This window comes from Loxodonta africana, chromosome 15 (genome assembly GCF_030014295.1).
Source record: "Loxodonta africana isolate mLoxAfr1 chromosome 15, mLoxAfr1.hap2, whole genome shotgun sequence".
Lineage (NCBI taxonomy): Eukaryota > Metazoa > Chordata > Mammalia > Proboscidea > Elephantidae > Loxodonta > Loxodonta africana.
The window spans coordinates 42015529-42159707 of record NC_087356.1 but is presented as its reverse complement, the minus strand read 5'-3'; the positions used below and the strand labels follow the sequence as shown (position 1 = coordinate 42159707).

General features: G+C 43.7%; 1 protein-coding gene across 4 annotated transcripts; it reads left to right on the top strand.

The window, feature by feature from the left end:
- The first annotated feature begins 38793 nt into the window (after positions 1-38793).
- Positions 38794-105806, top strand: ST3GAL5 (ST3 beta-galactoside alpha-2,3-sialyltransferase 5). 4 transcript variants are annotated; one of them, XM_064268807.1, is made up of 8 exons: positions 38846-38927; positions 40013-41537; positions 78680-78803; positions 81402-81513; positions 93887-94230; positions 98183-98369; positions 100315-100473; positions 104548-105806. In XM_064268807.1, exons 2-8 carry the CDS (start codon positions 41462-41464, stop codon positions 104794-104796), a joined length of 1251 nt encoding a protein of 416 aa, XP_064124877.1. In that variant the 5' UTR covers positions 38846-38927; positions 40013-41461; the 3' UTR covers positions 104797-105806. The 4 variants fall into 4 exon arrangements, with proteins under 4 accessions (XP_003420454.2, XP_064124877.1, XP_064124878.1 ...); XM_064268808.1 differs by lacking the exon at positions 38846-38927 and adding an exon at positions 39149-39482; XM_003420406.4 differs by lacking the exon at positions 40013-41537 and having other exon boundaries at positions 38794-38927.
- The last annotated feature ends 38373 nt before the right edge of the window (positions 105807-144179 follow it).

Sequence of the window (144179 nt, the reverse complement as noted above, 5' to 3'; positions counted from 1 at the left end):
TCATTGCTTCTCTCTGTGTCTAATCTGGTCTTTTTACATCCCAAAATTCATTAGACACACCCTACACTACTGTGGCCTCATTAACATAACAAATAAAACACTATTGCCAAATGGAATTACGTCCACAGGTATGTTGTTGTTGTTATGAGCTATGGAGTCGATTTTGACTCAGAGAACCCATGTGACAGGCCAAACTGCCCCATAGGGTTTTCTTGGCTGTAATCTTTATGGAAGCAGATCTCCAGGTCTTTCTCCATCAGAGCTGCAGCGTGGGTTCAAATTGCCAACTTTCAGGTTAGCAGCCAGGTACTTAACGGTTGTGCTACCAGGGGTCCTTTCTGCAGGTATGGAGGTCAGGATTCCAAGACATATTTGGTGGGACACAATTCAATCCATAACACTTACCTACTTGCAAAATGGACTTTAGGTAGCTGGACACTGGACCCTCTGCTGGCACTGCAGCTGCTACTGGTTTCTAGCGCTTGATGCTGCTCCTGGCCCCAGGGCCACGCTTGCCACAGGAACCCGGTGCCTCTGCCATCTGCCCCACCAGAGGGCTTCTGCTATGCAGCTTTGTTCAGTCTGGATTCAAAAGTCCCTGGTGGGAGGATCTGCTTGGCTGAACTTGGTTCATACGTCTGTGTTTTTGTTGCCAGACATCAAGGGGAGCTTTCACCTTCTCTGCATTTAAAGTGGGACCCTCACACAGAGCAGCTTTCTCACCATCTGGAAGCAGCTCAGGTGCTACTCAATGATGACCCAAAAGATTGTCTACCACGATTGGGGTGACGATATCTAACTTCTCGAGGTGGCTGGAAGCATCGAGTAAGATCACTTATTTATTCCACAACCACTGATTAAGTTACTCCCAGAACTGGTGTCCGGTAACATCTCCAAATCCTGGCACTTAATAAGCTTTTGATAAATGATAACTATTTTGAAAGAGGCTGTAAGATGGGAGAGGACGGGGAGAGAGCGATATCAGAAACTCAGGTTTGGGAGAGTCTCTCAGTCAAGCACTCACCTGGGCTCCGATGGTTGAACTTCCTGGAAGCTGAGGAAGTAGTTCTAGTAACAATAACCATAAGTGTCTAAGATTTATTGGGTAGTTTCTGTGTGCCCAGCTCCCTGGGTGTGGTTTGTGCTCAACTACTAACCTAAAGGTTGGTGGTTTGAACACAGCAGTGCTGCAGAAGAAAGCTCAGGTGATCTGCTTTGGTAAAGATTACAGTCAAGGAAACCCTGTGGAACAGTTCTGCTCTGACAAAATCAACTCGACGGCAACAGGTTCGGTTTGGATTTTGGTTCTATGTGCTCAGCACTGTGCTAAACACTGTAATACATCATCTCACTCCGTCTTCATGGCAGCTCTGTGAAGAAGACATTATTCTTAACCTGATTTTACCAATTAGGAAAAATTGCCCAGTGTGGTCAAGTAGCTTGTTCAATTAGTAAGTGGTTAGTAAATGGTGGTGCGGGGATTTGAACCCATATTTGTCTGACCCTAGAGCCCAAACTGTGAATCCCTATTCTATAATTCTCTCCAGCACCAAATACCAGCTTCCACTGACACGGGCCGAACCTTTGCAAAGCTCGTAAAAGTAGCAGAGGCACCAGGAATTATTCCTTGCCATCATTTCCACATTTTTGTCTGCTCTTTTGGTTTGCATGTGCTGCAGCTGATTTAAAATATCCCATCCTTATCCTCACCTAGGGATAGTGGCAGAGGTAAGTGAGAAGGTGCTGAGGGTGGAAAGGGAGCAAAGCCACTCACCCAGTCATGGGAGATTGGTCCTGGCAGGGAGCCTGGCAGAAGATTGGCCTTTAATCTTCAGTTTTCCATCAATTCCCGGAACCGGAGCCTCCCTGGCACAATGGTGAAGAAGACAAAGTTGACTTTATGCTAACAAAATGTCAAGGCTGAACGAGACCTCAGACTCCTTCAGTCCAACTGTTCTCATGCATTTCTAAAGCAGTCGAACCTGTTCTTTAAAAGAAATCATTACAAAAAGCCCAAATTCTAAAACAGATCAAACAGGAACTGCTCTGACTAAAGTTATAGTGAAGGGCCAGAGCAGGGTGAGAACTGCTGAGTCCAGCTCCTACAATGCAGGTGAGGAAGCTGAGGCGTAGATATGAGAGTGGCTTTTCTGAGATCATGAGGCCACTTAGTGGCCAGGCTAGCACTCAGATCTAGCCCCTGTACCCAATGCAGCCCTCTCTGCTGGAGCAAGACTCCCCAGCTTCTACCACCGGCCTCCCAGTCCTCCCCTCCCGCACTCAAGACTCTTCCCCCAGGCTTGTGCAGGTAAAACAGAAAAAGCTCTTTCGCTAAAATTTCTGGGAGAGTTTGGAACACAGGCAGTCGCTTTGATCCCCTCTAACAGAGTGAAACAAGAGTGGGGTGGCACCATGTGGCTCCAGTTCCATAGGATGTGGTGGAATTACCGGTACTGCCCAGGGGGCTGGGAGGTGACCTGAAGATGCGTATCCACTGGAAACAGCACTGGTGGCTGTGTGGTCAAGATCCCAGCAGGAAGCAAACGTCATCTCAAACTGGATATCTGAGGAGAGTTTAATAAAGAACCATTTACAAAGACATGGGCAGGGTTAAAGGAAATCTAGGAGGTGAGAAACCTTTCGTGGTTAAGTGGTAGAATTTTTGCCTTCCATGAGGGAGAGCTGGGCTTGGTTCCCGGCCAAGCCACTTCATCTAAAGCCAACACCCATCTGTCAGTGGGGGCTTGTGTGTTGCTATGATACTGAACAGGTTTCAGCAGAGCTTCCAGATTAAGATGAGCCAGGAAGAAAGGCCTAGTGATCTATTTTTGAAAATCAGCCAATGGAAACCTTATTGATCACAACGAAACCAGTCATGGGGATGGCGCAGGACCAGGTAGTATTTCATTCTGTTGTACATGGAGTTGGGGGCCAATGCGACAGCTAGCAGAAACGTTGGAGGTTCAAAACCACCCAGAGGCACCTCCAAAAACAGGCCTGGAGATCTACTTCCAAAAGGTCACAGCCTTGAAAACCCTATGGAGCAGTTCTACTCTACACACATAGGGTCATCATGAGTCAGAATCGACTTGTCAGCAATTAATAACAACTAAAAGGACAAATATGGTATGATCTCACTTGTATGAATTAACAAGAACGGGCAAATGTATGTTGTTACAACAGTGATGGGTGGTAGGACGGTGAAGCATCACAGTCGGAACAACAGCAGGAAGCCCTTACCTGGCCTAGACCTGAAGAGGCGAGGGGAGGGGGTGTTTGAAAGAATCTGGGCCACCTGATAAGAGCTTCTGCCTTTATTAGAGGGATGCAGCCAATTCATGCAATCAGTAGGAGGGAGTTGGAAAGTAAATACTTGGACCACACTCTTCTCCAGCCTTCTAGTCAACTTTGTGTCCCTTGGCTAACCCTGGCCAGAACCCAGGGCAAGGCAGCCTGGATGATGCAATTCATAAAGGTCAGTACTGCAGGACACAGAGCAGGCCTGACCACGGTGGAGAAGGGAGCTGGAGGCCCGAGTGGAATATACTCAACATGGCATTAACCGGTGGAAGCAGCTGTGTCCAGCAGACCTTGGAGGGAGAGGGTTATGCTGGTTTCTGAGCACACACGAGACAGCCCAGCATGGTGGTTGGTAGTGGAGGAAGAATGTCCTGGTTGGAAGGACAGCTGAGGTCCTTGTCTTAGTCATAACAGAAATACCACAAGTGGAGGGCTTTAACAAAGAGAAGTTTATTCTCTCACATTCCAGTAGGCTAGAAGTCTAAATTCAGGGTGCTGGCTTCAGGGGAAGGCTTTCTCTCTCTGTCAGCTCTGGAGGAAGGTCCTTGTCATCAGTCTTCCGTAGGTCTGGGAGCATCTCAGCTCAGGAACCTCAGGTCCAAAGGGTGTGCTCTGCTCCCGGTGCTGCTTTCTTGGTGGTGTGAGGTCCCCATGTCTCTTCGCTCTCTTTTCTCTTTTATATCTCATAAGAGACTGGCTTAAGACACTATCTAATCTTGTGGATCTCATTAATAGAGTGGGCACTAATCCACCTCATTACATAATAGTGATAGGATTACAACACACAGGGAAATCACATCAGATGATAAAATGGTAGACAATCATACAATACTGGGAATCACGACCTAGCCAAGTTGACAGATATTTTGCAGGGACACAGTTCAATCCATGACAGTCCTCAAAGATTTACTTTGCCCTTGGAGACCTCTTCATCTCCAGCCCTCTTGCTACTGTAGCATCCTCAGGGCAGTGTGGCTTCCTACTTAACCAACACCCATAACCACTGTCAAATTTTCCATCACCATGAACAGAAATTCAGTGCTTCCTAAACAATGACTCTCCCTTTCTCCTTCCCTCCTACCCCTGGTAACTACTGATAAACTCTGGTCTCCATACATTTGCCCGTTCTTGTTAATTCATACAAGTGAGATCATACCATATTTGTCCTTTTAGTTGTTATTAGTTGCTGATAAGTCAATTCTGACTCACGATGACCCTATGTGTGTAGAGTAGAACTGCTCCATAGGGTTTTCAAGGCTGGGACCTTTTGGAAGTAGATCTCCAGGCCTGTCTTCGGAAGTGCCTCTGGGTGGTTTTGAATCTCCAACATTTCTGCTAGCAGTCTAGCATTTAACCCCTTGACCGTTTGCACCACCCAGGCACCTCTTTGTCCTTTAGTAGGTTTTGTTTTTTTATTGGTTTGTGTAGCCATTCTGTTTCCTGGAGGAGCTTTTGATCAGCAGGAGAAAAGAACAAAAGGCGAGGAGGGTGGCCTCCAAAGGAAGCTCACAGCCTGCTTCCCCCTGGTCCTTCTCCCTCCTACTCTTCCCCAAGGAGAGGGACCAATGCAGTGCATTGGTCAGCCTTTCTAGGGAGTAGATAAGGCAGAAGCAGAGGAGGAGGCTGACAAGGCCAGCTGGGACCAGCAAGGCACATGGGACAATAGGGCTGATACCCAGGTCAAACGCCCCTTTTCTAGCCATGCACCTAGGCATGGGCTATGTCAGCCATGCAAATGGTAGCTCTGGTCCTTTGTTGGTGCTGGCTGCTGGCCCAGGGACCAGAAGGAGACAGGCTTCTAAGGCTGGGTTCAGGAGACAAAACTTAATTCTGTAGATAATGAGAAGCCTTTGGAGAGTCTGCAAACAGGGGAGTGATGTGTGGTATTGAGTTAGACTTTGGGAAAAATTAATTTATGTCTCACATGCACTGTGAGAGGTGGTGCAGGGCTACTTGTTCAGATGAACCAGTGTCTGGATTTATAGGAAGAGGAGATGGGAGACAGAAAACCATAAACTCCTCAAAAAGGAACTGAGGCGTTTGGATGGGAAACAAGAACTCTGATGGAATGCAGGCATAAGGGTTGAGCAAGAGAGAAGGAAGGCAACTACCATGCATCCGAAGGACAACAAACACCTTCATCGTAACAGGGAACTTCAAATGTCACCGAACTTTTTTGGCTGGTTCCTCCCCCGTAAGCAGCCTCACACTGGAAGACAGGAAAGAATTATTTTCCTTTTCCACTGAAGGGTATTTTCAGCTGAAAATAGCCTCATCAAAGCATCAACGGTGTACCAAGGGACTGATTAATGAAGGAAGTTTGTGAGACGGGGTTTCCTGGCGGGTGTCTTGTCCTTGGACTTTTTTTTTCCCATCTGTCTTCTGCACACGGACTTCCCCGACATAGATAACAAGTCTATCCTTTGGTAAGCACAGATGCCAGCACCAGTGAGGTGCCGGTGGAGGAAGCAGGGCCACCTGTTCAGAGATGGCTCCTCCCCCAGCCTGCCTGGGTACTTGGAACTTATTCCCTTCTCTTCTCTCTGAAAAAAGGCCTTCAAGGTTCTGCTTACACATGCAGCTAGTTGTCCAGAAAGGGAAACACAAAGTCTCTTATTAACCGTTCATACCTTCGTTCATTTAGCAGGGCCCAAAGGAAGAGTTTCCAGAATAAATACTAATAAATATTAATCATACTTTATAGTTGATTGAAGACTTTCACACTCATTATCTTCATCCTCGTACCACCCCTGGGGACCTCATAGGATTATTATTGCCCTCTTACAGCTAAGGAAATCAACACTCAGAGAGGTTAAGTAACTTGCCCAAGAATACACAGGTTGTTGTTGGCAGAGCTGGGACTTGAGCCCAGGGCTCCTGACATCCAATCCTGCATCCTTTCCTCGGTGTGGGTGAGGGTGGGAGCTGTGAAGGTCAGGGATATACAGTGCTATCCCAGTGTTATGTGTGATGAGGGAGGGTACTCAGAGGACCTCAGAAACGAGAGCTAGGGAGCCTCTTGGGGCATACCACCATCTGCTATGACGGAAACCACAGTCTGGCTCCCCCAAATCTCAACCATTGTCAAGATAATCCCTCAGCTCTGGGTAAGACCAGAATAAAGGAGAAAAGAGAATAGCTACCAGTAAACCTGGGCCACCCGTCAACCCTCACACCAAAACCTCTGTCCTAGTTTTTGGCTCCTCTGGTTGAGCCTGCCCTGTAGAGCCAGCCCTGCAATCACTAGGAGCTCCAAATCCCCCTCACCAGAGGTAAGATCATCATGTAAGGGCTTAGCCCCTCCTAGAGGACTCTGTCCACCCAAAAAATGACTGCCTTGTCTCACAGACCAAAGTCCCAGAGGAAATCAGCTCAGTGGGAGATCTGCGCACAGAGGGAAAGGCCAGGAAAAGGAACAATTTATAATTTGTGGGGACTTTTGGCCCCAACCTTGTAGTGGACAGCAAGGCCTCCTTTATCTTTAGGAGGAAGGCCAAAGGGTCTTCGGTGATGGGCCCCACTGAGAATTCAAGTAGAGCACTGGAGCTTCCTCTGGAATACTGCACGCTCACCAGCATTTTGCATGCAGTTACCAGGGGCTTATAGCTCCAATGCCGCCCATCTAAAGACCTAAGTTTTAGGACCTATTGTTGCTGGCATCTCTATGCCTTTAATTAAATAAGGTTCTTGCCTCTCACTGGTCAAGAATGAACAGGTAAGGCATGCAGAGTTTTCCACATGAGCAAAGCTTTATTGAAGAGGCTTGCAAGCGGAGACGAAAGAAGGTCTAAGCAACGCTTACCCCCATCTCACAGAACAAAAGACTTGCCTGGGTTTTTTTAAAGTCTTGGGGTGGGAAAAGATTCATGTTTATTCATAGGCATAGGTGGGGATATGTTATCTACGGTGCACGTGCAGTAGCTTTGTAAGATGGCTCCTGTCCTGGAGGCCTCTGGGATTTGTAGCAGGACTTATTATGGGGTGTTGCACTTGTGCAGTCTCTCGCTCCCCGAATTTGATTCCCTAGCTGCAGCTGCAGCCTCTCATTGCCCCTGGTGGAAAGTCACACAGTGGTCACAGGTGGATGTTCTGCTCATGTCCCAAGGGCTGGTTTTATCCAGCTGCTTCTGAAATACAACTTTAAGGAAGTTTCTGGGCTGTTTTCTGATAACCTGCCTCACTGTTCTGGGGAATGGCTTTGTTTCTGCACTCTGGCCCATTTCCTGTTGTTTTGTTACTTTAATTTGTTTATGTGAATTACAGCTTTGGGGGCCCCTCTGTTCCCTGTCTTATTATGACCCAGATGAACTTAGATGACCATTTGCTTGACCCTTTCCCTCAGACCTCACAGGGGAAGAAAAAGACACTAGGAGGAGCCCACCTCCACTCCCCAATCTCCACTCAGACCATGTCTCCCTCATATAATTTCAAAATAAATAATTGTTAAAAATGATCAGAATGGGAGTTCATCTGTGGCCCATCAGAATCTCCTTCACTGTTTAACGTCCTTAATAGGCTAATGAATGAAATTTAATTCCACATAGTACTATGGAGGGCCTACGTGAGTCAGGCTCTGTGCTGGGTACTAATTGCACGAAGGGGAATTCAATGTGACTATAGAGGCAGCCACAGTCTAGTGGAAAAGACTCAGACACATCCAGTTGCCAGCCAAGCCAGTGCTGTGTTAGGGTTGGGGACAGAGTGTTATGGGAGAGCAGAGGAGGCCATGATTGTTTCTGGATAGAGGAAAAGTTAGGCAGCAGGAGTGTAGAGAAAGAGACGTTTGGGTTGGGCCCTGTAATGGGTTGAATTGTGTCCCCCCAAAATTTGTGTTAACTTGGTTAGGCCATGATTCCCAGTATTGTGTGGTTGTCCTCCGTTTTGTGATTGTAACTTTATGTTAAAAAGGATTATGGTGGGATTGTAACACCATCCCTACTCAGGTCACCTCCCCGAGTCAACGTAAAGGGAGTTTTCCTGGCATGGAGCGTGTATCACCTTTTATCTCTCAAGAGATAAAAGGAAAGGGAAGCAAGCAGAGAGTTGGGGACTTCTTACCACCAAGTAAGCAGCACTGGGAGCAGAGCGCATCTTTTGGACCTGGGGTCCCCTGCACCTGAGAAGCTCCTCAGCCATGGAAAGACTGAGGACAAGGACCTTCCTCCAGAGCTGACAGAGAGAAAAAGCCTTCCCCTGGAGCTAACACCCTGAATTTGGACTTTTAGCCTACTTTACCATGAGAAAATAAACTTCTCTTTGTTAAAGCCATCCACTTGTGGTATTTCTATTATGGAAACACTAGATGACTAAGACAGGCCCTTAGACCTTTCCCCAAGAAGGAATCATGATCAAGGAGAGAGGCGAAAATGTAGGTGTATGTCTTAGTCATCTAGTGCTGCCGTAATAGAAATACCACAAGTGGATGGCTGTAACAAATGGAAGTTTATTCGCTCACAGTCTAGTATGCTACAAGTCCAGATTCAGGGCATCAGCTCCAGGGGAAGGCTTTCTTTCTCTGTTGGCCTTGGAGGAAAGTCCTTCTCATCAATCTTCCCCTGGACTAGAGCTTCTCCATGCAGGAACCCTGGGTCCAAAGGACACACTCTGCTCCTGGCACTGCTTTTTTGGTGGTATGGGTTCCCCCTGTCTCTTTGGTCGCTTCTTCCTTTTATATCTCAAAAGAGATTGGCTCAAGACACAATCCAGTCTTGTAGATTGAGTCCTGCCTCATTAACATAACTGCCACCTATCCTACCTCATTAACGTCATAGAAGTAGGATTTACAACACATAGGAAAATCACATCAGATGAAAAAATGGTGGACAACCACACAAGACTGGGAATCACGGCCTAGCCAAATTGATACAGATATTTTGGGGGAACAAAATTCACCCCATGACAGTGTATCTGAAAAAGGGAAGTGGTCTGGTGGGAGGGCTGGGAGAGAGGAGAGAAGAGGTGAGCAGGCCATGATCCCAGTTAGATGTGAGGACTGAGAAGAAGATGGATTAGGACTGGAAAGGGAGTAAACAGGGAGAGATAAGTAAGAAGACTTGCAATACTGAACTCTTGGACACAGTTATGGGAGCTGACCAGCTTCTCTGTTGAGGAGGAGCATTTACAGTGAGAAAAGCACTGAATCTAGAAGACCATTCCTAGCTCTAGTGTTCACAGGCTGTGAGGCCTTGGACAAAGGATTTCCCTCCTGGGTCTCAGCTAGCACATGTACAGAGCTTTCAAGGGGTACATCCCTACCATTGGTGCTTCTTGATTATGCATCATGATGGATCAGTCAGGGTCTCAGCAGGAAACATGTTGCCCCATGAAAGGGGGAAGTTGAGAGGCCTTAATGAAGGGACAGTGCAAATGGTTAATACGCTTGGCTAAGTGAAAGCTTGGAAGTCCAAGTCTACCCAGAGGCACCTAGGAATAAAGGCCTGGCAATTTAGTTCTGAATATTCAGCGATTAAATATCCTATAGAGCACAGTTCTACTCTGACACGCATGGGGTCGCCATAAGTTGGAATCGACTAAATGGCAACTGGTGGTGGTGGTATTGATGGGACAGTTTATAAAGAGATGGACACGATTAAGGGAAGCAACAAGTGATGAAGAAGTACCCAGGGACTTGCAACAGCTGGAAGCTGTTATCACCCCTGGGCTTGAAGGGACAAGGGAATGAAGCTGTTAGCCATGAGGGAGCGGCTGCTTGGCTGGAGCTGAGACCTTCTATAGACGATGCAGCCACTGTCAACTGTGGCAGTGCAGATCCACATGTGACCACCCTCCAGTGCTTCTCATTGGCTGAACCCACCCAAAGGCCAGAAAGCAACTGAGCTTAGTGAGGTAGTCTCCAGAGATCAGCTCCAAGGTCCCAGACAGAGCAGGGCAGGGAATGAATCCAGAGGCAACGGAGAATATATCACACAGGTGACAGACTGACAAATATATTTTAATAGCTATACATTTAATATGTAATCAAAAGAATATAGCTAGCACATCAAACTTATGAGTTCATAAGTCTTACCGATTAGAATAAAGCTAAAGTAGATTTTTTTATTATTGTAAAAATAAATGTAACATAACATTTTTTTAAATAACTTTTATTGTGCTTTAAGTGAAAGTTTACAAATCAAGTCAGTCTCTCCCACAAAAACCCATATACACCTTGCTACACACTCCCAATTACTCTCCCCCTAATGAGACACCCCGCTTTCTCCCTCCACTCTCTCTTTTCGTGTCCATTTCACCAGCTTCTAATCCCCTCCACCCTCTCATCTCCCCTCCGGGCAGGAGATGCCAACATAGTCTCAAGTGTCCACCTGATCCAAGAAGCTCACTCCTCACCAGCATCCCTCTCCAACCCATTGTCCAGTCGAATCCATGTCTGAAGAGTTGGCTTCGGGAATGGTTCCTGTCCTGGGCCAACAGAAGGTCTGGGAGCCATGACCACCAGGGTCATTCTAGTCTCAGTCAGACCATTAAGTCTGGTCTTATGAGGATTTGAGGTCTGCATCCCACTGCTTTCCTGCTCCCTCAGGGTTTCTCTGTTGTGTTCCCTGACAGGGCAGTCATCAGTTGTAGGCAGGCACCATCTAGTTCTTCTGGTCTCAGGCTGATGTAGTCTCTGGTTCATGTGGACCTTTCTGTCTCTTGGGCTCATAATCGCCTTGTGTCCTTGGTGCTCTTCATTCTCCTTTGATCCAGATGGGTTGAGACCAGTTGGTGCATCTTAGATGCTGCTGGCTAGTGTTTAAGATCCCAGACACCACTCTTCAAAGGTAACACAACATTTTAAAGTGGATCTTTAAATGATAAAACGTTAGGAAAATTTAAGGGAAATATTAAGTAATAGTATGGATGGTACTAGAATTGGCACTTATCTATTGTCTACATACTGTCTAGTTAGCACTACTGTCAGGAATACAGATCAGCATTCAGATTTTGTTATGGCACAGATACCTCCTTGGGCTTCAGTGAAAATGTCAAGGGCCATTCTATTTTGGAGTACTAATTTTCTCATCATTGCTATTGTGGTATTGATCTCTTGAAGCCCATGGGCACTGTCATTTAGGTCAGTTTGTGTATATTTGGTTAGTATTTCTACATGTGCCATAATACCTTCAAGTCCTATCTGAGGTGTGAATACTGCTGACAAATGATCAAGCCAATGAAACACTGATCCAGACCAACAAGCTCTTAATATGGGTACATTAGCTGGTAAAGGGAGTTCAGTTAAAATACATCCTTGAGTACAGCTCAGGACCAGAGTGCATCTTTCAGTTCAGCCTGGTGGGAGCCAGGGCCAAAATTTTGTTCTGCATAGCCACAAAGTGCCGTTGGGGCTACCCAATAGATACTTGAGAGTCGTAACCAGTTCGTGGCAAACAAATCAGTAACTTGTAAGGTTATAACAATGTACATTCAGGCATTGGAAGCCATCTCATAGATCTGGTGATGGCTTGTTTATTCACATGGGTGTGGTTAGATTGTTCCCAGCAGAGAGGGAACAACCAATCCCACAGTTGTTGATATAGACCTACAATACAAAGAATGCTGTTTGTGGGTTTGGAAGATTCTGGAGAATCTTTTTGGGTGACTTTATTTAGTAAAGTGAGGGTTATGTTAAGAGTAAAGATCAAGTTATGGCCTGGGTTTCATTCAGATCTGTATAGAGGCCACTTGTCAATGGAAAATCTAGCAGTGGTGATTTCCTGTAGTGATGAACTATTTCTGTCTTCTTCTTGTATCCATAGATCAAGAGTTGCCCAGTCAGATCCCTGTAGTGGACAGACCCACTAGGGAAGGCCAGACTGACAAGAGTTTGGGAGGGCACCACATACCCAACAATTGAAATGGTGAGCATAAGCACCTGCCCAATCTAGGAAAACGTTAATAAAGGCATGACTGTAACAAAGGTAAAAAGAAAAAAAGATAAGGAGGTGCATTTTCAGGCCTGGTCCTGGTCTTGCGTCAGCTGTCTGCTTCAGGTGTCGTCTGCTTTTTCTGGCCACAGCAGTGTTTAAATGAAACCTTCTGTTCTCCCGTGGGTTGCTAGTCCAAAGAGAAGTCTTAGCCTTTTTTAACTGTCTGTGACAGATATATCCAAGGTTTTATTCCTTCTAATTTGTCTACACATGGATTCATATGGAGGACAAAATATAATCCCTTCCAATGAGGTTCTAATGAATCTTCTGTTTGGTATCTCTTCCAGTATACATATTCTCCTGGGGTGATGTTAGGCAGACTTCAGGAGTCTAGTTTCTGTTCATCGAAGGCTTCTCTACCCTGTGAAAGGTATTTGATATAGATTAAATTGTGTTCCCCCAAAATGTGTATCAACTTGGGTAGGCCATGATTTCCAGTATCATGTGGTTGTCCACCATTTTGTGATCTGATGTGATTATCCTATGTGTTGTAAATCCTAACCCCTATGATGTTAATGAGACAGGATTAGAGACAGTTATGTCATTGAGGCAGGACTCAATCTACAGGATTAGATTGTATCTTGAGTCAATCTCTTTTGAGATATAAAAGAAAGAACAAAGCAGAGAAGAGAAGGACCTCATGCCACCAATAAGGAAGCTCTGGGAGTGGAGCGCATCCTTTGGACCCAGGGTCTTTGTGCTGAGAAGCTCCTAGAACAGGGAAATTTGATGACAAGGACCTTCCCCCAGAACCAACTGAGAGAGATAACCTTCCCTGGGAGTTGGCATCCTGAATTTGGACTTCTAGACTGTGAGAGAATAAATTTCTGTTTGTTAAAGCCATCCAATTGTAATATTTCTGTTAAAGCAGCACAGGCTTCTGTATGGATTGCACCTCAACATAAAGAAAATAAAAATCCTCACAACTGGACCAACAAGCAACATCATGATAAACGGAGAAAAGATTGAAGCTGTCAAGGATTTCATTTTACTTGGATCCACAATCAACAGCCATGGAAGCAGCAGTCAAGAAATCAAAAGACGCGTTGCATTGGGTAAATCTGCTGCAAAGGACCTCTTGAAAGTGTTGAAGAGCAAAGATGTCACCTTGAAGACTAAGGTGCCCCTGACCCAAGCCATGGTATTTCCAATCAAATCATATGCATGCGAAAGATGGACAATGAATAAGGAAGACCGAAGAAGAATTGTTGCCTTTGAATTGTGGTGTTGGCGAAGAATATTGGCACACCATGGAGTGCCAAAAGAATGAACAAATCTGTCTTAGAAGAAGTACAACCAGAATGCTCCTTAGAAGCAAGGATGGCGAATCTGCATCTTACATACTTTGGACATGTCATCAGGAGGGATCAGTCCCTGGAGAAGGACATCATGCTTGGCAGACTACAGGGTCAATGGAAAAAGGAAGAACCTCAACAAGGTGGATTGACACAGTGGCCGCAACAATGAGCTCAAGCATAACAACAATTGTGAAGATGGCGCAGGACCGGGCAGCGTTTCGTTTTGTTGTTTATAGGGTCGCTATGAGTCGGAACCAACTTTGGCACCTAACAACAGCAACAGATAACTAAGACAATATTTTTTAGAATATTGGATTAAAGACTGGCAATACTTCAGTAATTTAGGATGAACAATGTTAGAGTCAGTGCAGGCAACATAAGGAAGGACTGTGGATCTCTTAGTAGTTGTTTCATAGGTTGTAAATTTGTGAGATCCAAGTGGTGTGGACCTCAGATTTAAAAGAACTAAGGGAAGGACCTTGGAAACCCTGGTGGTGCAGTGGTTAAGAGCTACGGCTACTAACCAAAAGATCAGCAGTTCAAATCTACCAGGTGCTCCTTGGAAACCCCACGGGGCAGTTCTACTCTGTCCTATAGGGTCGCTATGAGTCAGAATCGATGGCAACGGGTTTGGGGGTTTTTTTGGTTAAGGGAAGGGCCTTAAAAAAAAAAAAAAAGGAAGGGCCTTAGTACAGGATAAATCTAAAGTTTCACAAAGCTTTGCTGTTTCGGTTTTTTATTGTTCCATTAGTTCTCTCTACTAGACCAGAAGACTGAGGACAATAGGAACAATGTAGCCTTTGATAAATGGGGAAAAAACTCAGTGTGAAAATCTATGAATCATTGTTAATACCTATTTACAACAATTTGATGGTGGAAACTGAATAAAACTAGCTGCCATTCAACCATAAGCCCAGGAAGTAAAGGGTATTGTCCACATAGGACTTTAAGATGTTTTCCAGGATTGCAACAAGGGCAAATAGGTGACAACATGATCAGCAGCCTCGAAAAATTTTCCCCACCAGTACTTACTTTCTTAAGGTCTCAATCATTTTATCTCGTCCCATGTGGGAACGTTCAAGTAAGGCTCTCATCATAGGAACATGCAGGAAATTGGGTAAGACAATTTTCTTATTAGACCCCGTCGACAATTTAGTGGCAGAATCTTGATAATAGCATGCCTTTTTCCGTGCTTTGATTTCATCTGTTTGGGCTAATTGTTGGCCTTTTAAAAGCTTTTCTAAAGTTAATTCACGAAGGTTGGAGTTATTAATAGTCAAATCTGGAGAGTCCCTTTCTTTATCTAAGTGCAGAAATGACTGGAGAGGCAGCTTGACTGTCAGCTAGATTACTTCCTCTAATTTCTTCAGTTTGAGGTACTTTTTTTTTTTTTTAATTCTGCTTAATTGAAGGTTTACAGAGCAAATTAGTTTCTCATTAAACAATTAATACACATATTGGTTTATGGCATTGGTTGCCAACCTCACGACATGTCAACGCTCTACCCTTCTCGACTTTGGGTCCCTTTTTATCAGCTTTCCTGTCCCCTCCTGCCTTCTCATCCTTGTCCACGGGTTGGTGTGCCATTTAGTCTCGTTTTGTTTTATGGGCCTGTCTAATCTATGGCTGAAGGGTGAACCTCAGGAGTGACTTCAGTACTGAATTAAAAGAGTGTCCAGGAGTCATACTCTCGGGGTTTCTCCAGTCTCTCTTTGTTGTGTGTGTGTGTATGTGAGTTTGAATATTGTTCTACATATTTCTCCAGCTTTCTCTGGGACCCTCTATTGTGATCCCTGTCAGAGTAGCTGGGCACCATGTAGTTGTGCTGAACTCAGACTGGTAGAGGCTGTGGTACTTGTCCTCTGGACTAATCTTTCCCTTGTGTCTTTGATTTTCTTCTTTCTCCCTTGCTCCAGATGGGGTGGTACCAGTGGAATATTTTAGATGGCCGCTCACAAGCTTTAAGACACTGGAGGCTACTCATCGAAGTAAGATGTAGAACATTTTCTTTATCAACTGTGTTATGCCAGTTGACCTAGATGTCCCCCAATACCATGGTCCCTAGCACTCACCCAGTAATTTGGTCCCTCAGGGAGTTTCGATATGTCTATGAAGCTTCTATGACCTTGTCTTAGTCAAGTTGTGCTGACTTCCTCAGTATTGTGTACTGCCTCAGCCTTTGTCAAAGTTACCACCTATCTATTGTCTAGTATTTTTCCCTCCTCAACCTCCCCTCCCTCATAAACATCAAAGATTGTTTCTTTTTTCATGAGTTTTTATAATAGTGGTCTTATACAATATTTGTCATTTTGTGATTGACTTATTTCACTCAGCATAATGTCCTCCAGATTTATCCATGTTGTGAGGTGTTTCAAAGATTCATCATTGCTCTTTATTGTTGCATAGTATTCCATTGTGTGTATGTACCATAGTTTGTTTATCCATTCATGTGTTGATGGGCACTTAGGTTGTTTCCATCTTTTTGCTATTGTGAATAATGCTGCAATGAACATGGGTGTGCATATGTCCATTTGTGTGACAGCTCTTATTTCTTTAGGATGTATTCCTAGGAGTGGGATTGCTGGACTGCATAGTACTTCTATTTCTAGCTTTTTAAGGAAGCACCATATCATTTTCTAAAATGGTTGTACCATTTTAAAATTCCCACTAGCAGTGCATGAGAGTTCCAATCTCCCCTCAGCCTCTCCAACATTCGTTATTTTCTGCTTTTTTTTTTTTTTTTTTGTGGCAGTAATGTCAGGGTGAGATGGTATCTCATTGTAGTTTTGATCACGAGCATTTCCTCATGTGTCTGTTAGCCACATCAATGTCTTCTTTGGTGAAGTGTCTGTTCATATACTTCGCCCATTTTTTAATTGGATTATTTGTCTTTTTGTTGTAGAGGTGTTGGATTTTCCTATAGATTTTAGACATTAGACTTTTGTCAGATCGGTCATAGCCAAAAATTTTTTCCCAGTCTGTAGATTATCTTTTTACTCTTTTGGTGAAGTCATTCGATTAGCTTAAGTGTTTAATTTTTAGAAGATCCCAGTTATCTAGCTTATCTTCTGGTGTTTGTGTATTGTTGGTTACGGTGTTTGCCCTTTTTTTGCTATGTATTAAGGCCTCTAGCTTTGACTCTGTTTTTTCTTCTATGACATTTATAGTTTTGGGGTTTATATTTAGGTCTTTGATCCATTTCAAATTTGTTTTTGTATATGGTGTAGTGTATGGGCCTTGTTTCATTTTTTTGCAGATGGATATCCAGTTTTGCCAGCACCATTTGTTAAAAAAACTGTTTTTTTCCCATTTGATGGATTTTGGGCCTTTGTCAAAGATCAGGTGAGCATAGGTGGATGAATTTACACCTGGGTTCTCGATTCTGTTGCATTGTTCAATTTGTCTGTTGTTGTACCAGTACCAGGCTGTTTTGACTACCGTAGCTCTATAGTAGGTTCTGAGATTTGGTAGTATGCGTCTTCCTACTTTATTGTTCTTCTTCAGTAGTGCTTTACTTATCCGGGGCCTCTTTGCTTTCCACATAAAGTTAATGATTAGTTTTTCCATCTCATTAAAGAATATTCTTGGTATTTGGATCCAGTTTGCAGTGTATTTGTAGATTGCTTTGGGCAGAATGGAAACCCTGGTGGCATCGTGGTTAAGTGCTACAGCTGCTAACCAAAAGGTCGGCAGTTCAAATCCACCAGGCGCTCCTTGGAAACTCTATGGGGCAGTTCTACTCTGTCCTATAGGGTCGCTATGAGTTGGAATTGATTCAATGGCAATGGGTTTTTTTCGGGTTTTGGGTAGAATTGACATTTTCACAATGTTGAATCTACCTATTCATGACCATGGTATGTTTTCCCATTTATGTAGGTTTCTTGGTTTCTTACAGTAGTGTTTTGTAGTTTTCTTTTATAGGTCTGGATAGATTTATTCCTAAGTATTTTAATTTTTTGTGGGGAGGGCTATTTTAAATGGTATTGCTTTCATGATTTCCTTTTTATAGTTCTCTCTATTGGCGTATAAGAATTCAACTGATTTTTGTATGTTTATCTTGTATCTTGCTACTCTGCTGAATCTTTCTATTAGTTTAAGTCGTTTTCTTGTGGAGTCTTTTGGGTTCTCTATGTATAGTATCCTATCATCTGCAAATAGGGAGAGTTTTACTTCTTTCTTAACAATTTGGATGTCCTTTGTTTCTTTTTCTTGCCTTATTGCTCTAGCAGGATTTCCAGCACAATGTTCAATAGGAGTGGTGATAAAGGGCATCCGCATCGTGTTCCTGTTCTCAAGGGAAATGTTTTCAGCCTCCCTCCATTAAGAACGATGTTGGCTGTTGGTTTTGTATAGCTGCCCTTTATGCTGAGGAATTTCCCTTCTATACCTGTTGAGAGTTTTTATTAGGAATGGATGTTGGACTTTGTTGAATGTCTTTTCTGCATCAAGTGAGACGATCATGTGATTATTTTACTTTATTTATGTGGTGGATTATGTTGATTGGTTTTTTAATGTTGAACCACACTTGCATAGCTGGTGTCTTAGATATCTAGTGCTGCTGTAATAGAAATACAAGTGGCTGGCTTTAACAAACAGAAGTTTATTTCCTCACAGTAAAGTAGGCTAAAAGTCCAAATTCAGGGCGTCAGCTCCAAGACGAGACTTTCTCTGTTGGCTCTACAAGACGAGACTTTCTCTGTCGGCTCTGGAGGAAGGTCCTTGTCCTAATTCTTCCCCTGGCCAAGGAGCTTCTTGGGCCCAAGAACCCTGGGTCCAAAGGACTTGCTCTGCTCCCAGCACTGCTTTCTTGGTGGCATGGGGTCCCCCATCTCTTTGCTTGCTTCTCTTTTTTATATCTCAGAGGAGATTGCCTCAAGACACAATCCAATCTTGCAGATTGAGTCCAGCCTCACTAACACAACTGCTGCCCATCCCACCTCATTAACATCATAGAGGTAGAATTTACAACATACAGGAAAATCACATCAGATGACAAAATAGTGGACAATCACACAATACCGGGAATCATGGCCCAGCCAAACTGATACACACATTTTTTGGAGAACCTAATTCAATACATGACACCTGGTGTGAATTTCACTTGGTTGTGGTGTATTATTTTTCTGATATGATGCTGAATTCTATTGGCTAGAATTTTGTTGAGAATTTTTGCATCTATATTCACAAGAGATAGTGGTTTATAAATTTTGTTTTTTGTGGTGTCTTTGACTGACTTTGGTATCAGGGTTATGCTGCCTTCGTAGAATGAATTTAAAAGTAGCCTTTCCTCTTCCATGTTCCGATGTAGTTTGAGTAGTAGTGGTGCAAGCTCTTCGATGAATGTGTGTTGTAGAATTCTCCAGTGAAGCCATCTGGGTCAGGGCTTTTTTTTTTTGGAGTGGGGAGTTTTTTTTTTTTAATTACCTGTTTGATCTCCTCTCTTGTTATAGGTCTATTCAGATTTTTTACCTCAATTTGTGTTAGTTTAGGTAGGTAGTGTGTTTCTAGAAATTTGTCCATTTCCTCTAGATTTTCAAATTTGTTGGGAGTATAGTTTTTCATAGTTCTGTATTATGATATTTTTTATTTCAGTTGGGTTTGTTGTAATGCATGCCATTTCAATTCTTATTAGGGGTGTTTACTTCCTTTCCTGTTTTTCTTTTGTCAATTTGGCCAATGGTTTGTCAATTTTCTTGATCCTTTCAAAGAACCAACTTTGGGCTTTGCTGATTCTTTGTATTGTTTTTCTATTCTCTATTTCATTTATTTCTGCTCTGATCTTTATCATTTCCTCCTTCTGGTACCTGCAGGCTTCTTTTGCTGTTCTCTTTCTATTCCTTCAAGTTATGTAACTAATGTTTTAATTTTATCCCTTTCTTCTTTTTTGATGTGTGCATCTCTTGCTACAAATTGACCTCTGAGTACTACCTTTGTTGTGTCCCGAAGGTTTTGATATGACATGTTTTCATTTTTATTTGACTCTGGGAATTTTTTTTTAATAATTTTTATTGTGCTTTAAGTGAAAGTTTAGAAATCAAGTCAGTCTCTCACACAAAAACCCATATACACCTTGCTACACACTCCCAATTACTCTCCCCCTGATCAGACAGCCTGCTTTCTCCCTCCACTCTGTTTTCGTGTTCTTTTCTCCAGCTTCTAATCCCCTCCACCCTCTCATCTCCCCTTCAGGCAGGAGATGCCAACATAATCTCAAGTGTCCACCTGATCCAAGAAGCATCCCTCTCCAAGCCATTGTCTGGCCCAATCCATGTCTGAAGAGTTGGCTTCGGGAATGGTTCCTGTCCTGGGGCAACAGAAGGTCTGGGGGCCATGACCACCGGGGTCCGTCCAGTCTCCGTCAGACCATTAAGTCTGGTCTTATGAGAATTTGGGGTCTGCATCCCACTTGGGAATTTTTTTATTCCATCTTTGATTTCTTCTATCACCCAGTGGTTTTTAAACAGAGTGCTATTCAGTTCCCAAGTATTTGATTTTTTCCCTTGTTCTTCCTGTAATTAATTTCTACTTTTATGGTGTTATGATCAGAGAAGAAGTTTTGTATTATCTCAATGTTTTTGATTTTGTTGAGTGTTACTTTGTGGCCTAAGATGTAGTCTATTCTGTAGAATGTTCCACATGCGTTGGAAAAGAGTGTGTGCTTTATTGTTGTTGGGTACAGTGTTCTGTATATGTCTGTGAGATCAAGTTGGTTGATTGTGGCCTTTAGATCTTCTGTATCTGTGTTGAGTTTCTTTGAGTTGAACATTTATGATTTTTGAACTTTTTGGTAGGTTTCTTACAGTTCAGTAAAAAGTTAATTATTTTAAACGTATAAAAAATCGAAATGCTGATTTTTCCTTGTTGATTAGTAAAATGGTCACAAATGATGAGGGACCTCTGGGACAAAGAGAGGTAACATGTCCCTGATGATCAAAGGTTTGATTACTTCTTCTGACTCCACCAACTCCCCTGACCTCCTCAACCTCCATTCTTGGTGGAACTCTTGCTATCTGCTAATATTTCGTGGATGCCCATATGATTGGCACAAAAGAGCTGCTTCATTTCTAAATCTGGTTCTGCCTGGCTGACCAGAATACTGAAATTAACCCCTGTTGGAGTTCCTCCCTCCTCTCAGATGGTGGTAGAAGAACTCTAAGCATTGCGTGGTGCCAGGGAAATGGGTCAAGGGCCTGCTTCATTGGCTGGTGCCTTTGTTACCATGAGCCTTTATGTCTGATTCTGCACATCTCTTGCTCCAGAGCCTCAGCACACATAGCTCATCTATATTCTTGACCACAGGACTGCCAGCTCCCATCAGAGCTGTGGCACATAGACATCCATGGACATTCCTATGAAAAGTTCTGCATCTTTGGGGGCATTTCAGGGGAACTGGACACAGGTCAGAAACCTTGGTGGTTGGTGTAATGGTTAAAAGCTCGACAGTGCAAATTATACCAAAAAGAATCAGTGGATATTCAATCATTTCAAGAGGTGGCATATGATCAGGAACCGATGGTACTGAAGGAAGAAGTCCAAGCTGTTCTGAAGGCATTGGTGAAAAACAAGGTGCCAGGAATTGATGGAATATCAGTTGAGATGTTTCAACAAACAGATGCAATGCTGGAGGTGCTCACTCGTCTATGCCAAGAAATATGGAAGACAGCTTCCTGGCCAACTGACTGGAAGAGATCCGTATTTATCTCTATTCCTAAGAAAGGTGACCCAGCTGAATGTGGAAATTATAGAATAATATCATTAACATCACATGCAAGCAAAATTTTGCTGAAGATCATTCAAAAACGGCTGCAGCAGTATATCAACAGGTAACTGCCAGAAATTCAGGCTGGTTTCAAAAGAGGACATGGAACCAGGGATATCATTGCTGATGTCAGATGGATCATGGCTGAAAGCAGAGAATACCAGAAGGATGTTTACCTGTGTTTTATTGACTATGCAGAGGCATTCAACTGTGTGGATCAGAACAAATTATGGATAACATTGCAAAAAATGGGAATTCCAGAACACTTAATTGTGCTTATGGGGAACCTTTACATAGATCAAGAGGCATTGTTCAGACAGAACAAGGGGATACTGATTGGTTTAAAGTCAGGAAAGCTGTGTGTCAGGGTTGTATTCTTTCACCATACCTATTCAATCTGTATGCTCAGCAAATAATACGAGAAGCTGGACTATATGAAGAAGAATGGGGCATCAGGATTGGAGGAAGACTCATTAACAACCTGCATTATGCAGATAACACAACCTTCCTTGCTGAAAGTGAAGAGGACTTGAAGCACTTACTGATAAAGATCAAAGACCACAGCCTTCAGTATGGATTGCACCTCAACATAAAGAAAACAAAAACCCTCACAACTGGACCAATGAGCAACATCATGATAAACAAAGAAAAGATTGAAGTTGTCAAGGATTTCGTTTTACTTGGATCCACAATCAACAGCCATGGAAGCAGCAGTCAAGAAATCAAAAGACACATTGCATTGGGTAAATCTGCTGCAAAGGACCTCTTGAAAGTGTTAAAGAGCAAAGATGTCACCTTGAAGACTAAGGTGTGCCTGACCCAAGCCATGGTATTTTCAATCGCATTATATGCATGTGAGAGCTGGACAACGAATAAGGAAGACCGAAGAACTGATGCCTTTGAATTGTGGTGATGGAGAAGACTATTGAATATACCATGGGCTGCCAAAAGAATGAACAAATCTGTTTTAGAAGTACAGCCAGAATGCTCCTTAGAGGCAAGGATGGCGAGACTGCATCTTACATACTTTGGACATGTTGTCAGGAGGGATCAGTCCCTGGAGAAGGACATCATGCTTGGCAGAGTACAGGGTCAGCGGAAAAGAGGAAACCCCTCAAGGAGGTGGATTGACACAGTGGCTGCAAAAATGAGCTCAAGCATAACAATGATTGTAAGGATCGTTCAGGGTCGGGCAGTGTTTTGTTCTGTTGTACATAGGGTCGCTATGAGCCAGAACTGACTCAAAGGCACCTAACAACAACAACAGTGCAAATCCACCAGGCGCTTCTTGGAAACTCTATGGGGCAGTTCTATTCTGTCCTATAGGGTCACTATGAGTTGGAATTGACTCGATGGCAATGAGCTTTTTCGGTTTTGGGCACAGGTAAAGGAGCCCTGGTGGTGCTGTGGTTAAGTGCTTACCTGCTAACCTAAAGGTCGGTGATTGGAACCCACCAGCCATGATACATGAGAAGGATGTGGCCATCTGCTTCTATAAAAGTTATAGCCTTGGAAACCCCATGGTCACTATGACTTAGAATTGACTCAACAGCAACGGGTTTGTTTTATGATTTGGGCACAGGGTCTTGGTCTCTCTAGGAGCCCCCACCCCTACAATGCTGTTCCATTCCACTATAGCTCGGGCAAGTGAAACCCAAATCTTTAGGTCACAGCTCTCCTGAGGGAGTGGAGGGAGGGAGCAATATCTCTAATTCTTTGAGGTTAAGACTGGGGGAAAGGAAAAGAAAACAGCTAATTTCTCATCAAGTTTTTCACCCTACCTAATAAAAGGCAAACAATATGCTCCATGCTGTGGAATGTTTACAGATCTCCCAGAGAAAAACTCAGACTCTGTTACAAAGTGAAACAGAAAGATTTATTGAAAACCTAAGAAACGCTCAAAAGGGGAGTAGTTAGCTCACACAAACTGAAGACCAGCGAATCCAAGGGACAGCTGCTTTTTGGGGGCAGACATAGGGTGGAAACCAGGAACTAGGTTACAATATTCTGATTGGAAGTTGCAAGATCAGGAGGCCAGACAACTCGAAGCAGGGGCTTTACAGTGTTTGGTTGAAATCACGAATGCGGGCTATTTGGATTGGTTAATTTGAACACATGACTAAGGCAGTTTCACAGGTTGGTTAGGAGGTAATTATCTTAAACATTTCTTGAGGGCTACTGAGGGGACTTCTGATAAGGATCTTGTGTCTAGACCCTCCCTTAAGAACATTAAAAATGTTTCTTTTGTATGTACTTAAGTCTGCCAGGCGCCTCTGTTCTCAAGCTCTTATTTACAGAAGATGAAGTCCATGCTTTTAAGAACCTGACTATCCAGTTGGGAATATGAGCCATCCCTGAATAAAGTTTAAAAAAAAAAAAAAAAAGACCAAATTAGTGTTTGAAGAGGCAGCAGAGACCTGGGGCCAACCTCTCCAGTTGATCTTGCACATTCTATCATATTAGTGGAATAATATCGACCATATCACCTTGTCAGAGATCTCAAACCTTCAGGTTCTCCATGTGGAAGTTTTGATTGATCCATACAGTGTTGTGACCCATACCCTGCAATTAAATAAAAATTTTCTCTAAATAAGTGTATTACTAACATCTAAAAACTGAGAGAAATCACTTAAAAATCCAGATTTCTGATCTTTCTCGAAAAACCATAATATCTGGTGACTCAGGGTGCTCACTCTGATATGGCAGAAATTGGTAGAAGCTGAGCAGCAGCTGCCTCCCTTAGATGGAACTCTCCAACTGCCCTAGCTCGGACAACTTTCTATTGTCTAATGCTCCAGCCTGCTCCATCCATTTCAGTAACTTCCCTGGTACCTCCTCCCCACCACCCCAGGCATCTGGTCATAGCCTTGTTTAATACAAAAATTCCAATGGTTTCCTCCAGCCAGAAGAATAAAGTCCACATGCCTTAGGCTGGTATTCAAAACCTTTCAAAATCTGGCCCTAACCTTTCTCCCACTGCTGCCTTACACATGCTTTTACTTGGGAACATGCTTTGGTTTTCTTGTCCCAAAGACTTTTCTGGAACCTAGAGTGCCCTCTGCTTTCCCTGTTGAGAGACCGGAGAAGATCTCAACTCCTCTGGGAAACCATTCTTACCACTTGAGTTGAAAAATGATCTTGGCCATCTTTGTACCCATGGCACTCGAATTATGTATGGTCCTTACTCAGCGCTAGACCAAGACCATGAAAACAGATCTAGAGATAATCTAGTCTGAATGTGAGACTAGATTAGGAGGGAAGGCACTTGACCATGGAGAGATATCATGAGTGGGTAATCCTAGGCTAAAATTCAGATCTCTCATCTCTTAGCTCAGTGCTTTTCCCACTGGACTCTGATTGCTTTCCTGCAACATGAGAAAGCAAAGGTGTTTTATTTTTCCTTTGTTGTCCTGAGGATGAGGACACAGTAGGTTGGTGTTCAGTAACTGTTTCCTGTCTTGGAGTTCTCTAGAGACAAAGAACCAATGAGGTATATATATACATATATATAATACACACACACACACTCACTCACATATACATATACATATACATATACACATACACATACACATACACATACACATACACATACACATACACATACACATACACATACACATACACATACACATACATATACACATGCATACTTATATATAAATATATATATATATATAACCCACTGCAGTCAAGTTGATTCTAACTCATAGCTACCCCATAGGGTTTCCAAGGCTATAAATGTCTATGGAAGTAGACTGCCACATCTTTCTCCTGTGGATCCACTGATAGTTTTGATTGATCCTTGACCTTTTGATTAGCAACTGAGCACCTAAACCACTGTACCACCAGCATTTTATATATATATATATAAACCCTGGTGGCATAGTGGTTAAGTGCTACGGCTGCTAACCAAAGGGTCGGCAGTTCAAATTCGCCAGGCGCTCCTTGGAAACTCTAGGGGGCAGCTCTACTCTGTCCTATAGGGTTGCTATGAGTCGGAATCGACTCGACGGTACTGGGTTTGGTTTGTTTTTTTACATATATACATATGTGTGTAGATAGAAAGAAACTTCGATTTACCTCGAGAGATTGGCTCACACAATTGTGGGATCTGGAAAGTCTAAATCTGTAGGTCAGGAATCAGGCTGGAGACTTCTGGAGGCTGTGTTGCAAGATTCACAGGTCAGGCAACAGGAAGAGTGCAGAGTCAAGAGAGTGAGTTCTGCCAAAATTGATCTATTTATAATCTGGAGGCAGATCACTTCCCAAGGAACTCCCTTTTTGACTGATGGATTGATTACATTACATTACATTGTGTAAGATGATTACATCGCATTAGATTACATTATGGAATGACACTAGTCTAGTGTTTGGCAAAACCACTGGGAAAAATAGCCTAGCCAAGGTGACATCTAAAATTAGCTATCACATTTGCCAAATGGTAAATGAACAGAATTTGAATAACATTGCATTAAGGGAGTATTTTCGGTTGGATTCCCTACAAGCAGAGCCCAAGACAGAGACTCAAGTGATTTACTGAGTACTCTCGGGATTCACCCTTAAGGGAAGGAAGGAAGCAGTACAGGGCCAAACCAAAACCAAACAAAACCCATTGCTGTTGAGTCGATTCTGACTCATAGCAACCCCATAGGAGAGAGTAGAGCTGTCCCATAGAGTTTCCAAGCCTGTAATCTTTATGGAAGCAGACTGCCACATCTTTCCCCTGTGGATAAGCTAGTGGTTTCAAACCACTGACCTGTGGGTTAGCAGCCAAGGGCTTAACCACTGTGCCACCAGGATTCCCTAGGACAGGGCCAGGGAAAGAATTTAACAGAGGTGTAGTTTCAGGAGAAGTCTAGCCTCAGCTTGATCCCATGGGGAGTTCTGGAGTGTGAATTGTACCACAGAGGTTACTCTGCTCAGATGCAAGGGGTCTGGGCTGTTATACTCCTAGTCAGCCATTGATTCTGGGGTCTCTCTCTATCCCAGGTTCATAACCTGTTGAGCATAGATGAAGCAGCTCCTATCACCCAAGCTCAAGTCTCTAAAGAAGGGTGCAGGTGTGAACTGTTAGCAGTCAATACTTATAGCAATTGGGGGGATGGATTATCAGCCCAGTAAAAGGGGCCTGAGTGAGGCACCAATACCACCTGCTGCAGGAGAAAATAGAGGGAGGGAAGGGCATGGGTTGGGGGGGTAGTCATTTGTAAAATACCCATGATTAGGTGAGGAAGGTGTTATGGATTGAATACACTACACAAAAATATGTGTTAGAATCCTAACCCCTATTCCTATGGATATAATTCCATTTGGGAATAGGGTTTTCTTTATTATAATAATGAGACCATACCAAAATAGGGTATGTCTTAAACCTAATCACTTTTTTTTTAATTAATTTTTATTGTGCTTTAAGTGAAAGTTTACAAAACAGATCAGTCTCCCAGACAAAAATTTACATACACCTTGCCATACACTCCTAATTGCTCTCCCTCCAATGAGACAGCACAGTTCATCTGTCCACTCTTTCTCCTGGTGTCCATTCGGGTAGCTTCTGGCCCCCTCTGGACTCTCATCCTCCCTCCAGACAGGAGATGCCAACATAGTCTCATGTGTCCACTTGATTCAAGAAGCTCGTTCTTCACCAGTATCATTTTCCATCCCCTATTCCTGTCCAATCCCTGTCTGAAAAGTTAGCTTTGGGAATGGTTAAACCTAATCAGTTTTAAGATATAAAAAGAGCACATTAGATGCTGAGATAAGCAAGGACAAATGGAGGAAGATAGATGGCACACGAAGATCAGCGAGGAACCGAGGAACATTGGGGCTAGAGAAGCTGAAAGAAACAAAGATCTTCCCCCAGAGATGACAGAGAGCCTTCCTCTAGAGTGGTGTCCTGAATTTGGACTTCCAGTCTTCTAGCCTCCTTTTCCAAGTTGGAAAATATGACCTTGGTGGTAGAAACAATGCCAGAGATTACATAATAGGATTTTGCAAGACCAACAACTTATTTAATAGAAATACCATTTTTCAACAATATAAACAATGACTATACATGTAGACTTCACCAGATAGAATATACAGGAATCAAATTGCATCTGCGGAAAGAGGTGATGGAGAAGCTCAATATTATCAGTTGGAACAAGACCAGGGGCCAACTGTGGAAAACAACATCAATTGCGCATATGCAAATGCACGTTGAAGCTGAAGAAAATTAAAACAAGTCCATGAGACCCAAAGTGCGACCTTCAGTATACCCCACCTGAATTTAGATACCATCTCAAGAATAGCTTTAACACATTGAACACTAATGACTGAGGACCAGATGAATTGTAGAATGACATCAAGGCCATCATACATGAAGAAAGCAAGAGGTCATTAAAAAGACAAGAAAGGAAGAAAACACCAAAATAAATGTCAAAAGATACTCTGGAACTTGCTCTTGAACATGGAGTAGCTAAAACGAATGAAAGAAATGAAGAAGTAAAAGAGCTGAATGCAAGATATCAAAGGGCAGCTTGAGAAGACAAAGTAAAGTATTGTAATGAAATGTGCAAAGACCTGGAGTTAGAAAACCAAAAGGGAAGAAAACGCTCAGCATTTCTCAAGCTGAAATAATTGAAGAAAAAAATTCAAGCCTCAAGTTGCAATATTGAAGGACTTTATAGGTAAATGTTGAACAATGCAGGAAGCATCAAAAGAAGATGGAAGGAACACAAGAGTCACTGTGCCAAAAAGAATTAGTTGACGTTCAACCATTTCAGGAGGTAGCATATGATCAAGAACCAATGGTACTGAAGGAAGAAGTCCAAGCTGCGTTGAAGGCAGTGGTGAAAAACAAGGGTTCAGGAATTGACAATACCAATTGAGGTGCTTCAATAAACAAATACAATGCTGGAAGTGCTCACTCTTCTATGTCAAGAAATTTGGAAGACAGCTACCTGGCCAACCGACTAAAATCTATATTCTTGCCATTCCAAAGAAACATGACCCAACGGAATGCAGAAATTATCAAACAATATCACGTGCAAGTAAAATTTTGCTGAAGATAATTCAAAAATTGTTGCAGCAGTACATCAACAGGGAACTGCCAGAAATTCAAGCCAGATTCAGAAGAGGACATGGAACCAGGGATATCATTGCTGATGTCATGTGGATCTTGGCTGAAAGCAAAGGGTATCAGAAAAATGTTTGCCTATGTTTTATTGACTACGCAAAGGCATTCGACTGTGTGGATCATAACAAATTATGAATAACAGTGAGAAGAATGGTAATTCCAGAACACTTAATTGTGCTCGTGAGAAATCTATACATAGACCAAGAGGCAGTCATTCAAACAGGACAAGGGGATACTGTATAGTTTAAAATTAGAAAAGGTGTGTGTCAGGGTTGTATCCTTGTACCATACTTATTCAATCTATATGCTGAGCAAATAATCTGAGAAGCTAGAATACATGAAGAAGAACATGGCATCAGGATTGGAGGAAGACTAATTAACAACCTGTGATATGAAGATGACACAACTTTGCTTGCTGAAAGTGAAGAGGATTTGAACCACTTACTGATGAAAGTAAAAGACTACAGCCTTGAATATAGATTACACCTCAAAATAAAACAAAAATATGCACAACTGGATCAATAAGAAACATCATGACTGCCTTAGGCTGGGTTCTCTAGAGAAGCAAAACCAGTGAAGCGGGTACACACACACACACACAGATTTATCTCAAGGAAATGGATCACGTGGTTGTAGAGGCTGGCAAGTCCCAAGTCCCAAGTCCATGAGTCAGGTGTCAGGTTGAAGCTGCAGGGGCTGACAAACCCAGGACTGGCTCATGAGCTGCAGAGGCCAATGAATCCCAAGATCAGCAGGTAAGCTGCTAGCTCAAGTCTCAAGAACCAGAGGTCAGATGATGACAACCTGGATGCAGGATCCAAAGTGTAAGCCTTGCTGGAACATCCATTTATATACTGGAGGCAGGCTACACCCCTCAAGGAAACTCCCTTTCAACTGATTGGCTGCTCATAGCAGATCTCATCATAGAGTTGATTACATCATTACTTAACTACCAAATTACATCATAGCTGCCAAACCACTAAGAATTATTGCCCAGACAAACTGACACACCATCTTAACCATCACAATTCTAAATGGAGAAGGTATTGGAGTTGTCAAAGATTTCATTTTACTTGAGTCCACAATCACACCCATGGAAGCAGCAGTCAAAAAATCAAATGTTGCATTGCATTGGGAAAATCTGCCGTAAAAGACCTCCTTTTAAAGTGTTCAAAAGCAAAGATGTCACTTTGAGTACTAAAGGTACACCTGACCCAAGCTGTGGCCTTTTCAATCACCTCATATGCATGTGAAAGCTGGAAAATGAATAAAAAAGACCAGAGAAAAATTGATGCATTCGAATTATGGTGTTGGCGAAGAATATTGAATATATTACAGAATTCCACAAGAAGGAACAAATCTGTCTCGGAACAAGTACAGCCAGAATGCTCCTTGGAAGCTGCAGCGGCAAGACTTCGTCTCACATACTTCGGACATGTTATCAAGAAGGACTAGTCCCTGGAGAAGGACACCAAGCTTGGTAAAACAGAAGGTCAGCGAAAAAGAGGAAGCAACGAGATGGATTGATACAGTGGCTGCAGCAATGGGGGGAAACATAGCAATGATTTTGAGGATTGCGCAGGACCGGGCAGTGTTTTGTTCTGTCGTGCATAGCGTCACTGTGAGCCAGAACAGACTTGATGGCACCTAACAACAATAGCTTTTTTAACAACAATAGCTACCTAACTGGTGAGAAAATAAATTTATGATATTCCTGTTACAGCAACACTAGCAAGCTAAGACAGAAGGGAAAGAGCAGTCAGCAAAGCTGACAGCAGAATGGTTGGAGAGTAAAAAAGAAAAAGGAAGATATCATTACAGGCATCAGTAGAGGAAGGAAGGTGAGAGTAGGGTGGCAGGCTGCAGAGGTCTGGACAAAGTAAACCAAGAAAGCCAGTGGGATCCAGTCTCTCAGAAGATCCCTGAGGAAACTGGGGAAGGGCATGGAGTAGGACAGTTTTCCCGAAGGGGAAATGGTGGCAAACAATGGGAACCTCAGTCCTGTAATCACTAGGAAATAAATTCTGCCACCAATCAGTGAACTTGAAGCTCAGTCCTACAATCACAAGGAAATAAACTCTGTCAACAGCCAGTGCACCCTGAGTTCAGGTAAGAACTGCAGCCCTGGCTGACACCTTGATTTCAAATGAACAGAATTTGAATAGCATTGCATTAAGGAGGTTATCTCAGGGGAGAGTTCACAGAATTCTCTCCTGAGCAAAGAATCCAGTCACACTATGCTCAGGCTTCTGACCTACAGAGACTGTGAGATAATAAATTTCGTTTTAAGCCTCTAAGTGGTAATTTGTTATGCAGCAATAGAAAACCAATTCAACCCCTAATGAATGCTAAATTGAAGTTTAACTCCTTCAAGAGGTACCCTTGAGCTTTCTTCAGTTAGACCCTGAGATCCTCGAGGATGAGGGCCTTGCCTCTGGAGTCAGAATATTTGTGTTCGAGTCCTGACTTTGCTACTTCTTAGCTGTGTGAACTTGGGTAGTTTATTTAATATCCCTAAATTTCTCTAAGCCTCAGTTTCCATATACACAATGTGATGATAATAAGTCCCTACCTCAAAGCGGTGTTGAGAGGATCAGATAACCCGTGTAAAGTACTTAGAGTAATGCTTGGCATATAATAGGCACGTGACAAATATTTGCGAAGTGAATGTATGGGAGAAGGATGGATGGAATGAGGGCTTGAAGATGTGCCTGAGTCTATCAATGTGTGTCACTCGGCTTCCAGAAGGATCTAGTCGGTTTGGAACCATTTCCTCAACTGCAGCTGCCCTCTGCCAGCAGACAGCCTTCCTGTGGCGTTTGTGTACTGTCTCTTTCTTTTTCCCTTTGTTTGTTTTACTCCCGCTTCTCCCGTGATTGCTCACGTGAAACATTCCTAGAAAAACTTGAAGGCACCGACTTCCTTTGCTTCAGAGCAGCAGACAGTCTGTGTTCTGTTGGCTGGCAGGCTCCCTTAGGGCCTGAGTTGGGGACAGCACCTCAGGAAGACGTGGGTGGGAGTCAAACAAGAGAAAAAGATAAAGACAGAGTCTCAGCAAGTCAAGCCTGAACCGGAAAACCCCACAAGGCTGTGCTGAGAGGGCAAAGGATTCTTGATCCCCGCTACCACATACATCCACAGCCGTCTTTCCTTTTGGCCACCTACAAAACTGGCACATCAGTAACACCCCTCACAGCTTGAGAGACGCAGGCCCTTGGGAAAGGCACAGCTTCTGTCGTGGTGTCAGACTCAGCCATTTGGCAGGCATGAAGAAGCAGGCCATCTGGAGAGGCCTCTGAGACCTGAGTAATTTGAACCAGTGACTCCGCTCATTTTTATTTATTGCAAAAAACAACATTATAACAACATTAAAGGACATTTTTAAATAAGGAAAAAAGATTACTCATAATCCCACCACCTTAACATCAGAACTGTCTTATTTTTCCAAGTTCCCTTCCAGTTTTTGTCCACATGATAGTAGTTTGCATACAGTCTGTGTCCTGTTTTGTTTTGTTTTTTTCCATTTAATGTTATATCCTAAGCCTTTCCTAACATTAATGTAATCTTTGCATTGGCCTTTTTTTTTCTCTTTTTATGCAAATATTCCAGCACATTTGGTGGAGGCATAAAAAAAATAAAACCAAACCTGTTGCCATTGAGTGGATTCCAAGTTATAGCGACCCTATAGGAGAGAGTAGAACTGCCCCAGATGGTATCCAAGGAGCTGCTGGTGGATTTGAACTGCCAGCCTTTTGGTTAGCAGCTGAGCTCTTAACCACAACGCCACCAGAGCTCATAATGATTCTTTAGCCTTTGGGGATTCTTGTTTAACCTCTTGAATCTTTTGAATCTTTGAGGGTGCCTCCTGGCAAAATTGTAAATGAAAGTAAGACAGGGAACAGAGGGCCCCCCAAATCTGCAAAGTATGGGAAATGGGCCAGTGGCAGAAGCAAAGCCATTCCCCAGAACAATCGGTCAGGGTATCAGAAAATAGCCTCCAAACTTCTTTAAAGTTGTCTTTCAGAAACAGCTGGATAAAACTAGCCCCAGGAACATGGGCAGAACATCACCTGTGACCGCTGTGTGACCTTCCACCAGGGGCAATGAGGGGCTGCAGTCACAGATGGGGAATCGAACTCGAGGAGCAAGAGACTGCGCAGGTGCGACACCCCGTAATAAGTACTGCTACGAATCCCAGAGGCCTCCCGGACAGGAACCATCTTAGAAAGCTGCTGCATGGGCACCTTAGTTAACCGTTCCCCACCCAAAACAGCCTACTTGTTGGAAAACCCCGCCTATGCCTGTGAATAAACAAGAATCTGTTGCTGCTCAAAAACTTTTAAAAACCCAGGCAAGTCTTTTGTTTTGTGAGATGGGGGTAAACGTTGCTTAGGCCCTCCTCATCTCCACTTGTGAGCCTCTTCAATAAAGCTTTGCTCCTGTGGAAAACTCTGCATGCCTTACCTGTTCTTTCTTGACCAGTGAGAGCAAGAACCTTATTCTGATAACAAAAGGAAGTTTGATTCAGGGCCCATCTGGATCCCTTATGATACAAGTCAGAATTGACTCGATGGTAACTAACCATGACAGCAATTTTAGCCCGTGATCTTGCATTCTCTTGCCATATCCTGATGCCCAATCTGCTCTCTAAAACTGTACACTTATTACTAAAAAATAGTAATATAGGTTCTATTTTTTTCCACAACATGAAAGCATTACATGCTCACATTGTCTAATTTGGGAAATACCTAAAAGCAAAGGAAAATGAAAATCCTCTATAATCTTCCTACTCAGTGGATGTCATCGTTCCTTATTGTTCTCAAACATGTTATTGGCACTTCTGATCCAACTTGCCTATGCTTGTTTTTCTCCTCCAGAACTCTGCTTTGCCTCCCAACTTCATCCCAGAGGCTAACTTGTGTCGCAATGATGATGGCTGAATGAGTAAACTATAGAAACCTTCCTGAGGCCTTAGGCACCTGTTTAAATAAAAATATGCACAAACAGGTACACAGTAAATCATTTAGGGTGCCTGAGGTTGCCAGCAGCAGATAAGCCCAACTCAAGGTAGTTTAACACACAGAGGAATTTATTGGCCCATGTAACTGAAACATACAAAGGCAGGATGGGCTACAGGACTGGTTTAATCTAGTGACTCAACCACATCATAATGGAAATGTTTTTTAAATATATATATAATTTTTATTGTGCTTTAAGTGAAAGTTTACAAATCAAGTCAGTCACAAAAAACTTATATACACCTTGCTACACACTCCCAATTACTCTCCCCCTAATGAGACGGCCCACTTTCTCCCTCCACTCTTTCTTTTTGTGTCCATTCCACCAGCTTCTAACCCCCTCTACCTTCTCATCTCCCCTCCAGGCAGGAGATGCCAACATAGTCTCAAGTGTCCACCTGATCCAAGAAGCTCACTCCTCACGAGCATCCCTCTCCAACCCATTCTCCAGTCCAATCCATGTCTGAAGAGTTGGCTTCAGGAATGGTTTCTGTCCTGGGCCAACAGAGGGTCTGGGGGCCATGACCACTGGGGTCCTTCTAGTCTCAGTCAGACCACTAAGTCTGGTCTTTTTATGAGAATTTGGGGTCTGCATCCCACTACTCTCCTGCTCCCTCTGGGGTTCTCTGTTGTGTTCCCTATTAGGGCAGTCATCGGTTTTAGCCAGGTACCGTCTAGTTCTTCTGGTCTCAGGATGATGTAGTCTCTGGTTTATGTGGCCCTTTCTGTCTCTTGGGCTCACAATTACCTTGTGTCCTTGGTGTTCTTCTTTCTCCTTTGATCCAGGTGGGTTGAGACAAATTGATGCATCTTAGATGGCTGCTTGCTAGCGTTTAAGGCCCCAGACACCACTCTTCAAAGTGGGATGCAGAATGTTTTCTTGATAGATGTTATTATGCCAATTGACTTAGATGTCCCCTGAAACCATGGTCCCCAAACCCCTGCCCCTGCTACACTGACCTCCAAAGCATTCAGTTTATTCAGGAAACTTCTTTGCTTTTAGTTTAGTCCAATTGTGCTGACCTCCCCTGTATCGTGTGTTGTCTTTCCCTTCACCCAAAGTAGTTCTTATCTACTATCTAATTAGTGAATACCCCTCTCCCACCCTCCCTCCCTGCCCCCTCTCATAACCACAAAAGGATGTGTTCCTCTCAGTTTAAACTATTTCTCAAGTTCTTATAATAGTGGTCTTATACAATACTTGTCCTTTTGCAACTGACTAATTTCACTCAGCATAATGCCTTCCAGGTTCCTCCATGTTATGAAATGTTTCACAGTTTCCTCACTGTTCCTTATGGATGCATAGTATTCCATTCTGTGAATATACCATAATTTATTTATCCATTCATCCATTGATGGGCACCTTGGTTGCTTCTACCTTTTTGCTATTGTAAACAGTGCTGCAATAAAACATGGGTGTGCATATAGCTGTTCATGTAAAGGCTCTTATTTCTCTAGGATATATTTCGAGGAGTAGGATTGCTGGATCGTATGGTAGTTCTATTTCTAGCTTTTTAAGGAAGCACCAAATCAATTTCCAAAGTTGGTGTACCATTTTACATTCCAGGAAATGTTTTTTTTTCTAACCTCTGTCCTCTGGTCCCCATAGCATTACTCTCTTCCTAAGGTAAGATCTTTTTGTGGTTCAAAATGGCTGTTTTATCAGTGGCTTCTGAGGCTACTGGCTGGCTCCCTTCTAGCAGGAAACAGGAACAGCTGCCCACCATTATTTAATAAATTCCTCGGATTTCCTCTGGTTCAATCAATCTGGTCCCCATGGTCACCCATGAGCAAGTCATAGTGGCAAGGAGGATGGGACTACTCTGGGTAGGTTAGATCAGCTGGTCTCAAAACTTTTTGGTCTCAGGACCCCTTTACACTCTTTGAAATTACTGAGGATCCCGAAGAATTTTTTTAATGTAGATTTCATCTATTGATATTTACCAAACTAGAAATTAGAACTGAGAGAAATTTAAAGTATTTGTTAATTAATTGAAAACAGTAACATAACATGTTAAAAAAAAAATGTTTTCCAAAGCAATAAAAGGTGAGAATGGCATTTTTGCAAGTCTATTTAATGTCTAGCTTAAGAGAAACCAGCTGGATTCTCATATTTGTTCCTTCATTCAATCTGTTATAAATTGTTTTGGTTGAAGTACATGAAGAAAATCTGGCCTCACATTGGTATGTAATTGGAAAAGGGAGGAGTATTTTAATAGCCTTTTAAGATAGTCTTCTTTGATACTACACCAAAACTCTACAAGAGGTAATTTCTTAAAGGTCTGTTCCATTGTGGAATCTGAAACCTTAATCTATTAACATTTCATCCCGTTAACGTAAAATCCTTTGAATGGGGCTTTTGCCCATGAACGATTTTGTAACATCACCCATTAGTCATTATCCAAAAATCGCATTCATTCATATCACCATTCATCTCATCGGTAAAATCCTTAAGTGGGAAGCTGTCAATCTCATGGTGGCACATACAAGTTCTCCAAAATTCTAAATTTTTCTTGAAAGCTGGAATGTTTTTTATTACTGGTAACAAAAACCGTCAGCTGGTTTCTTTGAAGTGAGTTTCATTTCTTTCATTTTCAAGAAAATGTTCTCCAAATACTCAAGTCTGAATAACCATATTTTTTCAGTTGTTTTTTTCCAGTAAAAATGGTACTCTATGGAAAAAGCAGCTGGTTCAGATTGCAACTCAGATGATGGCACAAGTGCCTTTCGTACTTCAGTCTGCAGCCAGTGTTTCTGGTGCACTGTTCATGTTGTCATATAACACAGTAAACACATACTTACTCTGGGTGGATATTTTAATAAAATTAATCATTTTTTGCTGCATCAAGAACATTAAGTGAAACTAAAAAAAGAAAAAAAAAATTTTTTATAACCCAGGAGTAGCATGGTGGTAAAGAATGTTACTAGAGTTGGTGCCACTGTCTTGATTCGTGAGGTGACAGCAGTGTTGCCCTCCATTTGCACCTCTGGTGAAAAAGGGAAATAATGTCTTAGATTATTCTGAAACAGTTTTGACTTCACAGATTCCCTGAAAGGTCCCTAGGGACCCCCAGGAGTCCACAGACCATATTTTGGGGACCACTGGCTTAGAAACCCTGGTGATGTAATGGTTAAGTGCTATGGCTGCTAACCAAAAGGTCAGCAGTTCAAATCCGCCAGGCGCTCCTTGGAAACCCTGTGGGGCTGTTCTACTCCATCCTGTTGGGTTGCTATGAGTCAGAATTGACTCGACTGCAATGGGTTTGGTTTTTGGTTTGGCTTAGACCAATCAGCACACACCATACAGCAGACCATGCAGCATACTAACCTAAACCACATGCTGCAGCACACAGCAGTTGGGTGGAATGAGTGTCGGGCAACTACAGTGTCTGACGGCAGAATGACCAAAGTAGTGATATAAGAAAGTAAAAAAGAACTACAAAATCATGCCAACCTCTTAGTTACTGTCTCTGATTTACAAGCAGTCTGATCCCTTTTTTTGTCAGTAGCCAGGAGCTTCTCTGAGACCAGCCACTGGCTTGGAGAGATACCAGGTAAAGCTTTGAGATCTAGTAGCTGACTCTAGTCTAATTTTAGACTAGGATTTCTGTCTTAATTCAGAACAATAGCTAAGGATGATTCTGCGGCTGGTGAAAAGGAAGCTTTGGGGGCAGGGCTCCTCTTGCTGCACATTATATCTTACCCCTGAAGTGGGTCTGCCTCTTTTCCCACCATACGCAAGTAGGGTGCTCATGTTGTGGAATGAATGAGGTAGTGGGTACAGGCAGCCTTAACAGCTGTTCCCTTAGATTAGGACAGGAAGCAGCTTCAAGTTCCCTTTCTCCCCCACCCCCACGGCATACCCATCCTTCCAAGCTAGGCTACTGCTGACTCCCACAATGCTAGCAGGGCTTCGCTCTATGGAAGAGGAAAGGAGAGAGACTGGAAGACGTCAAGAGGAATGAGGGGTATCTGGGAGCAAAGAGAAAGAAGAGCGGCTGAGGGAAAAAGAGATAAAGGTGGTCTGATTAAGCAGGCAGGCCTGGGGCTGGTCTCCAAGAGGGGGGTGAGGTGCTCAGCATTTTCTTTGCAGCTGTCACTAAGCCAGGCAGCTGCTCTGCCTGTCCAGCCTTGGCCAACCCACTGGATACAGATCTCCCAGTGACAGCTTTTCCTCTGACATTTTCAAAGTACTCTGGTGTCTTCATCTTAATCCAGAAATATTTTTGCAGCAAAATCCCTTTATGAAAGCACGGTCTTCCCACCCTCTTCTTTCCAAAGCCTTCCCTCCTGACTCTTGTTCCCCAAACCAAAATGTTCCCCAGATACTATATTTTTTCCAGCACCCCTACTACCCACACTGGGAGGAGAACAGAGACAACTCCAAACCAGCTGCCCTGTAAAAGCTGTTGCAAGAGTGGCAAGGTTCTCAGTTTATGCAAAGACATTTGGCTCAGTGTGTAGGATCATCCTTTCAAGCCGGACGAGTATCACAGGCACTAGGAGGCAGTGTCAACCTTAAGAGAAACTCTGAAAGCAGACCAACTTCCCTGGCTTCACTGAAGCGTCAGCAAGTCCTAAAGCACTGGAAAGCTGCAGGCCATAGTGCGTACTCAGCTGTGTTAAGGAAATAACTTACCAGTGCTTTAAGCTCTTTTTTTGAATTCCTGAATTTTGGAATTCGGTAACACTTATGCTTTTTACAATTGTGTGGCATTTCCTCCCCAGAATCAAGGGGGACTTCAGAGGTATGAAGTGGGCGCTCCAAGCCCAGGTTCTGACCCTGGCTCTGCACTAAATGCCCCAATGACCTTCCCTTCTCCAGCCCTCACTTGTTCCATCTGTAAAACCAGTGGGTTACCCTAGATAATTAGCGCACTCTCTCTCTCTTTCCTACACGTGGAAAAATCAAAAGCTGTTGTGATAATCACCAGATACGCTCCGCCTGCCCTCGCGCTGGTCTCACGGCCCCCAAGGACGCGGGGACCGTGTCTGTCTGAGGGGCTGTGTGGGAGACTAAGGCACGTGACTGCGTAAATCCCCTTCACTCACCAGCTCCGCGCATAGGATTCCCAAGCGCTGTAAAAGCCCACATCCTCTGTTCCCTCCACTATCGAACCGCGCAGAGCTCGAGGGAACCACCCGGGCCCCGACCCCAGGCCCAGCCCAGCCTCAGCCCTCAGCTTGCTCTGCTCCCCCAACCCCCGCCGACCCGGGGGGCGCGGGTCTCGGGGGCGGAGCCGCCGGGGGGAGCCGCTCGCGCACTCCGATTGGCCGTCCGCGCCCCCGTGACTCGCGGCCCCTCCCCCGCCCCTCCTCCGCGTCCGCGCGGGGAGCGGCGGCTGGGGGCTGAATGGGCTGGGGCGCGGCGCCCCGGGGCGCGGGGTCGGGGTCTGGCTGGCCGCGGGCGCCCTCTCCCTAGTATGCGGACGAGGTCGGCCGGCGGCGCGAAGCGACATCCTCCGCAGCCGCGGACGGAGACAGTGGCGGCGGCACCTGCCGGCCGAGGTACGTGGCGAGCCCCCTCCTCGGCGGCTGGGGCTTGCGGGGGGCGGCAGCAGAGATCAGCCCCTGTCCCCTCCCGCCGGGCGCCGCGGCTCCGCCCAGCCCCCGCGGCAGCTCCCGGGGTGCGGCGTCCCAGCCGTTCTCCGCGGGGGCTGGCCGAGGCTGGTGGCCCGGGGACGCGCCGACGGTGTAGGGGGGCGCCACGGCCCGCGCAGGTGTGGGCGCGTCACGCCGTTAGGGGGGTCTGGGGACCGGCCGCAGTGCCAGGTCCTGTCGCCGTGGCCCTTCCATTGCCTGCTTTCCGCGGCGGCTCGGGCTTTAATTCATTGCTGGAAGCTTCCGAACCAGCACGGCCGAGTTAACTCGTTTTCCCGTGACCGACTAGGGGAACCCTCTGCGGAGTACCTAGTGGCTCCAGAAACCGCCCTTTGCACCCATCGGGAAGGCGTGATGTGTGGTGTCTGCTGATAGGCATTTGCCAGTGACCTTCCGCGCCCGCTCTCTGCGGCCAGCCTGCGGAGGAGACACGTTTTGGCTTCCTTTGGCTTCTTCTGAATTGTAAGCAGCAGCTTGATGAGGAATGCATTTATTGTGCGCCTTTAATGTGTAATTGACGCAAGGTTTTCAGAGAGCATCTTCTAGCAGCCCCGCGAGTAGGGAGAGGCGGGTTCCTGCCCTTACCCCCACCGACTGGGTGACCTTGGCGGACACAGATCCCCCTGTGGGCTGGTCTCCGGGTCTGTACGGGGAGGCTTGACCTGTGGATAGCCAAGGTCCTTTCCAGGCCCCCGGTTCCGTGGTCCTGACCACAAAATGTGTGTTTACGAATAAAGAATTCCCTGCAGAATCGCTAGCTTAGTTGAAAGACAAATTTTTTGCCCTCGTGCCTTCCTTCATGTACATGGCCTTTGCTTAATTAGGTATCATTTACTTAAAAGAGAAAATTGTTTTAGGGTGCTGTGCTTTATCTGGCACCCATGCGTTACGTGCTTCTTGTGCCGAGTGCTGTGCCAGGTGTGGGGGTTGCAAAGAGGAAGGTGTTTAGCCAGACCTCCTCTTGGCTTACGAGTGCTAATCCTCTTCCACAGGAGGGTACGTGCCCTGAAACTGGACTGTGGAAGAGAAGCCCATTTCTGTTGAATGAAGAAGCACAGACTCAAATACAGCCTGGACAGTTTGTGGTTTCGCTTGTATAATCCTGAGGGCTTGATGGCTCAGAGGAATGTCTTACGTTTCTAGTCATAGAGCCAGGAATCACCCGAATTCCAAGCATTTGCTTGGACAAGACAAATAACTTCACTGTAACCTGAATGCCATGGGGTTTGTTTTTTTTTACGTGTACGTCCTTTATATTGGTGCTGCTGTTTCTGTAAGATGAAAGGAACTTCAGATATTCTTGGTTATGATTAGTAGCTGTTCCTTCTTTAGGCAAGAAAAGAAATGGCTGTGATAGGGAAGGCATGAAGTGGGTTAGGAATGGGTGGTGGGCCAGGGGCTGACAGGTATATTGCTGTTGAGTGACATGGAGTCAGTTCCAACTCATAGTGACCCTGTGTACAACAGGACAAAACACTGCCCAGTCCTGTGCCGTCCTCACAATCGTTGCTATATTTGAGCCCATTGTTGTAGCCATTGTCTTAGGCCATCCAAGCATGATGTCCTTCTGCAGGGACTGTTCCCTCCTGATAACATGTGCAAAGTATGTGAGATGAAGTCTCACCATTGAAGCATTCTGGCTCTATACTTCTTCCAAGACAGATTTGTTCGTTCTTCTTCCGAGTGTAAGAACCTGCATTTGTGACTTTGCCCTCCAACTGTACCATTTGCAAGATTCTTATGCTAGCACCAATTGCCAAATGGTCATGTGTTATCAAAATAGAATAGTGGTGGATTTTAAAGACAGACAATTATTGATGAAGAGCAAACTCTTTGTTACTTGATTTGCCTCCCCCCTGCCGCCCCCGCTTCCCTTTCTGGGCTGTTTGGCCATGGTAAAAACCCCTTGCGGTCGAGTCAATTCCGACTCATAGCGATCCTATAGGACAGAGTAAAACTATCCCATAGAGTTTCCAAGGAGTGCCTGGTGGATTCGAACTGCAGACTTCTTGGTTAGCAGCTGTAGCTCTTAATCACTGTGCCACCAGGGTTTCCTTGGCCATGGTGGGGATGAATTTATTTAGCAGGTGGGCTCTTGGGAAATGGAGGGGCGATAAAAAGACATTCTGGGGTCCTTTGTGGGGGTCTCTCTCAGGTGCTTGGAGCCAGCAGCTCCTGGGAGAACGAGGAGGCTCACCCTATACCCCCTTGTTGCCCATGAGAATGATTTAATCCGTGCTTCCTGTGCAGACCACAGAGGATGGAGACCACTCCTGGAAGGCATTGCCCGTGTTTCCAGTCTAGCTGGGAAGCCTTGGCGGAAATGAAACAACCAAGAATGTACAGTACACCCAGTGATGATGGTGCAAACTCCCTAGCTGCTGAGAAAGGCATCCTAAAGGGGAAGTGAATCACAGGCCCGTTGTGAGAGGAAGCCATACATGTGGGGCAGTGGAAAGAAGGCTCTGCGAGGAGAGAGACCCAGCTTAAGCACAAGTGCAGAGGGGAGCCACCAAGGTGTGTAAAAGAGCAGGAGAAAAATGAGGTTAGGAGTTCAAGGACACTGCCACTCCTGTCCTATCTAGACAGACACCTGACAAGCAAAGCTTTTTTTTTTTTTTTTTTTAAACTATGGCATACGTACTAGAAAAGTAGGCACACCGTAAGTGTGATGCTCGCTGGACTTTCCAACCTGAGCACACCCGTACACTCAGCACTCAGATCGAGAAACAGAAGATGCTGAAACCTGAGGAGCTCACTCTGTGCCCTGGTCCAGCTACAGCCTCCTCCAAGCTAACTGCTGACCAGACTTCCTGTGCTGGCGCTTCCTATAAATGGAACCCTGCTGTGTCTGTCTGCTTTCCTCAGCTAAGTTAGGTTTCTGCAGTTGTAGTGTGTTTGCTCTCCTTGCCAGTAGTGGCCATTGGGTGATTAGACCACATACTATCTGTGCGCCGTGGATGGACATTTGGGCAGTTTCCAGCATTTGGCTGTTACGAATAGCACCACCGTGACCATTCTGGTACTTGCCTTTTGGTATATAGTGTATGCATTTCTCATGGGTCTGTACCCAGGAGTGGGATTGCTGGGTCATGGAGTGTGTGTATGCACTGCTTTAGGAGCGGCTGCTAGAGCTGTTTTATTGCAGTTTTGGAATAATAGTGTTGGTAGTTCCTCACTACTAGCTCATGAGTGGCTCAGTCTCCTTGGTGAAATGTCGTGCCCGTCAGCTAGTAGCAAGGAACTGCCAATATGGTTACTACTAAACTGGAAGAAAACAGCTTTGCCTGAGGTACCAGGAGTCAGGATCAGTTTCTACCTGACTGTGCCCCATATAGTTGCAGCAAGTGTGGGCACCTTCGAGCCCCCTTCTCCCCAGTATTGGATCAGGCAGCAGAACAGGCTGAGCTGTGAAGAACCCTTTTTCTCCAAGAGCCCCTGACACTGGGGAAGTGTTTCTCTGGCCAAACTGGTTGGCTTCATCTCAGTTCCCAGGGCTGTGGTCTGCAGACAGACCTGTGAGCCTTATCACATTGTACCCCTTCACTGTTTCTGCTTCTCTGACCTGCTTCCCCCATACCACTTGATTTCTGGTTAAGAATTCACCATATACTTAAAAAAAAAAAAAAAAAAGCATTCCCCTTATCTTAAAGAAAAGCCTGTTTCTTCTCGTTTGGTCTGTTGAGGCCATGCAGACATTTTCACTCTCCTGTTACAGCATGCAGAATTATCCAGGATTAAGTTATTAATGGTTCACCAACTCCTGTACTCATGAATTCTTCCCTCTTCCCTTCAGTTTTTAACATTTGGAATTAGAATAGCTAAATATCATGCAGCATGATCATATTTATCCCAGGAAGAAAAATTTGATAAAAATAATTAAATGAGAACGATTGCTTTTATGGAATAGCAGTCCTATCTTTTGAATTTAAGGCTGTTTTTAAGACCATATGTCATTTTCCTAATTAAAGGCTAACGTATTGAGTTCCCAGCCAGGGCAGTTTTTCTGTTACGCATGTAGTTTCTTCTTCTTGGCCTTCCCTTTTCTTCTCAGCCTCTGCTTTGTTATCCTCTTCTGTCTTGGTCCTTCACCCCTCTTTCTGCCTTTTCACAGTCTGTTCTCATTTCTTATCTCGACTCCAGCAGCAGGCAGGTTAGGAGGACAGGCTGTTGAGCTTCAGTAGGGCCTCCCATACGTTCTTCTCTTTGCTTATCGCTTTCTGCAGTCCAGTTCTTAGTCACCCAGGACTTGGTGGCTGTTGCAGGCTGCTTGCTTCTCCTCTCTCCAGACCAGCACTAAAAAAAACTATCTAATAGAAATATAACCCAAGCCACATATATAATTTTGAAGTTTCTAGTACAGGGGTCCTGGTAGCACAGTGGTTAATTGCTTGGCTGCTAAATGAAAGGTCGGTGGTTTGAATCCAGCAGCTTCCCCTCGGGAGAAAGATACAGCAGTCTGCTTCCATAAAGGTCACAGCCTTGGAAACCCTGTGGGGCAGTTCTGCTCTGTCCTATAGGACTGCTGTGAGTTGTAATCAACTTGATGGCAGTGGGTTTGGTTGTTTTGGTTTAGTAGCTACAGTAAAATATTAAAAAGAAACAGGTGAAATAAATTTAATAATATTTTTCATTTAATCCAATATGTCCAGTGTATTTGAAGTCAATAGAAAAATTATTAGTGAGACATTTACATTCTTCTGTTTTTGTTTGTACAGAGTCTTCGAAGCCCAGTGTGTATCTAACACTTATAGTAGATCCTGTCTCAGTTTGATCTGGCCACATTTCAGGTGCCCGGTAGACACATGTGGCTAGTGGCGACTGTAGTGGCCAGCACAGCTCTAGATCTTGGCTGGAAACATTGAGGCGGCTTGTCTCGGTAACGGGCATGGTCGGGGGAACAGTGGTGGGGTTTAGTTATCTCTGCAGATTAGCAGTGTTTTATGCTTGGCAAGGGGAGAATGAGGTCTTTAACTGCTGTGACAGTCTTGATACAGACTCCTCTCTCCTGCCCCCAGAATGAACCCACACGATGCAACACATAGATAGGACATAAAAGAGACCTAAATTGATGATAATTACAGGGATCACAAACATCTATATGGTTCCTGGTTCTGCTCTAAATGCTTTTCCTGTGCTCACTCACTTTAACCTCACCCTGCTAGCCATATGTTAACTCACATAATCTTCACAATAACTATAAGAACTTGATATCATTATTATCCCCATTTTGAAAATGAGGATATTGAAGCACAGAGAGATTGAGAAACTTGTAGGGAGCAGAGCCAAGATTCGGGCCTGCAGGTGGCAAATGGTGTAATCGTATCCCTGTCTTTGCGTCATATAGCCAGCCCACCCCTCAGAAGGGTTCCCGTCTAAATTCTTGAGAGAGTTAGCTGGGGTGGCTGAGATGGCTTTGTTCCCTGGCTCAGGTCTGTGCATTCCCAGACACCAACATCACTGCTTCCTTGGGTCTCCACGGCAGTCTCCAGTTGGTCTTGCCTTATAACTGGCCTTCCTTTCTACAGTCTGCCTTATGCAGTGTAGCCCCAAAAGAGGACTCCGCAAAGTCCAATTCCAGTTTAAAACTCACTGTTTGCTCCCTTTTGTTCTGATGATAAAATTGCAACCCCCTATGGCATGGTCAAGAAACCCTGGTGTCGTAGTGGCTAAGAGCTCAGCTGCTAACGAAAAGGTCAGCAGTTTGAATCCACCAGCCACTCCTTGAAACCGTATGGGGCAGTCCTACTCTGTCCTGTAGGGTCACCGTGAGTCCCAGTTGACTCAATGGCAATTTTTTTTTTTTTTTTTTTTATTGCATGGTTAAAAGGAGCCTTGGTGGTAGCGCAACTGTTAAGCACTTGGCTGCTAACCAAAAGATTGACAATTTGAACCCACCCAGCAGCTCAGTGGGAGAAAAGACCTGGCGATGTACTTCCTTAAAGATTACGGCCTTTAAGGGGCAGTTCTACTCTGACACACATGGGGTCGCTATGAGTCGGAATTGACTGGATGACAAGTAACAACAACAACATGGCACGGTCTGCTTACTTTACAGACCTCTTTTAATACCTTGTTCCCTCCTGGGCTGGACCCTTCTGACAAACTGCGTCTGAAGTTCTTCCATTAGTGTCTCCTTTCCCGGGTCAAGCTGTGCCCACCTCGCATCCCACACAAATTTCTATTCAGGCCACAGCAGAAACATTCCTTCCTCTGGGAAGCCTTTTCTAACCCCTCTTCCCCAGACACGCACACATACATCCATACATACGCACCCCAGGTCTGAATTAGATGCCCTTTAAATCTTCTCATAACCCTCTGCCCTCATGTCCAACGTAGAAGAAATTACAAAGAAAATTGACAAAAATAATTACACTAGTGATAGATCTATTTGTCTGTATTTTTGAAAAGAGTTTATGAGATCTTTTTGGAGGACAGACTGTGTCTGTGGTGCTTATGGCTATATCCCCAGGTGCTTACTCCATGCTTCATTGGGAACTGGCCATATGGTTTGGTTGCTGGTTTCCCACGGGATCGAAGCAGAGAGTTAAAGGGATGCATGCAGGGCTGGATTAAGGCACACGAGGGCCCTAAAGACGGATAGTCTGTGCTGCCCCTCTGTTTACTCATGCCTTCAAACAGGATATGTGAGTTATATATGTATATATATACACATATATGTGTGTGTGAGGAAACCCTGGTGGCGTAGTGTTTAAGAGCTACGCCTGCTAACCAAAAGGTCAGCAGTTCGAATCTACCAGGCGCCCCTTGTAAACTCTGTGGGGCAGTTCTACTCTGTCCTATAGGGTCACTGTGAGTCGGAATCGACTCAACGGCCACAGGTTTGGTATATGTGTGTGTCTGTGTGTTTAGCTAGCCATGATGTAACTTCTTTTTAAATGCAACTATGGTGTTAGTGATTGGACACAAAGGTGGTGTATGCCAGTTTAGCGGAATGAGATGAACTGGATTGTAAAATTTTTAGTGGATGTGGGGTATTAAAATTTTTACTATATACCACATTTTCTAAAGAAAGAATATTCTACAACAAAGAAAATGAGTTAGTGAACTAAGTAGTTTCAACAATCAGTGTAGAATTCATGTGATCTCCCACAAGGAAAAATTGACTTTCGCCAATTTTGCTTTAAGCAGCTCATACTTCGGTTTTGATGCTTGTTTTGTAGCAAACGCTGTAATTATAAATGAACAGATGAAAAGATGTCATAAAAGAAAATTTAATGATCAGAAAACGAATCTTCAAACCTATTGCTGTTGAGTCAGTTCTGACTCATGGCAACCCTATAGAATTGTCCCCATAGGATTTCCAAGACTATAAATCTTTATGGAAGTAGACTTTCTCCCACAGAGCAGCTGGTGGGTTTGAACCGCCGACCTTTTGGTTAGCAGCCAGGCTTTAACCACTGTGCCACTAGGGCTCCTTAGAAAACAAGTATTACAACAAATTACTATATTTTATTTTTAGATAGATCTTTTATCTCTTTAAAAAAAAACAAAAAACCCATTGCCATTGAGTCAGTTCCAACTCATAGCAACCCTAAAGGACAGAGTAGAACTGCCCCATAGGGTTTACAAGGAGTGCCTGGTGGATTTGAACTGTTGACCTTTTGGTTAGCAGGAATAGCTCTTAACTACTACGCCATCCTCACACATGTTATAATTGAAAACATTTCTTTCTATTCTTTGCTCTTAGAGATTCTTCAGTGATTTCGTTACAATTAAGCTGCTGAACAGTATCTATTCCCATACATAATAAGAATAATGAATCGAGTCTTTTTGAATCATTGTTATATGCTGAGGGTTTTTAAGTCTCTTTAGGAGCCCTGGTGACACAGTGGTTAAGAGCTCAGCCGCTAACTAAAAGGTCGGCAGTTTGAATCTGCCAGCCACGCCTTGGAAACCTTATAGGGCAGTTCTCTGTCATATAGGGTCACTACGGTTGGAATTGACTTAATGGCAACAGGTTTGTTTTTTTGGTTTTAGGAACGAAAATGAGCATTCTGTTGTGAGTTTGTGATCATTAAGGTTAGGAATATGTGTAAAGGAATTTCAATGTTGGGAAATATACATTGTATTTTGTCTTCTATTTTAGAACCAGCCATGTCTACATGAGTAAAATCTGCCTTTCCTGAATCTGTAAGCATACTTCTCATGTAAGAATGAAATTGTCGCACTTCTCCGTAAAGGTTTTTTATTTTAGTCATTGGGATAAACCTGCTTTAATTTCTTGGATGCCTTCATGTATTCTTCATCAGGCATATCCACGTTGTTTAAGAAGGGAAATCTATCTGAAAGAACTTCATATACTTTCGCCCTTCTTTTCATGCAAGATTCAGATGTGTCATTGGTGATATACTATGTGGTTGCATGAAATTGATCTCTGGCACTCAGTACTTTTGGCGTACTACTGTCATTTACAGTACTTGTTTCTTTCTAATGCTTCTGAGACAGTGAACTGCTTGATAATCAGTATTTGGCAGTATTTGCTGTGTTTTCAAAATCTTCTCTGAAATCACATAGCCTGTTAATGACTGGGAGAGATCTGTGCATGTCTTTAAATTTATTTCTGAATCTTGGAGAGTTTGACTCATCCAATGAAAATGCTGTAATGTATTATTCCACGTAACCAACATAAATACACACTCAGGTGTTTGCATTTTGTTGGTGATATTTTCAGTTTCTCTGTTGGTATTCTCTTTTTGTGTCTGGGCTTTAGCAGTATTTTTTAAGGCATCTAGAATCTGAATGTATGATTCCAGGATTGCACTTGTTACTACAACATGCACTTCCAACGTGTATTAAAAAGACATTTTCAGTTACTGCCTAAATATGTTTTAAGAATTGTCCATCGGTGAGTAGAGGGGACAAAAAAACCTGTAGAGTAACTGAACAGTAGAAAAAATAGCAACTGCTTCCAGACCAAAATCTACTGTGCTGCAACCTACAAGATTAAGTAAATGTGCACCACATGGTATGAAAAATAGCATTTTCATTACATTCTAAAATTTCTTATTGCATGCCTTTATAATTCCCTGCCATATTGGCAGCATTGTTATAAGACTGGCCTCTGCACTTAGAAAAATCAGTTTTGCAAACTTCACATAAATAACGAAGTACTTGATTTGCAGTTTCTTCACTGGTATGACTTTTTAAGCTAGTAAATGTGATAAATGGCTTGACAGGTTTTCCATCTGTTGGAGATACCAAAACAAAACAAAACAAATCCATTGCCATCAAGTCAATTCCAACTCAGAGTAGAAGTAGCTCATAGGGTTCCCAGGGAGTGGCTGGTGGATTCAAACTGCCGACCTTTTGGGTAGCAGCTGAGCTCTTAAGCACTACTTACCTTAAAACAATATGTAGCTGATCTGTATCAGAAAGATCAGGAGTAGAATTTCTAGACAAATATCTAGTTATTCTTATTTCACTGAAAATAGTTGATCAAACTGTATCACTTACTAAGTTTATTAATTCTTCACACATTGTTCTAGACATATACGATGGGTTGCTCTTTCCTGTGTTACCATATTTTGAGATGTGACTTGCTAAAAATGGATCAAACTGAGCAACAAGTTCAAGTAAACCCCCAAAATATCCATTTTGTAGGTACTAAAACACTTCATTTCTTCCTTGAAATGATAGCCCATGTTCAGCAATTGTTATGACGACAGTGACAACACATTGCAAACGTCTTCCTGTTGCTGACGTTCTTCATTAATTTGTGTTTCCAGTTCATGAGCTAAGAAAAAACCATGTCTTTGGTTTAAATAAGGCAATATATAATCTCTGTGAATTGAACTGCTTTCGTGTTTACCAGTCATATTTGAGTTGAGCCAATTGTTAAATCCATCCATAGCAAATTGACAATTAAATGATTTAGGACTGAATAGTTTGCAAACAAAACAATATACAGTCAACTGATGGAGAATACAGTAGCCACTCACTTCTTATAAGTTTTACCATTAGTTTTGCACCCTAGAAATATATTCTGGCTACAGAACCTTTTTTGTTTACCATCTAGAAATTTTCAACACGAATTTTCAAATGGTTCACTGTGATGTTGACGATCACTTGGCCCTGTTTTGATCCAGTGATTTACATCATTAGAATAAAACTTATTCCACAAAGTAGGATCTGTATTTCTGTTATTTATGGGGCCTGCAGAGGCAACAGCTTCAGATTCTAAAACAGTTTCACTTTCTACACAAGTATTAATTGTTTTACTACAGGAAAGAATGGATGCAGAATTTGGAACAAATTCTGTTATATTGCTGTTAGCAATTTCAGCACTAGTGGTCCTAGCACAATGATTTGCACCCATTAAACTTGAGCGTTCAACAGAAGAGTTCTCTTCTGATTCATTATGTTTTAAAAATGAAGTTAATTTTGGACCTGTCTTTAGGAATTCATAAATCCTTTTCTTTTTATCTTCTACGAGCTTTTGTTTTTGTGGTCTACCTAGTTGTTCCCATTTCATTTTACCTGGGTATAAAATTATGTCACTTTTTAAATTTGGTTCTGCCATAGCAAATAAATTTGAATAATTGAAAATAAATAATTTGTGAAACAAGTGAAATTTAGAAAATAAAATTTACATTCAAATTTGGACATTAACATAAAATTTATATTTGAGAATTAGTAAAAAAATTGATTTGGAACATGTAATTTTGTTCTTCTGATCAGAAATAGTCAAAAGAATAGTACTTACATGGCAAACCCAAAAAAAGCATGGCAGTCAGAAATAATTTCAGTTGTTTGTCATACAGTGTTTGTTTGTGGGTCCTTTGCAGATCTCCACGACTGTTTTTCATCTTGAAATAATACTTAAAAAACTCTCACACTCACTTTGAGTCCTTTGATGCTGTGTCTTCACAATTCACGGGACTACGGCTGATACCTGACGGGGGCGAGAGCGATTGCAAAGAGCATGATACAAATACAGGGGCATGCTCAATCTGAAGGTGCATTTTGGTTCACTTTGTCCAAGATAGGACCAGATACTTCATGAGTCACATGATTATAGCGCTGCTGGCGCGTTCTTAATGTAGTCGACGAGAGAAAGCTGAGTGTGAGGTTATACCCAATCAGTGCGAAATGAAAATGAAAATTTAATTGTTGTCATATTCAGAATGTATGAAATGTACATTTTATTTCTTTGTGGAATTGTTCAACTACCTTATTCAGAGATATGCGCGTAATTGATGTGGCAATAGCACCACTTGTCGATGAGCAAGCTTGTTTCCCAAGTCCTAATGATATCGTTTTCTTTAAAGAAAGTCAGACTGAAGGGAAATGGAAAGTAAAATACATTCATATACTTTTTATTATCTAAATATTCATTTAATTTATTTCCTTGAGGAATTGTTCCATTTCCTTAAACAGAGATATGTAAATGTTCTGATAAAATATAAATATAATGTTTTGATAAATGCCCTTTGTTGCTTTCTTGGAAGATGAGTTTAGAAACGCACTTATTTTTGCAAAACAGAAACATATTTAGCATGATAGATAAATATTGAATTTATGTCATCTTAATATGCCTAATACCTCATTTATTAGCATATACAGAGTAATGTCAAGCACTGCGTTCTGTGTTAAATAAATATTAATATTTCCAGTATTTTCCAGATGTTTGCTATGTTAGTATTATATTTCATTATTACCCGTGTTGATATTATAATAAATGTATGCTAGATTGCATCCATGTGTATACCAACTATATTTTAAAGTTAAAGTTTTAAATATTATTGTTTATAAAAATGAGGACGTAACTCTGTATGCGAATGCTACACAGTTAAAAGATAATTTGACTGAATTCATTGCAGTGGTTGACTAATTTGAGTTCCCTTGCTTTTGCTTATTATCTGGGCCTGGAGTTCCCGTTGAATATTTACCAGGGCAGGCGTAAGGGCGTACCCTTGTGTTTATATCATGGCAAAGAGCACTCTGGCCCTCCTGGGTGGAGTTGCTATATCAGCAGACATGGGTGTACAAGATAAGACGGTTCTCTCGGAACAGATCAGAGACCTGTTATCTATTAATGTAATGTGTCCTTGCCTAGTAACTGCTCATGTTGGATCCAGTTGCATATTGGGTGAATGTAGCAAGACTTAGACTCCACGTCAAGAGTGTACTCCCAAGAGACCCACTGAGATAAGGAGTTTCAATTACATGGGAGGGGATTGTAGGAGACACATGTCAGCAAAGGTGTTGAAATGGTAGGGGAGCCTCATAACTTAAACAGCCTTGCTTGTGGGTGAGCTCATGACCCTGTGTGCACTTTATTTCCAGCCGGCACATTTTCACGCACTAGAGCTGCTATCAATTTCATTTAGTGCCCTGCCAGTTTCCTTCCACTGTGGCACTCGGTTACCTTGTATCCTGTCAGTTTGGCATCTGTGGGTTCTTGCTCTGGACAAGTGGTGACCCTGTTTTGTTAATGCCCTGAGCACGTGCTTACCTTCCTCATTGGAAAATCGGTCCCTGGATGTGTGACTGGTGTGTAAAAGGAATTCACATGTTTTAGTCATGCCTCTTACAGACCTGAATACATATTGTTGATTTTAGGCATTCAGAGATGTTGAACTTGTTCCGAGTTTAAAGTGGCCCAAATGAAACTTTGTCACCTGTGTGATTCTTCCCACTCTCCGAGACCCTGAACTGCCAGGTCCTGTCATCCCTCCCGGTTTGCTCCCAGTCATTGCCCCTCTGTTTCCTTTTCTAGGGCCATTGCTATTTTCTGGTTTCAGGCTTTTATGATGAGCCTGGTTCTTCTGTCCCTATAGTTCTGCTCATTTTTTACAAATGGAATTGAGTACTGTGGGCCAAAGGTGCCTAATGACTCTTCATATGCCCTCCCGGGACACCGCCTGCCCAATGTTCCCTGAGGAGTGTTTCTTAGGCTCTGCTTTGGTGACGTCACTTTCATACTCCAAGACCTTCAGAACATTCACCCTTTCTTTTTGGGATGGCAGAACCTTGGTTAATTTAGAATTCCTATACAGACTTTTCCATCATCTTATACCCGAGGTTTCCCTTTATGCTGGTCAGGTTTTGGGGGGAAGGCTCCATGTTGGAACCTGTTTAATGCTGTTTCCCTGAATTGCTTTTGTTAAAGTGAATTCTAGTGATTTTGACTTTCTTGTATTAAGTGTTATTTATTTAGTCCAGCTACAGTACTCGGGAAACTCTGGTGGCGTAGTGGTTAAGTACTACAGCTGCTAACCTAAAGGTAGCTAGTTCGAATCCACCAGGTGCTCCTTGGAAACTCTATGGGGCAGTTCTACTCTGTCCTATAGGGTTGCCATGAGTTGGAATTGACTCGACGGCAACGGGTTTGGTTTTTGGTTTGGTACAGTACTTGCGTTTCCTTTATATTAAAAGGGAAATCTTCCATGAAAAAATCAACTGCTAGATATTGCTTTATTTGTGACAATTATGAGTTTTTTTGTTTTTGCTCTAAACTATCCTGCATGTCTGGTTTGGTATCACGTGGGTCCACTGGCAGGGAGCTGTCATGTACTACGCTTGGTTAAAGCTTGGCTGGGCCTGAAGGGGAGGGGCAGTTCTGTGGGAAGTTTCTTCAGTTTAACCCTAGGTTCACCTCAGGGTCATGTCTTGCTCCTGCTGGTGTCTTCTTCTTTGAGGGGTGCCCGCTACCCCATCAATGACCTGAATCTGTTATGCAGGCCAGATCTCGCCTGGCCAGGTGCTGTAACAGCACCGCTCCCAGGCCTGTCATCGAGTTCCCTGGCACCTTCCTCCTCAGCATTTCTTAGGTCCATCCCCACCTCACCTGCCCTGGCTCAGCTCCTCCTCACTCCTCACCCACAGTGATCTCAGCGGTCTCTAGACTGCCCCCTCCCTTGGCCTTTGACAGCCCAGTGTGATCTCACCACTCCCCTGTTTAAGAACCACTTAGGGCTCCCACGCAGCCTTTTTGGGGGCAGTTTGGGGGGCTGGACCCTTCCTAGCTGTATTTTCTGCCACTCCATGGCCCCCACCACCCTGGGATCCAGCCTCAGCACACGTCTCTGGGCCTTTGGCATGCTCTTTCTTCACCTAGAGTGCCCACCTCTCTTCTTTCTGTCTCTGAAGTCTTTACTATTTATTAGTTGCCATTGAGTCGATTCTAACTCATGGCAACTTCATGTGAGCCAGAGTAGAACTGTGTTCCACAGGGTTTTCAATGGCTCATTTTTTGGAAGTAGGTCACAAAGCCTTTCTTCCAGGGTACCCCTGGATGGACTTGAACAGCCATCCTTTCAGTTAGCAGCTGAGCACATTTACCACTTGCATCACCTAGGCACTCCTCCGATTCCCTCCGTGATTTCCTGTGACGGAGCTAGTGGTTCCCAGCCCAGGGTGATTGAGGCAGAATGCGGCTCCTCTGTCATAGTGGCTATTTTAGTATTTAGGTATTTCTGGTTTTCTTGGCAGGTGTTATGGATTGAATTGTGTCTTCCCCAAAATATGTGTTATAAATCCTAACCTTTATGCCTGTGGTTATAATCCCATTTGGGAATGGGTTAGCTGTGTTATGTTAATGAAGCAGGATTAGTGTGGGGATATCTTGAATCAATATCTAAAACCCAAAACCCACTACCATCGAGTCGATTCCAACTCATAGCGACCCTATGAGTATGAGCCAATCTCTTACAAGATATAAAATGACCAGATTAAGCAAGCAGAGATGGGGGAAGAGAGATGCCAAGCCACATTAAGATTGCTCAGGATCAGAAGCTCAGAAGAGACAAGGGCCTTCCTCCAGAGCTGACAGAGAAAACCTTCCCCTAGAGCTGGCACCCAGAATTTGGACTACATTTGTTATTCTCAAAAAAGAAAAAGACCATCCCTTGAGTGGCTCAGAGATCCACAGAACAATTGGAAGGAGCACAGGAAGCGGGGCTTTCTTGGTTTCAATGGGTGGGGCCGTGGTCTCCTGGATCTCAAAGGGTAGGACCACAGCCTCCTATATTTCAAAGAGTCAGATCTTTGCCAGCTTAGTTCCAAGTGTGGAGCTGCTGTTAAAGTGTGCCAGGGGGATGGGGCTACCACCCAGATTTGAGGGGGCAGAGTTGCCATGCCCAAGGGGCAGAAGAATGGGACCTGCCAGGGCCAAGGGAATGGGGCTGCCCAAAGCCAATTGAGCAGAGTTGCCATTCCAGTGGGCTTGGAAGGTGAAGCTGAAGCCCAGGGCTAAGGGACCTCCACTCAGAATCCAAAGAGCATGGCCAAAACCTAGAGTCTGGAGGGCAGTGCCATTGCCTAGGTGGTCTCAGAGAACAGAAAATTATTTTCAAGCCTTGAGAGTTAATGTAAATTGTTCTGCTGGGTTTTGCACTTGCTTGGTGCCTGCTATCCCTTCTTTCCCTCCAATTTCTCCCATTTGTAATGGAATTATCTACCTTGTGCCTGTTCTACCATTGTACTTTAGAAACAGATAACTTGTATTCTAGATTTCATAGGTTCACAGATGAAGAGGAATTTTGCCCCAGGATGGAATACACCTAAAGTCTCACCCATATTTGACTTAGAGGATTCAAAAGATGAGATTTTGGACTTGGAGTTGATTTAATAAGACTTTGGGGATGATGTGATGGGATGAATGTGTTTTGAATGTGGGGAGGACATGAATTTTGAATGTTGTGGATTGAGTTATGTCCTTCCAAAATATGTGTTGTAAATCCTAACCTCTGCACCTATGGTTATAATCCTGTTTGGTTATAGGTTGTCGTTATTATGTTAATGAGGCAGGATTAGTGTAGGGTATGTCTTGAGCCAGTCTCTTACAAGATATAAAATGAGCAGATTAAGTACTGAGGGGAGGGAGGAGAAGATGCCAAATCACATGAAGATCACCCAGGAGCAGAGGGAGCTCAGAAGAGACAAAGACCTTCCTCCAGAGCTGACAGAGAAAAAGCCTTCCTCTAGAACTGGCACCCAAAATTTCGACTCCTAGCCTCCTAAACTATGAGAAAATAATTCTCTGTTTATTAAAGCCACCCGCTTGTGGTATTTCTGTTATAACAGCACTAGATAACTAAGATGGCAGGATTATTCCTTTAAAGAAGAAGGGGGCTGTCTGTGTCTTACTTATTTTTATAGTCCCACTGTCCAGTGTATGGAACTTGCCAATTAAATGTGTATTTAAAATGTTGTTAGGTAACCAAAGCAAATTATACAACAATACGGACCAGCCCTTCTTATCTGGGGCTCCACAAGAGAATTAAGCCTTAATACCCTAAGCTACCCTAAGGCAACCGTTGTAGGGAATGAATTTACTTCTCTCCTATGCTTCTAGAATGAGTCTAGTTGTATATCATCCTTGGGAGAATTGAGAAAATAAACACTCAAATCCTTTTCTGTAGGGTTTAACTCTCAGTGGAACCCAGTTGGTGTAGACGAATATGATCCCAATCATGATAAATTATGCACAGGCAGAGAGCAGAGGCTGATGGGATAGAGACCAGAATGTTAACAGCGGGTATCGTGGGTTGTAGGGTAACAGTGATTTTTAAATGTTCTTTCTGCTTTATGTATTTTCTAAAGTTCCTGATTTTGTGGTAACAAAGTTTTGAAAATGTTTCTTAAGCGAAATCGAGCGTTCCTAAGCCTGGTGGTGCTTCAGCACAAGGCGGCAGAGAGCTGCAGTTTGTGTTTTTAAATACAGCTCCCTATGCCCACCATAGTGGTCTAGAAATCACGGAGCTGAGTGTCCGCCTAGAGAATCAGACGTCTGTGTGAGGATGACTTTAGCAGGTGGGGTGAGCTTGCAAGACCACCTCTCTGAACCTGGGCCTCTTCTTGCTCGCCTGGAGACCTGGAGGTGCCTGGTGCATTGAAGGGCCACTCCCATGTGCTCTGTCTGGATTGGCTGCCCCTCTCCTTTCTCTGTGAAGTCTTGGATTTGAATCACAATCTGAATAATCTAGAGATTGTTGTTTTTTCGTTTTAATAACTAAGACCAAAACCCATTGCCATCGAGTCAATTCCAGCTCATTGCAAGTAGAACTGCCCCACAGAGTTTACAAGGAGCGCCTGGTGGATTCAAACTGCTGGCCTTTTTGGTTAGCAGCCATAGCTCTTACCCACTGTGCCACCAGGGTTTCCTTAATAGCTAAGAGTGAACGTAAATGGGGATCTAGGAGAGTCTCACCTGCTAATTCTTGCTTATCAACTCCTACTTTATCCAGCACAAATTCTCAAAGTGTTACCTCACGCAGAATTGTATCCGTGTTCCTGCACGAATCCCCCAGACCCGTGGCCATCGAGTCAATTCCAACTCATAATGACCCGAAAGGACAGAGTAGAACTGCCCCATAGAGTTTCCAAGGAGTGGCTGGTGGATTCGAACTGCCAGCCTTTTGGTTAGCAGCTGAGCTCTTAAGCACTGCGCCACCAGGGCTCCCCCAGTGGGTGCTGAAACAGGTAGGTTTGATAAGGAACAGGGTATGTACAGTCTCCGTGTAGCTCTCAACAAGTTACTTACTAATCGCAAACGGAAAATAGTGGCTTCAAACTGGAGACACAGACTTATGCTGCCTAACTGAAAAAAAGTCACTGCTTGGGCAAATCCACACCATCTGCTTCCTTAGAGATGGCACCCAGAAGGGCACAGCATCACTTCTGTGACATTCCAGCCAGAAGTGCATAACTTGAATCTAATGATGAAGGAACAGTAGACAAACCCCGAACGAGGGACACTGTACAAAATAATTGGCCTGTACTTTCCAAAAATGTCAAGGTCATGAAGGGTGAAGGGACTGTTTTAGATTAAAGAAGACTACGGGGACATGACAGCTGAATGCCACATGTGATCCTGGACTGGACCCTGGAACAGGAAAAGAAAATTATTCTTGTTTTTGCTCTAAGGCCATGATTGGGACTGCTAGAGAAAATTGCATAAGGTCTTTAGATGGTATTCAATCAATTTTCTGATTTTTATCATTATACCATGGCTATATAAGGTGTGTAGGAGCCCTGGTGGTGCAGTGGTTAAGAGCTATGGCTGCTAACCAAAAGGTCAGCAGTTTGAGTCCACCAGCTGCTCCTTGGAAACCCTATGGGGCAGTTCAGCTCAGTCCTGTAGGGTTGCTATGAGTCGGGATCTACTCAACAGCAACGGGTTTGGTTTGGTTTTACGTAAGGTGTGATGGATTCACTTGTGTCCCCCTGCCCAAAGAAAAAAAAATGTTAGAATCTGTCATGGACTGAATTATGTCCCCCCAAAAATGTGTGTATCAACTTGGTTAGGCTATGATTCCCAGTATTGTGTGGTTGTCCTCCATTTTGTGATTGTAGTTTTACGTTAAAGAGGATTAGGGTGGGATTGTAACACCACCTTCACTCGGGTCACCCTCCTGGTCCAAGGTAAAGGGAGTTTCCCTGGGGTGTGGCCTGCACCATCTTTTATCTCTCAAGAGATAAAAAGGAAAAGGAAGCAAGCAGAGAACTGGGGACCTCATACCACCAAGAAAGAAGCACCAGGAACAGAGTGCATCTTTTAGACCCAGGGGTTCCTGCACAGAAAAGCTTCTGGTCCAGGGGAAGATTGACGAGAAAGACCTTCCTCCAGAGCTGACAGAGAGAGATAGCCTTCCGCTGGAGCTGATGCGCTGAATTTGGATTTGTAACCTACTAGATGGAAACTCTGGTAGTGTAGTGGCTAAGTGCTACAGCTGCTAACCAAAAGCTTGGCAGTTCGAATCCACCAGGTGCTTCTTGGAAACTCTATGGGGCAGTTCTGCTTGGTCCTATAGGGTCGCTATGAGTTGTAATTGACTCGATGGCAACAGGTTTTAACCTATTAGATATAGATATAATCCTGTTTGGAAATAAGATTTGTTATGTTGATTAACTTATGCCCCAGTAGGGTGGGTTCTAAATCTAATCACTTCTAAGTTATCAAAAGAGCAGATTAAACACAGAGATGCACGGGGAAGACAGATGCCAGGTGAGAGTCGTCTACAAGCCACAGAACCAAGGAATGCCTGAGACTACCTACAAAGAATGCCTGACACAGCCAAGGCCCTGATTTGGACTTTTAGCCTCCAGAAATGAGAAAATAAGTTTCTGTTGTTTAAACCCACCCGCTTTTGGTATTTCTGTTACAGCAGCACTGGGAAACTGAGACAGAAAGGAATGTCCTTGTTTTTAGGACGTACTGAAATATTTAGGGGTGAAGCGTCATCACATTTTCAGCTTACTTCCAAATGGTTAAAAATAATAATGCATATTATATAATAGAATGGTTGAGCAATTACGGTAAAATGTTAACATTTGGGGATCTGGGTGAAAGGTATATGGGAATCCTTTGTATTCTTGCAGTTTTTCTGCTAAGCTTGATGCTTCGTCTGGTCGAGCCTCCACAGCCATTGTGGGGTTCACAGTGTCTGCCCTTTCTGCAGTCAGTGCTGATGTCATTTCCCACAACATTGAGCTCTCTTCAGAATTTGTGTTGCTTCCTCTGGCATCAGCAGAAAGTAGGGTAGCTTTCTTTCCCCAACTGCCTGTTCTGCTGCTGTGAGAGGGGATTTCATTCCTGGTGAGTGTCCTCGGGTATCTGCTGACAGTGACTCTGGCCAACCAGCCCTAACCCACAGATTTGTCTGGACTGAACTAGGTATACAGCTGTCCTGTGAGAGAGTACTGAATCCCCACTGTAGGCTTCTCAGCCAGAATGCAATTTTAAAAATTTATTTAAACACACTTGGTATTTATGCACAGACACCAGTGAGCTTCACCGAGGTGCGTTGGTCTAGGGCTTGCTGGCAGATAAGGCACAAGGCCCCCGGAGTGTACAGTTTACTTTAGCATTTGCCAGTTAAAGATGGGCCTCCCCTCTGCCTTGACAGAACCTCAGGTTTTATGTTTAGGGTAGTAATCCTACGTTTATTACTGTGTTCTGCATGACAAAGGGGGAGTCCCTGGGTGGTGCAAACAGTTAACACTCAGCTGCTACTGCTAACCAATCGGTTAAGTCTGGGTGGGGCGGGGGGCTCCAAAGAAAGGCCTTGAGATTTACTTCTGAAAAATGAGGCACTGAAAACCTTCTGGAGCACAGTTCTAATCTGACACACATGAGGTCAAGGAACCATGGTGACCCAGTGCTTAAGTGCTCGGCCACTAACTGAAAGGTCGTCGGTTTGAACCCACTAGCCACTCTGCGGGAGAAAAGACCTGGCAATCTGCTCCTGTAAAGATTTTGCCTAGGAAACCCTATGGGACAGTTGTGCCTTGTCACACAAGGTCGTTCAACAGCACATGCTGTCGCTGTGAGTCGGCAGCAACTGGTTTTGTTTTTTGGCATGAGAAAGGGGAGCCTTATCCAGCCCTCACTGCGTTTTATCCAATTTAGGGCAACCTTCTGTGCTTCTGGCTGGAATCTCCCGGGGTGTTTTGGGGGTGGCAGGGGCAGTTCTGACTTGAGAGCTGGATCTCTAAGCTGGGCCCTGAGGTCAGCTGCAGGGTGGTCTGCTTCTCAGAATTTGGAAGGTGAGGAGTTAGTTCCTCTGCAGCTCCCCAGGCCCAGTGAACAGAACATGAGAGCAGAGGTGCTGCTTCTCTTCTTCCTTCCCATCTTTTCTGTATGGCGCTCCGTCCACAGAATTTCCTAACCTTCCTAGTGCCACCCTCTTGTCTCCAGCCATCTGTCCCCCATTCTTTCCTTCCCTTTTATCTTAAATCCACCCCCTGCCCACTTATGCCAGGTCCCTATTTCTCTCCCCTAAACTGCCGTAACAGAAGTGACTGTTAAGTTTATTATGTTGCACGTTATTGTGCTTCCTGTTCTTACTTTAGAAAGTCAATGAGTGAGAATCTTAAAATTCGAGTAAGGGAAAGGGCAATAGAAATGTTCTCTCCTAGCCCTGCTTTTATAGAGAAGCAAACATCCTCAGAGCTTATGTGACTTGCCCAAGATCAAACAGCTGAATAGTTGAGTGTTTTATTTCTTTCTTTTTCCTCCCTTAAAAATATCAAACAGATCAAGGTGCTCTTTTTTTCTAGGGTGGAAGTGGTTGACAGTCACTTGATTTTGTTCACTCCTCCCCCCAACACACACATACTAGTTGCCATGAGCTGATTGTGACTCATGGTAACCTTGTGTGTCAGAGTGGAGATGTATGTGCTCCAGAGGGTTTTTTTTTTTTTAAAAGTCTCCACATGTACCATTTACTGACCTTGATTACGTTGAGTTGTGCAGCCATTCTCGCCTTCCATTTCCAAGTTGTTCCTTCCCCATTAACATAAACTGGCTGCCTCCGAAGGTTCCCGTCTAATCTTTCGAGTTGCTGTTGTCAGTTTGGTCCTCTATAGATAGTTCTTAAAAGAACATAATGCTCAAGGCGGACATTTTTTACTAGTTAAGCTAAATTGTAGTTTGGTTTGAAGAAGACTTCAAGGGAGCTCCACAGAGTTTCCAGGGGCTGATTTTTAGGAATTAGATTGCCAGGCCTTTCTTTCAGGGCACCTCTGGGTAGACCTGAACAACCAAACTTTTGGTTAACAGCCATTAACCATTTGTACCGCCCAGGGACTCCTAACACATACACACAGTGGATCTTGTTTGGAAAAATGATTCCCATTCCCAATCTCAATGTGCCTGGTACACTGTGGGCACTTGGTAAATGCCCTGCGATTGTGATATCTAGCCACATGGAAGAATCCAGCCTTCACACCTGCCTCTTGTAAGAACCATGTTGAGTTTTGGTTAGCTTTTCTGCGGTGACCTGGTTCCAGGCCACTGACCAGCGCATTCATTCGTTCATCTGTTCAACAGATATTTACTGAGTACCTTTTATGTACTAGACATAAAACATGTACTGTTTTTGGTTCTGTGGGTATAGCAGTGAACAAAATTGACAGAGTTCCTGCCCTAAGAATTTTATTGGGAGAGCAGACAGTAGGCAAATGTATATCAGTATACCCTGAAGAAAAATAAAGCAGGAAAGAGGATAACAGGGCGGAGGGGTAGGGATGCTGTTTTTTGCAGAGGATGGTCAAGGAAGGAAACCCTGGTGGCCCCATAGTGGTTGCTAGCCAGAAGGTTGACAGTTCGAATCCACCAGGCACTCCTTGGAAACTCTGTGGGGCATTTCTGCTCTGTCCTATAGGGTGGCCATGAGTCGGAATCAACTCAGTGGCAACAGGTGTTTTTGGTTTGGTCAAGGAAGTCGAGTTTTGAGCCAAAGCCAGAACAAAGATGGTGAGAGAGGAAACCACATGGAAGAAGATCAGAGGGAGGGACAACTTGAGACCCCAGAGGCAGGGGTGAGTGTGAGGAACAGCAGGGGAGACCCACCTGGCTGAAGTGGTTTTGAGCCAGAGCAGGAGGAGGAGGAGGGTGGAAGAGAGGGCTCTGGATTTGACTCCGAGAGTCATTGCACTCTTAACGTCTTTGCCCCTTCAGTAAAAAAAAAAAAAAAAAGCCATTGCCTTTGAGTGGATTCCGAGTCATAGCAACTTTGAGGCAGCGACTTGGAGTCCTTCAGTAAAGTCCCGGAGAAATACCGTCTGTTAGTTGCTGGGCGTGTTCTAGGTTTGGAGAATGTTTATGTATACTGAGGGCTCAGAATTAATTGCCTCTACACTCTTTTTTTTTTTACACTCTTAAACCTGTAAACAGCACTGAATGATACCAATATGTTATTAACATTAGAGGAATGCTGGTCAGTTTGACTTAGCCTACTTCAGAATTATCAAAGGCCATGCATCTTGGTTGATGGTCAGAATTCCTACAATGCAGACTGCAGGTTCACAGAGCAGCATTTTTATTTCTCAGGAGGAAGATAGGTCCTTGGACCTGGCTAGGGTTGTAGGAGGACCAGTGGGTGGGGCAGGGTTTCTCTCAGAGTCCCACCCAAGTAAACCTGGGGGAACTTGCTTAAAATGCAGGTTCGGAGTTCCCACTTGGTCTACATTGTATGTGCTGAGCTCAGCTGTGAGAAACTTGCTGAAGGGGAGGGTTTCCCTAAGTGTCACATCTGCATAATTTTGGGAAACTGGCTGAAAATGCAAATTCTGAGGCCCTACCTGGTCCTAACAAAAATCAAACCACTTGCCTTCCAGTCGATTCTAGTTCATGGCGACCCTATGTGTTTCAGAGTAGAACTGCTCTGTAAGGTTTTCAATGACTGTGGCCTTTTGGAACCAGATCCCCAGGCCTTTCTGCTGAGTGCCTCTGGGTGGGTTCAAGCTGCCAACCTTTAGGTTAGTAGCCAAGCGTTTAATTGCTCGTGCCACCCAGGGATCCCTCACCTTGTCCTGCCAGCCTGGAAATTCTAGGGATCAGGTCTGGTCATCTGCCCACTCCGTGGCCTCCTTTGTGTTCATGCACAAGGTTTGTTGGAGAATCGCTGGTTAAATAGGACCGAAGCATTCGTAGTTTAAATTGAACACGTATTTTTGGAAGACGGTAGGTGTGTCAGTCAGCACAGGTATTCTCATCATTCTCTCTGTAGTTTTGATATCGTGGGTGAAAGTTCACATTCCTGAAAGATGGATTAGATGCCTGTCCAGTGGAAATAGGAAAGTACAATGTTATGGGTTTTTTCCTTCTTTTGGTGGTGAGTGAAGAGTTAAAGGTACTCTTCTTGATTAATAGGGATGAAACTTTGGGGGCTGGGGGCTCAAACTGCTTATTGAGGTCCCCAGGAGAAGACGGGCACTTGGCGGTTTTAAAATGTGCTCTGTTGACCTGGATCAGCATGTTCCTAAACGGCTCATTTTTAACTGCGCATTACTGATTGCTAACACATTGGGGACCACAAGCCATTCAGACCTGGAATGCAGGTTTCCTGCCCCCTCTGCACACCTACCATCTGTCAGCGCAGCTGCAGGGGGCTCTGCCCAGGTCACGTGTGCGCATTCAGGCCTGTACGTGTCAGGCTTGTGCCATGGCACAGGTAAGGACATGACCACACATCTTGTGCCGTGGTATAGGTGAGGACATGACCACACATCTTGTGCCGTGGTATAGATGAGGACATGACCACAAATCTTGTGCTCTGGTACAGGTGAAGACATGACCACACATCTGACAAATCAAGATTTTCTTGAAATTGTGCAACCCAAACAAGACAAAACAGAAAAAGCTTAGATACCGAGACTTTGTTATCATTGGTTTTTAGCCATAGCCTGTGATTTTCAATTTTGATGTTAAGTCAAATTATTCTTTAAAATTAGGCAGTATTGAAATTTTTGTATATAAAATTACTCTATATCAGAGGTTCTCAAGCAAGGACAGTTTTGCCCCCCAGGGGACATTTGCCAATGGCTGGAGAAGTTTTTTGTTGTCACAACTGTGGGTGGGTGGGGGTGCCCCTAGTGGGTGGAGGGATATTGCTAAGCATCCTGCAATGTACAGCTGGGAAACCTTGCAAAATAGCAATTGAATACCTCTTATCAGGGTAGGATTCTGAGTGAGCTTTTGTCATGGTTTGAATTGTGTCCCCCCAAAATATGTGTCAACCTGGCAGTGGTTAAGAGCTTGGCTGCTAACCAGAAGATCGGTCGTTTGGAGCCACCAGTAACTCCTTGGAAACACTATTGGGCAGTTCTACTCTTTCCTCTAGGGTCGCTATGAGTCCGAATCTACTGGACAGCAATGGTCTTGGTTTTTGGTTTTGGCTAGGCCATGATTCACAGTATTGTGTGATTGTCCACCATTTTGTCATCTGATGTGATTTTCCTATGTGCTGTAAATCCTACCTCTATGATGTTAATGAGGCAGGATTAGAGGCAGTTATGTTAATGAGACAGGACTCAATCTATAGGATTAAGTTGTGTTTTAAGTCAGTCTCTTTTGAGATAGAAAAAAGAGAATGGAGCAGAGACATGGGGACCTCCTACCACCAAGAAAGCATAGCCAGGACCACAGCACGTCCTTCGGACCTGGGGTCCCTGCGCTGAGAAGCTCCTAGACCAGGGGAGGATTAATGACAAGGACCTTCCTCCAGAGCCTACAGAGAGAAAGCCTTCCCCTGGAGCTGGCACCGTGAATTCGGACTTCTAGCCTTCTGGACTATGAGAGAATGAATTTCTCTTCACTGAAGCCATTCATGATATTTGTGGTATTTCTGTTACAGCAGCACTTGATGACTAAGATAGCTTTCATAAAAGTAGCACTGCTAAAACTAGTTAGAGGTTGTTGTTGTTATGTGTCATCGAGTTGATTTTTGACTCATAGTAACCCAATGGGACAGAGTAAAACTGCCATGTTGGGTTTTCTTGGCTGTAATTTTTATGGAAGCAGATTGCCAAGTCTTTTCCCATAGAGCTGCTGGGTGGGTTCAAACTGCCAAACTCTGTGTTAGCAGCCAAACGCTTAACCTTTGTGCCATCAGGTCTCCTGTAGTAGTTTGAGATTAACTACCTAGGTTGTGTGGAGATGCCCATTGGATTGGGCAGACAACGGAGGAGAGGTTGAGTCCTGAAGTCAATAAGCGAAAACATGTCAACAAGTCCCTGGATCGTGCAAATGGCTAACGTGCTTGGCTGCTAACTGGAAGGTTGGGGATTCGAGCCCATCCAGAGGTGCCTTGGAACAAATTTCCACAAAATTTGCCATTGATCCTGATGGAGCACAGTTCTACACTGACACACGTGGGGTCACCGTAAGTTGGGGTTGCCGTAAGCTGAGGTCAGCTTGGAAGGCTGCTGGTTAACAACTGGTTAACGTGTCAACAAGCACGTCTTAAGCCAAGTGTAAGGCCCTGAACAGGTGTACTCGTGATCATTTCTAACCAAATCATTGTCCTCCCACCCCCCACCTCCCCACTTCTGCAGCCACTCCTACCACTTGTGTCCTGGTGCACATGGATGGGGCCTCTGTGAGACCACTAGGGAGCCAGCTCTGACCACACTGGGTCTGTGCCGGCCGTCCAACGCCACACTTCTGAACTGTCCGTCTCTTGCACAGCCTTCACCGTGTTGTCATAGTTACATTTCCCTGGACCCTGGGTTTCCAGAGACCAGGCTCTGTCTTCCATTTCATCTCAGATACGTGGGGGGGGGGGGAATCAAGGAGGTTAACTTTCAGAAAGCACTCTCTCTGTGCGTGCAGTGGGACACCCATATTCCATTTTCAGATGAAAGCAATTTAAAATGCATTTTGTTTAGGAACTCTAGTGCCACTCTTGGAAATGAAGTGTCCTGAAAGCCAGGCTTGGCATTGCCACGTTACAGGGTTTGCTTAATGTTTCCTTCCCTGCTTTCCAGCATTACTTCATGCACCTCCTGCGCCCCCGCAGCCCTTGAAGGTGGGCTTTCTCCCAGGTTCACGCTCCTCAGCTCTTTCTGTTTATAGCAGCCTTCACTACCACTTTCATCCAGATGGCCCCAGATCCTGAGCTCCAGCCGTGGCAGACCCTACTATTGCCTGTTAATAGTCTGTCTCCCCTTCTTCCATACTGACAGATGTCTAATTTTGTTTGAGGAAGCAGCACGCAAGCTTATAAAAAGTTCCTGGCCGTTTTTGCAGCTGGAGGTGGCCATGTGCTGTGCTGGCCGAAAGGATGTAAGTGGAACCAGCCAGGGATTCCTAGGACGTAGGTGCCGCCCCCTCCTTCCTGGAATATGGAGATCCTCTCCCTTCTCTGGAATGTGGAGAGGGGATTGGCCATGTGCTGGTGCTAGAGGTGCAGAGGATAGCCAGTGGGGACGTTGATGGCATTGCAGAACCACTGCACCTGGTTGGCTTGTCTCTGCACTTTCTGCCCTGTAAGAAAAATAAACCCCTATTTGGTTAAAGGAATCATTAGGTGGTGCAGATGACACTAGGAAGAAAGGCCTGGCAATATACTTCTGAAAAATCATCCATCGAGACGCCTGTGGAGCACAGTTCTACTCGGACACACATGGAGTCGCCAGGAGTCAGAATCGACTCCATGTCAACTGATTATTTTACTTGATTAAAAAACCACAATAGGCAGGCTTCTGTTGCCTGCAGCCAAGTGCAGGCCCTGACCCATACGCCAGCTCCAGCTCCAGTCCCTCCTGAGAGCTTCAAGCGTGTGCTTTCAGCCTGTCCTTGGGGTTTTATCAAGCTGAGTGGCCCCCGAACATTTGTGAGTCAGCAAGGCCAAGCTGACCTCACTGTCACCGCAGTTCCTCTTCCTTGTTGTGGCTTCTCTCCACAAAGGCACCGCTGTCTCCCTGCCCCCTGAGTTAACTTTCCTCCTGTCCACCCATTGCCAGACGCCCTTCCTCTCCACCTCCCTGGCAGCATCTTTGCTGAGGTCCAGGGATTTTTTCACTGAGAGCGCTGCCATAGCCTCTTCGCTGGCCTCCCTGTCCCGGGCTCACCACCCTCCTCGTCTGCTGCTCCATGTGTGTTTCCTGTCCCCTCAACAGGCCCCGACCTTCTGCCATCTTCCTTACTTCACCCCGATGACCTGTCTTAGGCCCGAAGCAGGGATTTATGCAGGGAGGTCTGGGGGAGAGGAAGTGAGGGCAGAGGGTGGGGTTGGGAGAGGTGCTGAGCACAGCTGTGGTCTCAGCTGATCCTTCCAGAAGCCCTGGAGCTAGAATTGCCCCACAGAGGGCCCCTCCTCGAGTCAAGGGGACCCTCCTTTTGTACCCCAGTCAGTCAGTCATTGGCTCTGTGGACAGAGGAGAGAGATGCAGAGAAGGGGGCAGCTGGTGCTGGAGGCAGCTGGCACTCACGGCAGGTCCATTGCAGCATCGAGCGTCCAGTTCCCGGCCTCGCTGTCTGTCCCTTGCAGCCTACCGTGCACACTGCCACAGACCAGTCTTCCTTCTATCCTGAGGATCATACACAGCTGTCACCATCCTAGATACCCCGGAGAGGAGTCTGGGGCACCGACAAACCACAGCCCCATCCTCATTCCTGCTTATACCCCTATCCCTTGCCTTGCTTTCTTGGCCATTCGCAGTCATTTACCATCCCTCACTCTGGCCAGGCCTCTGTGCTTGGCTCCTGACGTCCGTCCTTCTGCCCACAGAGAGGCCCTCCCTGCTCTCCCAGCTCCTCTGCCCTCCCTCTCTGCTGCAGCTCTCAGCTGGCTCTTGTGCCTTCTTTCTGACACTTTAACCTGTGCTCCTCGCTCTCTCTCCTGAGGCAGGCTTTTCCTCCCTGGCTCCTGTTCTCCTTCTCAAGTGGAGTTCCTCACCTGAACACAAAACCCCAAAAGTGACTTGAGTGGCTGTTTTCTCAGCTTGCCCGAGGATGGCATGTAACTCGTGCCACCCTGGCTGCCCAGAAGAAGTTAATTGGGTCTGCCCGGTGACGCCCTTAGGGCTTAATTCTCCTGTACCTGCTGGCACAGCTGACTGTTCTGCTGAGCCCCAGTTCACGTTTCCAGCTGCGTGCTGGGCACTTTCACTTGGTTATTTATGATGTCAAGCTCACTGCACTGACATCACTAACCTACTAAAACTTCACCATCATCCCTGTTTCTTGCCATAATCAGGACCCCAGATTCCTCTTTGTGTGCTCTGTTTTCATCATTTCTTGGTAGATTCCTCTCTTCTGCCACCTCCTCACCAGGGTGGTCCTCAGGCTCCTTCCCAGGCCACCGCAGCAGTGAGCATCCAGTTTCTGGCCTCGCTATCTGTCCCTTGCACCGTAAAATGCACACTGCAGCAGACCAGTCTTCCCTCTGTCCTACTGTGATGTCCTTCTGTGCTTAGAAACCTCCAACTGTAAGGGCATGCGCTTTAGATGGCCAGATTAACGCCTCGTGTTCCCTGGAGTAGCTTCATTATTTTTTAAAAAATGAATACAGGCATATGTACATATCCACTGGTTGTTCCAAGACCTTCCTAAGCACTCATCTCGGGGAAGAGCCGTGAACTTGAAGGTGGGTAGATCTGGGATGGAATTCTCAGCCTCTCTGCATACTCACAGGTGACCTTCGTTGGGTTAATGCAGATGGCGATCCAGTGAAGTAGGTCCTTTTAGGATCCAGTGAGATAACATATAGCTTCTCCCTCCCGGTAAATGTTCATACCCTTCTCAGTCTTGCGCTGGTAATTGTCTGTACAGTAAATTGGGTGACTCATCACCTACTGCTTTGTGGCATCTATTCTGCTCTTGTCTTGAATTGTTAATTCTTCATTCTGTAAGTACGTATGGTGCTAGTTCTCCAAAAGGAGGGGAAGTCTGGGCCTTGCCCTTACGTCTCTTCATACAGGCACTGTTTCTTCATACAGGTACTGATGAGAATCTGTTACTTTTTAGGTAAAGAGAAAAATATAATTTTGAAAGTCAGGCCCTTTTGTGCATTAAAGTGGTTGTCGGAGCATGACGCAGCAGCTGTTGCTGTGGCGTCTGAGGGAGAAGGGGTCACAGGTATAAGCCCCCTTGACCCCAGCATTTAGGAAGGGATGGCAGGGGAAGAGCTGCTTGTGAAAGACGGGGAAGGAGCAGCCAGAGAGACAGAAGAGAACAGGAGGGCTCTGCAGGACAAAGAAAGCAGGCCAGCCCGTGGTGACGGCCTGCCAGCACAAAGACGTTGGAGAAACGCCTGTAACCACGAGCACCTCTCGTAAGAAACTGAATATTCATTCAGTAAATAGGTATTGGGTGTCCACTGTGTGCCTCTTACAACGTTCTGTTGTTGTCTTGTGCCGTCAAGTCACTTCCGACTCATGGTGACCCTATGTGTTATGGAGTAGAACTGCTCCATAGGGTTTTCTTGGCTATATAGTCTTTACAGAAGCAGATCTCCAGACCTCTTCTTCTGTGATGCCTCTGGGTGAGTTTGAACCGCCAACCTGTCAGTTACCAGCTGAGTGCAAACTGTTTGCACTGCTCAGAGACCATTACAGTACTCTAGGCTCTGTGAGTACACTGGAGTCCCCGTGTAGTACAAACGGTTAATCGCAAGTCAATGCAAGTCCACCCAGTGGTGCCTCAGAAGAAAGGCCTGGCAAAAAATCAGCCATTGAAAACCCTATGGAGGGACTTCTAAGTCAATTGGCAAAATAATTCCATTATGAAAACATTCTGCATCCCACTTTGAAATGTGGCGTCTGGGGTCTTAAACGCTAACAAGCGGCCATCTAAGATGCATCAATTGGTCTCAACCCACCTGGAGCAAAGGAGAATGAAGAACACCAAGGTCACATGACAACTAAGAGCCCAAGAGACAGAAAGGGCCACATGAACCAGAGACTTACATCACCCTGAGACCAGAAGAACTACTTGGTGCCCGGCCACAACCAATGACTGCCCTGACAGGGAGCACAACAGAGAACCCCTGAGGGAGCAGGAGATCAGTGGGATGCAGACCCCAAATTCGCATAAAAAGACCGGACTTAATGGTCTGACTGAGACTAGAGGAATCCCGGTGGTCATGGTCCCCAAACATTCTGTTGGCCCAGGACAGGAACCATCCCCGAAGACAACTCATCAGACATGAAAGGGACTGGACGGCGGGTGGGAGAGAGATGCTGATGAAGAGTGAGCTACTTGTATCAGGTGGACACTTGAGACTGTGTTGGCATCTCCTGTCTGGAGGGGAGATGGGAGGGTAGAAAGGGTTAGAAACTGGCAAAATTGTCACGAAAGGAGAGACTGGAAGGGCTGACTCATTAGGGGGAGAGTAAGTAGGAGCGTGGAGTAAGGTGTATATAAGCTTGTGTGTGACAGACTGACTTGATTTGTAAAGGTTCACTTAAAGCTCAATAAAAATCATTAAAAAAGAAAACCCTATGGAGCACAGTTCTACTCTGACACACTTGGGGTCACCATGCATCAGAATCAACTCCGTGGCAACTGGTTTTGGTGAATACAGTGGAGAGCAAAGCAAAGACCGCCTATTCCTTGGAGTCTACATTCTAGTGGGGGAGACGAGAGACAGATGTATAGTCATGTGCTGCATAACGTCCATCTGACCGCATATATGTCCGTGATCCGATAAGGTTATAATAGAATTCAGAAGTCCCAATTGGGGAACAGGATATAGCGGACACAACGGGATGTGGCGAATGCAGCAGCTTTCCGCACACACATTTGTATCCCATGTCTCTTGTATACAAAGTGATTGCGCTGCCAGGCATACACTGGTACAGTGCATATATAACCTGTAATACATGTGTCTTGATAGTCATAATAAAGGCCCACGTGACTGGCTTATGTATGCACTCTGCTGTACTATCTGTCCTCACTTTGATGTGAGCTTTCTCTGCTTATAGATAAAAAGTGTGTTGTGTAACAGTGTGTGTTTGGACTCATAGGCAGCAACATCCGATCTTGTGTATTATGGTCTCTTGAGTGTTGTAGCGTTATCTCCCTGTTTAATTTTCTTTCGAAAATATTGCGGTGAAGTGCGTCATGGCTCCCACGCACAGCAGAACCACTGCTGGTGGTAGCAGCAGCAAGAGGCAAAGGAGAAGTACCGATTTGGAAGTGAGACAGAAGGTTATTATTAAACAACAGGAAGATGGAAAATCAGTGACTGCTGTTTGCACAACGTCCAGGTTACATAACATCCTGTTTCACAGAGTATATCATGGATTTAAGTGACCCATGACTGTATATTAAAAAATTAAAAATATGTACGTCTCATGATAAGTGCTGTAAAGACAAAATAAAGCATATATATGGGAATATCCACATACGCAGTTTTGGTAAGTAGGGCTTATCTGTCGTTGTGTTATTATTCTTGCCTAAGCCATCTGTGGGAAACCCTGGTGGCATAGTGGTTTAAAGAGCTACGGCTGCTAACCGAAAGGTCGGCAGTTGGAATCCACCAGGCACTCCTTAGAAACCCTATGGGGTAGTTCTGCTCTGTTCTGTAGGGTGGCTATGAGTCCGAATTGACTTGATGGCAACAGGTAAGCCTTCTGTATATGATGTGAATCCATTGAGTTGGGTAGCGGGTCTAATCGCTAAAATCAGCAGAGGCTGGGTGTGTCCATGCACACCATTGGCTGATGGGCGCTTAGTTTGGAGAAGGCTTTGGTGACTGAATCCTCTTTCTTCTCCAGCTAATGCTGCAGTGCCAGGCCAGATCAGGCCAGAGTCTAGCCCTCTGAAAAGAAGGGGCCTCTGTTACCATCAGTCTGTCCATTGACTGGCTCACCACCTTTTTGGAAGCCCTCTCGATGCTTAAGCAGAGCTGGACTTGAGGGGCTTCCACACAAGGGGGGTGACCCAGCCTCTGCTGCTGAGGCAAGCCGGACTGGCTGAGTGTCAACACTCTCTGTTTTCTCTCTCCATATTTTTTCCAGCTCAGTAGACACGTGGTGCTTTCGTAATGAAGCTCCTCTTGAAAATCTAGTCATTTCTTTGTTTTTTCAGTTTTAAATAGTTGATTTATGAGTTATTGTCCTTAACATACTAAAGGGATGATGAAAGATTCCTAAAAAAATTTTGTTTGGGTGGCTTTCAAATGTCTTCTCTTCATAGCTTAAGGATTTCTCCCCCCGCCCCATGAAAATAACTTTCATTTTTCAGAAATGAGAGCAGTAATATACAGAATTCAGGTAGTGTGAAAAGAAATGCAGAAAGAGAAATGAGCGCACCCACAGCTGCACTACCTGTTGACAACGTGCAAGTGTACCTTCTTCCAGTTATTTTTATTCCTGTATACACTTGTGGATACAGAAACAGTCTTCCCTACATTCTGATCATTTTTATCAGCTAAAAGTGTAATTACCATTGAAATTAATGGGGCACAGTTTATCTAATAGTTAACAAAGCATGCCTGCAGCTCAGTGTTTATGTAATGGAAGCTTGAATTGCAACCCCTTCTCTGCCAAACAGAACAGTTAAAGGTAAAAGAAATGAATGAAAACAGTGCAGGTGCTGCTGAGACCGTCAGCTATCAACTGGTAAACCCAGGTTCTTGAGAGGGGACCCTGAGGCCACCTAGTATCAGCTGTGTGTCTGTGAAGATGACCCAGGCTGGCCCTCCTTTTGTGGTGCTGAGGAGTGTGGAACCCAAATGGTCCCTTGTAAATCAAAAGAAATGCCTTCTAAGCCCAAGTAAGGGGACTCAGTGAAACTCAAATTCTCGTACCTTCAGTGGATACATTCCAGGAGATGACTCTGTGTGTGCAAATAAATTTTTACGAAAAACGCTTTTTTCATCTTGCATCTTTCTGACAGTAAATGTTAGTATATAACACTTCAAGCTAGTTTTTTCTCAAGCTTTGATGTTTATGTGAATCACCTGGAAAGCTCGTTAAGATGCAAATTGATTCAGTAAGCCTGGGGTGGGGCCTGAGACTCTGCATTTTTAACCTGCCCCCAGGTGGCGAGGATACTGCCATCATGGGCCACACTTTGTGTTGTTGTTCTTCTTATTGTCAGTTGCCCTTGAGTCATTTCCAACTGGCTTCCCCACGTGTCCAGAGTAGAACTGCTCCATAGGTTTTCAAGGCTGTGACCTTGCTGAACCAGACCACCAGGCCTCTCTCCAGAGGAGTCACTGGGTGGGTTCAGAATGTCAGCGTTGTGGCTAGTAAAAAAAAAAAGTAGTCAGCGTTAATCGTTGGCGTCGTGTCGGGACTTCTGTACCTTTTTGTAGGAAGGCTTTACTGAATGAGTAGTATTCCCTACAGTTTGTACTATCATTTACCGACAAGTTCTCCACTGTTGAACATTTTAGGTGTTTCAGTAGACCTTATACTTTATTCTTTACCATTAACATTTCTGTTAACATTCAGTTTTAATTTTAACCATGTACTGGGTTGAAGTGTTCTCCCAAAATTCATGTTCTCCCCAGAACCTCAGAAAATGGCCTTATTTGGAAATAGCTCCTTTGCAGATGTGATTAGTTAAGTCACAGTGAGGTCAGACTGGAGTAGGGTGAGCCCTGCACCAGTGCCTGGTGTCCTTACAAGAAGGAAGGAGACAGACAGACAGACACAGGGAAAACACCATGTGACCGGCAGAGATTGGAGAGATGGCGTCTATAAGCCAAAGAACGCCAAGGATTGCCACCAGCAAACACCAGTAGCTAGGAGACGGACATGGAACAGATTCTCCGCTAGAGTCTTCAGGGAGAGCATGGCCTTCTGGCCTCCAGGACTCTGTGGTGGTAAACTTCTGTTGTTTTACACCTCCCAGTCTGTGGCACTTCGTTGCAGGAGCCATAGGAAGCTGAGACAGCTTCACTGGGAAAACACTCTTCTTGGAAGTTTATCTTGTTTGATGACAGGCCAGAGACATATCATACTGCACGTACTGTTCAATCTGAGCTGTTCCTAAGGGCCTGCTGTGTGCCAAGCCCTGTCCTGGGTGTTGGAGATACAAAAAAAATGAACAGTTCATCGGCAGGGGTCTGCGGCCATTTCCGGCCTTTAGTTAGCTAGTTCTTACCGCAACTTCTGGCATAGCTGACTAAAAGACTGAGATGGCCTCAGATCCGTGCCAGATGGATTGTATATAATGAGACTGCTGATAAGGGTAATGAAAAAATTAGAAATGGATAATGGTAATGATTGTACACCATGGGGAACGTCACTGAATTGTAGACATAAAAATGGTGGAAATGGTGAAGGTTGTTATATAAATTTCACCACAGTAAAGATTTTTTTTTTTTTTAATTAAATATAGGCAATGGGACCAAAAAAAAAAAAAAAGATAGCAGGCACCTGTGACTTCCCTATCTGTGTGGCACTAATAGCAACAACAACCAGTCTATAGCGTTCGTTCTGTGCAGCCACTGTTCTCAGCGGTTGGCATATTACGTCTCGTATGTGCCTCATAACCACCCCATGGATAGGTAATATTATACCCACTTTACAGATGAGGAGACTGAGCTACAGTAACTTGCCCAAAGCTTCACAACTGGTGGGTAGATGAGCCAGGGTTGGAACCCAGGAGTTCAGGGTTGTAGATTTTAGCCTCTCCTGTGACCTTCTCCAGTTTGATTAAAAAAAAAAATCAACTTTTTTTGTGTTTTGAGTGTTTGAGTGGATTCTCTGTCTGGTATGTGACAGTGACTGTGGTGATGAGAGAAGGAAGGATTAGGACTGTAGACCCTCCGTGACCTCCAGAGCACCTCCTTTCCTTGCTTGATTACTTTCCTGAGAGTGGCAGCTGAGAGTCACCCATGCAGCAGTCAGCGTTCAGCAGAAACCACTATAGATCATAGACCGTTCAGGCAGAGAGGGCTGTATACAGGGGATTGATTACAAAGATGCTGAAAGAACTGCAGATGCCAAAGTGGGCAGGAAGTATTACCCAGAGACCAGAAAGTGGCTCTTGCCCCCTGGGCTGTATATGTACCTGTCACAAAGCTCCTGGAAGTGACACTGTGTCCACCCAGTAGAGCCTAGGGTCCTGGATGCCCAAAGTGGCTGCTAGAGCTGCCATGGCCTGCTGCCACTGCAGCCACTGCCGGAGGCTCCACCAAGATGGGAGTAGGAAAGACATTTTCTTTCCTCTTGTCTCCCAGTCTTTCACCAGCACATCCCAGGGTCAAAACTTAACAGGAAGCCAGCTGACAAGAGAGACTCTGGGAGTTTATAGGCTTACTGCCCCAGCGTAGAGAAGAGGGCAGAAGAGAGCTGAGAGTCAGCAGACACTAGGCAGCACACTAATGACAGGCCAGGGGCCAGCCAGGGCTCTTTCTATTACTCTCACCATGGTCAGGTTTGTTCTCTGGAGGTCCACTGTGGTATGACTTGAGCGTCTGATCATAAAGACACAGGCATCTTAGAAACTTTAGCTTTATTTATGCAGGGTCACTGAGAGTAAGAATCAACTTGATGGAGGTGGGTTTGGTCCTAGGTAGTCTGCTGGTTCCCACCACTTGGCTAGTGTACATCAGAGAACCACAGAGCCATGGGGTTGGAAAACCTTCCAGGGTCTCAGTTGTTCTCATTTGTCACTTAAGAATTCAGTAGCCTCTTCAGCCCAGGTATACAGGTATCTCCTGCATTTCAAAAGTTGGCTTTACTCCACTTACCTTTTACAAAAGACCTATATTAGTACCTGTTTTTGCTAACTAAAATCCGAAGAGGATTTTCGCTTTTATGAAAAAAAAAAAAAAAGGCCAAAAGCGGAAATAGCGTTCAGCATTTGTTTTGCAGTGAGCAGTTAAAGAGGCAGCGTGCACTCCAAACAGTGAGAGTGGCGTCTCCAAGCTCCTTCCCAGGAACGAAACTCAGCTTCAAGCTGCCAGAGCTTTGACTGTGTCTGTGAGCACCGCGCTTTATAGTGATTTATCTTGTGCTTCCGTTAGCAAGATGTGTCCTAAGGTACCAGAAAAGCCTAAAAAGCCTTGGTAGGTTACGTTTCGGGTCTGGGAATCCTCAAAAAAAAATTTCCCTTATAAGTTAACAGTAATTGTTTCTTCGCTTTGCATCGTTTTGGTTTACAAAAGGTTTCATAGGACCGCTCTACTTTTGGATAGCGGGGGAAACCTGTAATGAGGTCCTTGGCACTACTTTTTGAAATTACTCAAATGGAATGATACATGGCTATAAAAATCATTGCACTATAGCGCTGTGCAGCCAGAACATAGAATTGGAGTAGAGGGAGAGATTGTTTACAATAGAAAAAGATGAGATATTTGAGTATCCGTTTAGTTTAAGATACAAGATTTTTGTTTTTCCTGAAGAAAATGGCACAGCCCTAATGGGGGGTATAAAATGAATAATGAGATATAACTTCCTCCTAGCCGAAAGACTAAGACATTATTTCCTAAATTGATATATACATTTATCACAACAGCAATGGTGCTTAAATTAGTTAGGATATAACTTTGCTTTTAATTAACAATACAGGCAGTTCCCGGTTTATGAATGAGATTCATTCCTAAGCCTGCCTTTAAGTCGAATTTGTGGGTAGGTTGGAGCAGGGCCATACGGTTTTTATTTAGCATCAGTCAAATGTTTGTCTTAGTATATAGTATATATTTTACCTTTCTATACATATAAAAGAAACCCTGGTTGCGTAGTGGTTAAGTGCTAACCAAAGGGTCGGCAGGTCGAATCCACCAGGCGCTCCTTGGAAACTCTATGGGGCAGTTCTACTCTGTCCTATAGGCTCGCTATGAGTGGGAATCGACTCAACGGCACAGGGTTTGGTTTTGGTTTATGCGTATAAAGGAGCCCAGGTGGCACAGTGGTTAAGAGCTACAGCTGCTAATCAGAAGGTCAGCAGTTTGAATCCACCAGCCGCTCCTTGAAAACCGTATGGCGCTGTTCTACTCTGTCCCATAGTGTCACTATGAGTCAGAGTCGACTCAATGGTAACCGATTTGGTTGTTTTTTTTTTTTTTCTTTTTTGATGCATATAAAACACTGAAGAAATACTTCAAATACACTAAAATATCTTACAGTAATACACTACATAATGTTGTTGTTATGTGCTGTCGAGTCGATTCTGACTCATAGCCACCCGATAGGACAGGGTAGAATTGCCCCATAGGGTTTCCAAGGAGTAGCTGTTGGATTTGAACTGCCGATCTTTTGGTTAGCAGCCTGAGCTCTTAACCACTGTGCCACCATGGCTCCAATAATAATACAGTAATAATAAAATAGCTACATACAGTACTGAACTGAAGAGAGCATGAAAGAATCTGTGCGTATGAGTAGGTATACAGTATTGTAAAAAAAAAAAAAAATCTAACAGTTCTTAAAGCAGTTTAGATAGGAAAACGAGATCATGATTAAAAGTTAACATGAACCATTGTATTTAACTCAAATTTTTAATACAGTAGGCTTCATGGCAGTCCGTTCTTAAGTTGTCTGTAATCGGATGTTCGTAACCCAGGGACTGCCTGCAGCTTCACAAGATGGAACTTTATTTCTCCGTCATAGACCAGTCTAGAGGCAGGCAGTCTAGAGGTGGCTCTGCCCTATGGGGGTGTCCAGAGCCCGGGGTCCTTCTCTCCTGTTGCTTCACCATTCCTCTGTGTGGTCCAGAGTGGCTCATTGTGTGTCAGCGTTTCAGCCAGCAGAAAGGGGGAGTATGCCAAGGGATGCACCCTGGGAGGTGTCCGTGTCACTTCTACTTGCATCCCATTGGCTAGACCTTAGTCACAAGGCCACATCTAGCTCCAAGGGAGCTGGGAAATGTAGTCTTTGTTCTGGGACGCCATGTGCCCAGCTAAAAATCCAGAGTTCTGTTAAGTTGAGGGAGTCCCTGGATGGTGCAAACAATTTAACACTCTCTGCTGCTAACTGAAATGTTGGCCGTTCAAGTCCACCCAGAGGTGCCTTGGAAGAAAAGCCTGGCAGTCTACTTCTGAAAAATCAGCCACTGAAAACCCTATGGAGCACAGTTCTATTCTGACACAGTGGGGTTGCCATAGGTCCACATTGACTCAATGGCACCTGGCTGTTAAGTTGAGAGGAAGGAGAGAACTGATGGGGAAACATACCAATTTCTGCTGCAGTACCCTCTTTACCCCTCAGAATGGAAACCCTGGTGGCATAGTGGTTAAGTGCTACCGGTGCTAACCAAGAGGTCGGTAGTTCAAATCCTCCAGGCATTCCTTGGAAATTCTATGTGGCAGTTCTACTCTGTCCTATAGTGTTGCTATGAGTCGGAATCAACTCGACGGCAGTGGGTTTGGTTTTTTGGTTTTTGGTTTACCCCTCAGAATATTATATAGAACTTTACAGACTGAGAGTGAAACTAGTTCAAAAGAATAAATAGGCAAGCAGACCTGAGAACACATTTTTTCAAAGAAACATTTCTCTAAAACTTTGCAGTTGTTATATTGATGTAGTTGTGGATTCACATGCAGTTTTAAGAAATAATACAGAGAGGTCCCCTGCGCATTTTACTCAGTTTCCCTCAATGGCAGCGTCTTGAAAAATGAGTGCAGTATCGTAGCCAGGATATTGACGTGGATGCAGTCAAGGTACTAAGCGTTTCCATCACCACAAAGAATCCCTCAAGTTGCCCTTTTATAGCCGTACCTACCTCTAGCCCCTCCCAAACCTTTGACAGCTGCAAATCTGTTCTTCAATTGTATAATTTTGTCATTTTGTGACCCCAGTACTCCTCAGCCTGTTTTCTCCTTTTCAAAACGGGCGACTGAAAGCTTGACATAACTAACACCATGATAAACCTGTAACTTCTTCTTCTGCCTGCCTCCTCCTTCGCATACCTCTGTTAATGACTTTGTTTTGACCTAATGTTAATGACTTTGTTCTTTGTTTTAATCTGATGCAAATAACTTTGTGACTTACAGCCCCCCACAGGAAAATCAGAGCCCAGGTGTCTGATATGCATGTCTTTAGCCTGATAAAGAGTCTTTTGTCACTATCTCCTAATGAAAAACCCCAGGCGACTACAAAGACACTTCTAACCCTTGTAAAATCCTGTATAAGCTCTGATGTAAAATTGCTCTTTGGGACTCCATAGAGACAGCCCTTGTGCTGCCGGTCCCCGGTGATGTGGTGATGTATGCATCTCCTTAATAAACTTTCTCACTTTTTCTGACTTGGAGTATGTTTCATTGGCTCAACTGCTCCAGGGCACGGACCCTAACTGGGTAACAATTGCACGAGTGTGATATAAATGGAATCATGCAATACACCACCTTTTCGTACTGGCTGTTTTCACTCGAGATTCATCCAGATTGTTGTATATATCAATATTCATTTTATTGCTGAGTACCATTCCATGATATGACTGTACCACCTAAAGGCTCTTTTTAAAAACTTGTCTCTTCTGACCCTGTTCTCCTCCCCTCTCTTCACAGCGATGCCGAGCGAGTATAACTGTGTGAAACTGAGAAGCGATTGCTCAAGACCTTCCCTGCCATGGTACACCCGAGCTCAGAATAAGATGAGAAGACCCAACTTGTTGTTCAAAAACATTGTCAAGTAAGTCTAGCCCCTCTGACAGTAAGCGCCCCCTGATTTTGGTGAACTGTGTAGAACTGGGAGAAAAATTCAATGAAAGCCCTGAAGATGGCTGATGTTGGAAAAGCATACTTGGTCAAAGAGACTAACAGGGATCGTTTAAAAGGACATCTGAGGAAAGAGTCAGCATGCTGCTGGAATGTGTCCTTGCCTCTAGCTGCTGCACTGTGTCCTGGCAGGGAGACGGTCAGGCTCTGATACTTGCCCTCAGGCCCGAGAGAACAGCTCTGAGTTACGCTGCTCACTGTGTCATTATTTAACAAAAGAGGACTTTTTCCTGTATCTATTTTAAGGTAATCTACAATGTGCTTTATTAAAATTCTTTCAGCTGCTAACCAAAAGGTCGACTATTCAAACCCACCAGCAACTCCACAGGAGAAAGATGTGGCAGTCTGTGCCGGTAAAGGTTACAGCCTTGGAAACCCTATGGGACAATCCTACTCTGTCCTATAGGGTCATTATGAGTCAGAATCGACTTGACAGCAGTGAGTTTTTTTTTTTTTTAGGACATTTGAGTAACATCAAATATTGAATACTAAAAAGGATGGAGTGAGTCTCTGGATGGTATAAATGGTTAGCGCTCAGCTGCTGACCGAAAGGCTGGAGATTTGAGTCTACCCAGAGGTACCTCAGAAGAATGGCCTAGAGATCTACTGACAAAGCAGCCATTGAAAACCCTGTGGTGCAGTTCTACTCTGGCACACACGGGGTCACCATGAGTCAGAGCCGACTTGATGGCAGCTGGTTGGTGGTTGGTATCCTTATACCCTAATAAATGATCAGATTAATAAAGGAGGAACTTTTCAGTTTTATTTGGTACCAGCTAAATCAAGCTGAAAATTACCCTTTTTCATGTCTAAAGATAAAAATCCAACCTTGTAATCTAGTCTCCCATCTCACTTTAAAAAAGTTTAGAAGTGCAGGAGAAAAGCGAGAGGAAATTTATGTTAACAAGCGCCTGGTCACTTTCCTCTCGATGCAGTCATCAAGCCATCAAGCCGCAGCCCCAGTGCAGGCCGAGGGAGGCTGGAAGTGCCGGCTTGCTTCTGGCACCCTTCCTTCCTTCCTTCCTAAAAAAGAATCTCATTAAGGGGATTATTACAGGCACTGAATCTCCTTTTCTGGGGTTTGGGGAGAGGACTAGGGGGTACCTTCACAAGATTCAAAATTCAAAGATAGAAAAGGGAACTCAGTGAACCATCTTCTCACCCCTGTAGTTTAACTTTTTTTTAAAACTTTTGGTTTGGCAGTATAACTTGAGTTAAAAAGAAAAATACAAACCCATTGCCATTGAGTCAATTCTAACTCCTAGTGACCCTATTGGATAGAGTAAAGCTGCCCCATATGATTTGCAGGTCTGAATTGACTCGATGGCACTGGGGTTTGTTTGTTTTTTTTAAATAATCTTTACAGAAGCAGACTGCCGCATCTTCCACAGAGCAGCTGGTGGGTTCCAACCTCCAACTTTTCAGTTAGCAGCCCAGCGCTTAACCATTGCACCACCAGATGGTAGCTTATTAAAAATGGGTTTTCTAGAATTGGGACTAGACCCAGTTCTTTTTCTCCAAATCCTGTGTTCATATGTGTGTGTTTAAAACTCCACAGTGTGAATTTACCATGTCTTTAAAAAAAAAAATTTAGGAGATCTTAAGGGTGGCTGGTGGTAATTATCGCGCTCCTGTCACGTTGGGTAGAATTCTTTAGTGGTAGTTGTGAGCAGATTGTTTCCTTGTTTTCCATTATTTCTTGGTAACGACTGATGATGTTTTAAGTGATAAAACATTGAAGGTGAGAATCTGTAGTTCAGAATATATTACTGGTAGTCCCTGACTTCCCATGTATTCGAGTTACAATGAACCACACTTGATGGGTTTTTTTTTTTGTACATCTTATAATTAGTAATATGTACGACTTAACATTGTTGCAGCTCATAGTTTGCTGATGTTATTCTTAGATGTTCAATGTTATGATTTCTAAAGATACTGATAATAAAAGGCAATAATAATGAGAACTTAAAAAAAAGGTATTTGACTTATGTCACAAATGAGTTATGACAGAGTTGTCGGAATGGAACTGCGTTGCAAGTTGGGGACTGCCTGTACTTCGTTTTTTAGTCAAGTATTTTTAGTCTGCATTGTGATTCAGATTTTACAAATCACAGAAAAGGTTTTATTTCTATTCCCTTATAACAAACCAAAACCAAACCCATTGCCATTGAGTCGTTCCGACTCATAGCGACACTATAGGGCAAACTAGAACTGCCCCAGAGGGCTTCCAAGGAGCAGCTGGTGGATTCAAACTGCTGACCTTTTGGTTAGCAGCCGTGGTGCTTAACCATTTCACCAGGGCTCCCGTTTATAACAAAGACAGTCATAAATGACTAATTTATTTTGCAAAAATAATGATGCCTTACTTTGACTGCCAAGGTCGACTTAAAATTGTACTTTTCTGCTGTGTGGCAGTCAAACTTCGATTTACATTGGTGTTTTGCTTATTTCACGTTATTTCTCTTGATTACTGCATGACTGTATCATTACACCCGGTTGATTTTTCTTCCAGATGTGTATTGCTTGTGTTTGGACTGTGGATCCTTTATATCCTCAAGTTAAATTATACCACTGAAGAGTGTGACATGAAAAAAATGCATTACGTGGATCCCGACCGAGTCAAGGTTAGCTATTCCACTGGGGTGGCTCTTGCCCGTTGAATAAATTAAAACGTGTCTAAGCATACACTTAAACAATAATATCATCTCAAAAGTGTAACAAATAAATGTTGACAAAGGTTTGAAAACAGAGGATAAAAACAATCTTAGCAAACAAAGGCAAAACCAAGAAGCCCACAGTATTCTTCTCACATTTACTGCAGCCGTGATGTGGGATTAGGAAGGGTTCATTCGGCATGCTCCAGGGCACCTGACTTGGGGTAACTGTGCCGGGATGGTACCAGAGAGTTTATCCTTAAAACAGAGGTGGCAGAAGCCCTTTTAATATCACCCGTCACTTTTAATATCACCCGTCATCTCTGTGTTTTATTTTTAGTTTTAATGACTTCACATTCTATTTAAGGTTTTTCTCTTTATGTTTCTTTTTTTAAATCAATGGACGTATTAAATGTTAATTCCACTGATTATTTGAGTGCTTAAATTGTTCACCAGTGTCAGCCCAGGTTGGAAGAAGAGATGATTTCAAAAAGGTAACATGGTAAGAAGAATAACTGGCAAGTATCGAGCGCTTCCTAGGTGCTTTGTATACGTTATCTTGTTTAACCAGCACCGTGACTGGGAGACACTAGCATTGTCTCCATGTTACAGATGACGGCATTGGAGTGTTAGGAAGCTGTGGGTCCAGGTTTACATCTAGGTAACAGTAGTGCTAACTGTACGTCAGGATCTGTTCTGACAGTGCTTTAGCAACGGTAACTCATTTACCCTTTTAACAGCCCTGGGGATGTAGGTACAGTTGTTATCCCCATTTTACAGGTGAGGAAACTGAGGAGATTGGGTTACTTGCACAAGGTCACCTTTGCTAGAAAGTGGTGGAGCCAGGACTTGAACTCAATGGTGTGGCTTCAGAGTCTGAGCTCGGCACCAGTACTTCTGGGTCAGGAGTGCCCACATGGAGGGGCCAGAAGTTATAGCCAGCATGGTGCCAAGAGGAAAGAGCTTAACATTTTGAATCATGCAGCCCTCAATTCAAATCTGAATGCCTGTTAGTAACAATGAGACCTTAGGCAAGTTACTTGTTTTGATCCCTAGTTTTCTAATCTGTGAAATGTAGATAACAGCACCTGTGTAATGGAGTAGGCATAGAAGTTCAGTAAGATAATATACACAGACGTCCTTTTCTAGACCTGATTTTTATCCACAAGTTTCTGCTTCAGTCTGTATATCATTTAAGTGCCTCAGATCTTTTGTGGTGCAGACAGTTATAAACAAGTGAATGAAAAGAGCCTAGTCAGTAAATGCACAGGCTTGGCCCTGGCAGGACTGCTGTGTGAGGGGTCTTGCTGGCCCCGAGTACCCCTTTCCTCGAAGTATCTGCCCTCAGATGTTCACTGACTCATTTCACCTCATCAGCATTGACACATCTGCTTTGGTGGCCAGGCTGTGCCCAGTGTCCCCTGCTTGGACTTTCCCTCCCCTCCCGATCGGCGTGACTGTGCAGATGTCCCTTTAAGTTTCAAGGCCCTCCCCAGCTGTCTTGGATAGAGTTTTTAGACATCCTGTCTGTTTTTTGTCTCCTAGGGGAAGGCCTAAAATGATGACACTCTTGTGACTTACTGATATGCCATGACCTCTTGGTTTCTTTGCTGCATGTCTGCATGCTCTGCCTCTTCTTTCCTCTGTCCACTTGAATAAGCACACCACTGACCATGTCACAGTTGTCCTGGGTGGTGCAAATGGGTAAGCACTCGGCTACTAACCAAAAGGTTGGTAGTTGGAATCCACCCAGACGTGCCTCAGAAGAAAGGCCTGGTGACCTACTTCTTGAAAATCACAGCTGTTGAAAATCCCATGGAGCAGTTCTACCCAGACACACAGGAGGTTGTCGCCAGAATTGATTCAGTGGCAACTGTTTTTTCTTTTTAAACCATCTCACCAACTGCGCTGGATAATTGCCCTTGAGTCCAGTTTACCCAGGAGAGATGTGAGCTCTTGTGGAAGAGTCAAGCAACAATTTTGTCAACTCAACAGCGGTGGGTTTGGTTTGGGTTTTATACCTGTACCCATACATATACACAGATTCTCTTTCTTTTCAGTACAGAACCGTATGCGGTTACAGTATTACGATGTGCTATTTTATTATGTTTAAGATGTTTTAGTGTAGTTGGAGGTGTTTCTTAAGTGTTTTATATGCATATAAAGATAAAATGTATATTATACACTGAGACAAATATTTGACTGACACTAAATCAGAACCATATGTACCTGTTCTAACTTACCTACAGGTTCGACTTAAAGACAGACTTAGGAACGGATCTCGTTCTAACCCAGGGACAAACCAAAACCACTGCCGTCAAGTCAGTTCTGACCCAGAGCAACCCTGTAGGTCAGAGTGGAGCTGCCCCCACAGGGTTTCCAAGGAGCAGCTGGTGGATTCAAACTGCCGACCTTTTGGTTAGCAGCTGAGCTCTTAACCACTGCACCACTGGTCCCCAGGAGGGGACTTACACAGAACATGTTTATAAAAGTCTCAGCCAGTTCAGAAATTAATAAAGTAGAAAGTGAAAGCCTGCTATACCCATGGTGGAATTAGGGGCATCCTTTATTATGTTGTTATCTTATTTTATTATAATGATAAGATGTTCAAAAAAGAAAAAAAGGACAGTTGAAAGCGCAGTTCATCGTAACTTGAATACATCGTACATCGGGGACTGCCTGTACTTGTAACTTTTTTTATTATTATTATTGTGCATCAGGTGACAGTTGACAGCCCAAGTTAATTTCTCATAAAAAATTTACACACATATTGTTAGGTGACCCTAGTTGCAATCCCTGTAATGTGAGAGTGCACTCCCCCTTTCCACCCCGGGTTTCTTGTGTCCCTTCAACCAGCTCCTGTCCCTTTCTGCCTTCTCATCCCACCTCCAGACAGGAGTGGCCCATTTAGTCTCGAGTATCTACTTGAACTAAGAAGCATACTCTCCACGAGTATTATTTTATGTTTTATAGTCCAGTCTGAGTTGGCTTCAGGAATGGTTTTAGTTCTGGGTTAACAGAGAGCCCAGGAACCATGTCTTTGGGGGTTCCTCTAGTCTCAGTCAGACCATTAAGTCTGGTCTTCTTACATGAATTTGAGTTCTGCATCACACTTTTCTCCTGCTCCCTCAGGGACTCTCTGTTGTGTTCCCTGTCAGGGCAGTTGTTGGTGGTAACCAGGCACCATCTAGTTCTTCTGGTCTCAGGCTGATTGAGCCTTGGTTTATGTGGCCCTTTTGTCTCTTGAGCTAATATTTTCCTTGTGTCTTTGGTGTTCTTCATTCTCCTTTACTCCAGGTAGGCTGGGACCAATTGATGCATCTAAGATGGCTGCTCAAAAGCTTTGAAGACACCAGACACCACTCACCATAGTGGTATACAGAGCATTTTCTTAATAAGCTTTGTTGTGCCAGTTGACCTAGATGTCCCCTGAAACTATGGTCCCCAGACCCCCATCTCTGCTACTCTGTCACTCGAAGTGTTTGGTTGTGTTCAGGAAACTTCTTAGCTTTTGGTTTAGTCCAGTTGTGCTGACTTCCTGTATATTGTGTGTTGTCCTTCCCTTCACCTAAGATAATTCTTATCTACTGTCTTGCTAGTGAATTCCCCTCTCCCCTTCCTCCCACCCTCATAACCATCAAAGAATGTTTTCTTCTGTGTTTAAACCTTTTCTTGAGTTCTTATAATAGTGATCTTGTATAATATTTGTCCTTTTGCGACTAATTTCACTCAGTATAATGCCTTCCAGATTCATCCATGTTTGAGATGTTTTGTGGATTCCTCATTGTTCTTTATCGTTGCATAGTATTCCATTGTGTGTATGTACCATAGTTTGTTTATCCATTTGTCTGTTGATGGGCACCTAGGTTGTTTCCATCTTTTTGCTATTGTGAACAGTGCTGCAATGAACATGGGTGTGTATACATCTATTTGTGTGATGGCTCTTATTTCTCTAGGATATTTTCCAGAAAGTGAAATTGCTGGATCATGTGGTACTTCTATTTCTAGCTTTTTTATGAAGCATCAAACCGTTTTCCAAAGTGGTTGTACCATTTTACATTCCCATCAGCAGTGTGTAAGTGTCCCAATCTCCCTACAAGCTCTCCAACATTTATTATTTTGTGTTTTTTGGATTAATGCTAGCCTTGTTGGGGTGAGATGGTATCTCACTGTAGTTTTGATTTGCATTTCTCTAATGGCTAATGATCCTGAGCATTTCCTCATGTATCTGTTAGCAACCTGAATGTCTTTGGTGAAGTGCCTGTTCATATTCTTTGCCCATTTTTTAGTTGCGTTGTCTTTTTGTTATTGAGGTTTTGCAGTAGCTTGTATATTTTAGAGATTAGACCCTAATCAGATATGTTGTAACCAAAAATTTTTTCCTAGGTTGTCTTTTTACTCTTTGATGAAGTCTTTGGATGAGCAGAGGTGTTTGAATTTTAGGAGCTCTTAGTTATCTAGTTTCTCTGCTGGTGTTTGTGCATTGTTAGTAATGTTTTGTATTCTGTTTATGCCATGTATTGGGGCTCCTAGCGTTGTCCCTATTTTTTCTTCCATGATCTTTATCATTTTAGGTTTTATATTTAGGCCTTTGATACATTTCAAGTTAGTTTTTGAACATGGTGCAAGGTATGGGTCTTGTTTCATTTTTTTGTGGACAGATATTCAGTTACGCCAGCAATATTTGTTGAGACTGTCTTCCCCAGTTAGCAGACTTTGGGCCTTTGTCAAATATCAGCTGCTCATAGGTAGATGAATTTATGCCTGGACTCTCAGTTCTGTTCCATTGCTGTATGTTTCTGTTGTTGTACCAGTACCAGGCTGTTTTGACTACTGTGGTGGTATAATAGGTTCTAAAATCAGGTAGTGTGAGCTCTCCCACTTTGTTCTTCTTCAGTAATGCTTTACTTACTGGGACCTCTTCCCTTTCCATATGAAGTGGGTGATTTCTTTCTGCATTTCGTTAAAAAATTTGGATCGGGATTGCATTGTATTTGTAGATCGCTTTGGGTAAAATAGACATTTTCACAGTGTGGAGTCTTCCCATCCACGGGCAAGGTATGATTTTCCACTTACTTAGGTCTCTCTTGGTTTCTTGTACTAGTGTCATGTAGTTTTCTTTGTATAGGTCTTTTACATCTCTGGTTAGATTTATTTCTAAGTATTTTCTCGGGGGCTATTGTAATGGTATTGATTTGGTGATTTCCTCTTCGAAATTCTCTATTTGGTGTAGAGGAATCCAACTGACTCTTGTATGTTTATCCATATCCTGATACTTTGCTGAATTCTTCTATTAGTTCCAGTAGTTTCCCTGTGGATTCTTTGGGGTTTTCTGTGTATAAGATCATATCACCTGCAGATAGGAGCACTTCTACTTCTTCCTTACCAACCTGGATGCCCTTTATTTCTTTATCTAGCCTAATTGCTTTGGCTAGGACCTCCAGCACCATGTTGAATAAGAGTGGTGATAAAGGACATCCATGTCATTCCCCTTCTCAAGGGGAATGCTTTCTGACTGTCTCCATTTAGGATGATTTTGACTGTGTCCTTTGTATAAATGCCCTTTATTATTTTGAGAAATTTTCCTTCTATTCCTATTTTGCTTAGAGTTTTTATCATGAATGGGCGTTGGACTTTCTCAAATGCCTTTTCTGCATCAATTGGTAAGATCATGTGGTTCTTTTGTTTTATTTATGTGATGGATTATATTGGTTATTTTTCTAATGCTGAACCATCCTTGCATACCTGGTATGAATCCCACTTGGTCATGATGAATCATTTTTTTTGATATGTTGTTTAATTCTATTGGCTAGAATTTTGTTGAGAATTTTTTGGTCTGTGTTCATGAGGGATATTGGTCTGTAATTTTCTTTTTTTGTGATGTCTTCACCTGGTTTTGGTATCAGGGTTATGCTGGGTTCATAGGATGAATTCGGGAGTATTCTATCCTTTTCTATGCTCTGAAATAGCTTTAGTAATAGTGGTGTTAACTCTTCTCTGAAAGTTTGGTAGAATTCTCCAGTGAAGCCGTCAGGGCCAGGGCTTTTTTTTTTTTTTTGTCGGGAGTTTTTTAATTACCTCTTTAATCTCTTCTTTTATTAAAGGTTTATTTGGTTTTTCTAACTCGGTTTATGTTAGTTTAGGTACGTAGTGTGTTTCTAGAAATTTATCCATTTCTTCTAGGTTTTCAAATTTGTTGGAGTACAATTTTTCGTAGTATTCTGTTACGATTCATTTAATTTCATTTGGGTCTGTTATGATATTGCCCATCTAATTTCTTATTTGGGTTATTTGCTTCCTCTCCTGTTTTGGGGACTTTTTTTTTTTTTTAAGTAACTATGTTTTGAAGAGATCAAAATGCCTCACTTTTCAAAGTGTCCCTACAGAATGTCCTACTTAACTCCAGGCGGAGGCAGCAGTGTATGTAAAAGCCCAGGTCTCAAAGGGCTTTACAATTAGGGGAACAGCAAGAGATAGATATCCCTGAGAATTTGGGGTGGGGAATAGCAGGGTATGAGACTGAAAATACGAGGGCAGATAGTGAAAAGCCTTGAATACCACACTAAGCAGCTCCTTGATTTGATCCCTGGTTGTACATTGTTAATGAAGGAACGGAGCCTTCTCTCAAGTTCCCAGAATGGTTGAGGATGCCTGCCTGTGTGGCCTCATGCTCTGAATGGTTGGTGAGCTCCTTACAGAGAGAAGCCTGTCTCCCATCTCTCGGTGGAGATTTGATCCTGACCACCAGAAGCACTTGGTGAATTATTGAATTATGATGGATGTGTGTGTAGAAAAGGGTCTCAAAGCTACAAGCTTTTAAAAAGCTCTTTATTTTTCCGGTGATAAAAATAACACCCTAAAATTCAAATAATACAGAAGTGATAAAGTAGAAATTCATTGTAATTTTTGTGTGTGAGGGGGGCGGAGGAAGAGAGAGGGAGGAATGGGGGTAGTTATACAGGTAGAACATGTTAGTAAAAACGTTAGTTCAGAAAACAATAAAGTAGAAAGTGGAAACCTGCTATGCCTATGGTAGAATTAAATAAAACAAAACATAAACCCAGACCAGTTGCCATAGAGTAGATTCTGACCCACAGTGACCCTATAGGAAAGTGCTCCATAGGGTTTCCAAGGCTGTAATCTTTACAGGAGCAGATTGCCAGATCTTTATACTGTGGAGCCACTGGGTGGTTTTGAACCACCAACCTTTGGGTTATCAGCTGAGTGCTTACCCATTGCACCCTCAGGGCTCATTGTATGGTGGAATTAGGAGTGTGCAGCCCAATAGCTTGAGCCGTCAGTGGGACCCTGCTCAGGCCTCTTTGACTCTTGAGCTTTTGTCTGGCTGCAGTTGACCTGTGTTAATACCGGAAGAGGAAGTGTGGCCATGTCAGGTGTGTGTGAGTTTTACATTTTCTATTTAAAGATGTCACTTAACCTGCCAGTTTTTTAAAACAGTAACAGTAGTCTCTGAAAGAACACTTGGACACTTTGAAAGTGCGATTCAGATGTAACTGTTTAAAACCCTTTAGTGAATTTTAACGTTTGTGGTTTTCCATGGCAAACCACCACATCACTGAGAATTGGAACTACCAGGTGTCTATTCTTAATTGTGGGCAGCCAGCAAAGCTCAGCCTGGAAGACTTAAAACTGAAGCTTTTATTTCCATTCCTTGACATGAGAATTGGAAGCTCTTGTATCTTCTGAGCAGGACAGAACACCAGCCCTCTGCCTCCTGTAGGCGTCCCCCTGAGTGAACGCCATTCAGTCCCTGAAGGACGCCTCTGAGTCCTTCTTTGCTTGGCCTCTTACCTCCAACTTTGGAGCTGTCTGCAGCAGAGAGCAGGGTATCATGATGTGTTATGGATTGAATTGCGTCCTCCAGAAATATATGTTGTAAATCGTAACCTCTATACCTGTGGATGTAATCCCATTTGGGAACAGGGTTTTCTTTGTTACGTCTATGAGGCCATATCAGTACAGGGTATGCCTTAAACCTAATCACTTTTGAGATATAAAAAGAACAGATTGGGCACTAAAGCAATTAGGCACAAATCGGGGAAAGATAGGTGCCATGGAACCATGGAACCCCAGGGTTACAGAAGCTGAAACAAGGATTTTCCCCCCACAGCCAACAGAGAGGGAGCTTTCTCCTCTAGTTAGCATCTTGAATTCGAACTTCTAGCCTCCTGTGCAAATAATCCAAGAAGCTGGACTATATGAAGAAGAATGCGGCATCAGTATTGGAGGAAAACTCATTAACTACCTGTGATATGCACATGACACAACCTTGCTTGCTGAAAGTGAAGAGGACTTGAAGCACTAACTGATGAAGATCAAAGACTACAGCCTTCAGTATGGGTTACACCTCAACATAAAACAAGAATCCTCACAACTGGACCAATAAATAACATCATGATAAACAGAGAAAAGATTGAAGTTGTCAAGGATTTCACTTGACTTGGATCCACAATCCATACCCATGGAAGCAGCAGTCAAGAAATTAGCGATGTATTGCATTGGGCAGATCTGCTGCGAAAGATTTCTTTAAAGTGTTAAAAAGCAAAGATGTCACTTTGAGGACCAAGGTGTGCTTGACCAAAGCCATGGCATTCTCAATTGCCTCATATGCGTGTCAAAACTGGACAGTGAATAAGGAAAACAGAAGAAGAATTGATGCCTTTGAATTATGGTTTTGGAGAAGAATATTGAATATATCATGCACCACCAGAAGAATGAACAAATCTGTCTTGGAAGAAGTATAGCCAGAATGCTCCTTAGAAGCAAAGATGGCAAGACTTCATCTCGTGTACTTTGGACATGTTATCAGGAGGGACCAGTCTCTGGAGAAGGACATCATGCTTGGTAAAGTAGAGGGTCAGCAAAAAGCAGAAGACCCTTAGCGAGATGGACTGACACAATGGCTGCAACAGTGGGCTCAAAGATAACAATGATTGTGAGGATGGAGCCGGACCGAGCAGTGTACTGTAGTACATAGGGTCACTGTGAGTCCGAACTGACTCAATGGCACCTAACAGGAACAACAGCAGCCGTCTGTGCCATGAGAAAATAAATTTCTATTCGTTAAAGTGTAAAGAAATACATTTGTGATATTTCTGTTACAGAAACTACATCTCAGTGCTTCATGTCTTCATGCCAGCTCCTTAAGATGTGGTTCTCCTCCTGGGGCACTATTCTTCTGAGCTTTGAACCACAGAAGGGAGCCCTGGTAACATACTGGTTAAGCGCTTGATTGCTAATCCACCAGCCACTCCTCAGGAGAGAGATGTGGCGGTCAGCTTCTGTAAGGATTTACAGCCTTGGAAACCCTAGGGGGCAATTCTACTCTGTAGGGCCGCTATGAATCAGAAATGACTCCATGGCAATGGGTTTGGTTTAATGGGTTTTAAACCACAGGCAACATGTTCAAGAGAGAGGTTGAGGCATTTGAAAAAGTTATCCGGGGGCTGTCTCAGAGCTTGTTACACATTTTTAACAAGTGAGACGAAAGAGAAAAGGAATCACTGTGGCTTTAGATGGGCAGGTGGGACACTTGGGATTTACTTATTGCCCCCCACTGTGACTCACGCACATTAGGGGTTACAGTTAGCAGCCGATTACTAAGCCAGGTGCTCTGCTGACGGTCAAGAAAATTAAGTCTGAAGCCTGAAATTGAACTCTTTGCCAGAATGGAAATGGAGCGAAATTTGACTCCTTCCCAAATGAAACTTCTAAAGAGAGATTTTGGCAGCCCCAGAGAGTTGCACACACATTTCTACCTTGGTCGCTTCCCTCTTCCAAGCCTTGATCCTGTCCCTAACCTTCTTGAGGTCTCTCTTGGCACTTCTGAGACGTTCATTTCCATTCTAGGAGATTCGTAGAACTAGGTGCTTGGAGTCGTTATACAGTGAAGGTAGACTCTTTGCTCTTGGAAAGTTGCCGTCCATAACCTTCAGGTCTAGGCTTTGAGACACCTCTCTTTGTCTTGCCTTCACCAGTGTGACGTCAGGTACAGAACATCACCTGCTGGCGTCCGGGCAGGAGTGAGCCCTCCTTCAGAGACAGCCCAGGGTCAGGGCCAACTCACCAACTCACTTGGCTCTCCCACTGATTCCTCTTAAAGATGCTGATTAGCATTCAAACGGTTGTTTTGTTGTTTTTTTAACACTTTATTTTTGTTGTTGAAGATACACACGGCAGAACATATACCAATTTAACAACTTCTACATGTACAATTCAATGACATTGATTACAGTCTTCAAGTTGTGCAACCATTCTCACCCTCCTTTTCCACACTGATCCACCCCCATTAACGTAAACTCACTGCCCCCTAAGCTTCCTATCTAACCTCCATGTTGTTAATTTGAATCCCATACATGTAGTTCTTTAAAAGAGCACAATACTCAAGGCAGACATTCTTTACTAATTAAGCTAAGCTATTTTTTTTATTGTTAGGTTTAAAGAAGACTTCAAGGGATATATTTGGTTTAAGGTTTTAAAGATTATCTCAGGGCGATAGTTTCAGGGGTTCATCCATCCTCAGTGGTTCCAGAAAGTCTGGATTCCATGAAAATTGTAAATTCTGCTCTATATTTTGCCCTCTTTTGATCACAAATGGTTGTATTATCATTTGTGTGCTGTTTTCTGTAGGCAGAGGCAGCTGTTTTCAGGAGTTTGGGAAGCAGTCAAGCCAGGGTTAATATACCAGCTCAGCCCGGTTATGGCACCTTGAGCCCACAAAGTGATGATACTAACGAAGGTCATGCCAGGTACCATAGGTGCTGTGAGGGTGACCCGAGACAGTGGCTAATCATCGTGTCTGCAGCATCATCTCTGAGACTCACTATCAGCTCCTCTTTTCAGAAATGGGGCTCGATCCTCAGCATGTCAGCAACGAGCTCTTCATAGGTGCCAGGAACGTTTTGAAGCTATAATTAAAAAGAAAGAAAAAAAAGATTCTACTTAATGAGTTTTTTTTTTTTTTTAAGTATTATACAAAAATTACGTCATAAATAACAAGGCTTTGAGGAAAAATACGGTTGGAGCAAACATTAAAATTATATAATAATAATAATCCTCATAATAAACAGGGTGATGGTTAATGCGCTCAGCTCCTAACCAAAAGGTTGAAGGTTCAAGTCCACCCAGAGGCACCTTGGAAGACAGGTGTGGGGATCTATTTCCAAACAATCACCCGCCGAACACCCTCTGGAGCACAATTCTCTGACATACACGGGGTCGCTATGAGCCGGAGTTGAAACTCAGCAGCAACTGGTTTAACTGGTTTTCATAATAAACAGGCACAGCTTAAAACACATGTTACATTCCTAAAAATAAGTATTCCAATCAATATAGGACTACAGGCACACACACACACAGAGACACACAGAGACACACAGAGACACACACACACGCACAGTCACACAAAGGTAGCTCCATGGGAGTTGGTGTAAGGAAGAACCAGGGTGGCTGAATCTGGAGGCAGGGAGAAAAAGCACAATAACGTGATTAGGGAGAACAATTTAGCAAGCAGCTCTGAGGCTGCATTTGGCTAAGCAGGCGAGAGGAAGACGGGGGTGAAGGGGCATTAGTCCTGCATCCTCCACAGATTGCCTCATTTGGCTGTGCTGGCGTCCTTTGAGTTCAACAGCTGTTCCGTGGTGACGCAAAGCATCATTCTGCTGGGAGAATTGTGTGTGGAACCAGCTGAACTTCTACGTTGATATGATATTATTCGCTGGTTACGTTTAAGGTTATCTTCATGCTAGACTGATAAATGAGCCTCTTTCTCATCCTGCTAGATAGGAGGAGCCTGAAACCTGAAACACCTCAAAGTAGACTTTTTTTTTTTTACCACAAGTTTATTTGGATAAGATTGAGCTAAGGGAGGTGGCAGGGGTGGGGAGTCTTCCTTCTTTACTTCAGTGATGAAATAGCCTTGTTAAGTTTATCTGCCTGTCATATAATTCTCCCAGGTTTGGTTTTTCAAGTTTCTGAGCATAAATTAACTCTAAAAAACAAATGTTTATTGAATGACAAGGGAGCTGTGTCAGACATCACAGGGCAAAATGTCATCTACGGAGTGTACCACATTTTCACACAAACAACGTGCACCTCCTGCATTTGTTTGCCATGCCCTCCCCCACGAGATATTTTTGTAAGTAATTTTTTTTTACAGCAACCTGTGGAAGAGGATTGGCAGGTGGCGCTGTGAGGGTGCCTCGTGGAGGGAGGAAGGGCACGGCCAGCAAACAGTTGCAGGGGGCACACGTTATTTATGTAAAAACACGTACTTCTAATGCCTGAGAGTTTCTTAAACTCAGATTGTGTGATTCCATTCCAGAGAGCTCAGAGGTACGCACAACAAATCTTGCAAAAGGAGTGTCGTCCCAAGTTTGCGAGGACATCCATGGTTCGGTTGTTTGAGGGCAGGTACAGCAGGGACCTGCTGCCCTTTGTGAAGCCGACCACCACCATGAATGAAGCCGAGTACAAGTATGACCCTCCTTTTGGATTTCGAAAGTTCTCCAGTAAAGTCCAGACCCTCTTGGAACTTTTGCCTGCCCATGACTTTCCTGAACACCTGGAAGCCAAGAGATGTAAGCGTTGTGTGGTTATCGGAAGTGGTGGAATACTTCACGGACTAGAACTGGGCCATGCCCTGAACCAGTTTGATGTTGTGATAAGGTACATTGCTTTCAAAGCCAACCTTTCCGTTCTAGAATTAAATTCACTGCTCTGTGACCAGGGCAGTACCAGGTATGATGAGTGATATAGGAAGTGCTGCCTACTCAGTATTTGAGACGTTAGGACCAAAAAAATGAAAGGATTGGTTACCCCAAACTGCTACGCTGACCCTAGGTTTAAGGATTGTGCAGTGGACTGTAGGATTGGCGAACCTTTTCAGAGAAGGTGGGGTTTTGAAGGATGGGTAGGTTTAGGTAAGTCAGCAAAGGAGGAAGGCTGTGCTAGGCAGAGGCAAGACGACAACACATGAGAACTGAGTCAGGGACACCTGGCTTCTGGGAACAGGGGGTTGGTGCTGGGGAGCCCCGGCAGGCACTGCCAGCTGGGATACAGAAATCAACACAGAGGAATTTGCATTCAGCACAACAGATTCCTTTTGGTTTGGCTGGTTAAAAATTGTTTTCTTGATTACAAAAGTAAACTACGTTCATTGTAGAGATTGGGAAAATATAGAAGAATATAAGGAAAACGTAAACCACTCATAGCACAAATAATCAGTCATCATTAATTTGTTGCGTTTTTTTTTTTCCAGTTTTGTCCTGCACACATACCCATGAGGTCATTTGTACTTTTACAGAGTATTTGTTTTATATATGAACTTAATGTTACGAACAGTTTCTAAGTTATTAAATACAGGTAGTCCCCAACTTATGATGTATTCGAATTACGATGAACCCTGGTTTTGACTGTCCATTTTTGGTTTTTTTTTTTTTTTTGCACATCTTATTGTTAGTAGGAAACCCTGGTGGTGTAGTGGTTAAGTGCTATGGCTGCTAACCAAAGGGTCAGCAGTTCAAATCTGCCAGGCGCTCCTTGGAAACTCTTATGGGGCAGTTCTACTCTGTCCTATAGGGTCGATATGAGTCAGAATCGACTCGACGGCTCTGAGTTTGGTTTTTCGTTTTGGTTATTGTTAGTAATCTGTACTACATACAGTGTTGCAGCCCGTAATTTACTGATGTTCACTCTTAGATGTTCAAAGATTGGGTTTATAAAGATACCAATAATAAAGGGCAACAATAGTGAACACTTAAAAAAAAAAAAATGAGGTATTTGAGTTACATCAGAACTGACTTACGACGGATTCACGGGAATGGAACCTCGTTGTAAGTCAGGGACTACCTGTATTCTTTGGAAATCTAACTTTAGTGTATAGTATTCTTTTTTTTTTATTATTCTTTTATATGAAGGTATATCATAAGTTATTCAGCCATTCTCCTATTGCTGGACATTAAAAATGTTTTTAATTTCTTTTTTATTGTGAAAATGTAAATCTCTGGTTATTAGAGAAATTCCTAGAGATAGAGTTGTTTTAAAAATATTTGGATATTTTTAAGGCTCTTGATACATTTTAGCGACTTGTCTCCCAAGAAGATAGTTCTTATCTGAAGGGTGTGAAGAGCCAGGAGCGTGATGAAAATTGGGCCGTAATATTCTAGGCAATAGTATGTGGGTTTGATAGAGGGCAGGAGAGACTAGGTGTGGGGGCCTGAGTTCAGAGGTGGCAGTAATGAGGCCATGAGGTGTGTGGGCCCGGTGTGACACAGAGAAGGAGGAAATGGCAACCAAAGGCTGAATCTGAGAACTATAATTAAAAGTAAATTTTACTTTCCGACAGTGTGACAATTAACATCAGAGAACACCAAGATTTCTAATCTGGGGTCTAATCCATTAGTGGAGCCACTGTCAGAAATGAGATAACAAAAAAAAAAAAAAAACCCATTGCTATCGAGTCGATTCCGACTCATAGCGACCCTATAGGACAGAGTAGAACTGCCCCATAGAGTTTCCAAGGAGCGCCTGGTGGATTTGAACTGCCAACCCTTTGGTTAGCAGCCATAGCACTTAACCACTATGCCACCAGGGGTTTTTTTTCTTTTTTTCCAAAAATGAAATAGTTGAGAAAAGTCCCTGGTTGGTGAGGGAGGATGACAAGATTTTTTTTTTTTCCAAAAATGAAATAGTTGAGAAAAGTCCCTGGTTGGTGAGGGAGGATGACAAGATTTTTTTTTTTTTTTTTCCAAAAATGAAATAGTTGAGAAAAATCCCTGGTTGGTGAGGGAGGATGACAAGATCCATTATGAACATTTTGAACCTGAAAGCAATGATGTGCCCACACTGTGCTTTTGCCCCAGCAGAGGTGACCTCAGGCCAGTTACCTGCCTTCTTCTGTCTCAGTTTCCTCATCTGTAAAGTAGAGACAGTAACAGTACCTATCTCATAGGGTTACTGTGAAGACAAAATGAGTCAACAAATGTGAAGTGCTCAGAACAGTGTCAAGCTTGTAGTAAATGCTCAATAAACATTAGCAGCTGTTTTTAGAGAACATACAGGAAGGTGGGGACCCAGGAGGAGGGGGCAGAGAGTGCAAGGTGTGTCTGGGAAAGAATCAGGTTTTCTTGAGGGCCAAGAGGTAGAAGAAACAGGTAAGAACTGAGTTTCAGAGTGAAAAGGTGCCGTAGGCCACCCTGGCAAGGGAGAGGATGGTGTGAAGTGAGGGCAGGAATGGGTGCCAGGGCTTCAGAGGGTTATGACCATTGCCGTTTATTGGTACTCACTGTGTGCCAGAGACCACGTCAGGCACTTCAGATATTTTCATTGCTCAAAATAAGCCAGCGAGGTGAAGCCCTCGTTGTTACCCTGTGCCATAGACAGGGCCTCAGAGCACCGAGGGGCCTACCCTGCAGGCCAGACCCCAGCATTTCAAACGCAAGGGTTTGAGGCTTCCATAACCTCCTCCCTGATGTTATGTGAGGAGCTGAGTGATCCGTGCATAGGCAGCACTGGGGGAGACAGGACAGGAGCAACACACCCACCAACGGGAGTGAGTAGGATACGGGAAGAGATGAGGTGTGGTGAGAAACCAGGGAGGCCAGACGGGGGGGAAGCATGGGCTGAAGAGGAGGGCAGCTTTCCACTGGCCTTATTTGAGCACTGGTGGGTTTTGGCCTACAGAGAGGAGGCAGGCCGGGAGACCTGGGAGGAGTCCCGCTTGGCTGGGAAGGGGGTGTGATGTCAAGATGATGGTGCCATCACACTGATAACAGTAACTGTGATCTATGGACCTCACTCAGATTTCACCAGTTATCCTGATCATGTCCTTTTATTAAAAAAAAGAAAGGAAAAAAGTCTGCTCGAGGATCACCCTTTGCATTTAGTGGTCACGTCTGATAATACCTTGTAATAATCCAGGAATTGAGTGTTTGAGCCGTAGGAGAGGAAGTGACAGTGGGATAGAAAAGAAAGACTACATGCAGGTGAAGAACTCAACAGAATTTTTGAGCTTTCAGAACTGAGCAGCATGACTTTTAGGAAAATCCTTAGAAGTTTTCCTCAAAACAACCATCCTTGAAAAGCCATCATGGATCTAAGGGCTTTAAATGCCCCAATCCTTGCTTTTAGACCAGGTCAACCTGAGGCCCAGTATCCTCCTAGGTGTGTACAACTGCTGTTTGTGTCTGCCTGGCCTGCTTTCTAAGCTTTCCTTTTGATTACCTTTTGAAATTCTGGCAGGAACTATTACTGTCTGGGCACAATGGGAAGCTTTCAAGGAAACTTCACTGGCGCCCAGAGAAAGCCCAGTATGCTTGAACTGGCTTAAAATAGCAGGACTAGATGAAATCGCTTGACATTTAGCGACTAGATGCGATGTCCCTCGTGGACTGAAGGCTGCATTTGTCAAGCACTAGGAAAGGGCAGAGCTGTGAGGGCCGGTGAGGCAGCTGGGGAGGCACGGCCACTCCCGGGAGGGCCTGGGAAGGGATGGCCCCCACCACGTGCTCATTCCTAGTCCTCAGTCAACATGGAGAATACAACGCGGTGATGTTGCACGGTGAGAGAACGTAGTTGGTGGCTTGCTTCGTCAATTTCTCTTTGTTTTTCGTTTAAATAGGTTAAACAGTGCACCTGTTCAGGGATACTCAGAGCATGTTGGAAATAAAACTACCATAAGGATGACTTACCCCGAGGGTGCGCCCCTGTCTGACCTTGAGTATTATTCCAATGACTTGTTTGTTGCTGTTTTATTTAAGAGTGTTGACTTCATCTGGCTTCAAGCAATGATAAAGAATGAAACCCTGGTAAGCACCAGAGATTCAGCTATCACCTGTGTCTTAGTAAAAAGTGGTCGCCATCAGGAAGTACCTTTTCCCAGAACTGGGTCCTTTGCAGAGACCTTTCAGAACTGCTTGCTGAGAAGTGTGAGTCACATGTGAACACTGGGATGATTATTTAATGGGAATATCAAATTTGGGACCAAAATTGCTGTTACTGGGATTGGTCACCTACCGTATTCACCAGACTTGAACTTATTTGGCTTTTGGCTATTTCCAGAAATTAGATTTCTTGGATGAATAATATACCATTATTAAGGATATTCAAAAGAATATACATAAAGATATTGGTGATGGTTGCACACATAATGCAATCGCTGTCACTAAATGGTACACGCAAAATATGTTAAATTGGCAAATGTACAGTAAAATCTGCAAAAGCTGGAACCTGTGTAAGGTGGAAACCTGTCAGAGAAGGAAAACACAAATATTTCCTGCTAATAGAGAGTGATGGAAAAGTGGAAAGACTGCACCCTGTCAGAAGGTGGAAAACTTGCAAGACTCGGAGAAACAAGGCAGTCCTGTCAAGTTTCAGCTTTCACAGGTTTCACTATATATATTTTTACAGCAATAAGAATACATTAAAAAATGAATATGCATAAAATCTCTGTTGAATATTCTCCAGAAATGCTCCAATAGGTGGTCCCCTTGTTAGAATAAATGCATGGTGTTCCCGGGGCCAGTGTGAAGGGAGAGCCCTTACCTGGTCATATTCCTTTGGTTTGTCTTTATAGTAATCGATCACATAACTTTGTAGTCCCACCTGGTACACGGAAATAAATTTCAGCAGTCAACTGTCAAGGAGTATGTGCGCATTTATATACACCTGCACGAACTAGCTGTCTGCAGAAATACTGGGAGCTATTAGACTTTTCACATAAGCTCTCTCTGAGGGAGAATTTATATCTCCAAGGCTTGGTTCTTTACAGATTGTCAGGGTCTTCTGGACTTTCTGTTGGGTAGTTGTTCTTGTTAGAAGATGAGGCATACATGAAATGACTTACAGTCCGTTACCATGAGACATGGTGGGACTAGGAAACTGAGTAAGTGGAGATGGGGGCAGGATGGGGGCCTGGTCAGGGTGGGTGCCGACAGCTCTTAGTACCCTTGAAGTTAGACCCGTACGCTTGGTCTTCTCTGGACAGTAATAGCTCTAGACCCTAAAAAGGCGTACCATCTCAGGAGGAATTTCTTCCCCAAGCAAGAGCTGGCCCCACAGCTCTTCTCTTGTACAGTGTCTCCTCTATAAATCAGCTCCTTCAGAATTACTTTTTTGAGCTGGAGTACTGGGTTTGCCTAGGTCTCAAGGATTCTGCTGCAGAATGCCGCACCCAGGCCTCCCTGGGACCATGGCCACGCAGTGGCTGACTGACAGAATGTAGAATCCACACAGTGGTTAACTGACAATGCAGAATGCTACACCCAGGCCTCTGTGGGACAATGCCCACACAGTGGCTGACTGACAGAATGCAGAATCCACACAGTGGCCAACTGACAATGCAGAATGCTACACCCAGGCCTCTGTGGGACAATGCCCACACAGTGGCTGACTGACAGAATGCAGAATACTACACCCAGGGCTCCCTGGGACCATGCCCACGCAGTGGCTGACTGACAGAATGCAGAATGCTATACCCAGGCCTCCCTGGGACCATGCCCACACAGTGGCTGACTGACAGAACGCAGAATGCTACACCCAGGCCTCCGTGGGTCCATGCCCACACAGTGGCTGACTGACAGAATGCAGAATCCACACAGTGGCTAACTGACAATGCAGAATGCCACACCCAGGCCTCCGTGGGACCATGCCCACGCAGTGGCCAGGTTAGCAGGGTCTGTGTTCTCACCCTCTGCTGAGAGGACAACTTTATTGAACACCCTAATTCTCAACATTGCTCACTTTCTCCCTTAGCCATTTTGGGTGCGATTGTTCTTTTGGAAGCAAGTGGCGGAAAAAATCCCACTACATCCAAAACACTTCAGGATCTTGAATCCAGTTATCATCAAAGAGACTGCCTTTGACATCCTTCAGTACTCGGAGCCACGGTACAGGTTCTGGGGCCGAGATAAGGTATTTCTGTTGTTATTGAAAGTTAACTGTTCTCTGTGTTTGAAGGGAAACGTCTGTACAAATTCCACTTAGGCTCAACTGTATATCCAGAAACATCTCCCTTGGGGATGCTTAGCCATCGGTTAGCTGCTGCTCATGTAGGTACCACTCCCCCTGACTGGAGGCTTCCTAATTGTCTCCTTGGCCTGTTCCCCTGTGAGTCACCCTTTGATATATTAAGCACGGTGAACACTTATGCCACTGAGATTTTATTTAAGGCATTCTTACTGTGGGACTTGATGGTGCCTAACACTGCAGGACCCTGAAGGGCACTTTGAGGGTCTGAAAAGTTCTTTCATTTTAATTTAAGTTGCGTGAGCCGCTTATTAAGCTGACCAGACAACATTGATGTTTATCGTCACTTTATACATGATGATAGTCAGCCTTCTAGAGGAGTGTTTTTCAGCTGATGCCTGGGTCCCACCCCGATGTTCTGATTTAATGGGTCTGTGCTGTGGTCTGTGCATTGAGATTTTTTGGAGTTCCCTGGGTGACTTTATTTTGCATCCTAGCTTGAACCGTGCGCTATAGGCTGGTAATTGTAGAGCTTCTTTACCTGCAATTAGCATGTGCTGCCACCAGGTGGCTGGGGATCCCTTTATTACCTATGGCTTCATGGTCTGAATAGCTAGACCCGTGTCTTTAAAACTTTCAAAAAAACAGTGGAAATCTTTCTTAAACAAAAATTTAAGCAGAACTCTAAAATATGAAGAAAAGCAAGGGATTTTGAAACGTGGGGTCCAGTGGGGCCCAGCAGCTCACACCAGAAGCCTGACCTATCTCTAAGCAAGAGGTGCAGGTCAGGGCAGCAAACACTGAGCTAGGCTCTTTGGTGTAGTCAACCAAAAGGCAGGCTCTTCTATTATCCCTATGAATCAAATTTTTAATAAAAAGTATTCTTTAAAGCAACTTATAGATGTTAAAAGGAATGCTGCAGTTATTAAGGAAAACAAACACCCGAATATAATTACAATAAAACCAAACCTGTTGCCATCAAGTCAATTCTGACTCTTAGCGACCCTATACGACAGAGTAGGACTGCCCCGTAGAGTTGCCAAGGAGTGCCTAGTGGAATCGAACTGCCAACCTTTTAGCAGCCGTAGCTCTTAACCACTGTGCCATCAGGGTCTTAAATATAATTAGGCACCTTCAGAACAAAAACCTGATTCTTTCTATGGTCAGACACTGCTAAATCCACTTCTGGCTCTCACCTTAGGCTTGAATGCCCAGCTCACTGTGACCCATCTCACCTAGTTGAAGCTCTTTCTGTGCTCAGCTTGATTGCCTTGGGGCTCCAGAGCAGTCTCGGTGGCTGACCTTGCTCATTTTCCAGTGACTTTGTGCCCACAGATCCTCGGGAGCCAACGTTGCCGTTTTCCTCAGCGCTCTGCCCTTGCCTTCCTGCCTCTCCATCCGTGGAGCGCCACTAGGGCCAAGTAGGAGCCTCTCCAGAGCCAGGTTTCCAGTCAGGAGGCAGCAAAGGTTTCCTCTCAACAGAGATCGTTAGGTTTATGGTGGGAATCATCACAAGTTTTCCTTAGCCGCACTCTCCCACGTGGGAACACACGGGGCTGATTCACCCCTTTAGAACATGGACTTACAACTTTTAATCTGTTAATATCACTTTTAACATGCTTTTCTTTAAAGGATTTAAACAGAATTTGGCAAGATTCTTAAATTGTAAAGAGGTTTCACTACAAATAGACTTGAGAATCTCTCATGATCCTGCCACACCTTGATTACTGGGTCTTTTTTGTGTGTGTGCGTGCTTTAAGTGAAAGTTTACAATTCAAGTTAGTTTCTCCTACAAAAACTTATGCACACATTGTTATACAACCCTCGTTGCTCTCCTTATAATGTGACAGCACACTTCTCCTTTCCACCCTGTATTTCCTGTGTCCATTCAACCAGCTCCTGTCAGCCTCTGCCTTGTCATCTCATCTCCAGACAGGAGCTGCCCACACAGTCTCATGTGTCTACTTGAGCTAAGAAACTCACTCCAGCCAGTATCATATTTTATGTCTTATAGTCCAGTCTAACCTTTGTCTGAAAAGTTAGTTTCGATTTCTGTGTCTTTTAAACTGCACTGTTTCTTTATTAAATTCCTTAGTATTTTCTAAACCCAGACAAATGTGCATTTGTTTGTTTGTTGATAGATTTTATTTAGAAAGTAACCTTTAAAAAATGGAACAGATTTAATTATATAAAATGTGAAGTTGCTGAATGGCAAAACATAGAAACCACTCAGAACACAGAATTAAGTATATATGTGACAGAGTAAATACTCTTCAAGCACAAAAAACTCTTCTTAAATCAGAAAGAAAAAGATGAGTCACTAAACAAATGGGCAAAGAGTATGAACAGATATTTCACAAAAGAGAGAGTTAAAATGGGCACGGAAATAAAAGGAGCCAAGGTTTCTCCCAAAACTATTCGAAGAAGGTGTGGCCAGGGAATGTGTGATAAAATGTTCAACTTCTAGAATCAATTAAAAGCAAATTGGAGCCACAGTGGCATACTTTACCTTTTTTCTTAGGGAAGATTTAAAAGCTTAATAATGTCCTTGGTCAGCAGGAATGTAGGTGAAGTTATAAGTCTGAGCTTTTTCTGGAGGATACTGTGGCAATATACATCAGTTTTAAATATGAATAGTCTTTGACCTAGCAGGGCTGGGGTGGAGATCCAGAAAGCACCATTCTAGATTTTGCAAATGGCAGGAGGCATGGCAGGATAACAGACATGAGGAAGGGGTGGCACAGCCCAAACCCAGCGTGATTTGGACATTTGTCATGTTGGGCCAGAGTCAGTAGGATACGCTTTGAAAGGGATAAATGTGAGAGTCCTATATTTGCGTCTAAAAACGTACTTGCCCAAATAGAGAGTGAGAAGAAACAGGCTTAGCAGCTATACATGTGACGTTGGCCCAGAGGTATACGTTGATGTACTATAGGTAGGCGTGAGTACAGTCTTCACCAGTGGAAACCAAGACAGAGTTCATGCACAGGAGACAGCCCGGAGGGATGGGGTCCCGAAACAGCGCCCTTGGGAAGACTGCTGAGGCCCTGCGGGCATCCACCCCAGAGGACACCTCGTAGAAACTTGGGTCTCAGGAAGAAGTACATGTGAAAGAGAACATGGGCTTGTTTTGTGATTCTGGACATCATATTTAGGATCCAGGGCGGGGGGAGTGGAAATTTTAGAAAGAACAAATTTTAGCTTGGCACAGGAAGCATTTTCAGGCTGCCTCCTGATGGGGTGTTAAACGTATTCACATCACCCACTGTGTTTTAGAGTTTAGATTCCTAACTTGATGGGAAGTCAGACTTTAATATCCTGTGATTCTCTATGTTCAGTTAAAAAATAACCGCAGGATATCGGGGGGGAGATTGCTGGGAGTCAGAAGCAGGAGCGGATTGACCAGCGAGCAGGATGTGCACGGGCTTGCTCATATTTGGTTGCTGCCCTGTAGTGCACAATTGTGCCTGTTTCTCAAGGTGAAATTGTGCACTACAGACTGGTGAGCGGGCGCAGGTGGGCTCTGCGTACCTTGTTTATTGGGTAATCTGTCCCTGATCAGAAGGCACGTTTAAAGGGCTGGTTGGAAGGACTGCTTACAGACCCATGCGAAAGGAAAAGGTGGTGAATACATGGGGTTAGCAACCCTGGAAGCCATTGCCTCTGTGGGAACCATTGCCTCCATGGGAGCCATTACTCCACGGGAACCATTTCCTCCACAGAAACCATTCGTCCACGGGAACTATTTCTCCATGGGAACCGTTGGCTCCAAGGGAGCGATTGCTCCATGGGCCTGAAACGTCAAGAAGAAGAGCAGTTATGTGAACCCAGAGAGAGCTGAGGGAGAGTGCTTCCCAGTGAAGGGCTGAGGGCTGTAGCACCTGAGAGAGACGAAATGAGGGAACAGAAAAAAATAATAACTGCAGCTCCAGAGCTGCTTTTATTACTTGCATAGAGCGTACAATACTTAGAAAGCAGTGAATTGTGCTAAGAGTTTTTTTGGTCTTCTCCCTTTTTCAGAACGTCCCCACGATTGGCATCATCGCTGTCATCTTAGCCACGCATCTGTGCGATGAAGTCAGCGTGGCGGGGTTTGGGTATGACCTCAGTCAGCCCAGGACCCCTCTGCACTATTTCGACAACCAGTGCATGGCCGCCATGAACTTCCAGACCATGCATAACGTGACGACGGAGACCAGGTTCCTTCTCAGACTGGTCAGGGAAGGCGTGCTGAAGGACCTCAGTGGCGGCATCCACTGTGAATTTTGAACCCAGAAAACCTCACCGGAAATGCAGCTGTGCCTCCGGGGCTGTGTCTAATAGCCTTCTGGGGGCATTTCATCCTCTGGATATTTTGAAGTGCAGCTGGCATTTCTAACTTCTATTTTTTTTTTTTTAAGTTTAGCTCTTCCCATTTTTGTTTTTTTTTCCGTTTATTTGAGGTCGGTGTTTTTTGCACAACATTTTGTAAGTTAATTTTGAGGATTGAATTGAGTTGGAAAGACTTTTTAAAGAGAATTTTATGTAATGATGTTTTATTGTGTTATGAGAAACTAATTTAATTTGTGAAAACCCTATCCATGTGCTGCACATAGAATGCCAGGTCATTGAGTGGAAAGAGAGGAGAAGGCACTCCTGTGGCAATAGCCTGGAATGCCTGCTTCTGTTCGCTCTTGCCCTCTTTGGGGGAACAGATGTCACAGGCATTCCTAGGATAATGTGATCAGTAGCTAGACCACTAGTACTGGTTCTGTACTGGTTCGGCAAAGCTGCTGTGAGGGCTGGGCGGGGTGGAAATGTTCCCAGCTTTCTCTGTTGGTCTGGTTCCTGCCTGGAGTCTTGTGGGAATGACCCAGAGCAGCTGTGTCCTGCGGGGTGGGACACAGAAGACATTCTCTGTGTCCCTGGATGCTATGAAGCTGCCCCGGGCTGCAGAAAGCCACCGTCTGCTCAGCAGTTACGACAACTCTTGACTCGAGTTTTTTACTGCCCTTTCAAAGCACTTATGTGTTTAACCTGAGGTGTCGCCCTGTCTCTGAGGTAGCTTATAAAAAGTTAGGGTAAAACCTCTGCTATCCAGAGTCACAGGGGAATAAATCTTTTCCAAGAAAAATCTTGTTTTCTGAAACACTGAAAGAAAATCCTCCCAGTATTTAAAATTGCGTATTTAAAAAAAAAAAAAAATTTTTTTTTGAATGCCTGCCTGGCATTGTGTACCAGGCAGTGTACTGGTTAAAAAAAGAATAAAGACTTTTGAGGCACTCTCGCAGTCTAGTTAATTTGAGTGTGGTTTTTTTTGTTTGTTTGTTTGTATGTTTTTTTAATTAAAGAAAATAAGCCTATCTAAAATGTCCTTCTTGGATGCTGCAGCTAGCTATAGGCCTCACCGTGGATACCAATAGTGAGGGATGGAAGACTAAGGGTACCTTGTCCTGAAAGGGGCCCCTGAGTAGGGCAAATGGTTAGTGCACTTGGCTGAGAACCAAAAGGTTGAAGATTTAAGTCCACCCAGAGGCACCTCAGGAGAAAGGCTTGGTGATCTACTTGCAAAACATCAGCCACTGAAAACTCTGTGGAGCACAGTTCTACTCTGACACATACGGAGTCGCCAGGAGTCAGAATCCACTCTGTGGCAACTGGTTGCTGGTTGTCCTGCAAGCTTTCTTATCCTGGTCAGCTGAGAACTCTTGGGGATAAATCTTGGGTGTCGGTAGCTTCCTCCCAGAGAACAGGCTTGCTCAGCTGTCTTCCATCTCTTTAACTGCTCCAAGCTTTGCTGTCAGAATATCTACTGCTCCTGTTCCCCTCTGCCCCCAACCCTCACGTCTCATTGCTCACATTGCTTCTCCCCACGGTGCAGCTTCACTCCCAGCCCGTCCAGTGTCCTCCAAAGAGCTGGGCAGAGCGTTTAAGGCGCAGAGTGCCTGTATCTCCAGGGCTCTGGGGTAGACTCAGAGGGGCCTGCATTGCAAAATAGCATTTCTCTGGGCTTGGAGTCTTAAGATTTTGGTTTTTGCTCTATAAAATACTGTTTGTTTAAAAGAAAATGCCTTTAAATTCTCACTAGTTAAATTACTTAGTTTTGAAAATCGAGACTCAGGAAATGGCCCATGGCTTCTCTGTGGTCAGGTGGGGCCAGGCTTATACCACATATTTCTGCCACGTCATGGTGAAAGCAGAACTGTGCTCCATAGGGTTTTCATGGCTGATTTTTCAGAACTAGGTCGCCAGGCCTTTCTTGTGAGGCACCTCTGGGTAGACTCGAACCTCCAACCTTTCAATTAGTGGGTGGGTCCATTAACCATTTGCACCACCCAGGGATTCCACTAGCCCTAAATGAATAAAAAGGTAGAATTTTAAATGGCTTCTTATGGAGTCCACCAGCCAATCAGAGTTTACTGGAGGCCACCTTCAAGAATTTCTAACACTTTGGGAGTTGTTTGTCAGAAGTTTTATCTTTGCCTTCAAAGCCGTGCTCCCCTTAGCCCACCACACCCACATTTCTGGGAACAGACCTTCTCTGAGTGTTTTGGGGAGATAAAAATGTGGATCTCCTCTCTTAGTTACCTAGTGCTGCCATAACAGGAACACCACAAGTGGATGGCTTTAACAGAGAGAAATTTACTCTCTCATAGTCTAGTAGATTACAAGTCCAAATTCAGGGTGTCGGCTCCAGGGGAAGGCTTTCTCTCTCAGCTCCAGAGGAAGGTCCTTGTCATCAATTGCCCCCTGGTCGAGGAGCTTCTCAGACGCAGGGACCCTGTGTCCAAAGGACACGCTCTACTCCTGGTGCTGCTTTCTTGGTGGTGTGAGGTCCCCAAATCTCTGCTTGCTTCCCTTTCCTTTTATCGCTTGAGACATAAAAGGTGGTGCAGGCCACACCCCAGGGAAGCTCCCTTTACCTTGGATCAGGGAGGTAACCTGGGTAAGGGTGGTGTTAACAATCCCACCTTAATCCTCTCAACATGAAATTACCATCACAAAATGGCCTAACCAAGTTGATACACACTTGGGGCGGGGGGGACACAATTCAATCCATGGCATCTCCAGTAACTCAGGTTTTACTGTCACTCTCAGTTTTGTACAGCTTCATAGGCACACTTGCGTCCCTCTTATGATAGGTGGAATCAGTGGCTTTGAAGCAATTCAGGAGAACTTACACATATTCTGTATGTGAACATATTTAATAGAATTTTGAGCCACGGAAAATTTTTCTTTTGCCTTTTTTTTTTTTTTTCTTTTTCCCTAGGGAAACGCCGGTGGTGTAGTGGTTGAGTACTACAGCTGCTAACCAGGAGGTTGGCAGTTCGAATCCACCAGGCGCGCTCCTTGGAAACTATGGGGGGATTCTATTCTGTCCTATCGGGTCGCTATGATTCAGAATCGACTCAACGGCAGTGGGGTTTTTTTTTTGTCCTAGAGAGCATATTCTCTCCAGAAACCTAGGCTGGCCTTTAAAAAATGCTTTTGGGAGCAGGATGAGTATATCCCAATAAGGTGTGTGTAGACAAAGGTAACAGGTTTTACACAACAACTTTATTCTAAGAATTACCTTTCATTTTTGCTCCATAATGTGTGACACACTGGTTTTTTCATTTCCCAGGGGTATATTAATAAACCATGGGCAATATCCATGTCCACTAACTATGAGGGTCTCGCCATTTGTTTGACCTTGAGCTCAAATTTAAGTTGCCAAACCAGGGTTTTGGACTGCTTTTGTTGAATGGTGACCTCTTGGTCACCAGTGGTCAAGCCAGCTTGTGTGCAGAACTGGCCTTAGTTATAAAAGGAAAAAAGCTGTCACGCCATAGTCCACCCGGGTTATTAAAGGTTTCTGACACAAAAGATTGCTTTGTTTTGGCTACATCGTAACCCCATCGCTTTGGGACTTAGTAAGAAAGGCTTGTTGAACGTGCCTTTCTACTGTCTTAAGAGGGCATTTTGGAGCATCATAGCAGGAAGAGGAAGGGGCGATGCCTTACTCTGCTGCTGGGTCCACAGCAGCCAAGGCTGGGGTATTTTGTCAGCTTCCTTTTGAACACTTGCCTTGGGTCAGCTGAGAAGAAGAAAAGGAATAGTACCTATGACTTAGCAGACATTCCCCTTGGAAGGCAGGGAGTTTTTAGTACGCTCGAGCCACCAGCAAGAACTGCTTGACACTGGGGCCCTTCTTTTATAAACTCGTGGTGACAAAATGCTTCCCTTAAACAAAAGGCCCTGTGTTTGCTGCCCGTGGGACCAGTGGCTAGCTACTTCCCAGGCAGTGACCCTCCGCGTAGGGACACCCAGATGACCACAGGCTCAGCTCTGAGACTAGAGCGCAGACAACAGAGAGGAAGGGCTCTCTAGTACATCAGAGCGCACCCCAAAACACCTCCCTCCCAGCCCCTACCCAGGAAAGCCAGACACCTGGCCCAACCCCGACTTCGTTCTCTCCTTTCCCACTTCCCAAGGTCAACATGGGTTAGTATTCACAAAACAAGGTGTTTTATCTGGGTTGGGATAACCCTTACTTATGACCAACACTCAGTGTAAGACTGAAGTAAATTGGGAGGAAGAATTCATTAAATGTACACCACACACACCCTTTGCCGTCGAGTTGATTCGGACTCATTGAGACCCTGTAGGACAGAATAGAACTGCCGCATAGGGTTTCCAAGGCTGTAATCTTTACAGAAGCAGACTGCCACATCTTTCTCCCACAAGGCAGCTGGTGGGTTTGAACCTCCAACCTTTCAGCAGCTGAGCACTTAACCATTGCAACACCACGGCTCCTTTAAATACACATACAAATTTTATTGACTAGAAATTAATGTTCCCCAAAATGAAATTGCAAATGTAGCGGTTTAACTTTCATTAGCTGAATGATTAAAAAAAAAAAATGATTAGATTTGAGTAATTCCCAATACTAAATTCCAACCCATTTAGTAAGGAAGAGTCCCTGAGTGATACAAATGGTTAACACACTTGGCTGCTAAACGGGGGTTCAAGTCCACCCAGAGGTGCCTCAGAAGAAAGGGCCTGGCGATCTACTGAAAATTCAGCCATTGAAAATTCTATGGACCACAGTTCCACTGTCACACACGGGGCTGCCGTGAGTCAGAGTCGACGCCACAGCAACCGGATTTAGCAGGAAAGAAAAGCACCCACATTAGCATGGTACAGTGCCACAAAAGTAAATAGCACGCTATGAAATTTAGTTGTAACGTTTTGAAAAAAAAAAAAATTTTGAAAAGCAGGTATTTTTTCCAATGAGTTGTGTCACAAAAACACATAGGAAGGAAGAGAAGTTAATAAACTTCCTTCCGTCTGGGAGAAATGAGATGTCAAGGTTTGTGTTGGTCTCGGGCTACCATCCAAGACCTGCCCCGTGCGGCAGACACAGCTCTTGGGCAGCACGAAAAACAAACTTCAAATAAACTGACTCTTCAGCAGTACCTCAGAGCTGCTGCTGCTGTTGTGTGCTGTCGAGTCCATTCCGACTCCTGGCCACCCTAAAGGACAGACTGGAACTGTCCCATAGGGCTTCCAAGGAGCGGCTGGTAGATTTGAACTGCTGACCTTTTGGTTAACAGCCTGAGTTCTTAACCACTGCGCCACCAGGGTTCCACCGCATAGCAGCAATACTAATAACTGTACACTAAAATTTTAAAACTTAAAAGAGCAATAAATTTTTACTCTGTCCTCTGTAACTTAACGTTTTTTGACTTAGAGAAGAAAATCAGGTCCAAGAAAAATTGATATTAAAGAAGAGGTCGTTTAAAATGTGGGTTAGATGCCTGATATGAAAAAGTAATTAAATTTCCAGACAGTCTTATGAACATGTCAGATGCATGAAGACAAATGTGTAGATATGGCCTGTAACGGCTGATTAGCAGCAGTAGTCAAATGCAGAAGTGGTTTCACATCGACTTACTCATAATGTATCAGTATATCCTATTCGCAGGCTTATTTGGGATGGAAGGAAATTGACTAGGAACCCTAAAGCCATGAGAATTGGAGAATGCATTCGTAACTAAGTTACGAACTCTTTAGTGACAGAATTTTATACTTCATTCCATCGATTGTTGTTGTTAGGTGCCGTCGAGCCGATTCCGGCTCATAGCAACCCTATAAGACAGAGTAGAACTGCTCCATAGGGTTTCCTAGGCTGTGATCTTTACGGGAGCAGATCGCCAGTTCTTTCCTGCTGAAGAGCTGCTGGTGGATTCGAACCGCTGATCTTTCAGTTAGCAGCTAAGCGCTTAAGCCAAAAGGCCTTGCCTATTGTAGGCATTAAATAAATATGTTTTCATTTGATTTGATTTGATTTGGTATCGTTGATGGAATTTAAAGATTGGCAGCTGATGGTCTAAAACTGAACACGATGGATGGTCTTGGGTCAAGAGTTGGGTTATGGGTGTCTTTTATGCTGAGAGGAGTGGGACAAAGGTGATAAAGCAATAAATGAGTGCAGTCATTTTTTCCATGTGTAGTTGTCCCAGTGGTTTAAAAGCTATTTTAAAAGAATGTGTTAAAAGTTGGATATGCCCATTTAATGGCTGTATACAGATTCAACCATTTTGGAAAGGAAACGAATTGCTGAAGTGTCCAAAATGCACCCTACTTTTTCAGAAACCCACCAGCATATATCAAAGCACGGGTGCGGTTTCAGACTAACAGAGCAGCTCCTGTGTCAAACGCTCTGTTTCATATTCAAGACAGTTGTAGTGATTTTATTGTGTAGAATCTCGAAACAGAGATAATATAACTCTATCATAACTACAGAAACCCTAGTGGCACAGTGGTTAAGTACTATGGCTGCTAACCAAGAGGTTGGCAGTTCAAATCCACCAGGTGCTCCTTGGAAACTCTACGGGGCAGTTCTACTCTGTCCTATAGGGTCTCTATGAGTCAGAATCGACTTGATGACAGTGGTTTTTTAAATCATATCTACACATTTGTCTGTTTTTTTTTTTTTTTTTTGCCCTCCATCATTTACTCATTAAAGTTTTGTTGTTGTTGTATTTACGATGGCAGTCACTAAAATATCTGATCATTATGAATTGTTCAGCCCTGTCTTTAAAATGGAAACCCTGGTGGGGTAGTGGTTAAGTGCTATGGCTGCTAATCGAAAGGTTGGCAGTTCAAATCCACTACGCGCTCCTTGAAAACTCTTTGGGACAGTTCTACTCTGCCCTATAGGGTCGCTAAAAGTCGGAATCAACTCAACAGCAATGGGTTTGGTTTGGGTTTTTTTTTTTTTTTTGGTCTTTAAAATACAAGGTGGCATGGGGTTGCTACGAGTCGGAATCGACTCTATGGCAGCGGGTTTTTTTTGGATGAGTTGGAATCAATTCGATGGCAATGGATTTGGTGGGGGTTTTTTGTTTGTTTGCTTTGGTCTTCAAAATAATGATGGACAACAGATCTTTTGACTGTGGGTTTTGTGCTGAAGGCCGCTTGCTCTTCTGATATTCAGTACAAAGACTGAGTGGACTTCAAAATCACACACACACTCAAACAAAACTGGATTTCAGCCTAAACCAAGAGTCTTGTCCCAAAAACGAAAAGTTGAGTGGAATAACACCATGGTGGCCTCCCACCGCCCCCGCCCCCCACCTCGCCCCTTTATTTCACTTCTCTGTGCAAAGTTGACCTAAATAAAAAAACATGGTGTGTACGGTGATGCCAGGGTGAGTTGTAGAGGAGTCGAAAGGACAGACCCTCTGTCCTCTTGCTGACTGCTCAGTCTCACGACAGGCCACCATTAGTCACAAAGACTGGCAGGGACTGTAGACACCATCTAGCCTGACTGCCTGCTTCACAGCCTTCGGGGCCATGAACATTAGCCTGGCTCGGGTGCACTTACACCGTTCAATGAGCAGGTCGGGTATCCTGATTTTGACTCTGGATGATATGATCACCATACTTATTGCTTCGTATGCTTATCCCTAGTGGTCCATTTTATGTTTTTAAAAGTCTTTATCCCAAGGATCCCAAGATGCTTGGTCTCCCTTTTAGACCACTTCAGGACCACTTCATTCTCAGCCTGCAGCTATTTCAAAGTCTCTCCAGCATCTTCCCCGGATCTCGCTCCACAGAGAGCCCCTTCCTCGTCATTCTAATTTTCTTTCCCTCTTCTCACCACCCGCCCCCTCAACCTGCCCGGTTCCTGCATTGTTCCCTCCAACCAGAAAAAGACAGCCCTCCCTCTCCAGGAAGAAAGTGAAGTTGGGCTGACAATGGCAGGAGACCTTGGCAGGCTGGGGACAAGGAGACAGAGCTGAAGGTCAGCTGCCATGTCCCTCTTCGGCAGATGTCCAAACTTCCTGCAGAAACTAAAGACTGTCCCATTCTTATCGTCCAATTTTGGGTACTCCTGAAAAAAAGTGTTAAGATTTTAAATATTATTTAACATTGAAATACGAAATAGAAGAAAAGCTTATTTAGATCAGCTTTCATTGCTTTAGCCTTTTCAAGTCAACCTGTGGATAAAGAGACACGCAACCCCTTTTGTGTGACAAGCTTGCATTAACCCTGGTGGTGTAGTGGTTAAGTTCCACGGCTGCTAACCAAAGGGTCAGCAGTTCAAATCCACCAGGAGCTCCTTGGAAACTCTATGGGGCAGTTCTACTCTGTCCTATAGGGTCGCTATGAGTCGGAACCGACTCGACGGCACTGAGTTTTTTCGGTTGCAGCTGTCCAGCTGTGATTGGGGAAATTCAAAACCTCTCAATAAAGATTTTTTTTTTAAGGGTGGTGATTACTAAAATGGGGTCCTTGAGGGGGTGCAAAACAGTTAAGGCATTTGGCTATTTGGTTGGCAGTTTAAGTCTACCTGGAGGCACCTCAAAAGAAAGGCCTCGCAATCTACTTCTGAAAAACCAGCCATTGAAAACCCTACAGTGCACAGTGCTACTCTGACACATGTGGGGTTGCTGTGAGTCAGAATCACTCAATGGCGACAGCTGCATCTGCTAACGCCCACTGGTGCAACCATGTGGTAAGAGAGAAAAGAAAGCATTTTAAAATGATGGCCCTGTGGGCCAACTGCCCAGAGTTGGCATGTGCACAGCAGGGTGTTCGCCAGCCGTCACTTTCGTGGGCCCCCATGGTTGCCAAGGTCTGGCTCACAGGTCTGTTGGCCCCAACTCCAGGAGAGTTCTGACTGCATCAACAAGGACCATGGTGAGACCCACCTGCTCCAGGCACACTCCCACATCTTCCAAAACCTGGAACTGAGATCAAACCCAGTGGTTGCCTTATTTTTAAGCACTGCGATATACCAGGTCCTGGAATACGGAAGTGCAGCTAACAGTGGGAGTCCTTCTGTAGGACACTCTGTTCCTCGGGGTAACCACAGAGTTGTGGTGAGGAGGAGGCAGGCCCTGCTGAGCATGCCACGCTTGGTTCAGGCTCTGGCAGCAGTTGGTGCTCTGCCCACAGCTCCAGACAGACACCTTTGGCTGTAACTTGGTACCCAGCAGGGCTGTCCCCAGTACATTTCCCTATGACACCCTGACTGGAGAGGCTGCAGACAAAATGGACTCTGTTCCTGGAGTTTCAGTTTAGAGGAGAAGAGGTGGTAGGTGGCAGTTCAAAGGTGAGTCCAGGACACCGGCGAGCTTATCATGGGATGTAGCGGAAGTCTAGTCTGTGGCCTAAGGGATGGTTGGAGTCCCTGGGTGATGCAAATGGTTCATGTGTGTGGCTGCTAACCAAAACAGTGGCGGTTCAAATCCACCTAGCAATGCCTCAGAAGAAAGACCTGGTGATCTGCTTCCAAAAAAATCATCCATTGAAAACCCTATGGAGCACAGTTCTACTCTGACACCCACGGGGTCACCATGAGTCACATTCGACTTTATGGCAGTTGTTTTGCTTTTCGTTTTGAGGTGATAAAGCACAACAAAAGGTATCAAACCAAATCCAAAAGATAAGTACAGGCTAAGGGTGCGGCAATTATGTGGGATGAAGCCCTAGAAGCCAGGCTAAGGAGGTGAACCCTAGGGGAAAGAGCAATTTAGAGCCCCTGGTGGGTGTTAATGGGGGAGGACTTGATCCAACTTACCATACTTTCCACAAATAACACACTCACATAAAGTGCCCATGCATATAACGTGCATAGCGCATCTAGGAAAATGATATACTGGGGTTGCCCAAAAACATAGAATGGTGTTATTTGCATAGAAACTCAGTATACTGAAAAACATCACTGTCTGGGGTGAAGGAGAATGGGGCTGATGGACTGGAAGCAGGGAGAGAATGGGAAAACCAAGGGAGGTGCTCTCACTGTGGGCAAAAATGAAAAGTGGGTGTGCTGGAGGCCATGGTCGGGAGTCGCCCCTTGCCTGGCTCAGGAGGGCCTCACGATGCTCCAGGCTGCCTTCTGACCTACGATTCTTACAGCCAGTTTTCTAAATTTCTCTTTGGGGGTGACTGGAGAGAGCCTGGGACCAGGAACCAGGAGGCAAGAAGGTAGCCCTACCTCTGCCATGACACCCTGTATGCTTTGGAGCAAATCAACTTGGGCTTCTTGTCTGTTAAACAGGGCCTTGGTGGGTCCCCAGCACTTGCTCTTTAATAAAAAAGAATGGTCCACTGTGCCACCTAGTGTCCATGAGGCTCAGTGCACAATTCTCGCAGCACAGGACTCCCGATCCTCCCCATTCCCTGGATCTGGCTCATTCCTCCAACAGCCGTCCCCCTGCTGGCTCCCACACCCTCGTCAGCTGGTTGGAGATGTCTCTCCTTTCTGCACTATCTGGACCTTCCTGTCAGGCAGCTTCTCCTTGGGTTCCCCTTCTTCCTCACAAGTTTCTGCCCCTGATCCTCTTCTCTCCTTCTCACCGTACTCTCTTCCTTGGTGATCATCCACTCCAGTCATTCACCCCATCCCTTCACCTTCGACTCTGTCCTTTTTATTCCCATACCCTGCTCTGCAGTGGGGCCTCCCCTCAAGTCTCCAGAGCCCCACTCCAGCACGCCCACCTCCTCCAAGACACGGCCCCCTCCCCAGCTGGCCTGAACCTCAGACTCCAAAGGAAAATGCTATGCTTCATCCCAGAGCTGACACAGCTCTTCCACTGAAGGACTCAGCTGAAAGGTACATCCCACAGGTACCAGGACTCAGCCTCAGAGAGCCACCATGTCTTCTTTTCTTCTTCTTCACCCCACGTCCATCTGCTGATGGGTCAGAAGGACTCTCCTCTGCAGTGTCTCTTATATCCAGCTTCATCACTTGTTAACTTGATGGCCCAGAAGTGTGAGGCTCTGGGAGGAAATGGAGCTCCTATGGACCCTTCAGAGCCCACCCTGCCTTGACTTTTCTTGATCCTTCTGTCTTAACCACCCACAGTCCTGGGCTCCTAGACTGCCCTCAGGAAGAAACACAACTTGTGTTCTTGTATTTTTTCTTTATGACGCAAATAATACATGCCTATTGTCGATATGGGGAGCCCTGGTGAAGTAGCGGTTGAAAGCTATGGCTGCTAACCAAAAGGTCGGCAGTTCGGATCTACGAGCTGCTCTTGGAAACCCTATGGAACAGTTCTATCTACTCTGTCCTGTAGGGTCACTCTGGGTCAGAATCTACTCAACGGGTTTGGATTTTTTTGAATTGTAGATACAGAGGAGCCTTGGTGGTGCAGTGGTTAAGCACTAGGCTGCTAACCAAAAGGTCTGCCATTTGAACACGTTAGCCCCTCCACAGGAGAAAGATGTGGCAGTCTGCTTCTGTAAAGATTTACAGCCTTGGGGCTGTAAGATTTACCCTATGGGGCAGTTCTACTCCGTCCTACAGGGTTGCTATGAGCCAGAATCAACTCGACGGCAATGGGTTTGGGTATTGTAGATATATTTGAGCACATACACACACAGAAAGACAAGAATAAGAAAATTAAAGTTATTCATGCTTCCACTCTAATTGAGGTACCCACTATTAAGAGTTTAAGACTTATTTTCCCAGGCTATTTTTTCTCTGCATGCACGTATATATAATTAGAATGATCGTAGACAAATTAGATTTTCCAGATGGGATCATATGGGCCATATTTCTTCATAATATACTCTCCCCCACCTTTAATATATATATGTTAATACATATAGATTTACCTAATCCTTTTTACGGCTATGTTTGAATATACCATAATTTTCTTAAGACCAATTAGGTTGTTTTAATTTTAAGTATTATAAATAATTATATATATTTGAATTCTTGTCAGATCCTTTTCTTAGGCTAAGTTCCTAGTAGCAGGCTTGCAGGGGCAATGGTGGCTCAGTGGTAGAATTTTTGCCTTCCACATGGGAGACCTGGGTTTGATTCCTGGCCAAGACGCCTCATCCACAGCCATCTTCTGTCTGTCAGTGGAGGCTTATGTGTTGTTATGATGCTGAACATGTTTTATTAGCACAGCTTCCAGACTAAGACAGACTAGAGAGAAAGACCTGGCAATCTACTTTCGGCAAATCACAAAGATCCGATCCCATTGTACATGGGGTTACCATGAGCTAGGGGCCGACTCGATAGCAGCCAACAACAACAGCAATAGGTGCATGTTGTTGAACTGCCCTCCAAAATGGCTACGCTAATTTATACTCCCACCGACTATGTAGGAAAGAATCTGCTTACACATGGCCTTGACAGTCCTGGAGCCAATCCTATTACTCCTCTGTTTTTGACAACTTAATAAGAGACAAATGATATCTTCATATTTTGAGTTGAATGTCTTAGATATTAGTGGAGCTAAATATTTTTCTATGTTAATTTGTCATATGTATTTTTCCCTCACCCCAACTCACTCATAGGGCAGGGTTCCACACTGCAAGAGGCAAGACGAGAAGACCGGAGGCTACTGCCCTGCCTGGCGCCCAGGGTAGTGGCTTAGAGAGTTTTCCCAGAGACTCCAAAGCTCTCCCAAAAGGTACTGATTTTATTTGAGACAGATTATGGGGGAGTTTCAAGCCTAAGAGTGCTCTCAAAAACAAAAGTTCCTTTGAAGTAAGAGCAACAAGCTAAACCACAGGCCAGCTAGTTCATCAGAGAGAAGCAGGCAAACAGACAGTTAAGAAGGGCCCTCCCGAGGTCAGCACAAATCTCAAAGCCTGACCTTAAAAATTACCCCTGCCCAAATTTAGTTGGATCAGACTTGCTGAGCAATTTCAGCCCAGTACATGGTCAAAAATAAGTGTCAGTAATTTTTCAAAGGTGGTGTGTAATAGCAAATGAAGCAGAATGCTTAACACAGAGATCAGAGAAATAGCCAAAGAAAGGCCTGATAAAACCACTGTCATCCCAGAGTGACTATACCAGAGATCGCACCCTCTGAGTAGCAACACCAAAATCTTCATGTTGCAGGTGAAATATATATCACTAAAATAGTCTAGCCAAGTTACAAAACAAACAACAACAACAACAAAAAGCCCCAGAGAGGGGAATCAGTATCCAGAGTTGCTACATTACATAACTAAAATGTCTAATTTTCAACAAAAAATTCTGAGACACGCAGAAAAACAGAAGTATGTGACCCATGAAAGGGAAAATAATCAGGGAACAAATCTTCCTCTGAAAGAGACCAAGTATCAGACTTAATAAGTACTTCAAAGTAGACATTATAAATATGTTCAAAGAAGTAAAGGAATTCATGCTTAAAGAAGTAAAGGAAGGTATGAACACAATGCCTCATCAGGTAGATAATATCAATAAAATGAAAATTACTTTTTTTTTAAAATGGAAATTCTGGAGTTGAAAAGTACAATGATCATAATGAAAAATTCATTAGACAACTTCAACAGTAGATTTGAACTGGCAGAAGAAACCTGAAGATACATTTATAGAGATTATGTAATCTGAAGAACAAAAAAAAATAAAATGAAGAAAACTGAACAGAGCCTCAGAGAAATGTGGGACAACTTTAAGTGCACCAACAAATGTGTAGTAGGAATACCAGAGGGAGAGGAGAAAGAGAAAGGAATAGAAAAAATATTTAAGAAACAATGACTGAAAATGTCCCAAATTTGCTGAAAAAATAATCTACACATCTGAGAAGCTCAGTGATAAATGCAGAGATCCACACTGAGAGATATCATAGTAAAAATGCTGAAATTCAAAAACAAAGAGAAAAATCTTGAAAGCAATGATATAAAAATGACTCATTACATACAAAAAAAAAAAAATTTTTTTTTTTTATGTAAAGGAACCCCCAAAAGATTAACAGCTGATTTCTCATCTGAAACAATGGAGACCAGAAGGCAGTAAGATGACATATTCAAAGTGCTGAAAGAAAAAAAAAAAAAGCTATCAACCAAGAATCCTGTTTTTTAAATTTTGTTGTTGAGGCTATACACAAGTAAAACATACACCAATTCAACAGTTTCTACATGTACAATTAATTCAGTAACATTGATTATATTCTTCAAGTTGTGCAACCATTCTCACCATCCTTTTCTGAGTTGTTCCTCCTGCATTAACGTATAAACTCACTGCTCCCTAAGGTTCCTATCTAATCTTTCAAGTTGCTGTTGTCAATTTGATCCTATACAGATAGTTCTTAAAAGAGTATAGTGCTCAAGGCAGATATGTTTTATTAGCTAAGCTAAACTATTGTTTGGTTTTAAGAAAATTTCAGGGGATAGTTTTGGCTTAAGGTTTAAAGATTATCTCAGGGCAATAGTTTCAGGGGTTCATCCATCCTCCATGGCTTCAGAAATTCTGGAGTCCATAAGAATTGGAAATTCTGTTCTACATTTCCCCCTTTTGATCATGATTCTTCTATAGAATCTTTGATCAAAATGTTCAGTAATGGTAGCCAGACACCATCCAGTTCTTCTGGTCTCATAACAAAGGAGGCAGTTGTTCATAGAGGCAATTAGACACACATTCCATTTCCTCTTCCTATTCCTGACTCTCCTTTCTCTGTTACTCGATGTGAACACAGACCAATTGTTGAGCCTTGGATGGCCACTTGCAAGCTTTTAAGACCCTAGGAACTACACAATGAACTAGGAAGTAAAATAGAAGCACGGAATATATCCTTAGGCCAATTAACTGAGATGTCCAATGAAACCATGACATTAAAACCCCAAACCAAGGAACCAGATCTCATGAGGACTGATGTACATAAGCGGCCCCAGCAACTACTCTTTTTTTTTTTTTTTTTGTCATTGTTATAAATATGTCTATCACACAACTTTTGTGAATTCAACTTTTTACAGGTGTACAATTTACTGACAGCACTTAAAATAATCGACTGTGTAACCCTATTGCCATGAGTCGGAACTGACTTGACGGCACCTAACAACAACAGCAATGATATCAACGCAATTTTTCCATCACCATAAACCAAAATTTCCCCCTCCCTCCTGCCCCTGATAACCACTAGTAAATTTTGGTCTCTAAACATTTGCCTTTCTTTGTCTTTTTATATAAGTGAGGCCATACAATATTTGACCTTTTGTGATTGACTCATTTCACTCAGCATAATGTCTTCAAGCTCCATCCACATAGTAGCACATATCAAGACTTCATTTCTCCTGTTAGGTGAGTAGTATTCCATTGTATGTTATGTACCACATTTTATTTATCCATTCATCTGTTGATTGGCATTTTTAGGTCATTCCATTTTTTGGCTATTGTAAATAGTCCTGCAATGAACATTTGTGTAGGAGTGGAATTGCTGGATCATATGATAGTTCTATTTTTAGTTTTTTGAGGAACAACCACAATATTTTTCACAATGGTTGTACCATTTTGCATTCCCACCAGCAATTTCCCCACATCCTTGCCAGCATTTGTTATTTTCTGTTTTTTTAATCTTAGCCATCCTAGTGGGAGTGAAAAGGTATTTCATTGTGGTTTTGATTTGCATCTGACTGCTAATAACATTGAGCATCGTTTCATGTGTTTGGTGTCCATTGTCCTCTTTGGTGAAATGTCTGTTCAAGTCCTTTGCCAATGTTTTGGTTGGGTTATTGTATTTTTTGTTGTTAAACTGTCAAAGTTTTATATGCATTTGGTTTATTCTTATTGGCTATGTGGTTTCCAAAGATATTCTCCCAGTCGGTAGCTTGTCTTTTTACTTTTTTGGTAAAGTCTTGTGATGAACAAAAGTTTTTAATTTTTATGAGGACCCATTTATTTATCATATCTTTTGCTGTTTGTGCTTTTGTTATCATATTAGATCATACATTGTTAAAATCTTGGCCCAACAGTCTTGCCCCTGCATTTTCTTCTGAGAATTTTAGCTTGTACATTTAGGTCTTTAATCCATTTTGAATTTGTCTTTGTGTATAGTGTGAGGCATGGACCCATTTCATTTTTCTGATTGTGGAAATCCAATTTTCCCAACACCATTTATGGAGGAGACTCTTCTTTCTCCATCGAATGGACTTAGCACTCGTGTCAAAAATCAGTTGACCACAGATATGTGGGTTTATTTCTGTAATCTCAATTCCATTCCATTGGTCTTGTGTCTATTGTTATGCCAGTACCAACCTGTTTTGATTACTACCTATTGCTGTTGAGTTGATTCCCACTCATAGTGACCCTATAGGACAGAGTAGAACTGCCCCATACGGTTTCCAAAGAGCACCTGGTAGATTCGAACTGCTGACCTTTTGGTTAGCGGCCATAGCTCTTAACCACTATGCCACCAGTGTTTCCTGGAGCAGTGTAATATGTTTCAAAATCTGGAAGTGTGAGTCCTCTTACTTTGTTCTTCTCTTTCAACATTGCTTTAGCTATTCACGGCCGCTTCCATTTTCATATAAATTTGAGGATTGGTTTTTCCATTTCTGTAAAGAAGGCTGTTGGAATTTTGATCAGGATTGCATTGAATCTACAGATCACTTTGGGTAGTACTGACATCTTCACAATATTAAATCTTCCAATCCATCGATGTGGAACATCTTTGCATTCATTTAAGTCTTCTTTAATCTCTTTAGGAGTGTTTTATAATTTTCATTGTATAAGCCCTTTGTATTCCTGGTCAAATTTGTTCCTAGTTATTTTATTCTCTTAGATGCTGTTGTAAATGGACTTGTTTCCCCATTTCCCTTTCAGATTTCTCATTGCTGGTGTACAGAAACTCACCTGACTTTTGTTTGTTGACCTTGTACCCTGCAGCTTTACTGAATTCCTCTATTAGCTCCAGAAGTTTTGCTGCAAACTCATTGGAATTTTCTATATATAGGTCATGTTATCTGCAAATAGAGATAATTTTACCTCTTCTTTTCCAATCTGGATAGTTTTTATTTCTTTTTCTTGTCTTGTTGCTCTGGCTAGGACTTCTAATACAATATTGAATAGAGGTGGTGAGAACAGGCACCCTTGTTTTATCTCCAGTTTCAAAGGGAAAGCACTCAGTCTTTCTCCATTAAGTATAATGTGGGCTGTTGGCTTTTCATATTGAGGAATTTCCCTTCTATTCCAATCTTCTTTAGTGTTTTCATCAAGAAGGTGTGTTGGATTTTATCAAATGTTTTTTCTGTATCCATAGAGATAATCATATGGTTCTTTTCCTTTGTTCTATGAATACAGTGTATTATGTTGGTTGATTTTCTAATGTTGAACCATCTTTGCATTCCTGGAATAAATCTCATTTGTTCATAGTGTATGATTCTTTTCCTGTGCTGTTTGATTCTGTTCAATAGTATTTGTTTGAGTACTTTTGCATCTATATTCATAATAGATATTGTCCTGTAATTTTCTTTTGTGGTGTCTTTGTCTGGTTTTGGTGTCAAGGTTATGTTTCCTTCACAGAATGAATTAGGGAATATTTCTTCCTTCTCTATCTTTTGGAAGAGTTTAAACAGTATTTCTGTCAATCCTTCTCTAAGTGTTTGGTAGAATTCTCCAGTGAAACCATCTGGTCCAGGACTTTTTTTTTTTTTTACTGTGCTTTAAGAGAAAGTTTAAAACAGGTCAGTCACTCATATAAAAACTTACATACACCTTGCCAAAAAAAAAAACAAACCAAACCCAGTGCCGTCAAGTCAATTCCGACTCATAGCGACCCTATAGGACAGAGTAGAACTGCCCTATAGAGTCTCCAAGGAGCCCCTGGTGGATTTGAACTGCTGACCCTTTGGTTAGCAGCTGTAGCACTTAACCACTAGGGTTTTCTACACCTTGCCATACACTCCTAATTGCTTTCCCTCTGATGAGATAGCACAGTTCTTCCCTCCACTGTCTCTCCTCGTGTCCGTTCGGGTAGCTTGTGGCCCCCTCTGCCTTCTCACCTCCCCCCCAGACAGGAGATGCCAACATAGTCTCATGTGTCCACTTGATCCAAAAAGCCCATTCCTCACCAGTATCATTTTCCATCCCCTATTTTTTTTATTCCAGTCCAATCCCTGTCTGAAGAGTTAGCTTTGGGAATGGTTCCTATCTTGGGCTAACAGAAGGTCTGGGGGACCATGGCCTCCAGGGTCCCTGCGGTCCCAGTCTAACCATTAAGCCTGGTCTTTTTACGAGAATTTGGGGTCTGCATCCCACTGCTCTCCTGCTCCCTCAGAGCTTCTCTGGTGAGTTCCCGTCAGGGCAGTCATTGGTTGTGGCCAGGCACCATCTAGCTCTTCTGGTCTCAGGCTGATGTAGTCCCCAGCTTATGTGGTCCTTTCTGTCTCTTAGGCTCATAATCACCTTGTGTCTTTGGGGTTCTTCATTCTTCCTTGCTCCAGGTGGGTTGAGACCAATCGATGCATCTTAGATGGCCCCTTGCTCGCGTTTAAGACCCCAGACACCACTCTCCAAAGTGGGACGCAGAATGTTTTCTTATTAGATTTTATTACTCCAGTTGACTTAGATGTCCCCTGAAACCATGGTCCTCAAACCCCTGTCACTGTTACAATGGACTTTGAAGCATTCAGTTTATTCAGGAAACTTCTTTGCTTTTGGTTTAGTCCATTTGTGTTGACCTCTCCTGTATTGTGTATTGCCTTTCCCTTCACCTGAAATGACACTTATCTACTAATTAGTGAATACCCCCTCTCTCCCTCCCTCCCCCCTCTCGTAACCACCAAAGAATATTTTCTCTGTTTAAACTGTTTCTCCAGTTCTTATAATGTGGTCTTATACAATATTTGTCCTTTCACAATTGACTGATTTCACTCAGCATAATGTCTTCCAGATTTCTCCATGTTATGAAATGTTTCATGGATTCAACATCATTCTTTATAGATGTGTAGTATTCCATTGTGTGAATATATCATAATTTATTTACCCATTCATCCATTGATGGGCACCTTGGTTGCTTCCAACTTTTTGCTCTTGTAAACAGTGCTGCAATGAACATAGGTATGCATATATCTGTTTGTGTAAAGGCTCTTATTTCTCTAGGATATATTCCAAGGAGTGGGATTGCTGGATCGTATGGTAGTTCTATTTCTAGCTTTTTAAGGAAGTGCCAAATAGATTTCCAGAGTGGTTGTACCATTTTACATTCCCACCAGCAGTGTAGAAGTGTTCCAGTCTCTCCACAGCCTCTCCAACATTTACTATTTTGTGTTTTTTGGATTAATGCCAGCCTCGTTGGAGTGAGATGGAATCTCATTGTAGTTTTGATTTGCATTTCTCTAATGGCTAATGATTGTGAGCATTTCCTCATGTATCTGTTAGTGGCCTGAATGTCTTCTTTAGTGAAGTGCCTGTTCACATCCTTTGCCCATTTTTTTAATTGGGTTATTTGTCTTTCTGTGGTTGAGTTTTAGCAGAATCACGTAGATTTTAGAGATCAGGCGCTGATCAGAAATGTCGTAGCTGAAAACTTGTTCCCAGTCCATAGGTGGTCTTCTTACTCTTTTGGTGATGTCTTTGGATGAGCATAGGTTTTAGTAATGTTTTGTATTCTGTTTATGCCATGTTGTCCCTATTTTTTATTCCATGATCTTTATCATTTTAGACTTTATGTTTAGGTCTTTGATCCATTTTGAGCTCGTTTGTGTGCATGGAGTGCAGTATGGGTCTTGTTTCATTTTTTCCGGATGGATATCCAGTTATGCCAGCACCATTTGTTAAAAAGACTGCCTTTTCCCCAATTAACTGACTTTGGGCCTTCGTCAAATACCAGCTGCTCATATGTGGATGGATTTATATCTGGGTTCTCAATTCTGTTCCACTGGTCTGTGTGTCTGTTGTTGTACCAGTACCAGGCTGTTTTGACTACTGTGGTGGTATAATAGGTTCTAAAATCAGGTAGAGTGAGGCCTCCCACCTTGTTCTTCTTTTTCAGTAATGCTTTACTTATCCGGGGCCTCTTTTCCTTCCATATGAAGTTGGTGATTTGTTTCTCCAGCTCATTAAAAAATGTCATTAGAATTTGGATCAGAATTGCATTGCATCTATAGATGGCTTTTGGTAGAACATACATTTTTACAATGTTAAATCTTCCTATCCATGAGCAAGGTATGTTTTTCCACTTACATAAGTGCCTTTTGGTTTCTTGCAGTAGTGCCTTGTAGTTTTCCTTGTGTAGGTCTTTTACGTCTCTGCTAAGATTTATTCTCTAGGACTTATTTTTTTTGGGAGGTTTTTGATCACTGATTCAATCTCTTCACTTGTTATAAGTCTGTTGAGGCTTTCTATTTCCTCTTGAGACAGTTTGGGTAGATCGTGTGCTTCTACAAATTTGTCCATTTCATCTAGGTTATATAATTTGTTGTCATACAGTCATTCATAATATTCTATCTTAATTCTCTTGTAATGTCCTCTCTTTCATTTCTTATTTTGGTTATTTTCACCTTCTTTGTCAGCCTAGCTAAAGATTTGTCAATTTTATTGATCTTAAAAGAACTAACTTCCGGTTTTATCGATTCTCTCTATTGTTTTTCTCTTTTTTATTTAATTTATTTTCTGCTCTGATCTTTGTTATTTCCTTTCTTCTGGTAGATTTAGGCTTAGTTTGCTCTCCTCTATAGTTTCTGGAGTGTCAAGTTAGGCTGTTAATTTGAGATCTTCTTTTTTCATGTAGGCATCTATTGCTATAAGTTTCCATCTGAGTACTACCTTCACTGCATCCCATAAGTTTTGGTATCTTGTGCTTTCATTTTCATTTGACTCTAAGAAATTTGTGATTTCTCTTTTGATTTCTTCCTTGACCCGTTGGTAATTTAATAGTATGTTGTTTAATTTCCATATGTGTGTGCATTTTCCAGTTTTTTTTTGTTTTGTTTTGTTTTTTCCTGTTATTGATTTCTAGCTTTACTCCATTGTGGTCAGAAAAAACACTTTGTATGAATCCAATCTTTTTAAAATTTATCAAGACTTGCTTTGTAACCTAACATGTGGTTTATCCTGGAGAATAATCCATGTGCACTGAGAAAAAAAAAGTGGAATGTATATTACCTACCTTTGAGTAGACAGTTGCATATATGCCTTTAAGTCTTGTTGGCTTATAGTGTCATTCAGTCCTCTCTTTCCTTACTGATCTTTTTTTCTAGATGTTCTGTCCAATACTGAAAGTGGTGTATTAAAGTCTCCAACCATTATTGTAGTGCTATCTATTACTTCCTTTGATTCTATCGGTGTTTGCTTTGTATATTTAGGTGCTCTGATGTTGGGTGTATATGTATTTATTATTGTCAAATCTTCTTGATGAATTGACCCTTTTGATCACTATATAATGTCATTTTTACCTCTTCTAACAGATTTTGTCTTAAAGTCTACTTTGTCTGATAGTAAGATTGCCATCCCGGCTCTTTTTTGGTTATTATTTGTGTGAAATACTTTTTTCCATCTTTTCACTTTCAACCTATTTGTGTCCTTGGACCAACAAAGAATCTCGTATCCAGCAAAACCATCTTTCAAAATGAAGGCAAAGGAAAGACATGCCAAGATAAACAAAAATTGAAACAACTCATTGCTAGTAGGCCCACCTTACAAGAAATACTGAAAGAAGTTCTTCAGGCTAAAAGCAAGTAATTCCAGAAGCAAATTAAACTGCACATGAAAAAACAAAGAGCACTGGTAGAGATTGTTTAAAATTGAAAAAAAGTGTGCAACAGGGTTGCATTCTTTCACCTTACTTATTCAGTATGTATTCTCAAATAATCTGAGAAGCTGGACTAAATGAAAAATGCAGCATCAGGATTGGAGGAAGACTCGTTAACAACCTGAGATATGTAGATGACACAATTATGCTTGCTGAAAGTAAAAACGACTTGAAGCACGTAACTGATGAAAGTAAAAGACTACAGCCTTCAGTATGGATTATACCTGAACATGAAAATCCTTACAAGCAGACCAATAAACAACATCACGATGAATGGCAAATAAATTGACGTTGTCAAAGATTTCATTTTTCTTAGATCAGTAATCAATACCCATGGAAGCAGCAATCAAGAAATGAAGTAGCATGCTGCATTGGGCAAATCTGGCACAAAAGACCTCTTTAAAGTGTTAAAAAGCAAAGATGTCACTTTGAGGACCAAGGTGCACCATAGTATTTTCAATCACCCCATATGCATGAGAAAGCTAGACTGTGAAAAAGAAAGATCAAAGAAGAATTGACCCATTCAAATTGTGGTATTGGCGGAGAATACTGGATTACCAGAAGAATGAACAAATCTGTCTTGGAGGAAGTACAGCCAAAATGCTCCTTATCAAGGATGGTGAGACTTCATCTTGTCTACTTTGGACGTGTCATCAGAAGGAACCAACCGGTGAAGAAAGACATTGTTTTTTGCAAAGTAGAGGGTCAGCAAAAAAGAAGGTGACCCTCACTGAGATGGATCAACACAGTGACTGCAAAAATGGGCTCAAACATACTAACTATTGTGAGGATGGCACAGGATGGGCAGCACTTCATTCTGTTACACATAGGATCACTACGAGTCAGAACCAACTTGATAACACCTAGCAACAACAACAACTGGTAAAGATAATTATGAGAGAAAATATAAATGCACATTTTCTTCTTTCTTAACTGACTTAAAAAGCAATTGCCTAAAACAATATGTATGTAGTTTTATTCCTAGACCTATAGCATAGAAATGTAATATGTTTGACAATAACAGCACAGAGGAGGTGGGTGGGAGCAGAGTTGTGTTGGAGTAAGGAAATAACACCAGATGATAACTCAAACCCAAATGGTAAATTCGGAATTAAATATAACAAACCTTGAAAATATATGCTTGCTCTCCTTTCTTTAGTAGTCCCTGGGTGGTGCAAATAGTTAAGCACTTGGCTACCAACTGAGAATTTGGTGGTTCCAGTCCACCCAGAGGCATCTGGGAAGAAACACCTGGTGACCTACTTCTGAAAAATCAGCCATTGAAAACCCTGTGGAGCACAGTCCTACTCTGACACACATGGAATCACCATGAGTCAGAACTGACTCTAAGACAATTGGTTAGCTAGTTCTCCTTTCTTTGCTTTGCTTCTTTAACAGACAAAAATTATATAAGCAATAATTATAACAATATATTGTTGGGTCTGTAGCATATTTAGATGTAATCTATATAACAATAATAGCACAAAAAGAGGAAGAGAAAGAACAAGAGCTATATAAGAGTAATGTTTCCTTATCTAACTGGAATTAAGTTATTATAAATCTGAAGTCAGTACTGATAAATATCAGGATTGAGAAGCTGAGATGTATATGGTAAGGACTAGAGCAACTATTAAGAAAATAACTAAAAAATACAGAGTGAAAAAAATACTAAAGGAATTAAAATGTTACTTTAGAAAATATTCACTTACTGCAAAAGAAATCAGTTAAGGAGGACTAGAGGAACAATAAAGACATGAGACATTAATACAACGAAAATAAAATAGCATAAATTCAACTATATCAAGAATAACATCAAATGGGCATAAATTAAACATTTCAATCAAAAGGCAGTTGTCAGATTGGACTAAAAAAACAAGATTCAACTGTCTACAGTAGTTACACTTTAGATTTAAGTAGGATGAAAGCAAAAAGATGAAGAAAGACATATCATGCAAACGGAAATCATAAGAAAGCTGGAGTAGCTATACTCATATCAGACAAATAGACTTTAATACTTTAGTATTTTGTTGAGGATTTTTAATGCTAATAGGAGTATACACCACCACCAAGTGGTATTTATCCCAGGAATGGAGGCTTGTTCTAGCATCTGAAAATCAATTAATGTAATACACCACATCAATAGAGGACAAAATCCATGTGATCATCTCAATAGACACAGAAAAAGCGTTTGAAAAATTCAACACCTCTTCATGATAAAAACACTCAAGAAACTAGGCATAGAATGGAACTTCCTCAACCTGATAAATGGCACCTACAAAAAACCCTCATACTTAAAACCCTTTGCCGTCAAGTCGATTCCAACTCATAGTGACCCTATAGGACAGAGTAGGACTCTCCCTAGGATTTCCAAGGAGTGGCTGGCGGATTGCAGCTGATAACCTTTTGGTTAGCAGCTGTAGCTTGCCATAGTTGTTAACTACTGCACCACCATACTTGGAGCCCTGGTGGCGCAGCGGTTAAGAGCTTGGCTGCTAACCAAAAGGCCAGCAGTTTGAATCCACCAGGCGCTCCTTGGAAACCCTATGGGGCAGTTCTACTCTGTCCTGTAGGGTCGCTATGAGTCAGAATCGACTCAATGGCAACAAGTAACATCACACTTACTGGTCAAGACTAAACGCTTTCTTCCAAAGATCAGGAACAAGGCAAGGATGTCTGCTGTCACCACTCTATTCAACATTGTTCTGGAGGTTCTAGCCAGGGAAGTTAGACAAGAAATTGAAATAAAAGGTATCCATGTTGGAAAGGAAGAAGTAAAACTATATTTGCAGATGACATGATATTGTACAGGAAAATCCTAAGGAATTCACTAAAAAATATGAAACTAATTAGCAAATTCAGCAAGGTTGCAGAATACAAGATCAATGTACAAAAGGCAATTTTATTTCTATACAGTAGCAATGAAAAAAACCGAAAGTAATACTAAGAAAACAGTTTCAATTACAGTAATATCCAGAAATGCATCTAACCAAATAAGTGCAAAACTTATACTCTGAGAATTATAAAACTTGGTTGAAAGAAATTAAAGACCTAAATAAATGGAAAGATACCTCATTTGGTGATTGGAAGATATAGCGTTTTTAGGATAACAGTACTCCCCAAATTGTTCAACAAATTCAGCACGGTCCCTATCAAAATCCCAGCTGACGTCTTTGCAGAAATTGACAAGCTGATCTTAAAGTTCATATGGAAATTCAAGGGACCTAGAATAACCAAAAAACCTTGAAAAAGAATGAAGTTGGAGAATCATACTTCCCAAGTTTAAAACTTATTACATAGCTAGAGTAACCAGGACCCTGTGGTGCTGACATAAATCTAGACATATAAATCAAAGGAATAGAAATAAACCGTCACATTTACAATCAAACGATTATTTTCAACAAAAGTGTTAAGACAATTCAGTAGGGGAAAAAATGGTATTTCCAACAAATGGTGCTGGAACAACAGGACAGCCACGTGCAAAAGAATGAAGTTGGTTTCATGTCCATTTCCAATGGAAATGTCCAGAAAAGGCAAACCTACAGAGACAAAAAGTAGCTAAGTGTCTAGGGCTGGAGAGATGAGGGGTAGGAAGGTGATGTCTAAGGAGTTCTCTGTTTCTTTTTGGAGTAATGAAAATGTTTTAAAATGTATTGTAGTGGCAGCCGCACAGCTCTGTGAATACACTAAAAGCCATTGAAGTGTACACTTCAAGTGGGTGAGTTGTATGCTACGTGACTTGGATCCTAACAAAGCTGTTAAAAAAAAAAAAATGTGTTCCAGTTTTCTTCATGCTTCTGAAGACAATAACGTTCTGCGGGTTCCTCAGGACCCAGGACATCTTTTGTGGCAGTTTACATGTTGTAGGTCAGTATTTGTATTTATGGCGATTTCTTTTCTCAACTCAAATAAATTTGTAGGGGCCCTGGTGGTGCAGTGGTTAAATGCTCGGCTCTAACTGAAAGGTCACTGCTCCATGAGAGGAAGATGTGGCAGTCTGCTTCCGTAAAGATTACAGGCTTTGAAACCCTACGGGGCAGTTCTACTCTGTCCTATAGGGCCACTGTGACACGGAATCAACTCGATGGCAATGGGTTTGGTTCCCCTTTTTTTTTTTTAATGACTCATAAGGTGTGCCTGGTGGTTAAGCCCTCAGCTGCAAATAAAAAGGTTGTTGGTTTGAACCTACCAGCTGCTCATTGTGAAAAAGATGTGGCAGTCTGCTTTTCTAAAGATTACAGCCTTGTAAACCCTATGGGCAGCTCTATTCCATCCTATAGGGTCACTATAAGTCAGAATCGACTTGACAGCAATGGGTTTGGTTTGGTTTTTTGCAAATGACATATGATGTTGAGCATCTTTTCATGTGCTTACTTGCCATCCGTATATCTTCTTTGATGAAGTGTCTGTTCAGATCTTATGCCCATTTTTTAATTGGGTTGTTGGTTTTCTTATTGTTCAGTTTTAGCAGTTACATATAAGTCATTTATCAGATACATGTTTTGCAGATATTTTCTCCCAGGCTGGGGCTTGTCCTTTTGTTATCTTAACAGTGTCCTTTACAGAGAAGTTTTTAATTTTAATAAAATTCAACTTATCAATTTTTTTCTTTCAGGGATCATGCTTTTGTTGTTATATCTAAAAATTCATCTCCAAAACCAAGGTCACCTAGGTTTTCTCCTATGTTAGCTTCTAGAAATTTATAGCTTTGTGTTTTACATTTAGGTCTATGATCCATTTTCAGTTAATTTCTGTGGGAGATGTAAGATCTCTGTCTAGGCTCTTCTTTTTTTGCAAACAGATGTCCAATTATTTCAAGACCATTTGTTGAAAAGATTATCCTTCCTCCAATGAATTGCCTGTGTTCCTTTCTCAAAGATCAGTTGACTATATTCGTATGGGTTTATTTCTGGGCTCTCTGTTCTATTCCATTGATCTATTTGTCTTTATTTCACCCGTACCACACTGTCTCGATCATTGTAGCTCTACAGTCTTAGAAGTCTAGTAGTATCAGTCCTCCGATTTTGTTCTTCTTTCAGTATTGTGTTGACTATAGGATCAATATTTAATTGCTGATATTAGTAATTTGTATCTCTCCTTTTTTGTTGGTTAGCCTAGCTAGAGTTTTATCAATTTTATTGATCTTTTCAAAGAACCAGGCTGTAGTTTAATCAATTTCTCTATTGATGTTCTGTTTTTAATTTCATTGATTTCTGCTCAAATTTTTTTTCTTTTCTCCTGCTCCTTTAGGTTTATATTGCTCTTCTTTCACTAGTTTCCTAAGGTGGAATCTTAAATTATTTATTTTGGATTTTTTTTTTCTAATATTTGCCATATTAATCATGGTCATTTTAAATTCCCTGTATGATCATTCCAAATCTGTGGCATATCTGAGCCTGGTTCTAATGCTTGCTTTGTCTCTTAAAAATGTTCGCTTTTGGCCATCTAAGATGCATCAATTGGTCTCAACCCACCTGGAGCAAAGGAGAATGAAGAACACCAAGGACACAAGGTGATTACGAGCCCAAGAGACAGAAAGGGCCACATAAACCTGAGACTACATCATCCGAAGACAAGAAGAACTAGATGGTGCTACAACCGATGACTGCCCGGACAGGGAACACAACAGGGAACCCCTGAGGGAGCAGGAGAGCAGTGGGATGCAGACCCCAAATTCTCATAAGACCAGACTTAATGGTCTGACTGAGACTGGAAGGACCACAGTGGTCATGGTCCTCAGACCTTCTGTTGCCCCAGGACAGGAACCATTCCCGAAGCCAATTCTTCAGACATGGATTGGGCCGGACAATGGGTTGGAGAGGGATGCTGGTGAAGAGTGAGCTTCTTGGATCAGGTGGACACTTGAGACTATGTTGGCATCTCCTGCCTGGAGGGGAGATGAGAGGGTGGAGGGGGTTAGAAGCTGGTGAAATGGACACGAAAGGAGAGAGTGGAGGGAGAGACCGGGCTGTCTCATTAGGGGGAGAGTAATTGGGAGTGTGTAGCAAGGTGTGTATGGGTTTTTGTGTGAGAGACTGACTTGATTTGTAAACTTTCACTTAAAACACAATAAAAATTATTTTTTAAAAAAAGTTCGCTTTTGCTTCCGTGTGTGTGTTTTCTTGCCTTTTTGCATGCCTCGTAAATTTTTGTTGCAAGCCAAACGTGATGTGTCAGTTTATGGTTCCAGTGGTTTCTGCTGCTGGCAAGCTGATCTCAGCTATGATCCTCTGTATTTGTCTGTCTCTCCAATTTTTGGGGGGGAGGGGTGCTGCCTTGTGACCTCAATTCTCTCATGGATCTAAAAACAATTGTTGATTTTCATTTTGTTCAGACTGTTTTGTTTTGAAGGCAGGAGTGATGCCTTTCAGGCTCTTTACACATCAGAGCTAAAACTGGAAGTCGTCTTCATTTGCTTCTTTGAGCTCAGAGGAAGTGAGGAGAGCTGTACAGAAAGTCTCAATCATCTTAGAGAATACATATGGCATCAGCAACAGAATGTCGCTAGAAATGTGGACATTAAATGTGTTTCTGGTGAGGCTTTAAAAGAAAATGATAAATGTGATTGGACAATAGAGGAAGGGTGACGCTTTTATGCAATGGCAAAGAAAAATATTTGGTGGAAGGTAGAATTTATAAGTGATGAACTTGGATATCTGGCTAAGGAATTTTCTAACCAAGGTCTTAATGGGGCCACAGAGTTTCTCCTTGCTGCTTATAGTAAAATGTGAAAGGAAAGAGATAGATTTAAAAATAAACTGTACAAAATGAAAATAGAAAAAGTGTTGGAAAATTCTGTTGTACAAACTAAGGACACGTGTCCTAGAATGTTCACCAAGGACGAGGCTACACAATCTTTTGTTAAAAAGATTATCGCTGTGACTGATGGATCTACCCAACTGCCACAGCAGAAAACCCATCACCCTAGACTGAAGGAGACAGAGAAAGAATGAAAGGAAAGAACACTGTCTGCCTTTTGGAATTCTACAGGCAGGAAACAGGCCAAAGAAGCTACATCTGTTGTCTTCCAAGAAAAGAAAAGGGCCATCCCTGGAGCAGCACAGACATCAGCAGAACTGTTGGAAGGAGCAGTGGAAGCAGAGCTGCCTCAGTCTCAAAGGGTGGGGCCACAGCCCCTGGATTGTCAAAGGGTAGAGCCACGGCCTCCTACATTTCAAAGAGTTAGGTCTTCATCAACTCAACTCCAGAGTGTGGGGCTGCTGTTCAGTTTGGCTAAGAGGATGGGGCTGCTGCCCAAAGCTGAGGGGCAGGGCTGCCATGCCCAAGGGGCAGAAGAATGGTATCTGATGAGGCAGAGTTGCTGTCCCAGTGAATCGGAAAGGAGGAGCTGAAGCCCGGGGCTCTGGAGCCTCCACCCAGAATCCAGAGGGCATGGCCGATACCCATCGCCTGGAGGGCACGGCCATTGCCTGGATGTCTCAGAAAACAGATGATTCTTTTCAAACCTTTAGAGCTAATGTAAATTGTTCTGCTGGGTTTGGAACTTCCTCGGTATCTGTTATCCCTTCTTTTCCTCCAATTTCCCCCATTTGTAATGGAAATGTCTACCTTGTGCCTTGTGCCTGTTCCACCACTGTACTTTGAAAATAGATAACTTGTAGTCTCGATTTCACAGGTACACAGATGAAGAGGAAGTTTCCTCAAGAATGAAATATGCCTTAAGTTTCACCCATATTTGATTTAGAGGATTCAGAAGATGAGATTTTGGACTTGGAGTTAATTTAAGACTTTTGGGATGATACAATGAGGTGAATGTGTTTTACATGTGGCAAAGACATGAATTTTGGGGATCCAAAGGGTGGAACGTTATGGATTGAATTATATGTGTTGTAAATCTTAACCTCTATGCCTGTGGTTAGAGGAGCCCTAGTGGCTCAATGATTAAGCACTTGACTGCTAACCAAAAGGTTGGCAGTTTGAACCCACCAGCAGCTCCACAAGAGGAAGACATGGCAGTCTGCTTCTATAAAGATCACAGACTTGGAAACCCTGTAGGGCAGTTCTACCCTGTCCTATAGGGTCGCTATGAGTCGAAATCAATTTGATGGCAATGGGTTTGGTTTTGGTTTATACCTGATATTATAATCCCATTTGGGAATGGGTTTGTTATGTTAATGAGGCAGGATTAGCATCTGGCGTATCTTAAGCCAATTTCTTTTGAGATATAAGGAGCAAAAAGCAAGCTAAAAGAGAGATGAGGAAAGATAGATGCCAAGACATAAAGAGATCTCCAAGGAACTAGGAAGCAGAAGTTAAAAAGACAAGGACCTTCCTCCAGAGCCAACAGAGAGAAAAAGCTTTCCTCTATAGCCAGTGCTCTGAATTTAGACTTCTATGCTCATAAACTGTGAGAAAATTAATTTCTGTCTGTTAGAGCCACCCACTTGTGGAATTTTTGTTATAGAAATCCTAGATAACTAAGACAGGGGCTATTGAGTCTACCCCCTCCCCCCAACCAGGAGCTCAGGCAGGCCGTGGTAAGTACCTTGGCACGTGGTAAGTACCTTGGCACGTGGTAAGTACCTTGGCACACGGTAAGAACCTTGGCACGGCAGAAGCTGGGAAACCGTAGGAGGGGCCCTTCCAGCCACAGGCCTTGATGGTGCAGCAGTGGAGCTGACAGTTGGAGAGATCCTGTTACTTCTAAAGAGGTCTGTGTGTTCTGAGCCCAAAGGTTCTTAAACCTAGGTGTTTGCTGCCAGAACTCCCGTGGAAGTACTTGCTCATTCTGTTAGACTCTTGAACACTTCGCTGCAGCATTGTTGAGAAATAACAAACGATTAGAAATTACCTAAATGTCCAACAATAATAAACAGCCAACATTCATTGGGTTCTTGTTACATGTCAGGCAATATTCTGGGCACAATATTATTTGTATTATCTCATCTAATTCTCATAATATCTAGTTACTAGTTGCTGTCAAGTCACTTCCGACTTGCGGCAACTCCATGTGTGTCAGAGCAGAACTGTGCTCCATTGGGTTTTCAATGGCTGATTTTTCAGAAGTAGATCACCAAGCCTTTCTTCCAAGGTGCCTCTGTGTGGACTTGAACCTTTAACTTTTCGGTTAGCAGCCAAGTGTATTAATAGTTTGCACTACCCAGGGACTCCCTGGTTGTTGTTAGTTGCTGTCAAGTCAATTCCGACCCATGGTACTATTATTATCTCCATTCTTTAGATTGGGGAAACTGAGGTACAAGGAGGTTAAGCAGCTGTCCAGGGGTCACACAGCTAGTAAGTGATGGAGTGAGATTTGCAATCTGACTCCAGAACTGCTCTCCCAAGCACAGTTTCAGTCCCTCCCTGGTAGAAGTTGATTGTAGTTTACACATCAATTAAAAAAAAAAAAAATTCTCTGCTCAGAACTGTTTAAATTTTTATCATATGTAAAGTGGAGGAAAGTCTAGTTAGAGAAGAGCATATGTAGTATCCTGTACGTGGGAAGTGCAGCTATTCTGGAGCGTAATCTTATAGTACTTAGACAAATGTAGCGTGCACCTTCCCATGACGTATGACACAGCAATTTCACTTCCAGATATGTATTTTTATCCCAAAGAAATTTTCACACAAGCCCAAAAAGGCGACATGTTTGAGAATATTTATCACAGCACTTTTGGGCAGCAATCTGGTTGTCTCTGGCAGAGGGGACAGGTGTCATGTGGTCGATGCCCACTCCATGAAGTTAAAAGCAAAAGACCTGGTGAACGTACTACATCATGGATGGGTTTTAAAATCAAAGAGCTGAGTGCAAAAAACAAGAGAATGAAATCACTGTAGACACTTTAAACAGACGGGATTTAATATACAGCGTTAGTGGTGAAGGTGTTGGAATCGCTGTAGGAACAGAAGTGGAAGGTAAGGCTACCTGCCGATTAGCACTTGCAGGAAGCAAAGGGAAATGGTGCTACCCAGGAGCCCACACACACCAGCTGTTGTTGCTGCCATCACTGCTCCGGTTGCTACAAGAGCTGCTTCCACAGGAAAGCTGGTAATAGGGAACCCAGGGATGAGAAGGGAGAGTGTTGACATGTCATGGGGTTGTTAACCAATGTCTTAGAGCAAACGTGTGTACTAACTGTTTGATGAGAAATTAGTTTGTTCTGTAAACCTTCATCTAAAGTCAATTAAAAAAAAAGTATGATTTAAAAAAAAATTTACTGTTAAAAAAAAAAGAGTTGCTTCCAGGTGCCTCACCCAAAAAACGGCTTCCTCCAGACTGCCTCTTCCACTCTCCCACCAATGCTTCCCATTGACAGAACCTAACATGAAGAAAGGCAGAGAGTCTGGGAAATACTGTTTGCACACTTTCTACCCCAAGAGCCCAGAGGGCGGTGTAGAAGGACAAGTGAGAGACAGCAGACAGGACCCAGCGCAGTCCACCCTTTGGCTCCTCAGCATCCTACAACCCAGATTTAAACTTCCATATGGCAACAATTACTACAACTAGGGCTTCGAACCGGTTCCTTCCGGTTGGAACCCCTGCTGAGAATTTGTATTTCTAACAAGTTCCTGCTGCTCATTAGGGGCCAACTCTCAGAACCACTAGTGGAGCAGTGGTTCTCAAAAGTTATACACAAGAAACATCTGGGGATATTGTTAAAAATGTAGATTCCGATTCAGTATAACTGAAGTAGAAGTGCAAATTCTCAGCAGGGGTTTAAACCGGAATGAACCAGTTCGAAGCCCTGGCTACAACTCCATGCTTCTGTTTGTTGTCAGTGGTTGTAGCATTGGTGCTAACTCATGACGGCCTTATACGCAACAGAATGGGACATTGCCTAGTCCTGCACCATCCTCACAATCGCTGACATGTTTGACCCCATTATTGCAGCCATTATATCAATCCATCTCATGGAAGGTCTCTCTCTTTTCCACAGATCCTCTACTTTACCAAACATGATGTCCTTTTCTAGCGACTGGTCTTTCCTGATGTGTCCAAAAGAAGCAAGATGAAGTCTCACCATCTTCGCTTCTGAGGAGCATTCTGCCCGACAGGACGCAAACACTCTTACATACACGAAGGCACACTCACCCTCTCTGCTATGTTCCTTCTATTAAATCACCAGTTGCTGCATCCATCTGCATACAATGGAATCCTCCCCTAGCTCAGTCACCAAGCCCACCTGAATCTTCTTGCTTAAGAACTATATGGTAAAGTTAAACACCACCACCATCTCTTACATAAATTATTAGGGCCACGAGGCCTTAGTTGATACCAGGATATCTGTGTTTGCAGCAAACAGACACGGAGCAGGTCTACAAATGGGACTTTGGGGTTCAGATCTGGCACTCAGGCACTCCTAGTTTCTACTGGTCACCAAAGTGGCTCGGCAGACAGGGATGCTGCTGAGATAGTGCTCGCTAGTATACATTAGGGAAGTGTGAGCCCATTCTCTGGGGAGCTGAACCCCAGGCATTGAAAACCCAGGTATGACTTTGCAGTTTAAGGGTGTAGCCTCTAGAGTCAGAACTCCAGGCTCAAGTCCAATGTGTCCTGCATCCTAAATGTGTGGCCTTGGGCAGGTTACTAACTTCCCTCCAGCTTAGCGTTTCTCCTCTGCTATGGCAGCTTAAATGAGAAAATCTGCACCCATGTTAGCTGTTAGTATTAATAGCTGTCAGCATGAACTGTTTTTTATGTCTAAGGGCAGCCCAGAAAGGACTGCTTACAGTTACATGGGTTTTAAATTAATGCTCCTTTTATCAACCTAGTTATCTTCATTTATGTTCAGTCTACAAATCTTGTTAGTTTGTTTATAAATATAGCAAGATGAGAATAGCTTTCAACTTCCTTTGATTAATGATCATACTAACTCAACATGAAGAGACTAAACTCCCTTTAAAAATCACTTGCAAACTTAATTAAATTTCCTGATAGACTTTTAACTGCATTTATAAATGTAGTGCACTACATGTTCTATGTAAGCACTTCAGTTGGCTAACAAAGCACACTTATGACCTTAACAAGCAAAATCATTTCAAGTAATAAATTCTTATAAATCTAAGAAATAAAATGTATCAATACAGAGAAGCTCCATTTTTCTTTAAAACTCCAGTAATACTTACAGAAATGCAGTCAAATTTTCTTTCCCCGTTCAACTTAAAAATCACAAGTCTAAAATCTATTACAGATATTGAGCTGGAAGCTTCAAGTTAAATTGTCAATCTTTAGTAGGTTAGATTCTCTTGACTATTAAAATATTTTAAAGAAATAAACATCACAAACCAAACCCAAACTCATTGCCGTCGAGTCGATTCCGACCCATAGCAACCGTATGGGACAGAGTAGAACTGCTCTATAGGGTGGGTTTCCAAGGAGTGTCTGGTGGATTCGAACTGCTGCACCACCAGGGCTCCAAAACATACACCAGTCACGCCTAAATTTAACATGAAAGTTTGGATCTCAGGGGCTTAACTGGCAAGCTTCATCACCTTGTTGTTTAAACTTAAACTTTTCCAGATTAGAAAAGGGCCCTTTGAGAAGCAGATGCTCCTTCTCCAGCAGGCAAACGGTGCTATCCTTGGGGAACTGGTGGCACTGGGCTGGCAGTTTATGGCCATGACTGAGGACTCTGAATCTGGGGGCTATGGAGTCCAGAGGTCACAGTTGGACACACCAGGCTCTTTTGATGGTTGCTATGACAACATTCTACCAAAGGCGCCTTGGAAGAAAGGCCTGGTGATCTACTTCCAAAAAATCAGCCATTGAAAACCCCGTGGAGCACAGTTCTACTCTGATACGCCTGGGATCTTCTTGAGTCAGAATCTACTCCATGGCAACTGGTTTTTAACTGGTTATGTCAACAGGGATAAGATTGGCTTTGCAACCCAGGCTCCCTGGGCATTTATCCCTTACCCAATTTTCCATACCTCTTCTGAAGTTTTGTCGATTTGGTCAGGGAGTTGGAATTCGGTGACTAACTCCCCCAGGACTTTCCCGTCGATCCCACCACCTGACTCCCTGTCCGAGCCGGGTCTTGTTGGCTTCAAGCTGCAGCACCAAGGTCACTCCAAGGCACAGCATTGTCCACAGGCACGTGCCCAGCCCAGGGCTCAGAGGGGCAGGAACTTTTCCTGAAACAATCATTTGCCTTTTGTTCTTGACATGTTTTCCTCTCCCTGTTCAACCTACCTTTCCTGCTTTTATTTTCTAGGATCTTGGGCAAGTTAAGGGAATTAGGCTTGGAGGTGTGGAGAGGAGAACGAGGCGGCTTTGAGAGAACTCAGGGGCCCAGGAGTAGAAGTGCCCACCAGGAAGGGTGGTGGCAGAGGCGGCTGGGCTGTGTAGGGTATCAGAGCAGGATTGGGCGTGGGCAGGTGCCAATTTTGGGAAGCTCCCTGAGGCTTGGACAAGATCTCACAGACACACAGACAATTTAACCCCAAACCGATTCGCTTGCGTGGTCCCAGGGAAGAGGGGCCCCTCTCACACCCCCTGGCAGAGGTGGAACAAGGGTCAGATCAATTTGATTTTAATGAAATAAGAAGGGTGGCGTTTCCAGTACAACATGATCCTATCCAACGTAGTGGCAAGAGACAGCATGACGGGTCTGGCTCAGCCATTCAGTAGCCATTCAATAGCTGTGAGACCCTGAGTAACTTACTTAGCTCCTCTGACCCTCTGTTTTCTCATTGGTAAAATGGGAATGAGCATCCCACCTGCCAGTGTCCCTCCCAGGCTGGGGTCTAGCCCACCTGCCTGAGCCCAGGGCTATGACAAGTGTCTCAGAGGATCAAGGCTGTGGAGACGCTGTCCACACTCTGAACCTGAGGATGACCCTGCCCTGTGCCAAGGAGCGGCCAGTGTCAGCCCTCCCTGACCAGCAGAGGGCGCTGCGACACAGTGTAGACTGCCTCATAACGAGTTGCAAGGAGGCCACTAGGTCTCCAGAGTGTAAGGGAAGACTGGAGAGAAGGAGGCCGGGAAGGGCCTGGTTGACAAGCAGTGTCCCTGGGACAGGATCAGGGTGTACTGTGTGGCATCCATCCACTTTTCAGGGGGGCAGTCCGGACGCCTGGACCTTCGGTTCTCCACACAAGGTGACACGTCCTCAGGTTCTCTGTGCCCCTTGGACCCCACTCACAGATCCTCAGTCCCTGAGCACTGTGCCTGCTTGGAAGTCCTGGGGCGGTGGGGGGGAGGGGGGGGCTGGGCTCGCATGTGGTCAAACCAATTTGCACCCAAAGGGCACCCCTGCAGCTCTGCCAGGAGTCTGGGTGTCCAGTGGCATCACTAGGGTTGGTGTCACACAGTGCAGTAACTCATGGTGTCACTCCCCCATGTTAATTACAATATTGTAGCTAAAACATCAGAAAATTTGACAAAATCAGGAACTACAAAAACAACAGGTCGCGCTTGTAGTGCGTGCAGACAAAACCATGGGATTCAAAGTGTCATTATAATTGGCTAATAATGACAGCGCTGGCCAGAGCGCATTTCAAAAAGTAAATCGAGTTTTAGCCATGTAGGTGTATTGATACGTGTAAGCTGGGCTTACGAAAAATGCTTTTGTCGTTGTAACTAACTACAGGGATATCATTATTTAAAAAAATTAATTTCTGCTGAAACGCTGCACAAAAATTTTATAGACATTTTGGTGTCACCCCCTCTGACAGTGTCACCCAGTGCGGTCCACACACCCGCACCCCCCTAGTGACGCCACTGTGAGTAAGCAGTCTGGCGTTCCTAAACCTGGCGGTGCTTCAATACAGGGTGGCAGAGAACTGCAGTTTGTGTTTTTAAATACAGCTCCCTATGCCCACCGCAGTGGTCCAGGAATCACGGAGCTGAGCGTCCCCCTGGAGAGTCAGACATCCGTGTGAGGATGACTCTAGTAAGTGGGGTGGGCTTGTAATACCACTTCTCTGAACCTGGGCCTCTTCTTGCTCCCCTGGAGGCCTGGAAGTGCCTTGTGCATTGAAGGGCCACTCCCGTGTGCTCCGTCTGATCGCCTGCTCCTCTCCTTTCTCTGTGAAGTCTGGATTTGAAGCATAATCTAAATAATCCAGAGACTGTTGCTTGTTTTTTCATTTTAATAGCTAAGAGTAAACGTAAATGGGAATCTAAAAGAGTCTCACCTGCTAATTCTTGCTTATCAACTCCTGCCAGCAGCAGGTGTCAGGAGCACAGGGGCTGATGCTCACCTTGTCTCCCCACCTCCTCAAAGCATGCTGGTTTGGGCCCCTCTTCTCGTCCCTCGCGTATATCACCCCAGATTTGCCGTCACTGTAAATTCATATCCCTCAAACGTGAGACCCTGCTCTGCCCAAGAGTCTGGGCCAGACCTGAAGGGGCCTCGATGGGGGACCAGAAGGACAGAGACAAACACAGTCAGGACGGGGCGGCGGGAGGGGGCCCAAGGTCAAAGAGGATGGAGACATGAAGATGTGGGGACATGGGGTGTTGGGGCAGTTCTGAAGAGAGAGCAATCCTCAGTGGAGGGGCATGATCGTGGAGGGGCCTGGGCAGTCAGCAGACAAGCCATGGGTCAGGGGAAGGGGATGAGCCAAGGCCAAGAGGTGGAGGGGGAAGTGCAGGTTCAGAACCAGGGAGATGCCTGGTGGGCCAGCAGGGGGAGGTGCTTTAGGGCACTTGACAGGAGTGAAACTGGGTGGGCGGGCTGGGTAGAGAGCCACGGGCATACACAGCTGACCCTCTGCTCTCACTACAGGCTTCCTCCCCTGTACGATTCAGAGAAGCAGAACATGCTTCTGAGACCAAACTGTGACCCAGCCAACCACTAGCTGTGTGACCTTGAGTAAGTCATTCAGGTCCTCAGTGTTCTGGCATCTCTACTATTAAATAAGGTTAAAGAATTACCTCACAGGGCTGCTGTGAAGATTAAATAAATTAAACTGTATGCAGTGTTTAATACCATGCCTGGCTCTTAATGGCGTTGTTATTATTTAAAAACAAACAAACTCATCACCATTAAGTGGATCCCAACTCACAGTGACTCTGTAGGACAGAGTAGAACTGCCCCATAGGGTTTCCACAGCTGTAATCTTTATGGAAGCGGACTACCACATCTTTCTCCCGTGGAGCAGCTGGTGGGTTCTTTGAGCCTCCAACCTTTTGGTTAGCAGATGAGTGCTTTAACCACTTTGCCTCCAGGGCTCCTCTATTCCTTTGTATTAGTAATAACAACAGCCACCATTTACTGAAGGAGCCCTGACAGCACAATGGTTAAGCACTCTGCTGGTAATCAAAAGGTTGATGGTTTGAATCCACCAGCTGCTCTGCAAGAGAAAAGACCCCACATCTGCTTCCCGATTACAGCCTAGGAAACCCTGTCCTTCAGTTCTACTCTGTCCTATACATAACTCAAACCAAACCTGTTGCCATACAGTCAGTTTTGAGTCATAGTGACCCTACAGGACAGGGTAGAACTGCCCCAAAGGGTTTCCAAGGAGCACCTGGTGGATTCCAACTGCTGACCTTTGGGTTAGCAGCCCTAGCTCTTAACCGCTATCACCGGGGTTTCTTTCACTCTGCCCTTCAGTCGCTGTGAATGGACTTGAAGGCACACAACAATGACAACAACCACTTAGTGAGGCCTACTGTATGCCAGGCTCTGAGTTGTTTCACTACCTACATCATCTCTTTAACCTTCACAGGAAACCTCAGAGGCAGTTTACCGTTATCAAACCCAACTTACAGATGAGGAAACAGAGGCCCTGGCCCACAGTCTCAGAGGGGCAAAGTGGCTGAGCCTGACTCAGAAGCCCAGACTGTAAGACCTCTAAGCTGTCCGGTTTCCTCGGCTGGTCTTTGCTGGCTGAGGAAGGGGCTTGGGCCAGGCAGAGCTTGAGGTTCATGGACCAAGGGGATTTCTGAGCAGAGCTTTGTGTCCGTCCGTGCCGGGACGTGGGAGTAGGAGAAAAGTTGACGTTCCCAGCCCTCCCCAGCTCACCAGTTCTCAGACCCCTCCTGGCGCCTACGCCGGGGAGTCTTGGTTTTAGGCGACACGTCAGGATGCCTGTAAAAAACGGAGCAGGGGAAAAGGAGTCGAGCCCTTCAACAGTACAAATGAGTCCCTCGCCGCGCCTGATTCTCCTGGAACCCCGGCGCGCACAGACAGAAGTTGTGTATACAGGATTTTAGTATTTCCTCTCCGGCTCCAGCCCCAATTTGAGGGCCTGTAAAAGCTTGACTGGCGTCCAGTGCGGCGTGGTTTGCTGTGCTCGGCTCCCGGCGCTGAGTCAAAGCAGCCCACACAGGGACGGGGGCGCCCGCGGAGGGGGGTCGGGCGCCCACACCCACCGCCAGCCCCCACGCCCGCCGCCTGCCAGCCGCCACACGCAGGCCGCCCCGCCCGGCCGCCGGGTTGGCAAGGCTGCCCGTGAGCCAGCCGCGGGGAGGGGGCGCACGGGGGGTGGTGCGAGGGCGTGACTGCCTGACCCCTTTCTTCCCCCCGCGCCTGGGGGAAGAACCGATGAGCTGGAAACCTCGGATACTTCACTGCTGGCCGGCCAGGGCTGGCCTTGTGGCTGGGAGGCTGGATCCAGATGTCTTTTCTGAGATTTGTACTCCGTGTTGGGAGGCTTTTCGAGTCCCTGGTATTTAAATATTCCCCAGCACCTCCCTCCCCCCTGAAGTCTCCAGCTACAGTTCACTGACCCAGCTGGTCATAGGCCTGACCAGCTGTGCAACCCACTCACCCTCTC

What these genes read in the sequence shown, in the direction of transcription:
- ST3GAL5 (XM_003420406.4), top strand. Translation starts at nt 38,843, where the DNA reads ATGCGGACGAGGTCGGCCGGCGGCGCGAAGCGACATCCTCCGCAGCCG. An exon ending in CAGTTTGATGTTGTGATAAG is followed by an intron (nt 94,231 to 98,182) that starts GTACATTGCTTT and finishes TCGTTTAAATAG; the next exon opens with GTTAAACAGTGCACCTGTTC. An exon ending in TGATAAAGAATGAAACCCTG is followed by an intron (nt 98,370 to 100,314) that starts GTAAGCACCAGA and finishes TTTCTCCCTTAG; the next exon opens with CCATTTTGGGTGCGATTGTT.